The 130,019-nt window shown below is 41.5% G+C and overlaps 3 protein-coding genes across 3 annotated transcripts; 2 read left to right on the forward strand and 1 right to left on the reverse strand.

Annotated features, from left to right (window-relative positions):
• Window positions 1–2,757: 2,757 nt before the first annotated feature.
• On the reverse strand, window positions 2,758–70,729 carry pou6f2 (POU class 6 homeobox 2). The gene is made up of 10 exons (XM_034109017.1): window positions 70,644–70,729; window positions 64,739–64,926; window positions 50,898–50,995; window positions 45,733–45,952; window positions 31,043–31,365; window positions 17,524–17,655; window positions 12,717–12,926; window positions 10,645–10,798; window positions 7,339–7,507; window positions 2,758–3,265 (listed from the first exon to the last, which is right to left on the reverse strand). Exons 1-10 carry the CDS (start codon window positions 70,727–70,729, stop codon window positions 2,758–2,760), a joined length of 2,088 nt encoding a protein of 695 aa, XP_033964908.1.
• A 1,258-nt stretch (window positions 70,730–71,987) lies between these two features.
• Window positions 71,988–93,247, forward strand: vps41 (VPS41 subunit of HOPS complex). The gene is made up of 28 exons (XM_034108857.2): window positions 71,988–72,184; window positions 72,529–72,567; window positions 81,603–81,710; window positions 83,072–83,149; window positions 84,735–84,809; window positions 85,718–85,780; window positions 85,872–85,937; window positions 87,367–87,486; window positions 87,565–87,711; window positions 87,797–87,863; window positions 88,374–88,471; window positions 88,555–88,684; window positions 88,823–88,938; window positions 89,040–89,158; window positions 89,682–89,763; window positions 89,856–89,948; window positions 90,038–90,165; window positions 90,519–90,663; window positions 90,772–90,813; window positions 90,898–90,948; window positions 91,032–91,169; window positions 91,254–91,308; window positions 91,395–91,535; window positions 91,627–91,763; window positions 92,327–92,426; window positions 92,521–92,565; window positions 92,653–92,732; window positions 92,916–93,247. Exons 1-28 carry the CDS (start codon window positions 72,167–72,169, stop codon window positions 92,946–92,948), a joined length of 2,514 nt encoding a protein of 837 aa, XP_033964748.1. The 5' UTR covers window positions 71,988–72,166; the 3' UTR covers window positions 92,949–93,247.
• An 805-nt stretch (window positions 93,248–94,052) lies between these two features.
• On the forward strand, window positions 94,053–107,560 carry LOC117465511 (mucin-17-like). Its single transcript, XM_034108339.1, has 10 exons — window positions 94,053–94,149; window positions 94,750–102,178; window positions 102,271–102,355; window positions 102,883–102,961; window positions 103,047–103,155; window positions 103,310–103,441; window positions 104,722–104,811; window positions 104,995–105,138; window positions 105,893–106,077; window positions 106,169–107,560. The coding sequence occupies exons 2-10, from the start codon at window positions 94,751–94,753 to the stop codon at window positions 106,335–106,337; spliced, it is 8,421 nt and encodes a 2,806-aa protein (XP_033964230.1). The 5' UTR covers window positions 94,053–94,149; window position 94,750; the 3' UTR covers window positions 106,338–107,560.
• Window positions 107,561–130,019: the final 22,459 nt, after the last annotated feature.

Genomic DNA, 130,019 nt, shown 5'->3' on the forward strand with positions numbered 1-130,019 from the left:
TAAATAGAAAAAAAACAAAAATATTATCTGTGTCTGTGACAAATGTACATATTTCTTATGGAATATTTTGTTATGGAATAATTATATTTATAATACATTATAATGGCATATATAGGCAGACTCTATCTTAAAGAATAACTCCACTGAAAACAGGACACACAATTCATGTCAAACAATTGTTTATTACGAATTATGGTACAAATCAGTGTGACAGACTTGAAGCTTTTTTCTTTTTTTGGAAATACACAAAGTGCTGCTTAACTGACCAAACAGATATTGCTCTATAGATTAAGTACAGTTTTCAGTCTATAAAAAAAATGAAAACCGACCTCTGCGGGCTCTTCAGCTTTGGTTTCGAGTTCTTCCACTATTAACAAAACGGCAAACCACTTTGTTTGTGTTAGTAAAATGTCACCAAAGCATTTAATGGTGAATTAAAAATCATCCTAATCCAGAGCAACAACACTGTAATCTCCTTTGTTCCTCTACGAGGGGGGGGGGGGCTACAGGTCTGTGGGGATTGAGAGGGGACGGCACAACAAATGAAACATAATGCAAATAAGATAGAAAAGAAATAACGGAGAGTCACGTGTGGCTCAGGAAACCACTTCACAAAAATAAAACAATCATGTGTCACATAATAATAAATAAATAAAACACGTTGGAGGTGAACATCGACACACACAGTGCAGAGTAACGTCTGTCTTTTCTGACCTGCTGATGCTTCATGGCGTTTGTATGATTCTCACAAGAACAGTACTGAGGTAAACCTTGGATGAACGTCTGTACAATTCTTTTATCTCAGTTTTTTTAAAAGATTGTCAACATCATGAATCTATTTCTCTGTACAATGTGCATAACTATAGAGCTTTGGTCCAGCATTGAGAAGTCAACTTCTTTTTTTTATTTTGGTTACAGCTTTATTGACAAGCCTCGGAAAAGATCCATATTCTACCTGCAGATAGAATGTCTCAGATTTCTTTTGAGTGGGTGGGTGCAGATGTAGAGTTTCTTGGCCAAAGACTTGCCTGAATGGAAGATGGACGCAAAGTAAAAGGTGGAATCACAATAAAAAGATGGAAATGTAGTTTAAATACTTGAGTCAATAGTTGCTTTGTATCTGACAGTGTGTTTGCGTGCGTGTTTTCCAGGCAGAGAAGAAGAACGCAGCACTGAAGATAACCAATGTGACATGGAGGGACAGATATCGAGCAGACACATGATTCTGAATAAATTGCATCAAATTTCGCCTGGCTTCAAATTAAGTTCACTCGTTCTGACATGTGACACTTATTCTCAACATTCACCTCTTGTTTGTTTTTTTGGCTTTTCCTGTGAGGGGCTTTCGAGAGAGCCACATATTTGTATGGATGGGAATATTGACATTTAAAAACATGTTAAATGAACAGTTTGGAGACACGATCGACTGGAATCAAAAACAATAAACACATCAAGGGACATTTTAGCATAATCTGTCAAAATTAACCATTTAAAAAACATTTCCACATTAAAATAGTTGATTGTAAACCTTCACTAAGCTGACAGCGATGCAGAATACAAAGGAACATTTTGTTGTTGTTATAAAACATTTGAACTGGAATGAGCTCAGTAGTTTGGTCAGTGGCGACAAACAGGCTTCAACCACACATGTTCATTTAGTTTAAGGGCATTATAAAGTCTTTATAATGTTAATAAAGAATGTTATTTTCAGTGAGGTAAGAAAAAAGCAGGTAATGTTAATCCTGGGTTGCCAGGTGAAACTGATCTGAGACAAATCCTACATGAAGCATGCAGACGCAGATGTTTTTAAAGCTGTTTGAGATGGTGTTAAACTAGAAACTAGAAAGCCGCGTGAAACAGAAAATAAAAAGGTAAAATCTTCACCAGTCCTTGAGCTAACATGTATGTGTTCTTTGGCTATCAGGCTTTGGCAACAGAATGACACAGTAGCTCAACACAGCAGACTTGACAGACACTGAAACCCTTCTTCATCATCATCATCATCATCATCATCATCATCATCATCATCTGAAAGTCCTTATTTGACTGTCTGTCCTCTGAAACACTCTGAGATTATTAATAAATACCTGTAAAAGTTGTACAAAGTTACACCGTGACTGAAAAATATTTGCAGATGAAACACAAAGGCAAACAACATCATAATGCAACTGTTCAACAGCATTTTCTTTTTGTCCAAAAAGAGAACGTTTATCAGTGTGGTTTCACTTGGATGACAGCATTTTTTCCCCCAGATATTTACATACAAACAATGAAGAAAAAAGTAAGCGAGACAAAGATACAATGTATACCCAACCTCACACATATAGCTTAGATTTGCCAGTACAAATGTAGAAATTTAGAACACATTTACATTACAAAATTATTCTTAGTACTCAGATGCAACAGACTTTGGTAAATAGTGTTTTGATTTGGTATGATCTCTTTACTAAATCCCTCCTGGTGGGAACCAAAATGTGGGCGATAGTCTGGTCTGTACGGCCAGAATCTAAAACTCTTTGAAACAGCACACCGTATGTTTTTACATAATTCTCAGATATTAATCTCTTTTTTTCTTGTTTTTGGTTTCGCCAAGGTCATTTACATAGCTGTGGTAATCACACTGACAACACATAGTTTTTGTTTGCAAACTCATCACTGTCCGTCCAGGTGACTCAGTAACATTGTTCGGTTCAAGATGAGTTCATCCCTCTGGTTATTAATGGCTGCCTCTCTTCCCCTCCACTGTTAAGCTGTGGTTCATTTGGGCAGCTCCTCTAGAGAGTCGGACAGCGGGTCCATGGTTCCGGCCGGGCCCAGCTCCGGACCTTTCAAACGCTTTACCGTGTTTTTTAAAGCTTGTCTCTTGTTGCAGAACCAGACCCGCACCACCTCCCGGTCATAGTTCAGCTTCTCGGCTATTTCCGTCATTTCCTGTCCGGAGGGGTGTGTGTTCTTCTCAAAGTGGCTGTTGAGGATCTCGAGCGCCTGCGGGGTGAAAGAGGTCCTCCGCTTGCGTTTTTTGGAAGGCTCGCTGCCGATAAACTCAGTCAGGTTCTGCATGCCGGACCGGTGGCGGGCTTCAGCCTCGGCCATCCAGCGCTCCAGAACGGGCTTAATCTTCTGGGCGCTTTTAGGGGTGATGTCCAACTTCTCAAACCTGGCAGGATATAAAAGGCCAGGGTTCAGTTTGCCTGTCAGACTGCTACCTAATGTGTTCTCTTGGGCTTCCTGTGGTAGGAAAAAGTGGCTTCTCAGGATGGTGTGTCTGGGGAGAATTGAGAAAAAAGAATCTTACTTGCCAGAACAAGGGATAAGCTGCCTGCCTTTTAGACCAAGAGACTACATCCAGGTACACATCCGAGCCAAACCCCTGTATTCTGCCCCTGGAAACCCCTCAGCTGCAGCAGCTACAGGTGACTGATGCCAGCAGTTGGTTAATTCTCTGAAGAGGGCTTGGCCTCTGTCCAAAAAATGGAACAAAGAGATATTTCCAAAGACCAAAATCAGGTCCAGTTGAACCAAAAGCATTATATTTAACTACTATGCTTCAAAATGCTGTTAAATAAACAAAAATAGGAATTACTCCCAAATATCCCATTTCTTTCCCTCAGGTGATAAAAAAACAAAAATCCACCAATGCATGCAGTTAAATATGGCACCATGATTTATTTACCAAAAGCGCTTGAATTATTAATCAAAATGTACATTTAATACATTTTTCAAACTTTCTTTCCTCCTCAACGTCTCATTTTATATTTAATAAGAATACATTTGCACACTCTAATCCTGGAAGTTCCTGCAATTTTGCGGCCCGCGTAATTCTGACTTCACACACACTCCGCATTTTAGAGTCACCGTAAGACTGCAGAACGAGGCTTTTATAGAAACACTGCCAGCCTGTGATAGGAAAACATCCTAATGGTGTTTTATTTGACAGCGACAGAGTTTTCTTTAAGATGGCATTATTTGTTTGTGAACCAACAGCACACATTTTTGATGAGGATCCTTTAAATGTGGTTATTAGAGATAGGAGCGCTCTGACTTTAAATTGAACTATTGTTTTGTTGTTTTAAAGATGTTGTATTCATGGTTTTAGTTCATACATGAACACCACCCTGACAGTTATTACATGTCTGTAATGTTTGGCAGGGGTCTTTTATTATTTACAGTGTGGAGCCAACAATGCTTCCAAGTTGAAGTGATGCTGACTGATCGGACTGGAGAGGTTTCCGTTGACGTTTGTTGCTTGTTTTATGGACATTTTGTCTTTTGACAAAGCAACAGGAATCATGGGGAGAAGGATATGAAGAGGACATACTAAAAAGATCAAGTAATCATTGAATCAACGACAGATTCAACCATTTCTTAAGAGAGATGTTTGTGTTGTGTGATCATGTATATTTGCACATTTTAAACTCTATTTGCTATCAGACAATATTAAGGAGAGAGAGGAGGGCTGACATGTACCAAAGGTCCCAGCTGGACTGAAACCAGGGACCTTGTCAACTCGTGACATGATGCACCCTCAGGTCGTTCTTTCAAAAACAATCTATGTGAGGTTTCCAAAATAAAAAATAGAATTACATTGAAGCAAAATCTAAAATAAAAAAGGAGGATTTAAATTCATACGAAAGCTGCTTTTTAAACTCAGATTTCCGAGCATTTTTCAATAAATAAGCACACATGAGTTAACTGGAAGTGTTTCTGGGACAAACACGAGTGTGACGTGTGTGAATGCTTTTAGGAAAGCAGCTTCTGGACTGACAGCAGCTCTGAGATCTGCTCTCTGAGGAACAAACAATGCACACAAGATGTTTTTAATGGGAGGTGAGCTGCTGCAGACAACACCAGAGAGGCAGCGATGACCATGCGTGCATGAAGTTGCTCTGCTTCTACACCTCGCCGCTGCATTCCTCCTTGTCGACAGGCGGTATTATTTATAACCTCGTCCTAAACAGTGGAGAGAGGAGGCTGCGTATTGCGGGGAATACATTAGTAAATATGAGGAGTCACCAGAGACAGGACATTTCATGGATCAGCAGGAACCGCAGAGACTAAAATGAGTTGAGAGCCGCTCGGCTGGGGTATGCACTCCCTCCTCTAGTGCATCAGCACGAGGGAGAAGTGGCCCTGAATGCACCTCCAGCCTCTCTTCTTAAAAGTACCTGCGCACACATGCTGTATGTTGAGTTTCAGGCTGCCTCCGGGTTTAAAGTCGTTGAGAGGGATACGAGGTTACATGAGGGCTCAAATCTGAGGAGAATTTACCTCGACAAACAGTTACAATAAATACTATTATCTATTATTGTGTAATGCATTGTTTCACCTGTTTTACTTCCCTGTCATCCTGTCAAACCTTCAGAGAGGAAAATATATGTTTCATTCTTTCAGAGATGCCGCACTGTTTATACTTTGGTATTTAACCTTTTAGCGTCTCTGGTTGTTATCGACCATTGTTGGAATTGTAAAAGTAATTAAAGAGCCGTGTCTGGAGTCAAACATGTGATATATTGATATATTCATGATACATTGATACAAATATATAAATCTATATGTTATACAGATGTATCAGAATTAACCCAACTATTAGGAGGGTTAGCACACTATTAGCCCATTTTAATTTTGTTAGGCACTGTTCTTGGGAGGCAACTTCACGTAGAGTATTACGTTTTGGCTTCTTTTGTACAATCAAAAGTATTTATTAAAAAAGGTTTTGCTTTTTTAGGAATTGATAATGCAATATAAAACAAAATAGAAAGAGAATCTGCCCTTATGATATAAGTAGATTTCCATATTCAACAGATTCATATCAGTGAGCTTACTGTACTGTACTTACTGTACTTACTGTACCGTCTACTGTGTTTATATTTCTTGGTCGATTATTTAGTTAATATTCTGCTCATGTTTATTTAAGCTGGGACTTTTTAGTTTGGAAGATGTAATCATGAGGAAACCATGAAAGAGTTTTGAACATGTGTATATCCATTGTAGCCTGACGGAGCACATTGTAACCAGAGGAGAGCACAGCGGCCATCATTGGTCTGATGATGCCCTCGTGTAATGTCTGTGCCTGTTTACATAAACCAATAAAGAGCTTGGAAACACAGTGAGCAATGAAAGGAGACAAGATGGAGGCATCTGTCAGTGTCTGTTCTCTGTCTGGTTCAAAGCCCCAGAGCTACGTCCCGCTCAAACTTCATGTCTGTGTTGATGTTAACTAAACTAAAGCATGTGAAGTTCGGCCTCTACTTAAAACATCACCATGTCATGTCCAATGTCATACAAACAAAAAAAATGGTCTTAACGGCATGAATAACAGCCCACTGAGTGTTTATTTTTGAAGCTAATGGCTTTTAATGTATGTTATAAATATTTGAATTATGCCTGGCTGTAAATATTTCATGTGTGATTTCAAGACTTTAAACATTAGTCAGAGATGGCTGGGCCTCATAAGAACCCCGGCCCCTGTACAGTTTCACATTTTATCGGCTGTTTGATGTGATGACATTTTTAAAAGGGCATGGCAGTGCCTTGTCAGGTTAACAGCATAGGTCATCAGGAAACTTGCACTTAGACATTCAAATGAATACAGGAATCAGACCTGAACAACTAGGGGGAGTTCTTGTCAAAAAACAGGCTACACTTGTGTTATGTTATTGTGTTTTTGGCAAAGAAAAGTTGTCATATACATATTTATACTTTGTTTGGATCTTAGAAAAGACTTTAATCGGTGGACTTTTTAATTCATTTGACACTTCTTTGACATTTAAAGAGTATTATTTGAGCATGATGTAGTTAAATTATTCTGACTTGAAATGGAAATGTGGCTCATTTGGTGTCTTCATGCTAAATGTTAGTCATGTGGAAAAACAGTAGGGATGAAACACTGATTGTCTGATAGTCTCATGAATATATAATGCCGCATTTAGGACTAAACTGTCCTGGTGGCAGCGGTAAAACATGGCAATCTTATTAACAGATCATCGCCGTCAAGCTCTCTCATGTTCAGACGAGCAGCCGGCGTCAGGCCTTAGTAATTATTAAATGCTCTAAGTGCTTCGTGTAATACTTGTGTATGTATTTTGCATAAGTAACGCACTGCTGTCATGTCAGCGAGGGGAATGGGAAGACGGCTAAGTACAGGCATGAGAGCTTCGTTTGTCAGGGTGGTGATAGTCAATTATGTATTTTAATATCTTAGTAATGTCTGTTAAAACACGGGATGAAAAATAGATGAAAACCAGGCAGTTCAGTGAGACTTTTATCTGGTTTCATTTGACAGAATTAGGACATATTGATCAGGAATGATGAAGCGTTTATGTTCCTGGCTGCTATTACCTGCAGATGGCAGACTGGCTGTACGCCGGACCCTCGGCCGCGCTCAGCGCCTGGCCCACCTGAGTCTGAGTCAGGCCCAGGGACAGGCGGCGGATCTTGAATGCTTTGGCGAATTCACGGATCTCCTCCAGGTTGACCCCGTCCACCTCGCTGGGGGCGTTCTGCGGGTCTGCAACACAAACCACATCTCATTTGTTAGCCCTCTGTCGCTCATTTCCTCAGACTGAATGAAGCAAACATTCAGAAATATATGATCGTGAGTGTCTTTCAACCAGCTAGCTCGGGGTCAGATCTTTTTATTTCTCGCTGCCCTTGTGCTTTAAGCAAATACTGTGGGATAAATACATTCATTTATGTGTGAATGCAGGCTGTTTATAGCTTTGACTTGCAATTGTAAATCTTTATACACACATACTAAAGCCCACGGACAAATATAATTCAATAGATCTTAAGAGGTATTTTTCTAATGTCTCTGTGTCTGTATGAATACACATCCTAAAGGTAGCCGTCTGAAATAAACATTCATGAGTGTATGAAGACTCTCTGACCCGGTGGGAAGTCAGTTCAGGCCGGCCAGCCTCGTGCACAAATAAAAATAAATGCTGTTTGCGAATCTCCACATTGGAGCACATCTGAAAAAACTTCACTGGAGCATTTTGAAGAATTTCCCTGCTAATAGAAAGTGATTACATTGTACATCAATGTCGGGTGCCCCGGCATCCTGCTTACTAAAGCAAAGTTTGTGCCTCTGAATTATTCATCTTGGTCATTATCAATGAATTATTAAAGGAATCCTCCAAGCGTATTTAAGCAAAAATCTATGGGGCTGCCATCTCGTTGTGCCTCATAAGTGACGTGTAGCGTATGCGGCGTGCTCCAGACGTGTGAACACTTGGAAGATGAGGGACTGGAGGCTCGCAGACGACTAGAGGGGAGGGATGAGCACTCACAGCTTCGGCTCCCATCATCTCCACATTGATGAGCGTCTCTTCATCATTCCCAGCAGAGTCTATTCACTCTGTGCTCCGGGAGACTAATGGCGCTCCAGAGCAACTGGTCTAACCTCGGGATATTTGTCTTTAGACATGAAGTCACCAAAACAAACATCATTTAAGCTTTCTAATCTGTTTTGCGATAATGAATAGAGACGTAAAGCTTTCAAACAGAGAAGCAAATAATATTTTTAAAAGGACATATTTAAAAAAAAAGATTGAAACGATCAATTTCTGGGCGTTTAAAAGCTGCTTTTCTTCTTCACAGCGTTAACACACTATTAGCTTTATAATTTAAACAGGACAATAACAACTTAAACAATCAATGTATCTGTAAAGTAAAACACGAGTATTACGAGTAAAACTTTTAAATTGCAAGCAGAACTCATGTTATTATAAGCCTTTGTCTCCGTCTGTTTTCACAAAAGGGGAATTGTTTAAATGTTTATTGACAGCCTAAATGAGACCAAGTGATGATGAAGTGCGTAGTTAAGACCCCAGACAAAGTGAATTAAAAATGCTCTCCTATTTGGCAACACATGCTATTTAAGAGCTTCTTTAGAGTTGGTATTTATACGTGAGTTTTGCAATCGCAACTGGTATAAATAAGCATTTCTGATATGACATACACACTGTGATCAGATCAGGTAGGAAAGGAATGGTAATTTGGTGTTGCTATAAAACAGCTTCTCTGGCTCAATATATAAAGAAAAAGTTAAAATAAAAACAATGTTAAGGCAGAAAAAAATGCTGACATTCTTCTTTCTGATTGACATTTCCCCATCTTATTATATTTAAATAACAGAAGCAGACATTCTCAGCTTTCTGTTTCTGGCACTTTGTTTGTGGCCGGCGAATGAAATGACATTTCATCTTCTCTCCTCAGAAGACGTCTCTGATTCTGTCATGGGATTTTCTTTTGTGGATGTTTGCTGTAAATGATATTGAGGGGAAGTGATATGGCTCGTACTCAGCATAAAGCATTTATTCTATTTAGGGCAGAACAGAGCCACAATGATTTTTGTAGCAGTCTCGATAATGGTTTATAAGATATATATGCTACGAGTAAACACAAACTAAAGACGGTGTCTACAACGAGTTGATCAATGGAGACTTGTTTTTTATTAAATTCAGTGGTAGTGTAGCTGCCTTTGAAATGAGTTTACATGGGGTTTAGGGGAATCGACTCTGACAAATGAAATGTATCTGAATAAATCGGAGTTTTTAAAGGCAATAGCCGCCTGCTGACAGGCCACTGTGGCCCAGTGATTTATAAGGCTCTGCCAAAGGCCCAAGCTAAGGCAGAGTGAAACTTATGTTCATTAAACATAACACACGCCACTTTGGATTGACTAATAAACCAAAGGATTGACAGGCAGGAAAAAAGAAAACAATCGTAGAAGGCGGGGATCAGTCAAAAGCTGTCCACACAGAGCGAAATGTTCAGAGCGGCCAAAGGGACAGGGGTAAGAATACAACATTCTTTTTTCTTCTTATCTCTGGTATCTAGCATTCAGAGTTTTTTTCGCTGTCGTTGACAAAGTTTTGAGATGTTGCCCTCACCTGAGTTCACTGTGGGTCATTTGAATTTCAGAGGTGGTACTGTGTCAAAAATAGCTTATTGAAAAAGATTTCTAAAATCCCTTTTACTTAAGAATAATCCAACAATCACCAGTATCATAATGGCTTTTTATTCAGTATAAAGCATTCATTAATAAAACAATTTCATGGCGGTATGTGCATCGCAAAACTGTCCATGTTGTCATGCCAGTTCTGTCTGTATTTGATTGTCATAGGTTTTTAAATATAACCAAATAATAATTCCCATTGTTATCAAGATTTCATTTCATTAAGTTAAGTCTTATTTCCTTTAAACAAAAATAATAAGCAGCTACGGCCGTAAGAATATTTGAACCTATTTCCGATCAAATGTTTAAAGAATATTCTGGAAATGACAGCCACGATCGTTTTAGGCACCAACAAAAATGTAACCTGATTTGAAACGTTGTCTGATCACATTATATATATTTTCAAATTGATCAGAAAACACCAAAACCATCAATAAATTGACATACAGAAGTATTGCAAATGAAGCTATTGTCCAGCTGTTTTAGAAACATTTTTCTTTTCCTGTGGCTGCTTGGCTGAGCATTTCTAGAGAGATGTGAGATAATATGATTCATTGTAATTTGACCCAACCCTTTAACGTGTATGCACTGCCATATAATAAAACACAGGAGACGTGAGAACAGAGAAGGGCTCTTTGCTCCATGTATTTGAAGGCATGTTGTGTTTAGCTGTGTCGGACACTTACTGCTGACCAGCTGCCCCACGCTGAGAGCCGAGGAAGAGGAGGAGGTGGAGGAGGAGGAAGAGGCCTGGTGGAGAGGACTCTGTCTGTGGGGCATGTGGAGCAGGTTGGGCTGAGACGATACAGGGCCTGTCTGACCCTGCTGAGCCTGAGGCATCTGGACACACACACACACACACACACACACACACACACACACACACACACACACACACACACACACACACACACACACACACACACACACACACACACACACACACACACACACACACACACACACACACACACACACACACACACACACACACACACACACACACACACACACACACACACACACACACACACACACACACACACACACACACACACACACACACACACACACAGCTGATTTAATATATTGACAGCATGCAGTACAGAGAATGATCCATTATCCCTTGACCCACATCATCACAATAATCATCATTTATAGTAATCATGTCATTATGGTGATTAGGCTATAATAATACTACACCTAATCAACAGCTATTCAATTAGCCACTTAGGAGCTGACTATAATGAGATTCACCTTGTTACTGATGATGAATTCATGTTCATTACTGCCTGCGGTATTAAAACATGGCGTCAATAGTGTGCTCAATAGACTACAGCAGTAGTTTACTATTGCAGGAGACTGTGAGTCAACCCGGGTACAAACGCTTCTCTGCAGAAATCAACTTTGTTATATAAAAAAAAGAAAACTGTTCATGACAATTAGAGTATCTCTCTCGTCATCAGACCTGCGAGGATGCTAATAATGGCAGCCTGAATGTGAAAGATAAACATGTGGACACAGCAGTTCCCATATCAAACATAATTCATGATCCACAAGCTACGTGCTCAGATGGCGAGAAAACGATGTATTTTCATGTTTTATGCACATTTGAATAGCTTTTACAAGATCAAGATGGTACGTCTTCACTTTTAAAGCAAAAAGCTGTCTCCGCCGTAAGCTAGGCCGGCTCCCCTTCTCCTTCTTTGCTATTAATTATTTTCTCCCTGGCATGTGTTTGTTTGGATGGTGGGGGGTGTCAACAGCGATGCACACACTGTCAGGACTGTTGACAGGCTCGGAGAATTATCTAGCTTCACTGGAAATATTCTAGACTGCCGGCTCTGACAACCGTAAATTATGCCCGAGGAACAATGTGTACATGCGGGCTTTGAAGTGGAGGCAAAAGCATAAACATTATTACGAATGCAATAATTCATTCAAGAGTATGATCTGGGGTTTGGCGAGCCACAATTAGGCATCCATCTGCGGAGAGTTCATCCATTCTGCGTTACACGGGCGTTCAATGTGAACTTTTACCCTGTAATTCTGCGCTGACATCGTCATTATCAAGTCAATAACATCTTCATTGTCGTGTGAATGCATCTGACTCCGCAATTGAACACTGTATAGATCTTTAAGTTCTCAGAAGAAGTCGTTTGAGAGTTTCTACATTTAACAGTTTCAACTTCTACAAAAAGAAACAAAAGAAGTCTGTTTTGTCGCGTCTTCCTTTAAATCAAAACAAAAAGACTTCTTGTTCAGGTCAGAGAGGACAAAACACAAGGTTGGAGCGTGATTGAGACGGAGAGGACGAGGGAGAGGTGGAGAACACTAGAGTTTGAGTTTTAAGCGGGGTGCTGAAAAGTGTGTCTTTGTTTTGTTGGGCTCTACAGGGAAAGGTTGTCTGACAAGTGCTTTCCAAATGTGCACACAGACGCACACATTGTACACCAAAAGCTTCAATTTTCCGAGTGGAATGATGCAAATAAGTGTTATGGGAGTTGAAGCCATAAAGAACCGAGGTGTTTAGTATAAAGCAGACCTGACTAGCGGTGCTGGGAAATGCTCTGGTGTGACTCCACTAGGTGTTGCTCATTCAACAGCTTTAAAGCCAGCTCTTGATCAATGTTGAAACATCAGTTTAAGTGTATAATAAGCTCCTCTATCTTCCTCTGTGTGTGTGTGTGTGTGTGTGTGTGTGTGTGTGTGTGTGTGTGTGTGTGTGTGTGTGTGTGTGTGTGTGTGTGTGTGTTACCTGCTGTCCAGGCTTGATTGGTGACAGCGTGATTCCCTGGGTGTTGATGACAGGCAGGATCTGATTGCCGATCACCGTGGCGATGATCTGGCCTTGAGCGTTGGTCAGAAGCTGAGGTGTAATTGGCTGTACCTGCAGTGCTGGGTTGCCACCCCCTGATTGGCTGGAGGGCCCTGCAGAGTTGGGCATCAGTGGGATTGTTCCAATTATCTACAAAGGGGGTAGAGAGGACACAAAATCAGCCGGGCAGTTTTAAAAAGAAGATGGAGCAGAGAGGGTAAACGCTACTGGAGATCTCAGTCTTAATGATGTCTCTCGCTGTGAGTCTTTCTGGCCTCTTTGCGAGTGATCAGAGACAAAGCAAGAGACGGTCATCGCACTGTGTTATGACGAGGTTAATCAGAATATTCTTTTACATTTTGAGAGACAAACATGCCCAAGTGTGTGCTGATGATCTGTCACTGAGGTGCTTTTACACCAAGTGAAGCCGGCACAGACTGCTGGGAGCGCACTGCAAAGGTCAGCGCTGAATACCTTTGTGTGTGATGGTGCACACCACTGACTGTATTATCCATCACATGGCCAAGACTGTGCGTATGTGTGACTGTGTGTGTCTAAGTGTGTTTTTGCTTAAGTGTCTTTGTCTGTCTCTGGTGAGAAGGAGTGAGGCTGCAGAGAGACAGAAATCACCCTCTCTCACACACACACACACACAGAAGTGGGAAGAAAGAAACAATAAGAGGGAGAGAAGAGGAGCATCGGAGAGTGAGACAGGACCCTGTGTTTCTAATTCAACTCTCAGGGTCCCAGGGGCACTTCACCCCCTCCAGTCCATGCTTTCCTCTCCTCTGTGGCTGTAATCAGGAAGGGCAGATCAAAGGGGGCGGCAGAGTGTCACTGCAGCGTTTTAGCTCTCAGAGCAGCCAGAGTGTGGCCGAGAGTGGCGCTTTAGGGGGGACTTAGCGCCTCTTCACCATGATGAAGGTTAATGTCATCTGGGGACTGGTTCTGAGCAGCCGTCGCCCTGTCCCCCCCGCTGACACCGCTCCTCCACCAAGCCTCATTACACCAGAGAGCAACTCAGCATGGATGAGACGCCCATCATTCCAAATTCTGTTATTTGGCAACTGGGCTACTTTTGCAAACAAATTGGACTGTCTTTGACTCTTTAAGTGCAAGCTACTACACCTCAGCACAGAACTATCTCCACAAGAAGCTTCCCTGTAGCATTAGCCGGTAACACGATGTGTTTCAGCGCCTGGTCCTCCTCTGCCTCCCCCCCTCTCTCCTTGACATAATAGGGAGGGATCAGTGAGGGAAAGGTGGGCCGACAATCTGTAATTCATCCTGGCCACGGCTCATTTGCTTACGTTGCTTCGCATTAAGGGAGAGATAATTTATCTCTCTCTCCGCGCCGGCTTTACAAATTCGCTGTAATGCTCTCCTATCACTTAGCATATTTTATTGCACTGCCTGACGCTCTTGTCTCCGGAGTCCCACTGATCCCGCGTTGCATGCCACTGTGGCAGGGAACTTGTTCCGCTCAATTATTCATCGTCATTGGACTAAGTGGTTGTTCTATAAGCATAATAAAAGAGCAGGCAACTGACAGCTTAGCTCTCGTCCCTGTCCCACCATGCAATGCTTCTCCATCTGAGTATCTCAGGCAGATGTTTCATGGCAGTGCCTCACAGATAGCTCAAGCTGGAAGAGTAAAGTTCTTGAAGTAGTGCTAATTTATAGACAGACTATATACAATATAGAATACTTTATTATTTTACTTTTCTTATGGTAAGTATTACATTCAATGTTGAGGTGTACAGAGCATTTAGAAAAGTATAGTTTATAATACAAGATAATCTATGTTTGATAAAATGGACTGGTCGGATCCTCAGGTTATTCATTCTTCAACAGAAATGTCAAAGATGTTTTTTTACTTAAGTTTATTTGTAGACAAAGTTCATAATTTAACACAGAAGGCAGTTTGGCAACATGTTCATATTCTGCAAACTAAGGTATAAGTATTGCCAACAAATATAAAACATCACCTCACCACTATACATGTACAGATAATGTATGCCTCTATGCTTATGTTTTGAAACCTTATGTTACACTCCTATTGTGTTTAAATCTTCATTTTAATGTTGAACATATGAGGTCTTGCTATCAATTCCTCATGTTTTGCTCCTCTTAAGAAGGTTGCACAGTACTCCAAATCAACCAGCAGGTACTTCACTCTCTGTTCAAAAAGCCCATATTTGATGGAGCCATACAATCATTTCCATTTCACCACTATTTCATAAATAAGCAGCTTTCAGGACCTTCTCTCAGTCCCTGCCAGGCCTCTCTCCTCAGTTATCTTTCAGTTTATTTGGCTTCCCTGCTTGTGAGTATTGTGCCTCTCTCCACCCAGCAGAACTCATTAAGATTATGCTGCTCTTTGTTTCCACAGAAATGTCATCTCATCTCTCCAGCCAGGGCAATCTGTGTCTTTAGCCATGGTCGCCAGGCAATATCTCTGCCCATTCTCTCTCCTCCACTGTTCAAGCGGCGAATTGAGACCCGAGAGAGAAAATGTTTGGAGAGTTTGGACTTGTGTCAACACACATGTCCAAAAAACCAACAGTCAGAGCAAATCAGAGGCTAAAAAGCAGATTTATAATGGTACGCTAGACAGAAGACATTTCCTGGGAAGGGTATTTTCTCAAGGGTGTACAAGTCTGCATTTTATTTTCTCAAATACCTGACAAGATGCAGATTCAGTAGATTACTGCAGCAATGATGAGTTGTTTATTTATCCGACAACAACGTCTAACAGCTTGTAGCAGCTCAAAGAAAATAATCTGCTGCTGTTCTGTGTTTTATTTGATATTTATGTAATATATATTTGTTTTTCAGAGTTTTGTTCAAACTAAATATGCACTTTAGAACCTTTTAGAGGGTCAACGGAATAATTGTTCCTAGTAATAATCAATAGTTGTAGCCTAACAATAGCAGTTTCACTTGACCTAAAGATGGGAGGCTTCCATCAATACAAAGGGCACACTAGCTTGGCAGGTTGACTGTGCATGTGTTCCTTACCTGATGTTCTCTTAGTATTAGGGGCCAAAGACCTCACCCCAAAGGCTAGGCATGCTGGGAGTTAAAGGGATGGATAGCCCAAATTCAGGAGGGAGAGGGTTTCCGTAAACAGAGCTATGGAGCCAGGGTTTAGCAAACTGGGATAAGACACACAAACCTTCAGTGGTTTTTACACCTTGTTGGATTTACGCTCCGCTAAATAAAACAGCCCTTAATGTCCTCATTACCCAACAGTTTTACTGCCATTTTAAGGCGGCAGGCAAAGTGAGAATTTGCACTGAATAAAAGATGTCCACACAACTGCCACAGAATCACAAAGGAGAAGAAAAAATTCAGAAATGAGTGATTTAAAAATATTGTGGCTTTTATCCACAGCCTCAATCACTGTTGCAGAGGTGGCGAGGATGAAAGATCCTCATTGATTCTCCTTGGAGAATAAAGAGGCTCGGGCCAATATAATTAAGGTTTAAAAACATATTGAACTCCAAACGTCTATCAAACGCGGCACTTTTCAAGGTCCCTGAGCCCTCGCTTATGAAAAGGTTTTTTCTTTGACAAAATTGTAGAGGAAATTAGGAGGTCAAAGACGGTATACCGTGTTATAAATTCAAGAATGGCGACTAATGTGTAAAAGCAGTTCTCTGGTTAGCAAAAACCTCAAATGAGATAAAAGCTGCTCCACTGCCTCCGGTTTTGTAGCTTTTCTTTGCTGACATAAGTTCTCAGAGTGTGTTTGCTGGACCTCCTGGCCTGTTTGAGGTACGTATTAGCCTGTATAATCTCCTCAGTGTTTGGGGGTGGGGTGTGTGGACCTTCTGATATGGGAGTGCATGTTTCAGAGCCCTCCGTCTGAATAATTCTGTGGAATAATGAGATGGGGAGCAAAGGCTGTAGCCCACGGCTTTGACCGTCTCTGTGACCTGATTATGTCATGGACTGTCAGCCGCTTAGACACTAAAAAAGCACAGAGCATCCCATCAAGTCCGTATCCACAGTGATCTGTCCCTAGTGCTCCAGGCACCTTGTGAGCCAGGGAAGTCCATACTGTCTCATTAGCGACGTTTAGCATCAAGCGCTCGCACACTGAGAACACTTAACACGGGTGGTACTGAAACCTAATACAAGAAGGCTAAGTTAAATAATTAAAAATGAACCGTTTTTTTGTAGAGAAATCACGTTTGTGTTACATTTACATTAAGGACAGTGCAAGCGTTAAGACATGAAACAGGGGTTAAGGTACATAACACAAGAGTGGCATGAAAGGGCACATTGTCCATACAATTTTCCTTTAATACGTGCCTTGTGCACCTGTGATAAGATGATTCATTAGATAGGGTCCTGCAATGACAAGCATCATCGTTCAAGCCTCTGGCTACTGATGGAACAATTCTGCAGCCACCCTGTAAATATGACAAGGTCAGCGTTTTACTGCGACAGGCGCATGCGGATAACAGAAAGAAGGGCTTTGTTTATTCCCAAAAAGCTTAATATATGGTGGGCTGGCTCCTAGAGTGTAGTGACAAACAGATTCAAGACAACACACTGGAGATCAATGTGGAAAGATCAGAAATACTATACAAATGTTTTATTTGGAGCTGCACATTCGTACATGATAGATGGTCCAGTAATATCTCTTACAGATCTGTTACCAAGTGCAAACCACAAAACCCTAGTGTCTAATAAGATAATTATTTTTGCATTTTAGCGTCCATTAATTAGCACTCACCTGTCCTTGTGCGTTGGTGACCAGCTGTCCGGTGGCTCCTTGCAGGTTTGACCGGGCGTTGCCGAACACTTGAGACCCGGCCATGGCTGCTGCTGCCGCCGCTACCGCCACCTGGCTGGCCAATGGGTTCAGCTGGTAAAGGGCAGAGAAGCCATATTTCAGAACTGCATCTGTTTATGCAACTGTCCAGATGTTAAATGCAAATTCCTAAAAAGAAAAGGAGGTTCAGGAGGGCTCGATGGGGAAGGGGGTCTTTATTGTTGCCATGGCCAGAATAGGCTAACTGCAGTGAGGCCTCTATAGTCCAATAGAGTGGGCTATGCAGTCCATCATACAGTTTGCAGAGGCCTGTGCTCCTGAACCCAGTGGGAGGCTTGAGGGTAGGGAGGAGCAGTGAGAACGGGAGGGAGGTTGTGAATAAGTGGCCATTTTACCACTCTAAGTGCTTCCTCTGGCCCCCGGGGCTCCCACGGGCCGAGCCGAGCCTCTCCACCCGCAGCATCGGCCCAACTGCTCCCCGCTTTCACAATAGAGCCAGGCAGTGTGGCCATGCATCACTGTATCGCCAGCCCCTTCAATACGCTTCGACTAATTCCTCGTGCTTCAGAATGCAATGGCACACTGTTCCTTCTGAAGGAGAGGAGGGTTAGAGAGACCGTCTTTACCCCAGATGTAATGGACTCATCTGGTCTGGCCTGCGGTTGTGAAAGGAGGCTCCCTGCATTGGGGACAGGTTGTAGAGCCAAGCCACATCGGCAAGATTACCCATATAAATCAAGCTAACCACTTATTAGGGGGTAGAAAATGCACTGCTGATTTGGTTGTAGTGCAGCAGAGCAAAGTCTTATTAGGTAGAGTAAGTAGATCAAAGACCAAGAAGAGATAGGATACCTCCCAATTACTCAACAGAATAGAGGAATAATAGAAACAGTGCTTGGGAGCAGGCTGTCTGTTCCCTGCTGCTAATACTAGATAGAAACATATTCAAACAAAAAGGCTGAAATGAAAAGAAGGTTTTTTTTAAATAAAATTGCATGTGATTTATTTGTCATTACATAAAATGCTCTGAAAAAGGGATTGTTTGCATGAAAGCATCAATGTTTCCACACTGTCTGTACTCTGCAGGGAATTCAGCTTTGTTCGTCTGAAATCATTCAGTTGCCATTCATCTTTTATCTTACCCCACCACCATATATTATTACACTTTCTGAAATCAAATGATGAAAAAATGCCACGGAGCGATCAATACTTTTTCATTGACAGTAAAGGTTAAGCACATTAAGAATGACACTGCATTTGTCTTATGAAATCATATTTCATGTAGGTGGCCTCAAATTGGCCGTGATTGATATTGCCTCCCGTCGTCTGAAAGTCATCCAGTTTTTCCTCGATAATCGCAAGATTGTCTTTTATGTGTCCAGCGGATGTCCTTCGAAAACCTCAAATGTTAGAGAAGCACAAAACTGATTCTGACTCTACATGCAGGAGTACCAGGATCACAGAGCAAGCTGTAACCTTTAATATTATGCTCTCAAACATATACCTATGGGATAATATATAAGCTAATGTTGGTGCCCAAACTAAAGAAATTATATTATATATGTTTTGTGTGTGAAAGATTCTTTTTTGACATCTTCAGTGTCCCCTAGCCTTAACTGCTAACTTAAAAACCACTAGCTTATTGGTTATGAACAAGACTTCACTTTAAAATAGGGAACATGTTCTTAGATATAAATACCTAATTTTAAGTTATTTATATAGTTTAATGTCTTGTTACATAAGAATAGATCATATTTGATAAGTGTTATTAGGCCCATATTGAGCGGCGCATATTAAGACCAAAACTGGCTTATTACTTGTAGAATATGGTCATGTAGAATAAGGCATTAATAAGTGTTTTATAATGACTACTAAAGAGCCAATATACAGCTAATATGCATGTTAATTAACTAGTTGATGGTTAATTTGTGTACCTTAATATAAAGTGTTACCAGAGACAGAAAAGAAACAATCCTCTCTAAGATTTATTGAACACAACACATTTCATTTGATACTGTTTTTTAGAATCAGTTTAACATTCAAAAGAGCTGCAGCCAACACAATGAAGCTGAACTATCTACATTTTAATAGTGCAAAGAGGTATTTTGTTAAAATATGGTTTGAATGGGAAAAGTTTTGCCTTACCTAAATAGTTTTACAAGTATATACAAGGATAGATCTGGCCAGCATGTGACTAGGCAAGTGCAAATCACGATCTTCAACAAAAAGTGAAGGATGGAGGAGTTTAGCTAAACCGACACTTAGCAAACAATTTCCTAGGAGTAGTAGAAGTTGAAGAAGAAATCAATCCCAGACCAGCTACTCTCAGAGTTTCTGAAGTGTTGATAGAAGGGGTCTTTAAGCCATGATGGTTAAAACAAAGCATAAGAGGGCTTGTGATAGTGATTTGTGGCCCAGAGAAAAGCCAACAGGGCAGGTTAGACAGAGTTAAAAAGAGGCCACAGATCAACACAAAGATAATGCGATCTGCTCGGGCGAGCACACCCAGAGTCTCCCTGAAAATCTGCTGTGCTTGGTGTCATTGTGTGAGTGATAGGTTGTTGGAGAAGCTTTCAGATTCATTTGAAATATTATCATTGTGTTTTCATTCGATGATAGCCCTTTCAGGTGCTACGTTATTCTGGTAAACGTAGGTGAGAGGAGAGCAGGCTTTATTGCTGCATCTTCCTGGCACTGGGTAATATGGATAGCAGTTGAAAGGAGAGCCAGGAATAAGGAGAGGCGAGGCTGTGTTAACACCTAAACAGGTGATTTTCCGCCACGGTGACTCCTCGGCGGGAGGCACAAAATGACAGACCTGGCCTAGCATTTGTCCTGATTGCATGTGTTGGGGGAGATAAACAGTGATCTCCCGGTTTGCAGAGCCTGCATGTTAACCATTGTGTCTCATTCTTTTCATTCCCCATGAATAGGAGCGTCAGCAGCTTAGACCACTGGGGTTAGTGTGGGGATAACACAAATAAACTGAAGCCATGCATTTGTTAAGGAAATGTTAAAACTCAATGTTACAATTTCATATTATCCACACAATAACCTGCGCTCGGCTCAAGCCTCCATTATGTCATGTGACATCATCTCGTCACCTTTAAGTCACCACAACTGCCATGAATTGCTGCACCATCACAGTTCATATAGCCAAATAGAAAAGGGCTACACAGGGATCAGCAAACACAAAACCAGTGTCTCTGAAAGGACAGAAAGAAACCCAAATTGTTAAAAATGCATCTTTTCTCCCCAAGCGTTTTGAAGTGGAGAGAATCTAAACTCTGCCGGGCTCTCCGTCGCCTGTTTGACCATGAGGGTCACCTGGTGCAGCAACCCGTGTAATCTCAGGAATAGAAGGAAAAATAGTGTCCCCATTAACCGTGGAGAGACCCCTGGAAACCAAAATTGTCTGACACAAACTAACTGGAGTTTATTCTTGCTTGTGCTCTTTTCATGTGGCCGTTTTTAAACTTAATTGCTTTTTTTGTCTGGGCCAAGACAAAGAACAGCAAAGATAAATGGACAAAGTGGTGCGGACACCAGCAGGAAGGCGGATTTGTCTACACTAAAGGCTTCAGCAGAGTTTAGAGAGTGATACTCTTCTAATGTATGATTCAACAACAAACCTTTATCTAAAACATTAGATACAACTTAGAAGGGCACAGAAATGATTTAGCAAATTCACTTAATTAATTACCATCTCTTCTGAGGTGTTTGGGAACATTTAAGATGGATCAAAGTCTTCATGTTTTCTTGCAACCAAAAGTGGGCCAAACAGTGTTCATTAAATTAATTAAACAGTTCTATTGTCTCTGAGCCGATGCCCTGTATCTTCGGAACAACATGGACCCACAACTCTGTTGGTCTCCTCCCTGCTCTTTTCCCACTCCGGAGTGAATGTAATCAGCTGTGACAGGAGAAAACACGTTCTCTGTCTGTCAGGGCTCGGCTAGTCTTCCGCTGACAGTCTTCTGCTGACTCTCCACCTCCTCCTATTCCCTAAAACGGCCTCTCCCCCACCTCCCTGTCTCCCCTCCCTCACATCCTCTGTGCTTATGAACATCAAAATGCCATTAGGCCCTCCAAAACACCTCTGGTCCCTCGGTTAGCGGGGCCTCGCACTGTGGCCGTGCACTCTGAGTCATCGGAGCCCCGGCTATTGCTCACCAGTGGACCTCTGCTCCAGCCCTTGTGAAAAATAAAACCCAAAAAGGGAAAATATTGGGAAGTGAAAGACGGATAGAACAACTGGGGCAGATAACACCCGGCGAAAAACAATAACGCTGCATCCGGAGACAGTCGCACATTGTAATTGCTTAAGGCAGTGGAGGGATGGTGGTGGCAGCGGGTGTGGATGTGGAGGTGGCATGGCGGCTGCTAATGGAGTGATGTCATATGAAACGGCTGAATGTCAGCTAGTTAACTGGGAAGGTTTGGCTGATCAAATAAAATGCATTAACTCCAGGAAATGGATATCGTGAGCAGCCTCAGAAATGGCCATATCTAATGAGGCAAAATGCAAATGACGGAGGGAAAGAGTCGTGAAAACGTTTAAACTAACTATAAAGGGATGATGGAGTGCCGGACAGTGGCCGTCAATCTCCCCACTCATTACCCTCATGTGAAATTAACAGCAGCTTTAATCATTACATAAAATCTGCTCCAGCCCATTTGTTGATAATTGTGAGGCACGGAGGTTCAGAGTGGGTTCTTTGTCATCCATCACGGCAGCGGCAGATTTCCTTTGGTTAGGGGACACTGCGAGTAAAAATATAAGTTATACTGCATTCCTCGTCCACTATTTCTCTTCCTGAGCAATGATCTATAATATTTAGCCGTTTCCAGATGTATTCAATTTGGAACTACTTGGTGATTAAGTATCTACGGGAAAGTGCTGACCATTTCAGCTCATGATGTGACATATTTGGTGCAGTTATTTCTGTACCATGCTAGTGTTGGGTTGGAAATCACAGCAGCGTTAAACCGGTGTTGCAGTAAATCTCCTGCTGCTCTGGCTATGACTTTAAATTGGATACATGCAGGGACGTGCACAGACATTTGGAGGGGCTATTGCTCTAAACTAGAAAAGGGCCGCCCCCCGACCCCCCTGAAAACGTAAGAACTTTTTATAAAAAAATGAAAACCACGGGAATTTTTTTTTGCGGTCCATATCTCATTAACATATCTAATGTTAGTAACTATTAAAGATAAAATGCGGACAATTCTGTTTTAATGTAGTTTGACCATTGTAACTGCTGTGCCTTAAATAAAATCACTAATTGATTAAACCTGTTCAATACACATTATTCTTATTCTTATCATTCATTATGAGCGCAGTAACGGTAAGGTATCTAATTACTTATGTGTTTAGTATTCCATAACTTAATAACAGAGATGGTCAAACTAAAGTAGAGACATGGAAGAAATCCTACAATGAAGCGGGACAGTGAAGTGAGAGAGGGCGATCAAGAAAAGAGAGAGAGGGAGTTTACGGAGCAGATGAAAAGACACAGAAAGACAGAAACACAATTTTTTGTAAATAGCCGACGGGGTCAAGAGGAAGTAAAGTCCCTGGTTTGTCCCCTATACTCTAACTGCCATGAGAAAACTCAAAATGAATTTAAGCATATTTAAAAACGGGAACATTTCCGGGGACAGATTGACCCGAGGATTGGCCACCAAAGCCAGGCAGGCACATGATAACCATAGCCATGAGGCCGGACCGGACTCGGAGGGCTTTCCTTTGCTTTCAGCTGTCAGATTGTAAACAAAGTCACGTGACTGGGGGCAGGTGACAGCGCTGACAAGGTGTGTTTTATCGCAGCGAGACTCAACAATACTAATTGTGGGCTTATCATGTTTATTCGGCCACAACAGAAAAAAAAGACTTTCGCTCTCTCCAGGGGGGCAGGTCAGCCAAAAAGTTCAAAAGGGCCGTTGCCCGGGCAACATTAGCCCGTACCTGTGCACGTCCCTGGATACATGGCTACGTTTTGTTGGTTGCTGTGAGAAAATGAAAAGTATAATCAGAAGGAAAGAGTATAAAGAAATGATGAGCGCCCTTATTTCTTTGTATTGTTGAAAAATCCCTACCTCAATTATTCAATATGTTATAAAACATATTTCTTGATTTTAGGAGTTCTATAACCATTGCGCTGACTGCAACCCATTTGTTTTCATTTAGTTGGAAATGGCTTCTCCTTTCACTCTGCTGTTGTTTGACATATAAATATAGCATTTGAATGACTTTAATATCCTTCTAATCAATGTCCAGTGATCTTTTGATGTCCTCAATTCAATATAGGAAGGGTCATCCATGCCGCAGCTTTATAAACACAATAAAGGTAAATGATTACTCTCCACCGTGGTGTCCAAAAATACGGCCAGTAATGAAGAGAAATGGAGGAGTTTGAGGGGGAGGCCTGTCATGTGTCATTGGCCAACTCTAAGCCCTAAGATTAATCACGAGAGAGGGGCTCTGTGGCTATGATGTGGTCACCCTAGATCGATAAATCTGCCTCCCTCCCCTCCCTCTGTCTCTCTGCTTCACTGTGTCTCTCTCTTTTTCTCCAAAATATACACAATGGTCGGCTCAAGCTAAATCAGCATAAGTGGAGAGATGAATTGTTGACATTTACAGGCGTATTTGTATGGATTACTCCAGTTCTGACTTCTAAAGCTCCCCTATTTAGGGTGATAACTTAAGTAAATGCACTATTCTTGCATTCTAGTTGAGTCTATTTACAAAACCATCAATTGCAGTTTCCCATAATAAAAGAAGGCTTAAAATCATCCAGTAGAATAAATAAGAAAATGCTAAATGCACCTCAGAGTTCAAAGCAGCAGAGAACCGTTTAGAGGAATTTCAATTTACACAGTGTACATAGCAAAAGAAATCTACCAAATCTAGCCTCTGCTGACCACGGCTGAAAACACAGCGGAGAAGAATTTCTGATAATATTCAGCAGGGACCATAAATGGGACTTTTGACTTGGTCTATGAGGAGGGCACAATGCAATAACATTGCATTGGAAGGGTCTTTTACAGCGTGGCAGTGGCTGCGCGGCTGTATTCCTTGTGTGAACCGGTGCTCTGTTTGCGGTCACTAATGGGCATCAGACATTACAGGCAGTGGAATCGCGCCCCGCGGGGGGACTGGCCTCCTCAGCGGAGCGGAGCACTTAGACAGTGTCTGGGAGCTTGCTGGAGGAGGAAGGGGGGAACTCAATGTCACAGCCCTGCCTCATAATTAAAGAAACCCTATTCCTTATCCACTGTTAGGTGAGCCCTAGCTTGCTGCTCCGTCTGAGGGCTCCCCTGTGGGCGTCTAATGCGCGTTGCCCCCAATGTGCATGTGGGCTGATCAGGGAGCTGTGCCTTTCTGCTGGGTGTCAGAGTTGGAAGCCCTCTGACCACCACGGGAATCGCGGAGCCACGTTAAGAAGAATCGCAGACCTCAAAAAGCGAAGAAAACATCAACTGAGGTGAGGTCTCAAAACCCAACAACAAACCAGAGAAACCAAAAAGCAAGTGCAAGGCGGCCTGTAGGCGTAATTTTAAAAGAGTGAGCGCTTTCACAGCTCTCCAAATGATCATCGTGAAATATGATAAATGTAACTTTCTCCTTATTTATAAATTCAGGGCTCATCGTTGGTCCTTAAGTCTGTAGATTTTCTCCCTGCCTAATCCCTCATTTGAAGTAAATAAAAGTAGTAGAGCTGTCATGGTCAGGTTGTTTTCCTCATCTAGCGCCCATGCTTTATAATTATTCATATGAAATGTGGTTCTGTTGATGGGCAACAGTCTTATTTTCTGCTTCAGTCAACAGTGCACATTTGTATTTCTAAATTGTGGAGCGCTTGTTATGTAAGGCAATTTTCTGCCTTCTTAAGAGCCGGATCTCCTGTGCATTAATAAGAGGCTGAGCTGCTGGAGAGCTGAGGGCCTGCTCACGCTCTGAACCACACTGCCACAACCAGCAGCAGTCTGGCAACACATACCATTTATACTTTATTATAAAAAATGGGACTTTTAAACAGTTGTCATAGATAATGTCCAAATGAGAGACTTCATACAGCTCAAATGTATTCAGATCTTTTGCAACTTTGCCTTAATATAAATGTTAAACATAAGATACAACATTTGAGGAAATACTTTGATTTCTATGGCACAACCCCGACACTTTTGAACTTTTTTGAGACTTGGAGAAATACTTAAAGATCCCATGTCATGGCCATTTCCACTGATCATAATTCCATTGTTGTGGTATACTAAAATAGAAAAATACTGTGCAATTTTCCAAACTCACATTGGTTTCGCATACAGCATCTCTGTAAAGTATGTGTATTCACTCTCTCCACTAAACGGCTCGTTGCAGCTCTTGCCCCCCCCCTCCCTGTGAGCCCAGTGTGCTCCGATTGGTCGGGACCAGTCGGGACGTTGTGAATCGCGCTAAGCTCCGTGGAGGTGTTGTTACCTTGTTTAGCGATACACAGCGAAACACAGCCAAACTCACCCTGAGCACACACAAAGTCACAGCCGAAGTAAAAACAATAAGTGTGGCTTGATATTGAGAAAGAAAGAGGTTGATACACGCTGTGAGAATGGGTCTGCAGAGAGTCGCCGCGATCCCAACTGTCTGTTATCAGCCTGCAGCCAGGGAGGAGAGATCAGCAGAGCTGGATGCACTGAGTGTGTGAGAATTTGGACCAATCAGCGGGGGCTTAACGTAACTGCTCCGTGGACGTAACGTAACGGCTCCACGGATTGGTCCATTTCGTTCCGGGAACGACATGACATCATGATGTATCCGGAAGAATCAAATGGACAGTGACGTATCTCCAACGAGGCGTTTTGGGGAGGTATTTTCTGTGTTAGAGTTTTACTCGCTACAGGGTGTACTTTGAGGGTTTTGACTCTGCAGACCGTTTACATGCATAAAAACCTTCCTAACACAAGGTGATGGGTCATAACCGGAAAAGCATGACATGTCACCTTTAATACATTTAGGAGCACATGACTTCAGCACCCTCAATATCAAATACATTTGATTACAATTAAAATAACAAATTAGCTCTCAATTATATGCATATGGTATTTATTGCAAGAAACAATATGTAAAATATCTGTACAATTCTATTAATATCCTCCGTGAGCTTTTTTTTTTTCATACAACAGGAACCACAGTTGAGTCATGAGATGTTTGATAGATAACGGACTATTTTCCCAACTTAAGGGTTGCCAGTTTCATCGACAAGCCTCACTGTGAGCCATTGCGTCTACATTTGAGCATGTCATTTTAATTTGGATTTAATACCCCATGAAATGATGGAAGCCTGTTTCGCTAAATTGAATAGACGTGGTGCTGATCTGGAAAATCAATTAAGCGATGTGCAGGGCTCATTTAATACACATGTTAATATAATGGCTGAGACGGGCCATACAAAAAAGAGACATTTTGAGCAAATTGGACAGTGGTGATTTTAACAGCTGGTGACATAAGTAAAAGTGCATTGCAGCGGAAAACAGTGACATGAGTGTCTGAAGGGGCCTCAGCTGGAGACAAAAGCGTCAGAGATGGGCCCAGGACTCGAGTTGGATGGTGGAGTGAATGGGAGGAGGAGGAGGTGGAGAGAATGGCAAGGAGGTGAGAAGAGATGGAGAGTGCTGACAGCCTAGCCTCTGAAAGGCCGCTGTGGTTGGCAGTCTCTGACCTTGGTGTGACGATGGGTTTTCACCAGAGGCTTCTAATGAAGGCTGATTGCCAGGGAATAGTGAGGGAGCCAAGGTGTAGAGAGGGGAGAGGAGAGAGAAAGAGAGAATAGACGGAGAGAGAGAAAAGGATAGAGGGGAGGCTCAGGTAATTGCAGCACTTGTGGGTCTGAGGCCCCGCGGTCCTGTGATGTCGGGGTGCAGTGGGGAAGGAGAGAGATGTCTGTGGACGCTTTGGTGGTAAATTGTGGAGCACGGGGATGGGAGGCAGGCCCCTAGGCTGTAATTACCCCTATGAGTGTGCGGATGGAGAGTGGACAGGCCCAGTGTGGGGCTCTGACAGCGATCAAGGAGACGGCTGCGGAGAGGAGTAGAGACAGACGCGCAGACAGACGGCAGGAGTCTGACAGAGGAGGAAAGAAGGACGCCTCCATCTCCCTGCCATGAGACAACCCCCCCCCCCCCCAACAACCAGCCAGCCAGACACTGGACCAAGGTCAGAGGCTATTAGCTAACACACAACATGCCGGTGACAGGACAGCCGTGACAAAAGCAGCAGTGTTGAAGACGTTGCTCTCTAATGAACGTAGACGGATTTGGCTAAAAGGGGAGAAGGAGCAATTGTATCAGAGCCAGGGAGAGATGTGGGGGATCCACTGGATGGCGCAGCAGGGTCATGTGGGTCCGGGGCTCAGGAACTGGAATAAGAGAGTTGATAGGCTGGCCTAAGCTTCCCGCTGCCACGGATCAGTATGTACTACCTCTCCTCTCCCTGCCTGGGCTGATGTAACTCACTGGAGTGGCAAATTACACCAGACCTACAGCTGTAGCCCGACATTATGATTAATTTGATCAGTAATTTCTCCTGTTTTTCATTTTAATCGCCGCGACCATTCTGCTGTGGCAGGTCTTTCAGATCTAATTAAGATCAATTCCGGTGTAACAGACTTGGCGAGCGCCTTTACCCCGTCAAATCCCTGAGCTCTCCGGGCGTGGAGAAAACCCGCAGCTCTAATCAATCAACTTCCAGCGAAATCCAGCGGGCTCCCGCAATCAGCCCATTAACACACTTAAGCAAATTTCATAATCTCCCCCGTCTATTTGTCATCACTGTGGTGGCTATTCCAGGCAGCCAACGGGCCGCATCTTACTGTACTCTGCATGGGGAGCAGAGAGGGCGGGGTGCAAAGGTACATTCTTACTCTGCTTAACCAAATTAGCAGATTTAATTTGAGTTCACACCCCTGACTCAAGGGGTCTGTTGGGGTGTGATTTGTATTTGTATAATCGGGATATTTATGAGCCTATTAATGAATTATGTTCCACAAATTTAAAACACTAAAAACACGAGGGACGTAATGAATGCTCAGGATTTCCTCACTTTGGCTTGACGAAGAAGATCACACCTCCCATGAGAAGATAATTACAATGGGACATTAATTGGAACATAATGAGTGTTTGTTTCTCAGCAGCTCTCTGCTGTAGGATTCTGGCTGAGTGACTCTGCACGTGTGAATAATACAAATAGGAAATATGGGTGCTATCTGTTTAATGCTGATTATATTATGGTAATCAACTCTGGGTGAAGCATGGAAACACCAGAAATGTCCTTATGTCTTCACTTATAATAAAAAAAGGAAGATCATGGTGACAATTCACGAGTTTGTGACACAATCTCTTTTCAGGGAGTCTCCCAGAATCAAAAACGTAAAAAGAGAATTAACCTGTTAGTCGCTCAGTGACTCTGAGTCTGAAAATCCAATCACTGTCTTAGATGGTGGAGAGGGGCGGAGCCGCTGTTTAAATCCTATTGCAGCCTTGAGTGGGTGCTGTGGCTGCGACTTGTCCTTGGGCGAGCCCCTCGCTGGGTGACACACTCTTTGAAAACACCAGCACTGACCCAGAGAAACTAAACCTTTTACGGCCATTCTTCTCCTTGCTACCCCCCCCTCGCACACACACACACACACACACACACACACACACACACACACACACACACACACACACACACACACACACACACACACACACACACACACACACACACACACACACACACACACACACACACACACACACACACACACACACACACACACACACACACACACACACACACACACACACACACACACACACACACACACACACACACACACACACACACACACACACACACCATAATCCTATTTGATGAGCCAATATCTTAATGATACCTGATGTGGCCTCTTTGCCCCCCTCAGGGAGCTCTGTCCTCAGTCATCATAATCAGCCTCCCTGCTACTTTTAGAAGAAGACAATCTGTTTAAAGCTAAGGGTCTCAGTGTTGTTATTGCAGAGAGCTAGAGCACCCCTGCTGTCTTTGTGAGTCACAGAGACATTTTCACAGATTCCAGGAAATGTAACAAAGTTAAATCAGAGATGTATTAGTAGTATATTTGTAGTGCATCTCTTATTCAAGGTCTTTGTACATTGCCTGATGCAGGCGTAATGTGTGAATCGGTATGTTGGTCAGTATCCACAGTCAGACTGGACAGTGTGTTTGGTGCGATGTAGCGGGAGCCCATTAAATCTAGAGGCTGTTTTTCCTGCTGAGTCTCACTAGGCCGTGACAGGGCCGGAGAGGGCTGCGAGGGGGAAACAAATAGCCCAACTCATCCTGGCCATAAAGAAGGTTGCACCACAACCCAATAAAGGTCTGACGCTGATGAATGTGACCAGGGACAGAAAGGCGACCCTGGCCAGTCTCCACCAGAAATGAAACCACAGGGATATAAAATAGGTTATTATCGTCACACACTGACAGCCAGACGGACAGAGCAGCAGAGATAGATGGACGTACACGGTGACTAAAAAGGAGGTTGAGTAGGAAGAGCAGCGAAGATTAAGGGACTGATTATTAAGCTTAGATCACTTCAGAATTCCTCCCGAGCGAGTCGTGCCTCGTGGATGTGATCAAATGCGTCAAGGCTTCAGCAACAAGATGCATAATAGCTCCACATTGACAGCCTCCATTCCAAAGCTGCCTCTTGATTAGGATCAAGTGCTGACAGAGAATCAAGTGTATAGTAAACTGCTTAAACAGCACTTTGTTTTTTTAAAAGGAGATTTACAGGAATTACAAATCTAGTTTACTATTAATTAATTAGCTTAGTATTCTGTATGTACTCCATTCACTTTAAATGGAAAATGACATGAATGGGGTAAATTAAACGGATCACTTCTTGGAGCCTTTAATCTGTGTAGTGTACAATAGCAAGCATTAGGGTAGTAAACCTTAAGGGTAATGTAGCCTTTAAAACTCGGAAACACTTATGCCATATGAAAGTATTTAAAAATCTAAAAAGATATGTAGTCTCGTATCACTGTATCTATAGCCATAGTAAGTATTAAGACCAATAACTAGTGAATACGAATACAATTAAGCCTTAACATAGTGGATCAGTATTGTTGATACCAGATAACATGTTAGAGTAATATAATCCGGTATATGTCAGCAGTAGCAATCTACACTTATATTTTTTTCTTTTATCAAGTAATACAAAATACAACTTGAAGAGGTTGGTGTATGACCATTTCAAATGATAGCTTAGAGGCATTATGTATCTTTAACCTCATGTTACTTTACACAAATAAATAGGATCAATCAGGTGCAGTGAGAGAAACCATTTTTTTACCAAAAAATATAAAAACTAATAGACCAAAACACCATGAGGCCTTTTCACAGTAAGAGTTGGATTGGTGCAGGTTATGAACTCACCGACAGAGGCATGGGTGGGGTGACGGGCGAAGGAAGGCTGCGGGCCGGGGAGTGGTTGGACCGGTGGGGTGGGGAGTGCTGCTGGTGTCCAGAGGTGGAGGAGCAGGTGGAGCCCGGAGAGGGGATGGAGGTCTGCTGCTGGCTGGGCGGGGTCATGTGATGCTGGGATTGCAGCGCGTTGTGGCTGTGGGAGAAGGTCTGTTGGTGATGGTGTTGGATCTGTTGGATCTGTTGCTGTTGTTGTTGCTGCTGCTGCTGGTGGTGGTGCTGCATCTGCTGGAGCTGCTGCAGGTGTTGGAGCTGGGAGTTCAGAGTTGAGGTAGCTGTTGATGAAAAAAACAGAGAGTTATTTGGTTCATTGTTGTGCTGGCGACCTGAACTCTCGACATATACTGTAACATACGCAAATGAAATTGGGATTGACAAAAAAAATGTCTGCATATAAACAGAAAGTCCTCATTATTTGAAGAATATGCTAACACCCCAGATACATATACACATGGAGGTGTGGGATGCATAGGATGCATAGTGGGAGACAGATGTAAATTGCATGGAGCCACAACAAGGTCCTCCAGGGTTTTTAGCTTTCACGATAGAGTCTGTGAATTTAATTTAGCTAGTTGGAGGACAAAGCTATCAAGCCTGACTGATATAATTGCTCTTTCTGGAGCCAAAAGTCTTCATTGTCAATTGGAGAATGTCAGAATCTTTGGTTTAATGGCTTAAAATCTCATAGGAAAGAGACATCCATCTTCACTGGAAGACTTCAGAAATAAACCCATTAACTAATTGGATCCAATAATGGCTCACCATTAGAACCTAATTTCTACATTTAAATGATTATACATTTTTATGCTGTTTAAAAAAACGGTTAACACTCGGGGTGAGCCGGGCTGCAGCCACACCAGCATGCAAATACTCCCATGGCCCCATAATGTCTACCTCAGATATAATATAGAATACAAATATGGTGTGCAGATGCACCTCAACTTCATGGTGGTTTTCTATGGCAGTCAGTTCACTCGATAACATCTCATTACAGAACATGGTGGATCTTCTATCAGTCCACACATACAGTATAACCATACCAACACATAGAAAACATATAATACTAAAGGTATCAATAGTAATACTATACGTTGAGAATTGAGCCAAAAACAACAGCTAAGCTGACCTTCACAGCAGTAAAAAGGACAAACTGAGTTTCCACACAGATATAATGGATAGAAAAGTGTTTTTATACCTGCACTCACACTCAGAGAGCTGCTGACAGCCTTTTCTCAGACAAACACACTGGAAAATCCTTAAAAGGAACTATATTCCATAAAGAAAAACAGTTCTGTATATGGTGATTCACAGATCATAGTCCTTTAGAATATATGGTTCATATAATGACTTTAGTTCAGTTATTCTGACTGTAATTTTACAGCTTTACTAAATGGATGAATAAAACAGATGACAGAATCCAAAGTGTTTTAGAAGATAATGCAGCTTGGAGGGGACATAACCTGATCTTTATCTTAATATTTAATCTTGAACTCTAAAGTATCCTATCTAGAGATTATATGGAAAAAGGATTGAAAGGAAAAAAGAAAATTATTATTATCTTTAAGTCCACTATCTTAAAAGCAACAAACTGGTAGAGAATTCAACTTAAAAATAATTGTTAAAGAACTAAAGCATTGGAATCTTATTTTGATATAAAAAAAAGGAGAAAAAAAGCATTTCAACTCCAAAAAAGGTACAATGTTTTTGAACTATGTTGAAAGACTACACCCTATCGACAGCATTATGAGAAAGCACATAAACAATGCACTATTATGAAAACTTGAAACACAAAGGACTGGATAACAAAAGAGTGTTTGTGAACATCTATTGATAATGCAGCCAAGCAAGGCGTAGACATGCTTGTATACATACAGAATCAATGCACTTAATAATTTAAGTATGGTTGCCTCATAAAATATGGATAAAAGATCATGGCAGACAAGTCTTTGATTAGTGTGGTCACTTGGACTGCAGGACAGGCACGTATGAACATTTGATGAACATCAGATCATCCTCCGCTTCCCTCACTCTGCAGAAGTCGGCAAACGAAAGCCAGTGTCTCTTGGCCAGTAAACACTACACTTTTACATTTTTTCTACCTCCTGACACATTGACACCTCTCTCAAACCCCCATCATGAATTATATATCACCTGAGCAAACGGCAAGAGTCCAATTCTCACTTCAAATGTTCGGGCAAGTTATCTAGTGAGCGCCGAGCCCCTGACGGGACCGGGCTCTTTTCCTATTGCAACTTCACAACGACAAAATGTTGAGCCCTATTTAAAGACGGTATAAGAGGGAACAAAGACGGAGAAAAACAAAGGAGGTGGGGGGGGTATAAAATGAGATTTCTGTCAAAAAATTATCGGAACCAGGCGAAGATCAAAGACGATCGGAGAATTTCCTGCAGCGCTAACCATTACGCCGAGAAACAAGAGGTACAACAAAAAAATATGAGGCAAAAGAAAACAAATACAGAGGGAATATGGAAGAAGCCCCATGTGGCCTTATTATAAGGGCTACACCGCAGGTACTATATTCTTTAACAGCAGTGCTTTATAAATTCTGTCATCTTGTTAGGACTGTCAGGGCCGCTGACCCTCCCTTCCCCTCTAACTGGGCAACTGGCATTCTGAAGCTCATTCTTTTAACCACAGCTGTCTGATTGCTTTGGTTGAGCACATAATCCAAGCGGCTTGTCTCAGCTAATTGTTTGTGCTCCTTCCTCGAGCAGACACGGGGCCAAGGATGAGAGTGCTAGCTTCACTTATGATGGAGAGAGGGCAAAAGGCTGCCGGGGCTCCTACACTGCTCATTATATCTCCCACTGTCTCTTTGTTGTTCATATTCACTAGTTCTCCGACTGTGGTGCAAGCAGCGCTCCCACTTGATCATGACGCCCGAGGGGGGTGTTAGAGCAAGGGGTCCCACGTTCACTGTTGTCACAACTCGCCTATGCTAATGTTTATAATGAGGAATGAGCCAGATCATAGAGGGAAGTCGTGAAGCTAAATGATCAGATGCACGCTGAACTGTGTTGTTTTTATGCTCCATTTAACCATTTAACACAAATCTTATGGGACTAAGAAACTCCAGCACTGAGAAGTCTCCAACCTCAGTGCTTTGAGAAAGTGTCTGCCATCTCCCTTTTCTTTGTAGTGCCACGGAAGAAATCAACTGTTATCTGTGACTGTCCCGCCCCGGCTTCTGAAGAACTGGAGGACGAAGCGAGACTGATTGTCAGAGGTCGAAAGGCTAGGTCAAAGCCGGCTCATTCGTCAGACAAAATGCTATTTTTGTTTCCTGTGCGGTTGAGGAGTGAAGGTGGGGGGAAGCAGCCTGCTCTCTCATTACCAGCGCTATCTCAGTAGTCCCTGCCAGCCCCCCTATTACAGCACTTTTCTCTCTGGGGCTGATTCGACTGCTTGTTTTCCTCCCAACGCACAACACCTATTCCCGAACAGTAATATTATCTTTGGTTTGTGTGCAGGTAGATTCAGGACACACATTTGAGACAATTGATACTCAACCTAAATGTGAAGTTTGAGGAACAAGCAGGACATTATTGGTTCAAAACGACCACGAATGCACAGTATGTGATATGTCTTTGCATGCCAATGACATGAAGTTGTAAGATGCGCTCTACATAACTTTCCTGATTCATCTCAAACTAACTACAGTGTAAAATAAATATGAAATGGGTACGCTTCATACAGAATAAAGAACAAATGTGATTGCCTCATGTTCTCAGGAATTCAACATAAAGGGAATCAAAAAGGAGAACATAATGTGAAAACCTTGAAGACAACGTATTGAGTAGTAATACATTTCGTTTTATGCAAAATCAGTAAGTGTGCAAGGCAAGGCAAGTTTATTTATAAAGCACCTTTCAACACAGATGCTTTACAAAAATGAAGCACTCACTGTATGCTTTTGTTAAGTTATTGCTTCTGAAATATCAGCTCATATACTCAGCACAGATATATAATTAAATCATGCTTAATTGCAATGCTGAACTTCTTTGGTGGAATTGAGGCGTGCTGCAATTTAAGAAGCTGCAGTCAGGAGTTAATGAAATGGTCCAATGTGACTCACTCTGTATTTTTAAGGCACTGCTCGAGTCGAAACACAGCTGTCGCTCTCTAACAAGAGGGGACAAACAAGCTCCCCATTACTGCTCTGCCTCACGTTCCACTATGGGAGTCCATAAAGCACCGTCTCAATTGCCTTTTCAGAGAGTCACACTGATAATTACTCCACTGGAGGTAAGGAGATTTAGACTGCATGAGATCTGGTAATTACAAAGGTGGTCAAAGGAAGGTCATTTTTATTCTGGGGATTAGATCTGAGCACTCGCACACTGATGAAGTGGGTAGCAACACTGCTTCTGCACACAATTGTCCGGTTCACTGCTGAATTGTATCTTCACTAAGAAGGACACTCGTCCACGTGACAAAACATTTGCATTAGGGTCAATCTGCCAATTGTGGGTTTTTGTTGTTGTAGTGTAAACCTTTACAAATAATAGTACTGTGAAATCCATATATATTAGATAATATATGAGTCCTGCATTGAAAAAGTATTCGAAAAATGTGTCAAAAATATTAAAAGTAGAAGTGCGCATATGCTATAGTATCACTTTACGCAGTTGGATCATCATTATTGATGCCCTAATGTGTTGTATTTTTCTTGTTAAGATGATGAGACAGGATTAGTTGCTAAATTGCTTGAATACATACAAAGGTGGAATTTTATCTTCTAATAAAACAAGTATACCATTTTATCTTCTAACAACATGGAACACAAATTGGTGTTTTCCTTGTAACAGTGATCCATACAATTGGTAGCTTAACAAAGAAAAATGAAAACAGATCCCTGCTATGGAAATGGCTGGAATAAACATGGAGAAAATAAAACGTTGAAGAAACAACCGGGAAAAAAAACATTACGAAGAGCCTCAGCAGGCAATACCAGTGTTTCAGTCCTGCTGCAGGGGGAACTCGGTGAATACACAAAAAAAAGATATATAAAAAAAGATATATAGGCAGTTAAGATTTGAGTGGAGTCGCAGAGCCACAGGATTTTAGAGAGTAAACCGCATCGCTTGTAGGGATCCAGAGATAATGCTTTCACTTTGTGATGCAAGGCAATATCAAGCTGTGTTGTAGAATTCTCACTCTGGGGGAAGCATTTCAAAGAATCAAATCCTCTCCATGGAGATGTTACACACACAAGAAAATCCCTGTGTGCTCGATAATGTTGCCCTTTCGTGTGTTGCTTACGCCATGTTATTGATTTCCAAAGTGTGGTCCAGGGAATTTTAGGGGCCCTTGAGAGAGATCCAGGGGGCCCAAGCAAAGTAATGCCTGGTTTAATATCATGGTTTTCTTCATTAGAGAGAATATATAAAGCTTATTGTATACAGGCCAGTAATGTCCAATACTACAACTTCTAATGAGGATGACAGCTTGAATGTTTAATCTATTTAAAGTTAATTTAAAAAATGAATTGAACTTTCTCTATTTGAAGATTTGTTAATCAGTGAAATTAGTCGACTGTCTGCAATGTAGTTATTTAGTAAAAAAAACGTATTCAATGAAATATTTGCCCTTTGTTTTAGGAAATATTTATGATTAGATACCTCAACCTTTATGTTATGAATCTTGATTTACAAATTTCTTGGAAGTTTCAATGGTTTTGATTTCAAGAATTTCTCTTTACTGCTATACAATGTGTCAGACACTTCTAAATGAATGATAACACAAACTCTTTTGAACACATATCCCCCTTCTTTTGGTCAGAGAAGGTTCTCTCTCCTTTTAAATTCTGTCTGTAATTCTTTGGTGCCCAGTGAGGGGTCCCTTACATTTGTCCTTCAGAGTCCACAAGGTGTTGGACCCCCCCCCCCCCCTCCCTGCTTGTCTGCCTGGCAGGACAGACTGGGTTTTTACAGCGTGTTCATGGTCCCATCATGTGTCGTCAGACCAAAGCGGAGGCCGCGAGTAAAAGCCTCATGCAAAATGTATGCTCATGCGGCTGTTTCTGTGGGTGGAAAAATCAATATTGCGGGCCTGATGCACGGAGATGACTGAGTGCTCTCTGACTGACAGTAAAAGCTGAGAGAGATTGAGGGCCTACATTTACTGCTGGAGAAAATGGAGTGTAGTAGAGTTGCTTTAATAGTCTAGTTCACCTTAAATTTGAATTTCATTGTGGATTATTTTGGTAACAACTTAGACATCGAGGGCTTAAAGAAATTACACTATTAGTTTTGAAATTGTCTAAAACACATCTTGCATTGTGGTTTCTGAGCAGCTACAGTGTTGTAGATTATGGCATTAGTAAGCCTTCCCTTCCTCCCCAACTTACACAAGATATAAAATGATTGTAGAATAATCAAAAGACAATGTGGGTATGGGGAGGACATCATAGGGGTTTTGTTCTGCTCCACTTCGCTTACATATGCTTTTGATAGCGTGCCACATACCCACAGTGCATTTGGGGAGGAATGTGAGAAGAGAGCGAAAAGAAAGTGAGAAAAAGAAATTCAGTGGGATGAAATAACCCCAAACAATGGGATTTGCTTTCCATTCTTCTGCCTCCATCTTCTGTCTTTAATTATTCCCTTTGGTTGTCTGAGGGAGCGTGTAAGCACTTTCACACAGCACAACATGCCCAGCAGCACAACACTGTCTGCCTTAGTGATGTGGAGACTTCTGAGTGACACGGAGCCTCTTGTGATTATTAATGCTGTTTAATACAACACAGGGCGGCCACTATGATTGAGAGAAAAAACAGATTTCGAAATGCATGCACTCAAAATGCAATGTGAACGGAATTATGTACAACACGAGCACTGTACTTGAGATACATTTTCCCCCACGCTACATAAACAATGTGTACACCATGAAATGAAGGCTAATGTTTCGCAGATGCAACAGTGAAAACGTGTATTTGATAACAAGTACCAACTGGGCTGCATTTTGTACACAGCGTTTAATGGAACCTCAGCTGATCCTGGTGGGATCCTTTGTGCCGGTTTAGTAGTTTCTTCCTGAATCGCATATGAGATATTTGAGAGCCCAGAACGATGTATGATGAATGAAGTAGCATGCTACTTATACGCTTATCGTGCTCACTGACTAGCAACAGGTTCAGCAAAGGGCAGCGGCAGTAAATGAAATTCCGCACCGGGACAATATATCATCAAAAGAAATGTATGCACCTGAAACTTACAAGCCTTCTTCAGATGCGGACACGGTGCCTTACGGGGTTGGGGGAGGGGTGAGAATAGGGTAGGGGAGACAAAAAAAGGGGGAAATGGGAGAATAGGCAGGAGGTTTTTTCTTCTGGATGGGTGAGGAGCAAGCAAGGGGGAGCAGCAGATTTAGTTGAATCAGTTCTATTTTCATACTGGCTGATCTGTGTCTTTTAACCATTTCACTGCAGCTGGAAAATGAAAGTAACAGGGCTAATTTCACAGTGAGAGCTCACTGAACAAAACCCCCCACGGTCTGTGGAAAAAGGTGCTAAGTCTACTTTGTCATTGTGAATTACGGCTGTGCAATTCAGGAAACGGGCTTGTGTGTAAAACAGGAAAAACGTAGAATATATGTTCAGAGAGAAAAGGCAAGAAAAGCCTTTTTTCCTCTCCCGCCTAAGTGAGGTTTACTTCTGATGTGTAGGTAACAGATATCTCTCTCCCCAAACATGCCGCCCTGTTCTGCCACAGGATCCATCTGTGATGTGTCTGCTGTTAGTCCAGAAATAGCACCCAGGGGACTTTACACACTCCTCAGGCCTCCTACGGGACCTTTTAAGCTGCACTGATACTCATAAAAGCCCCCACAAATCTGGCCCCCAGATACCTCGGCCATTAATTAAGGTAATTAGGCCCTGGTCAGCAATTAGTAACCACAGATAGCTTTTAGCAGCGGCTAAGACGTCCCCGCTGGTGAGGGGTTTGGTTCCATACCATCTGCTGACAAATGTCACCGCGGACTCTTTGGTTTCACACACGGGACACTGGAGAGCTGTGTTTAAAAATGACCTCTGTGTGATCCAGACTGCTGCTGCACCACCACTTTGTTTGTTCTACTCATTTCTTTGCTTCTTTTCTCTTTCAAACATGGAGGAGCGAGCTCTATGAAAATCCATACAAGCTGTACACGGCCAGAGAGGGAATAGGAAACATTCACTGCACAAGGTATCGATCAAAATTAGAACATCTGGGCTGAGTGTTAGTATTGATTAGTGCGTAATGCTACATTGATTCGCTTGTATTATTAAGTCCATGATAGATCCATATTGAAAATATGTTACATCAAATTATAATGTTATTTTGAAAGTGAGCACATATTAAATTGATGCTGTCCATATAGGAGTTTTAATTTAGTTTTATCGAATACATTATCATTCATATTAGGCAATTATAAAGGTAACAATTTGAGAGGAAACAGCCATTACAATCCAATAATTTGTTATTTTTGTGATGTGGGAAAGTATTTACAAAGCAAACACCTACTGAAGAAATTCTAAAACAAATGTGGCATTTATACTAATATGTAAGATCCAGCAGTGTGTGTATTTCATCCTGTGGCAGAGGTGTGTGATTTAAGGCGCTCTGAGTAGAAAGACAGATAAAAACAGGCTGAATACTCACATTCAACCTCAGAGAACAGATCATGCAATAACTCACATTACTGGGGAATGGGAAATAAAGGATGCAGCTGTGCTACTTTACACAATTCCACATTTGAAGCAATCGGTGATAACACCATTTTCATTCTGGTTCAGTCCCATAAAATTACCATTAACATTACAACTCATGCAGAACACAGATAAATGTAAAATGTCACCCAGTTCTGCCAGGCGGGAATTCCAGTTCCACAAGATTACCATCTCTGTCTGCTCTCTCCCACTGCACCTTGTCTAATATTTCCTTTACAACATTTCATAAGTTCATTTCCCCCTCACTGACCATGTAAATCACAAATCAATTTTCATTTAAAATGCTTGACTACAGATTGTTGCTGAAAGCCTCTGAATTGCGCCTCAGCAATATGACAGACCTTTAGCAAATCTTGTGGAAACAGTGTGGTCAGAAAAGGGAGGAAAAACCTGAGATGTAATTTCTCCAAAACAACTCTGGGGCCAAGTGGTCAAAGCATTTACTCGAAGCATTTTATAAAACATAATGAAAACAACACACTATTATGTATTCTAATCTTTATTAGATGCACCACTCGCTTATTTATTGAAACCTCAGACTTGATCGACTGGTCTACTCAACAGGAACAAAAGGCTGATTGCTATTATGATTAAAAGATGAACACTATTGATTGGGCATAATTGCTTAGGACGTCTAATCTAATGCAACAAACTTAAATGCTGATTATTTATTCAGGATACCAGAATAAGTAAGATTATAAAAAGAGTTAAAGGTGGGGTAGGTAAGTTTGAGAAACCGGCTCGATATACACTTTTTGTTATATTCCATGGAATGCTCTTAACATCCCGATAGCAATGAATATCTTAAGTGCTTTGACAAAAAATCCATAAAAAAATGTCATCTGTAGAAGCCGTAATACTGTAAAAAGCACGACCAATTATTTTAGCCGGCCCGGCTAAACGGATTGGATGGCCTACCTGCCTGTCAGCCTTCCATCGGGGCACAAACTTATCTCGTGCCCTCATTGGTCATGTGCGCGTTCGTGTGTGTTGGAGGAGGGGCTCTGTAAGGAAGTGGCAGATTTTCTCCGGTTGTGTATTTTCAAATTCTAGCGATCTCGAGCCGGTTTCTCAAACTTACCTACCCCACCTTTAATTTTACTGAGGTTTGCACCATTTGTGATATTTTTCGATGGCAAACTGTGAATTTGGAAGAATGGAACACACTGTTTTACAATTAAAAACATATTTACATCTTAATAGGGTTTTCTGTTGTATCTCAAAAGCTAAGGAAAATAAAGGAAGCTTCATTAAAATGGACTTATTTGCATGTTCCTAATTATTAATGGTATTGGAAGTTGTTTGAAAATGGGTCATTTGTCAATGTGGCATCAAAACCACGAATTCAACAAACTTCATTTCTACTACAAAATTCATTTGAACAAATGCACTACAGTGCGGACAGTGGGACACTGGCTTGTAGAGTGTGTGTTTATGGCAGGAGGTTTGCAAAAAGCCTCCCTCAGTGTTTACCAGTGAGGGCAGATGTCAGGGTTTGCTGTGGAGGAGCAGACACAGCCACATCTGATTATTGTCCTCCTCCACACGGCCATAAAGATTCCCCCCCCCCCCCTCCATTTATTTATTTCTATTTCAGGCTGTGGCTGTGCTGTCCTGTGGCCACCATCCACAGAAACCAAACACGAGTCAGGAGCCAGAAGGTTAAGACAAAAGTAACTACTGTGATGTAAAATATAAAAATATCTAGGGATACATACATAAAACAATATCACTCTATATTCAAATACACTGTGCGTCATTTGTTCTGTTATTTTTGTGCAATTATGAAATATATGTAACTTCAATTCAGAACAAATCATTAGCATGTCTTCAACAAGTGAAACACCAGGGGGTAACATTTGCTCACATCTTAGCTTCAAGAGAACATCACAGTATGAATCATGAGTCTCGTGGGAGTGTGTGTGTGTGTGTGTGTGTGTGTGTGTGTGTGTGTGTGTGTGTGTGTGTGTGTGTGTGTGTGTGTGTGTGTGTGTGTGTGTGTGTATGTGTGTGTTCCTATGTGCAGGTACAGTAAACCTGTGATTCAGCCCCAGTGTGAATTTGTGTGTTTGATTTTAATCTTCTCATCGCTCCTCTGTACATTTCGATTGGTGATATTTTTTTCCCGCGCCAAAGTGTCACAAAGGCAGTAACCCCACACATTTGCAAGCTGCTTATTGAAGACAAACAATAAACCAGTGGCAGATATCAATGGCAGAGATGAGAACCCGGGTGCCATATCAGCTGGGACTGCCTGGCGAAGCTGCCTCGCACTGCGCTTCATCTCCGGCAGCACCTCTCACTCTCAATTATTTGGCTGCTGTCACAACAAATCAATCAAATTACCGCTCCAGGACTGTGTGCAGCTGCTCCTATTGCACCGCTAGTTGCATTAGCTTTGAAATGTATGAGGTCTACATTTTATCACTGTTATTTATTTAATGCAGCTCTCTCCCCTGCGAGTCATCTTACAACCACGGCAAAGTTAAATCATTAAAGGACGACGTGGAATACATAGTGCTTGAGAAACACTTCAAATTAAACAGCGATAAGGGAGAAGGGATGGGTTTGGCCTCTATTGTGTTAAAGTGGCATATGTTGATGTGTGGAAATGTAAACCGCTTGCACTGGGTCCTCTTAATGCCATCTCTGAAGGCTCATTGTGCACACAAACAATGGCTTATTTATGTTCCTTATCCAAAAATTATTCAACAAATACACACGAGGGAAAAGAAGCTCACAATGAGCAACCAGTGTGGCCATAACAAGCCTAAACAAAGATGGTTGTAACTCTCAAGCTTGGATAATGTAATGGGTAAAGGGACACAGAGGCATTCCCTCAGCAGACAGAGGTTAAGTCAGTGCCCGGCCCGGTGATCTCACCTCTTAAAGGAGCAGCAGTCAGCTGAGGCAGAAGAGATGCGGTCTGACATGTCTTACTAGTGTGGAAACATTTGGCTCTTCCCCCAGGAGCCCACCCTTTGGTGGTGTAATGAGCATAGTGATTTCCCTAATTTGTACCGTACCAACACCCGCACCCCTACGAACGACACCGCTGAGCGTTTTCATCAAAACGACAGACATGCCTTTGATTGGCACTGACACCGGGTCTCATTACTGCAGGTGAGTGGGATGCCGACCTTTAGAAGGAAGCCTGAGTGCTGTTTTGTGTTTCCTGCGGACGAGTACAGAGGAACAATGCTCTCACCTCACCATGAGAACTCAGCTCTCTGATGTGCGGCGCTGCCTGGCTTTCAGCTGAGAGCAAATAAGATGGGATATGCTTATTAATATGAAGGAGCTCTAGTAAACTAGCTTCTTGCATTACCTTTGAGTGAGTCTTGGAGAAGAGGAGTCGACAGTTGAGACTTTGTTCTGCTTCCTCCCATTGGGCATTACATGTACAGTGCTTTGATACAAGTCGCTTACAAGTATGGTAATCATGCTTTGCTTGTTATAAAATCATGTGAAATGAAAACCTATTAACAATGCATCAAGTTAGCATCATATCTAACAACAAAACAATCTGTAGATGTTGTGTCTGCTTCAGTAGTACATACTTACTCTATAGTTGTATACAAATTGTGAAAATCACGTATTATTTTGTATTCACATGAGCCGTCACATTTACAGACCTCAAGCATGACCCAACCTACTCTTTGCCTCTGTGAAGTCAGCTAGAATTGTGTGCACTCTGTCACAAAAGATAACTTTCCCCCTTGTTTAGTTTCATTGGGAATTTGTTTTTACTGCATGTTTGCAGGCATAAATCATTCTGACAAATAACCAGTTACACTGGTGCCCGTGTTTACTGAGTCTGCCACAAGATGCTGCTCAGTGTTGTTTAAGCAACCGCTCCAAATGTATAGCACAACCCCATTACAGTGATAGTTATTTATCACAGTCTGAGAGAGCTGCCCTCCTAAAGCTCACAGCCGCTTCCTTCTATCAACATTCGCTCCTGCTTTGATTAGTCGGATCAAAACGGGATCAAAGACGCTTTTGTTACTGTTTGTTCTGATTTGATCTTTTTATTTATTTTTACTCATTAAAACTGAATATGATTAGTTATGAAATGCAAGAACCATCTGGACAGAAAAACCCAAATGAATATCTGATGTAAAATGTTAAACATTGCATTGTTACAAAGACTGAGTTTATAGCTATAGGCTGTAATGTGAAGAATACATTTCCTCCATTCCCCAAGATAAACAGCCTTATTAGCGGGTCATTAGCCGCCTCATTACATTTAAATAGAGCCATTGGCTGGGCTGCTTGCAGTCTCATTACTTTGCCTCACAGTTGTCTTGTGTCTGATCTGACAGTAATTAGCTAGCAGCGTGTGTGCTGTAAAACACACTTGCTCCTGAGGTCGTGAAACAAGCTGACTGCTCCCTGGCGACAGTGTGCCGCTGTATTATATGTGTGATTAATCAGGCCTGGAGCCCCAGAGGGGAGGGGGGGTGCGGGGGCAGAGGCCAGAGTTGCAGTTGTCTGACAGAGGTGCTGTGCCAGCAGGCCTCATTCAGCGGAGCTGTGATGAAGTCAGACAGCGGAGAGTGGAGGAGCGCTGCGTGGCCAGAGGGGCCCGGACACAGTCAAGACATTTAGCTTCACTCGTGACTTGTGTCACTTTCTCTCCATGGAGGTCCCTTCAATGCATCCCCTTTAGATAAGAGGACGTGCGAACAGGCAGTCTGTCATGCTTAAAAAAAGATCTGCTACAGAGGCATTTCTCCACAACTATTTTTTTCACTATCTCTCATGGATGGGGAATTGTATCAGGACATTGGATTCCAGACTGTCTGTTGGTTTGTTTGTGTACAATAAGTATGACTGAGGGCTGTTTGTTTTGCCATTCTGACACCCTGACAATGAGTTTGTCGATCAGTTCATCAGATCACTGCAGCCTTTGGGTTGTTCCTCACGCACCAGGACGAAGATCTGTTGAAGTGTGAGTCAGACGGGCCTGCTGGGCCCATTATCGTCCACTACTGATGGATACATTGAAGGGCTCGCTGGATAGATGCGGGTTTATTAAAAGCTCTGCCCACAGCGATGGCTGCTGTTATTTATGCATGTTTGTGTCCATTAGGCTTCTACTTCCACATTTCCTCACTCAGGGCATCTGTCCATCCATTTCCCCACATGAGGGAAGCTTTCCCTGCACTTTGTGCTGCACTGGCATTATTGTAATCTCCATCCTAAAAACACACTGCTTTACATGTAGCCTGGCATCTTTTTACATTAGTGCATCTATCTCATCCAAGATGTATGACTGATGGTTTCCGCATCCATCCCTCAATCTAATGGTATAAAAGAGACAATGTTTTAAACATTAAAATGAAAACCATTTACAACTATGATCAAAAGAGAACACTTGGGCATTAAAGTTTAAAAGGCACGGATAAGTACAGCCATGTGGATGGACAGATGAGGTGGAAAAGAGATAGAAAAGTGAAGTACAGTGCACTCTTATGCACAGGAAAGAGGCACAAAGTGCTTTTGCGCTGCACTGCAAAACGCTGACCTGTAATTAATATGGCTGTTCCTCTGGGCAAGTTGAGGATAGCTGCTATTTGGGATACAAACCCCTTAAGGATTCTTACCTGACCAAGGGCTTTGTAAAGCCTTTTCATTACAGAAAAAAACAGTTCAGTGCCATACATGGACGTAGAACATCTCTAGCTGGGATCAATACGTGGTGTATTTATGAGTAATAGTTCCTGGTGCCTCATGTTTTATGAATCATGGTGTGTAATACAGAAAAACCTTCATGAGCATCAGAGAGTGGATTTTTTAGAACATCCATCAGCTTCCTAGAGTGCCCGCATTATTTTCTCCTTTCGTGCTGGAACATCAAGTTGACCCTGTTTAGTCAGACGGATGTCTACTCTGCCCTCTTTCTTACCTTGCAGGTTCTGGAGCGGGAGCGTCATGAGCCCCCCCGCAGCAGCAGCAGCCACCAGGCTCTGGAGGTTGGCAGTGGGCAGGGAGAGGACGAGGCCCTGCTGCCCCCCCAGGTGTCCGCCTGCGTTGAAGGGGATGAGGATGGGCTGGTTCATGCCCTGCGCCGCCCCGGACATCACGCCGCCCACTGCATTGGCCAGCTGCTGGGCCACCAGGAGAGACTGCACACACAGCAACATACAGCATTGTTGGTTATATCATCACAGATGGGTGGTTCTCTAGAACCAAAATGAGTTTTGTGGAATATAATGTTTCTTATAATGAAAGGTCATTGGTTTTGATGAATTCAAATGTAAATAATATCCTACTTTCATAATGTGTTTGCTGTTATGTGGCCCTTCAATAGTGTTTTACATGCTGCTGCAACGATTTTAACATTTCCCAGTTTGGGATCAATAAAGTATATCTTATCTCATCTTGTATTAAATAACTTAAAACTGAAATTAAAGTAACAAATAGAAAATAAAAGTCATATATATAATCTGTACTGTGCATGGCACTTGTTAAAGTCAAAATAAATGTTGTAAACTCCAATCATCTGTCCCTGGTCATGGATGTCTTCGTACATTTCAATAAATACCCATAAACATTTTTATTTTGAGGGTTCTCATGGAAATAATTTTTTTCTCTTTCTGTAAAAGATAGAATATTTCTGATGACTCATCCTGATCTCTGAAGCAGTTAGATACATTTTAGAAAAACATCGCACCATGAAAGCAAGACACACTCTAACATCCATTTTAATTAGATTTTAAATGTATATTTACACTGTCAACTTCTAGTTTGATGTAACCCACTTGTTTCTAACAACAATCTTTTAAAAATATTTACCAGCAAGAATAAAAAGGATAATATCCAATATTGGGAGACTTAACTTTCGTGTGCCGCAGAATACATAATGCCGTTATATATAACAAAAATGGCATCACATTTGGTTCAAAGAATCTAAACTATTTTGGGATGCTTAATTGAGACGAGTAAAGCTGTCGCCTTAGGGACTGTTTCACTAATCAATGTGTTTTGATGAATGCAGTTGTTTTGCAGATGAATGATGTGCTTTGCGGTGTCACACACTGACAGAGAAAACACTCTGCTGTTGTTACTGATAGAGATCTCATCCAATCTTTGTGGAAGAGCTGCAAATATTTCTTTCTCAGAGATGCAGAGTGATTCATGTTTTCTCCCGTTAAACAAATCTCCGGTACCACAGAAATGTGCCTGAAGTACACTGTGCTTTTCTTAAAAAAGTAGTAGCAGTACTTTACTCCTTTGAGAGGGATATAAACCACCACTCCCAACTCTTCATGTATCCTTTCATTCACATTAGTTCAAGTGGATTCGGTGCAGTCATACCCAAAGAGGGAAAGATATGTTATCTTTTTGCACAGTACAAGATCTCTCAAATGTATTTTCCGAGGAAGTGGGTTTGGAAAACACACCAACACATTTTTCATCAAGAGCTTTGAGCCAGAAGTGGTGATGTTTGTTCCACGGTGAAAACATCTCCATAAATACACAGGGAGGATTTGATTCTGATAAAAACCTTTTTCAAATGATGTCAGTGTTTGAGCACGTCAAACTGCATTTACACAGGAGGTATAAAACAGGAGATACTGAGGATGCTGTAAAAATCAAACAGAATTACAGTTTGAATTGAATTGTTTGGAATACAATAGTAAGAGCACACTGTCGGGTTGTGTTGAGTCTACAATAAAGCAGCCTTTAGACGCTGCCAGGTAAGCATGGCTGCACGGTGTTGACTCCTGCACTCTGACTTAAGTTCACAAGCCTTTAACTCCAATTGTCAGCTATCTGCTTCTGTTCTGCATGGTGTGTGTGTGTGTGTGTGTGTGTGTGTGTGTGTGTGTGTGTGTGTGTGTGTGTGTGTGTGTGTGTGTGTGTGTGTGTGTGTGTGTGCGTGCGTGCGTGCAGCCCAGGCGGCAGAGCGGGCTGCCTGGTGCGAAGACCACCGTACGCCCAGACCTGGTGCTCCGGGGTGACAGGCGTGTCACTGTGATAACCCTGCAGGGCGCAGAGTGCCTGCACCCACTCCGACACAATCCGTGATTGCAGTTTAAGAGGTACGAGGTCACATGGGTTTAAGGCCACAACGTGCACAGGGACCTCAGAGCGAGTTCTAAAACAAATGAATACCTGTGTGTGCTCTTAGCTGTTAAAAGAATAAAAGAGCATTGTAAGGTGATTGTTGTTGGCAGGAGTAATCATACAGACTATATAGGATTCTTCTTTTCTCAACATTTGCTTTGATACACCACAACCGTGCATAACAAATGACAATATCTGACGCATCTGAGAGCATCCAAAATGACATTTGCCATTAACTTTAAAATGAATTAATAATTCAAAGGCTCAAAGAATCCTCAAAGGACAATAACAAAGGCGGGACGTTTGTTAGCTGCAAGTGACATATGTTTAATCTTGCGTTTTAAACTAAATGTAATCTCGAACCGAAGCAACATATAATCAAAGACGCTCTTTGAACATTTCATCTCTGAGTCAAACAAAATGAGACTGCCAGGCTTGACAGCAAAGACAGCCTCACATAGAAGGGAATAACATTAAAAGACAATTCTGCAATTATCAGATGTAGCCCCTGATTTATTTATCATTACAGGCAGCTGTGGAGAAACAGGCCGCTGCTAGGAACACAGGCAGCTGCCAAGAGAAGCCTTTTTTTCTTGCAAATAATCTTGGTCTTCAGGCTGTTTGCTGTGTCGGCTTAACACTGATTATGATCTTCATCCAACATGAGAACACTGTAACTCTGACTACTTTTAAATCCAGGCTGAAGACTTTTCTTTTTGTCGCTGCTTTTAATGGAACTATTCATATCTTAGACTGCACTGTAACTTTTATCCATGTTTTTTTTTTTTTTTAATGTTTATTTTATTAGCTTTTCTTTTTAATGACTGATTTAAAATGCTATTTTCTTAATGTCTTTCATTTTTTGTAGAGCACTTTGAATTGCCTTGTGTTGAAAAGTGCTATGTAAATAAACTTGCCTTGCCTTGTATAAGTAAACATCAAAATTAGATATTATAATACATTTAGCATGAACACAATTAGCTCAGTTCTGCAGCCACAACAAACGCCTTTTCTATGAGGATCCCCAGCATCCTTCATCTAGATTTACAAGCAGCTCACTTTCTGTCTTTTCGGCTGATAATCTCACTCCTCCTCTCCATAGGTGCTGTTGTACAGTGCTTGGCAGGCCTGACAGCTGAGTGTTGAGAAGTGGTCTCCTAGGGGCCCACAGACAGGGTGTGTGTTGGGCTCTGGATGGGGAAGCAGCCCCACTCAGGACAGGATGCGGTACCCAGCCTCTCTGCCCATCAGAGGAGAATAGGCCCTTCTATCTGCTTGGCAGCTTTGGCACTGAGAAATTGCCCATAATCACCCAGATAGCAGACTTTTGTCATCCTAACTGCAAGTGGGGAACAGAAGGAAGGTGGATTCATGTTGGGTAAACTACCATCGGATAATGGTTGTTCGAACAATATCCGGCTCTGGAGCGAGAATCTATCAAAACATATTGATCCTGGAACAAGAGAATTGGGTATGGCGTGCGGAGCGCCTTTGTTTCTGAAAAGTGTTAGCTTCACAGTGACTGTACTGACAGCATTAATATATTAGATGGTGACTGTTGAGGGCTCCTGCTGCGGCTCAGACTGTAACTGCCTGCTGCAGATGCTTTCCTTTAGTGTTTATTTCTTATCTATTACACAAACTGCGACTCTCCCCAGCGAGGGTGTCTGTAATCAGAAAAGTGCTTTTAATTAAGCTCATTCTTCATCTCCGCTCGCAGCAGATTGACTCTTTCACTGGGGATTCCTCACCCTGTAAACCTGCCCGACGAAACTGAATGACTCTCCTCCTCTCATGTTTCCTCTTTTGTTTATCCGATGAGGATTGACTGTCAGTAAGTTACACTGAGTGCAGGGAGAATGGCCTTCTTAAAGACGGTAAAGGAAACCTGACGCTCTGAGTGTGTGTTGAGCGCTGACATTGAGCAACACTAATGAGATAAATGTTCATTAAACACCGCAGAGCCACCAGGCCAATAAATCCAATCAGATAGGACAATGCCTGATTGAGCTATTAACAGGGCTGCAGGCTCGGCTCTTTGCTGCCCTGCTTGTTATGACAAGGCCTGTATTGTCGCTCATTAGTGCCACCACTCAATTACATTTGATGTGAGACGACAAAATACTTTACTATTTCACATTCTGACTGAAAATGACCCTCAGTCTATCAGTGTGTCTGTGAGGGTCTTTCAGAGTGTTACACTCACCAATGAAATAGGATTTCATAATTGAAACTATCAAATCACTCACATCACGGCTGCCATTAGGGATGGGACGATAACGTTACAATGTGACCATATTTCTATGTATTCATCCTTATTTGTTCAGGGGGCTTTATGATAACCTTATTTGGGTTTGTTTAATTGTTTGTTTGGCACAAAACATGTGGTTGAAATGTTCACTGATGTCAGGATTGTACCTTCATGTTTGTTTCCCATTCCCTCTTGAGCGCTCTAGGCGAGTAGCAGGTGGTTAAACCTGATGAGGCTGGCAGCTCTCTGCTTCAGTCCGTTACATTGTTCACAGTATTTTTAGAAGGTCATCGGTCAGGTAGAATAGGATGTCATTTAAGGTAATAAAAACATGTTATTTTGATGTACTTAAGACTTAAAGTCCAGATTCCAGGCACTTTAAACAGACATATAACAAAAGCAAATCTGGAGATAATAAAATAGGCTATTATTGCATCTGAGTAGCTTCTCCAACATGTGTTATATCTGTAATAATATGTCAGGATTTGTGTAAAAACACCTGAAACTGCTACTTGAAAATCCTGGTTTCAACAGCGCACATTTTTAAAAGTATTTTTAGATTTGTTTGTCCTACATATTATTATGTAGGGTTATTTGGAAAAGGAATATCTCCAGAACTCTGTAAGCTTAACAAGCAAGAGGCAAACCGTAACATTTATAGTAGAGGTGACACAACTCATATAAACTTGAGTTATTAAGGGAGATTTGGCTTTACTAAATGTGTGGTGCTGTGTTTGGCCCTCACTCACCTGTTGGCCCATGGAGAACGCTGGGTGGGAATGGCCCAGATGACTCTGCTCAGAAGGGCTGCTGCTGGTGTCAGACTGGACCGAACCGTCACAAGCTCCTGGGAGAGCAACAGGCAGAGAGATCCGTGCAGAAAGAGAAACAAAGAAACAAAGAATGCACCTTAGATCAACACAGACAATATAAGTAGATAAACACACAACACAGACCACGCTGTGATATTACAACGCGGAGGAGGGCAGTTGGGAAAGGAGGGGAATTTGTACTTAAGTGCTTTATCAATAACCGCTACAGCGCTGAATAAATTACCAGCCAGCGGAGAGGCTCATTGATGGGGGATGATGCATACTGGCGGGTCCCCGATGGCCTAGATTACCGCTGAGAGATAGAGCTCCACCACAAACGCTGGGGCCATATTATTCAGCCATTTACATCACAGAGTATCACTCATCTAAACCCACTCCCCCCCCCCCCCCCCCCTCCACTGTGAGCCTGCAGCTACGAGACACAATTAGACCTGTTTGCTATGAGGGCAGAGTGGAGTGGAGCAGACAGGGACATGATAATAAGCTTGCTGATGGCTGCGGGGAAAACAAAGGACCCCGCCGATTGGATATCGTGCCGATCACCATCTCACAGACTCTCTTAGCACTGAGTGTGGATCCTGGTAAAAGTTCAGAGAGGCTCTTTGACCCTCACCCTTTGACCTCAATGATATCGAGATGGCATGATGCCTCAGTGTTGACACAAAAGCTCTCCGAGTAAATCTTGCAGAAAAAACTGTCAGAAAAATGTAAATGTCTCTCGGAATGCCTTTCACCAAACTGACTGTTCAGAAGAGAAATACCACCTGACTGAAAATTACTTAATTTAACTTTCTGGGAGTATTCATTTAAAGGACAGAAACTAATCGCTGGAAGAATTTAATGTGATACACACTTAGATCGTACTAAAGCAAGAGTGTGCCAAACTTATAATAGACATGGACATATATCCAATCAAAATGGCAAAGACATAGTGGATGGTTTTCTGACAAGGTCTTCTAATTTCAGTGTTGAAAAGATGTTGGTTCAGAGAAGGAATGTATTTTGTTATAAGATGGTGAAGTTGCTGAAGAAAACAAATGTGATACATTTGCTATTACAAACAAGGACCCATGTTTCTTTTCTTAGAGGATGTCAATACAGTGGAATTACTTCTTCAGTCCTAATTGATTTCTGAGCATGAATAGGCCGTGAAGGGCATTTCTTTGTGTGATGAAAACATAAGATTTTTGTTTTGAAGTGCTTAAACAACATTTAAAAAATGTATTCTTTCTTAATCAGCTCTTTACTTAAATGTATTATTTGCTGGTTTATATAAATGGAAAATAATTCTGGTGATTATTAAGAAATGAAAACATAGTTATGATTATTATATTAAATCTCAGCTTGTATCGCTCTTAATCCTATACACTGTAACTTTGAATTGATGGTCGCCTATTTAGTCATATCTCAAGTTACAGAGAAATAAGGAGTATTTGGAAGCTTTCAGGAGCTCTAGAAACTCAATTATTTCATTAATATGTAAAAAAAGGACTTTAGCTAAATAGACAGGAAGTGTTAAACAAGTGTAGGGACATAGAGGAAATACACATGAGGTGGATAAAGCTTTTAATCCATTCTTTGAAAATAAAAATAAATGTCTCCTTTTCATCATAGATAAGAACAAAAAAACGGCTTTATTAACTATACAGATACATAAACCCCTACTGGTAAAACATTTACAGGGGCATAATACAATTGGCTTATTTTATTATTAAACACTAATATGATCATTTTTCAAAAAGGTTATTCACAAATAATGATCTTTTAAAATATATGACACAAAACCCCTCACAAGTCAATAATACATATTTTAAGTTTCTTTCATGCAACAACTCTACAATAAAGTGGATTTTGTAAATGAAGTCCTGCTATCTATGTGGAAATGTGTTTGAAGGCCACAAACCTCATTGATTCACACAATTTTGGTAATGAATAAAAAAATGTAATCACATTTCCACTGATCTCCATCGATTTCCCAAATGGAATATTTCCTGCTTTTCGAAAAATAAGGCAGTGAAAAGTTGTGTCTTAACGAATGAAACGTTGTTCTCTTGTTAAACGTTGCATGCAGTGGTTTCCTAGTCCTTTTCGAAAAGCTTCATGCAAAGCAGGCTATAGAAAAGCCTTGCCAGAAAGATCTCATTGCCTGTCAAGTATATTCAAGCATTACATTTTAACCTCCCGTCCGCCAACTTAAATCATTTCATCTTTACATAAAATCCAAATAATTGGTGAGTGGCAGAACCTAACAAACCTCCAGCATTTGATGGCTGATGTGAGAGCCCAGGGGGGAGCCTGCTTTTCGAGCTGGTTTCTACCTCTGGCTGCTGGCCCTGCTTCACGATGAAGGTCCACATCCTCTCGCTTATCAACCTCGCAACGCGGGGATATTTTGACAAGCCAGTCTCTTTTAACCAATTATTTCACCCATTATGGATCCCGTTGTGCGCAAGCCCCACCCCGTGCACTCAGTATCTGGCATTAAGATCAATCTGAACATACAGCAAAGACTTTGTGGCTGGATTAGAGTTGATATAAAGTGACAGATAAAGAACAATTTCATCATAATCTGCTGTATAAATTCACATTTGTTTTTATAGGGTAAATATTGGAAGGCAATATTCGTTTTTTCCCGGATTTGATCAGGTAAAGTCTGAGCAGTTAGTTCTCACCGTGGATGTGATCAATTAAGTTATGCCTTTCAGTCTTTCTATGTCGTTTAACAGCCACTTTTAAACCACCTCAAAGGATATTTGCCACACTTTGATAACATGAAATAAATGCAGCAGTGCTACAGGAAAACTTTTGCCCCAGTAAATTCCCTATTTATCATCATAGCAAAGCTAATTAACTAAAGAGACTTTATAACATTACCAATGACTCTAAACTGTATTGCTCATGACTGTAGTTAAGACGTTTGTTGTGAATAATGTTTTCTATTGGATAGAAAGTGTGGGAGACTTACTCAATAACGATTCCTTGATGCCTTCATTTCACAATAACTTAGAAAGCTTCATCCCCTTGCAAATATCTGTAACGTTAACACGTTTATCGCGGGCGAAACAATCGATAAAAAATAACTACACATGCACATCTACCCCCAAAGGATTTGTGTAATTTCTTTAACTAAATTAAATAGCTGACAGGAGAAAAGCCCAGGGAGTCGGTCTTTAATTCTTTTTTATTACTTGAATTGTGTACATGTTTTGCTTTTCTTTTCTTAAAGAAATGTACTTATGCAATGTAAATGATCATTACATGGATTTCCAGATGGATATTAATATAATATACAGGGGGAAATGTCTTGATCAAACTTTAACTAAAAAGAAAGTCCTATACAGAGGTTATACAATGAGTAAAATGGAATGAATATATGCGTTGATGTGAGGAGAGATGAAAGAAGAGGCCAATTGGATTAAGGAACAGGCGATGCACATTCAACACAGCTTTACATTCATCTGGGACATTCAGGCTTCATCTTTCTTAGCAGTTTAAATGGCGTTGTAACAGTTTAAATGTAGATACGCACGTTTTTCAAGGCCTACTGTATACTGAAAGTGAGAAGATGACTTGAATTACTTGAATCAGGTCTAATCAATTCAAAAAGCATACTGATGTATTATATTCAATGAAAAAAACATTTTTACACAAGTGAAACTATTATATTTAATACAAAACACAGAGTGCCATTTGATGTGACTTATGTCATGGGAATATTGCCAATATCCGCCACCACTATATAAATTCTCTTTCATTGATCACTAAAGTGGCCACTGGAGAGCGACTTTCAATGCCACACAAGGCTGAAGGTCTCTCTGTGCGGTGTGTGTGCGTGCTGGGGGGGGGGGGGGCAAAGAGCCATATTTATTTGACTTGGTTCAGCCGGTCTTAATGCAGGGTGCCCCAAGGACTACACCACAAAACAATTAGCCTGGATTTCATAAAGCAATCAGCATGCCACCTTGTCTAATGCAATCGCTTCATACATTGACAGTCTGAAAAAATGTGTTATTGAAAGCTTTGTGTTCATGTTAGCTTTTGCCTCAAAGCATTCATGAATCAATTTTTGCCCATAAAAGAAGCTTTAACACAAAGCTATTTTAGTGGAAATGCATTATGTAAGTTGTCATATGTACGAGAGAGGCCTGGTAACGATTCAGGCTATTCAGAATGAACAGCCAACCCCCATTTTTATAATGGTCCTTTTGAAAATGCCTGGCTGAGTGCATGTGTTTGCTATTAAGATGGTGTCAATCATTTTCAACTGAAATCTAATCCACGGAAAACAATTTCACATGTGAACACATTTAAAAAGTACGAAGATTATAAGATGATTACATTCTTAATTATTATAATAAATTGAACTATTGAAGTAGAGAATTATAGCACAAAAACAGCAGTATCATTTTTATCATCAAATGTGTGTCGCGCTGTTGATTCAGAGCGTCAGGGGGACAGCGATCTGTGAGCTAATCAAGCGTAAAGAATGGGCCGACATACAAAGAAAAAAATGCATCATACATACAGTAAGCTTTAATTCCATCAATACACAACCAATTGTCCCAGATTGTTTGACCATTGATTTTGTGAATACCACTTTGAAAGTTGATGTTGCATTGCAGAGAGAGCTGAGATAGAAAGAAATGTAGAGCGACAGCTCATTATACTTCTCTATCTAAAGCCCAAAGAGTAATGTTACAAACAACCAATGGCGCTGCAAAGAAGACTATAAAATGTTTGCTTTATAGTGATTTACTTAACTCCTTGAAGAATGTAAGAGAGCCAAACTCACCAGTGATTTAGCTCAGTGTTTCATTACTCCCACCAAAGCCCTCAACAATAATACAGGACATAATCTGCTGCCAATAACTCCAGGTGCTCTTAGTCAGATGGCTCCCTCTGGACCAGCAGGGTAGTAATACTCTGTTTAGAGGCCGGGGTGGAGACGCTGCTCTAGGTCAATAGTGTTTCTGGGGACAGAAAACCACCAGAGACGGACCTTTGAGCGGCTGCCTGTAACACTATCAGCTACATTATGGCTACTGCTGCTAGGAGAGCTGTCATTTCCTTAATTAAGAGCCGGCTCAGGGCGAGAGGGAGAAGAGGCCACGGCACTCTCTGCGGGCCTCTAACATTAAAGCCTGCTTCTCCATCCTGCGAGAAGGGAGACCTTACAGGGGAGGAAAAAAAATCTATCTCATTCATTATTCTGGCACAAAGTGGAATAATGGAGTTAAGGAATTACATAGGAGGTGGTGCCGTGGAGTGCGCCGAACAGAAAGGATTTTACACCTCAGCGGTTCTAGGGCTATTTCTGAGGTGATTGTTAAGCGACAAGCAGTGTCACTCAGAGGTCAGAAGAAGAAGGACAGTCAGAGAGGACGCGATGGTTTTATAGATGTCTCGACAACAAAGCAAAAATAGTGCACTTCAGTTTGTGAAAGTAAGCGGCCACTTTCTGATGAATGGATGAAGGATCTGCATGCGGAGGATGCTTAAAGCAGTAAGGACCCTGTGCTCCGACACTTATGCTCTCTTTGGGGGCCACAGGTCTTCACCAAAAGGCTCTTTGACGTGAGAGTGCTCCAGCTCTTACCTGCCTCTCCCCTGATGCTGGAGTGGAGATGGAAGCAGCACAAGCATGAGAGGGACCAGAGGGAGGTAAATTGGTGAGAAGAGGCAATGCCCATTTCAAAGGTCAAGAAGGAGAGATGGTGTGATGGAGAGAGGAGGACGGATAAGGGAAAGGGAAAGAGGAGGGGGGGCTTTGTGTTGCATCTTCACGGGGGGACTTGGGACACTTTGCACATGAGCACATCTGTTATAGAGCGTCCTCCTCATTCCCAAAGCAATGTCAACCTGATTAGCTCAGGGTTGAAAGAGGCAAATAACAATCCAAATTATTTCTCATCCTTTTACAGGCGTCAGTGAAGGCAGGACACTCAGAGGAAGACTAGCTTTAGAGAGCTGTAAGCCTTTTAGGAGAAGCCTGCTTCACTGGTGCTCCTCCTTCCAAATTACTTCAATGATATTTGCTGTAAATAGGATCCTGCTGCCGGCAGCCTGCAACCCTGTGCTGAATAAAGGCTCTCCTCTCTCAAGTGTCTCATATTTGATCTGTGGAGAAAGCCAAGGCTTTTATGCCTACAGTCAAAATGATTCTCAATGAGTTAGTTGATAAAAAAAATGAAATAATCAGAACCTATTAAGTTTATTTCCTAGCAAAAAACCCAAATCCATAACAAATCATTAAGTGATTATTTCCTCTTTTGGTTTTATTTTAGGTTGGCCAAGGAAACAATCGGCATCTTTAACTATAATTAAATCGATTATATATAAATATATATTATACATTAATTTATAACAATAATTCCCAAAACATCATCATTTGAGGTTATTTATTAAGACAAAAAGTCTAACAATCACCTTTTCAAGCTTAATTGAGGATATGTAGGTTTTCTTCTGTTTTACATTGTTGTAATTTGTAAATCAAAAATATATTTGTTTTCCCTTTTATTGAGAATTGTGAAAATAGTTGAGATGCAATATTTTCAAAGAGTTAGGAAAATAATTGTTTAATAGTAAACAGAATTGAAATATAATCAATAGTCGCAGCTGAAGTACAACACAGTATTTTCAACTGTAATCACTTTAAACAGCATCTTTCTGGCTTTGTGTCCATCCTGCGTTGCGTCTGGTCAGCTGCCGGACATTTAAAAGTAGCCAGTGGGGTGTGAGGATGGTCCACTGCGGTGTGTGTGTGTTTGTGTGTGTGCGTTGGGGGCTAGACACCCACATGTCATGCCTGACACATCAGCCTGGGCCCCCCAGGCTATCCGGCACTAATGCTGCCTATGTCCCACTTTCTACCCCTTGCCCCTCAAAGCCTCCACCTCTCCCCCCTCCTCACCCGGTCCTTCTGTCATAGAGGTATAATAACAATAGATCACAGCCGCGCTGCAGCACAGTCTCAGTCACTAAAGGAAACCATCAGGTGATACACAACTATATCTTACTTTCACTGCAAGCTAATCAGACTTGATGTAGAAATGAGTTTATCTGGGAAAGCTCCTGCATTAGTTGTTAGTGTATTATTCCCCTGTTGCAGGGATATTTACTGTACAGAGATCAGTGGGTAAAGGTGGAAACAAGCAAATAATCATGTAGCTAAAAGACACCCAGCCCACCCCATCACACACAACCCCTCCCAACACATTATGCTGGTGGAGCAGACAAATAGTAGAAGGAGGGACGTCTGGAAACAGTATTGCTTTGAAGCCCATAACTCTATTCTGGAGGAAAGAATCATCACAGTGTTATTCCACATCCTCAGATATAAAGGGAAAAAAACATAATAACTTCTCGATAGCCTGGATTTCCACTGCCCTATACTAGCGACCCCCCCTCTCCTCTACCCACCCACACCCCTGCCTCATCCACCATACACCCATTTCTCCTGCCTCAATCTTTGGTTTCAAAGGAAGCGAATCAGCCAGAAGGACAGAAGGTTATGCATTAGTACTGGTCATTGCTCAAAGAGCGAGCGTTATAAATAATAAAGGCTTGTGAAGGACACAAGGGCTGTGGGATGCATCTCTGGTTCACGCCACACAAGTCAAAGACAAGATTGTAATTTCTATTCCGAAAATGTGACCCTTGTAGCTTCAATTACATCTCAACAACACCAACCGTGTCCGTGCCAGGGGAGATGTGACGCCTCTTTGTTAGCTCTACATGAAAGGCTTATTGATATTGGTTATGGAGCGCATGCTGAACAAAAAAAACGTGTTTTTATCTGAAAATGAATTCCCAACTTAAAGACAGTGTATAGCTAAAATAAATGCATATTGAAATTCGATTTATTTTCGCCACAGCTATGTACCTACAGAACTTGTGATGTGCTTTTGTTTGGAATACTTTCTAGTCAAGGCAACAATAATCTTCTTAACTTTGAATACACCAACCACGGGGAGAATTATATGGGCAGTTATATGGAAGTTCTTTGTTTTGCTCAAAGTCATTTCTGCCTAAGCAAGCATCCGTGAAACCTGATGACCTTTACTGCTGTTCACATTGAAAACAAGAAGTGTGCCTTGTGCTCATCCTTGCTGTCCTCCGTGCCACGCAGCGATTGTGTTGCTGTAGCCATGGGCACTGCGGGCACATTAGCAGATGTATTACACCTACTTTACAGACATGCATTAAGCTTGTTTTCATAATGAGATCCACCTCCTGGGGAGAGACGTGTTCCTCCTCGGTCTCCTTTATCCTCTCTTATTTACTCTGCGCGGCCCATTCAGCGCTGGGTTTGCGCCACTTTATTACTTAACCTCACCACACAACATTACGAGGCTCTTTGCATCAGCAAGCAGCCTATCCCACCATGCATCCTGCCCACTAAGCTGATTACACACACATAATAAGAAAGTGTGCCTCCAGCAGTGTGTGTGTGTGTGTGTGTGTGTGTGTGTGTGTGTGTGTGTGTGTGTGTGTGTGTGTGTGTGTGTGTGTGTGTGTGTGTGTGTGTGTGTTTCTTAGTGTGTGTGTGAGAATTTAGCACGTAAGACAGTAGTTTTATCCCATATCTACACTAATAATAATAATAATAATAATAATACAAAGAAGTATGCATTTATTATTTAAATATGCAAAATGAATATACACAAATGGTGTGTTTTATAATAAGAAGGAATTATACAAGATGGTGTCAAATCTAATCAAAGTCATATTGTGACTTTTGAAGTCAAGTTCCCATTTGGAAGCAAAGAAAGAAAAAATATGAAACTTAAATGATGTATTTTCTATTTGTTTGAAGCTGACTAACCACTGTCGCCTTTTTCTTTTCTTTTTTTCAGCTATCTCCAAAAAGAAAACAGTTTTATTGCAAAAAACAGACCTCTTGTAAACTGTAAACTGAATTTGGTTTCTTTCAAGCCAAATACAATATCAGAAAGGTGAACATTGGAGCAGAACTATGCAAACATTTAAAAAATGTTTTAAAATGTGTTTAACGCACTATTAAAAGGAAAGGAAGAAGGTCTGCAACTGTTCTAATCGTGCGTCTCGAAGAACTCTCCATAAAAAGTCCTGTGTGGGTGATCAGTCAATGAATAGTCCAGATAAAATGAATATCACTTTATTGTAAGTGAAGCCTAATAGACCTGGAAATACATAAAAGCTAGGAGCAGCATTTCAGAAGCTGTGGCATTTGGTTTGGACTTTTTGTTCTGAATGACCTCCAATAGCAGGAATCAATGAAAGATTCATTTTTGCTCTTTTGGGGAGGGGGATCTCTCGGTGACCTTTGTGAAAATGTTCCACCATTTTGGCAGAATCCGAATAAGTGCAGACCATTTCATGGAGACAGTAAGTGTATGAAATGAGCGCTCCTGTCGTTCCAGCCTGGCTCCCTTTGACAGCATGATGATAGAAGCGTCACATCCTTGGGAGAGTAAATGCAAACTGACAAGAGATGAGCCTTTGGTTGCTGAATATAATACGGAATTGTGCTCTGAGTGTCTTATTATCTTGTCTGTTGATGTCTGAAAGGGGGAGATTTGCTTGAGAAGAGAAGACAGAAACTGTACGCATCCAACACCATCCCGTCCTTTGAAAAAAAAAGGCTTGCCCTACTAACCACAGCTTTCCCACCTAATGTCCACTTCTACTTGGAATAAATACACGGCGGCAGGATGTTTGTGGTGCCTCGTAGCCCCTGTTAGCTGAAGTGGAAGACTATTTGCACAGGCAAGCTTTTAGGAGAACGACCCTTTCACCACTGCAGTAAGCATGTGGTGGGTGTAGAAGGTGGACAATTTACTGTAGACAAACATGACCGCTACTGTCATTGTCTCCGACTGCCTCCTTCTTCTCAGCTCTTATACATAGTATTAGGGGACTAAAACTAAAGTCGTCCATCAACTCTGCAGGGAGGAGAAGTTGTGGTGGGCACTCTAGGTAGCAAAACAAATACCATATATAGCATGGCACATGTTATTGCAGCACAAAGTACACATGCAGCGATATCAGAGTTCAAAGCTGATTAAACATGTTCAATGTCAAAGCAATTGTTCACGACGGTGGCAGGAAATGTTACTTTGGAGCCTTCTAAATCAGAATGTAATTTGGAAATGAAATGCAAAAATGGGTTTAGTTTTGCCGGATAATATCTTATACAACTTAAGAAAAACACAAGTAGATTATTTTAGTTGTTATTACTGTAGTTGTACTATTTTCTCTTTTGTGTTTATTACTTATTAAAATGATCGATAGAACACTTGATCCCTATTAATACATTACTAATAGATAGCTGCAGCCCTAGTGAGTACATTAAGGTACAACTTGCATTTTTTTATTACACTTTTTGTAACAAAAAACCCCAGCGACAAAAGTGTTTGCATATTTATTTAGGGAGTATAAAACCAATTAGCAGTATCAGCAGGCTACAGGCTACAGGCTAAACATACAACTATGTCAATCATACACTGTGTATTAATGTGTGTGTGCATGTTATTAAACTATAGTATAGGTAGTAAAGATGGGTTCAGTTTTACTGCATTCAAAATCATCGTTGTTATGTCTTCAGTGTTTGATACAGTAATACTTGAATTCTAGAGGAGCAAATTCGGTCTCATTTGCATTTCCTTGAAAACATGACTTGTTTCATTGAAACTGTTAAGTGTGTGTGCTGTTGCTGTGTGCCTGGGTGAGAGTATGTCTTTGTGAAAATGTCTGTCATTAAATTGGAGCACTGTATCAGAGAGGTTACGCTAAATAAAAGCAGTAAAGACGAACAAGGTTTTTTGGATACTCTAAAACTGAGGTTACCCAATATTCTTGCAAGTAAAGGGGAAAGAAACGTAATGCTTCTTCGCAGTTTTGAACCACATAAAGAAAACCAGTGAATAATGAAAGGCCTTTAGTTTAAAGGCTCAGTTCACGGTTGTTTTTTTATATATGTGGCATTCATGTTGCAAAATTGAAAACTTATAATATATATATATAATCTCCTAATGACCATGAGAGTTGACTGCTTGTGTTTACGTGAACATCTTCAAAATGTCAATAATCAGGATACTTTGACCTTTATGGCCACATGTGTTACACTTTATTGGTTTTAGAGAGGTTTTACAGACTTCAATCAGTAGGTAATGTAATTCAGTTAAAGTTTCCAAAAGGTTCACACAATCTTCAAATAAATATTAAAAAAGATTACTAACCAGATTCCAAAATGAGTAAAAAATACATGTGTGACTATCTATATCAGCAAACCCTTCCCTTCTGTATGATAGCATTTAAGGAAATGTATTGAAAACTGCTGAGTCTCTTTCCTCCCACCCCCACCCTCTCTCATTCTTCCCTCTTATATCCCCCAGCAAAAGACACGACTGTGCTACGTCTCCACATCCGCCCGGCCTTTCTCTCTGTCTGACAGGTCATGTGGGCAACGCTTCCCAAATCAAACCTGCCGATGGCACCGCCCGGGGCTCAGCCACCGGCCAGAGAGAAACCATCTCCCTCGAAAAACTCTCACAGGAGAGGATGCAACCAGCCATCACACAGGCCATCACAGAAGCACGAAATAAGGACAACATCCTATTATAGATCAAATGTAATACCCACTGTTTCCCTAAATTACTTCTTATTGACAAAGGCGGATTTAATAAAACCGAAAAAGCTGCACATTTAAATTAATATTAAAGCATTTAACAACATTTAAGTGTGTGTGTATTTGGAAAAAGAGAAGCAGAAAGTAACAACAGAGCAGCAGGAGAGGATTCGGATAGAGACTGATCAGAAATGAAGAAAGAAGGAGAGAGAGACTTGATGCTTATTAAAGCAAATTGCAAGACTTCCGAGACAAATCCTGCAGTACATTGCCCTTGTTTAGAAGACTCTCGCCTCGGGTTATTCTTGAAAAAAGGATTTAAAAGACAGCTGAACTCTCCCTGATTTGCTATATTTTTCTTTCCCTTGCCTAAATCCTTATTTTATTGCGATCACCGAAGTTCAGCAAAGCTATAGTAACTATACTCTGCCACTTCCCAGGACACACACACACACACACACACACACACACACACACACACACACACACACACACACACACACACACACACACACACACACACACACACACACACACACACACACACACACACACACACACACACACACACACACACACACACACACACACACACACACACACACAGCCGTATTCTATTAACAACTCCCATTGAAATGGAGAACAGCTGAAAGTATGCACTGTTTGCTGCAGTATAAATTAATAACACGAGTATATGCCAGAGTTGCACACTCTTACACACTAAGACATGCACAACACAAATAGACACACAGTTAAACTTTCATAAAATGAAAAACAGACAAGCTGAAGTGACAAGATAGTTTGTATAAATGTACAAAACAAAAACTAGCATCTAAAGCAATGAGAGAGGGATTTGTGTCACCATGCATCCTAATGAAAAACAAATAATTAAAATATTTACATTTAATTTGCAAAAATGTAGAATGGTCTCTTCAAATCCTCTTTTCAAGAAATGAAAAAGAGAGTTTTGGAATGAATTTGTTAAGTGGAGATACAATTGTAAAATGTATCCATCAGGGACAAATTGTTTTAATCTGCTGCCTGTTACTGCACTGCAAATTATTCCTATTTCTTTTCAGTTTTAAATGATTTCTTATTATTTATAATGGTAATGATTATTATTATTATCTCTCTGACTTTCTCCTCTCAGTAAAACTATAGAGTTACATTATCATATATTTACAAATGTTAGCAAATGTATAAATTAAAATAATTTATACATTTAGTAAAATGGTAATTTATACAATGATGCTTTTTGCTAAATAATGAGGTTCAGGGATTTCATTTGTCCAGACCACGTAATAATTAATTTAAACAAAACCAAAAAAAAAGTGTCATCTTAATGAGCTAAATACAAAAATAATGAGCCTTGATGGTTTTTTTATTTGGCTAATTTTGAAGATCATTTGAAACTGAACATTTAAAAAGACCAACAATGAGATAATAAACTGAAAAGTCCTTGCAATTTAAAAAAGTATACAATTATACTACATCTGATGATAGAAACATAAATTATAGGTTTTAATTTCACTCAGCAGCACTAAGTTATTCTGTATCAGCATAAGTTGTTATTAATTCAAACATTACAACAAACATAATATTTTCTCCATTGGAATTAACAAAAAAGGAAACGATATTACCGCACACAATCAGGGTTGTGAGGGGGGAGGGGCGGGGGGGTGAACGCACATTTTACTGACAGGTCCAATCTGACTTTTAATTGTCAGTTTAAACTTTTAAATACTTTTAATATAAAGAAGGGCCATGCAGAGATCCTGCCACAAAATATGCAACAGTAATAAAGCATGCAGTGTATCCTATATTAAAGACAGAGAGTGCAATACAAATGTACTGCATCTTCCGCATTACTGTCACTACACTTCTAACTGTCCCCTACAAGAAGGAATAGCCCTATCGGAGAATCTGAAGGCTGAAAGTACATGAAACATCTTAATACACAAAATACAATTTCCCAAAACAGATATCCAATCTTTGAGGGAGCCGAACATCGACTTGGTCCTTGCACTGAAAGTTAGTTTGCTGCGTGACACTGCTGACACCTGTCCCAGCCCTGGAAGCTCTCTGCTCTCAGCACCAGACCTCAGACAGACACTTATGAAATAGAGGAAACAGACGTGAGCTGACTTACCGTACAGCTTGTTTGGAGTGCCCTCTCTGTCCGTGGCCTCGGAGGGCAGGAGCAGGGGCTCGTCGTTCAGATCGCTGTCTGGGGTGGCCGCTTTGTCGTCCGCCCGGAGTTCTGCTGCGCTCATGTCGCTGCGCAGGGAGAGCAGCGGCTTGCTCAGCTGCCCTGTAATCATCGGGACCTGGAGGGAGCTGGGAGCCCAGGTGGGAAACAGGGAGGAGGGAAAAAAAGAGAAAACACCCCTGGTTAGATGTGCTTTGGCGTCTCACCCTCAACGGCTCCTTCTCTATGTCTCACTCTCTCTCTACCCAGCTTCTCCTTTCTATCGCTCACTCATCACTCTCCCTCTCTCTCTCTCTCTCGCTCCCTCCCTCTCCAGCTCTCTCTTTTATCTGAGGCTGGTGCTACCCCGCTGATACTGCCGGCTGCTGCCTGGTGAAGAACGGTTACGGATCGTGTGGCGTTACCATTATACCCTGCAGTCCTAAAACTGTCCTACATCCATCTCCAAGGGCTCATTACTACCTGACATGTGCCTCATCTTCAGCACATACTAAGCTGACAGCAGTCTGCAAAGAGATCCACAGGCTGTGCACTGAGAAACACATGAAATAAATAGAATTCTAGAAAACATGAGTGAAAATACACACCAGTGATTATATCAATTTGACTACATTTGGGGACTCACAATGAGATCAAAGGTGACATGTTGCAGCAGAGTGTGAGGCAACATGAACTTAAGGCCTGATTTTAACAAGAGATGATATTCCCAAAAATGTCCTCCCAATTATTTTCATTCTTTTGTCAGCACATGGAGACGGTCTAAATGTCATGATAAGAGCATAATCTGATTGAACATATTGGAATAGAATAAACTCAGCAAAGAGAACAAATAGGAACTTTTGAAATAAAAATAAAAATAACCTGTGAGAAGAGCATTTTAAGAATGCCATTAAAAGGTTTGAATGCTTTCATCCGGACATTTTACCAAGGAATTTTTTATGATTTCTGAAAATATCCAAAGTTGCTTAAAAGCTGTTGCTCTTACCTAAACAAAGCTCCAGGCAAAAAGAGTAAAAAAAGAGTTTCAGAAAGTCCAAATGTTGACGTCAGGGGACCAGCAGCTAAAACATGCCTCCACAGCGCAGAGAGCAGCACATGTTTCTACTGAACCAGGATCAGCCTCCAACCTGCGTGCATCTGAGGTTCTTCCAAAGACAGGCACTAGAAATGTCACCTCCTCTCTCTCTCTCTCTCTCTCTCTCTCTCTCTCTCTCTCTCTCTCTCTCTCTCTCTCTCTCTCTCTCTCTCTCTCTCTCTCTCTCTCTCTCTCTCTCTCTCTCTCTCTCTCTCTCTCTCTCTCTCACACACACACAAACACACAACACACACAAACACACCCCCCCTGTCTCTTCCCCTTGTGTCCTGAGACTGGAGAGCTCCTCAGACAGTGTTCACCCCACCTCAGGCTCTGAGAGGGACACAAAACAGCAGGACTACGGCCCCTTCCTTATTTATGAATAAAGTCCAACCTAAATATATTTGAGCATGAGACCAGCACATACAGGCACAGTAAGAAAAATAGAGGTCTAATATTGCCCCTGCACTCCCAACACCCCCACTTCCCACTTCTATCAGGGTGGTCGATGAGTCCCTGCCCAGAGGGGATTTTGTAATGTGCTCATCACGGGAATCAGCCCTCCTTGATATGACACATGATAATCTATGAAAATGTTAATCAATAGAAATAGTTTAAGCTGTCGTTAAAAACGTGAGGCGGCTGGTCAATACTCATATCCCTGGTAACAATGTCACTAGTCATCAGTGCTTCATTTGTGGAGCACTTAAATGTGGGACACTGCGCATCAATGCACCTCTCCACCCGCCGAGGTAAACACATTTTCCCCTCTGTCTGAGCCTGGCCACTCTGCATGCCTTTCGACCCCCCCCCCCCCCCACCTCCTTCCTCCTCTCCTTTGAGTTGCTTGATAGGTCCACTGGAGGGCAAAATTAATACCTAATTGAATCTTGCAGTCATCAAAATAATCAATAGTTTTTTTTTATTATTTATTCTTCACAGTCTGTTGACTGTTTGAAAGCTCAGAGGGACAGGGGAGAGCACAGGCAGCTCTGAAATTCCTACCGTTTCACAATGTAATTTTCACTGGGGCATGAGAGTTTGCAAGAGCGATACAAAATGAGAGCATTGGTTTTTGTTAGGGAGGTGAGAGAAAAAAAATAAAGGAAAAATGGGAATCTTTGCCCCAGCAGCTACGATGAAATATAGAATAAACAAGCTACTGACACTTCAGAGCAGGGCAGGGTCCTTTCTGTCCATCCCTCCATCTTTTTCCCTTTCCCCTTTTCTCCTTATTTCATCATATCAGGAGTGTGGTGGTACCTCTCTAATGCTGGCATTTCTCTTCCTGACAGACTCCAAACAAGTGCTGGGAATGAGATCAGAGCTCTAATCTTCCCCTGGCCTCTGAGGCTCGAGGATAAGGGGGCAACACATCTCTCAGCATCGTACGCAGCAGTTAATTACCTCATTTCAAAACAGTTTGCTTTGCCTATTTGCAATCATGCCTCTAGAATGGGTGTGTTTCTCAATTCAAGCGCAGGTAGTAATGTAGTTATGCGTAATGGGATAACTGTAATCTTATTGTAAAAATCCGTAATAAAAGGGGACATTAGAAATTACCATAAGAAATTGCATTACTGATTCTAAGCAGTGGATGTGTAACGGATTAGCTTCATTTTTTAAAGTAACCCTCAGACCTCTGATTAAAGCAATAATGTGAGTTTTTTCAAGTGTGTGTGTGTGTGTTTGGGAGTTGGCGGGAGCAGACATGAGGGAGGTTTGTCTCATTTCTTCTCTGTTCACTCAGTCTGGCCACAGCTCAGGAACAGGTTGCAGGAACACGAAAAAGCACTCGATCCCCCCTCTGCTTCCCGCAGCAGCCGAATAATCGGTGGCTAGCAGAGACTCCCGAGCGTCATCAGATACCCATGCTAATAGCTAGTGGTCTTACCAGTGATGTCCCAGTGTGAGGGACACTGTGTGAGGGGTATCAGCCGGAGACCATCACACTCCACTCCAACACTCCAGGCTCCTCTGGTTATTCAAGAAAAAGAAAAAAAACCTCAGCTTAATATCGTTTTATCTCTCATACTGTTACATAACAGTGTTCAACATGCCCAAACAGATATTCTACTGTAAGCTGTTAATACATACTAAGTTAGCAGTGACAAAACATTTTATATATTTCTCTGTTTTGTACTAAAAGAAAATGTTGCAGTACACTGACTGAAGCACATCATTTAAACTGTTGAAGAATTTAATTAAAGTTTCATATTAAATGGACAAATAGAAGTCTGCCGGTGTTGTAGTAATAGGTTGGAGATAACAGCAAGGCCACAGAAGTAGCTGAGGACAGTACGGGTGCATACGAGTAAAGCTTTACCAGTTATCATTCATCTTCCAAAACATTTCTTTTAAAGCTTTTAAAAATGGTATTATCCGATTCTTTACTTTCTCATACAAAACCCAAAGATATTCAATTAACTGATGAGCAATAAAATCAGCAATACATCATCTTGTGCTGTTGAATGAGGTCATTTTTCACTATTTTCTGACAAAATGATTAATCGATTCATTGAAAAAGTAATAGGCAGTTTAATGAGGATGAAAATGATTGCTAGTTGCAGCACTATAAACCAGAACTCTCTCACAACAATCTTTGTTGTTTGCCAATATCCTCAGGTCAAACAGTCTAATTAGTGTACTATTTTTGCAGCTCCAGTATGCATAGATAGTGACATTCATATGTATACTTCATTTTATGTTATGTCCAGTGACACACTACCTATTCCTATCCTGCTCAGAATTAGTAGGAAGTATGGAATTGGGCCAAAGAGTTTTCTACTTCTTAATGCCCTGTTGACCCGTCCATTTTTCTGCATGCCTAGTACATGCTGGGAAAATGCTCAACACATCTGTGACTTGATAAAGCATTTAGATTTTTAAAGTGAGGCTTCAAACTAACCCAAATTTCACCCCATGATGTGAGAGACTTCCCTTTCAGACATCACATGTTCTAATTAACATCCATGTTTTCACATCACGTGTTTCTCTTGATTGTCATGTTTACTAAGCACCACACAAATTGTGCATTGGCTGCAATCCATCTATTCCAGCTTTATTTTAAACTCATTATCAATGCTCTAAGTGTCGAAATTGACTAAAAAGCAAATAAATGTCATTAGCTGATTAGTTTTGAGCTGGAAGCTTGTAATGCAATTATTATGACCCGAGTAGTGAAAGGACACGAATACTGCCACAATTATTGTGCGAATCATTACTGCAGTAAAATAAGTGAATGTGGCGTCTTTTCAGTCGCGCTGTTATTGTTGATCCAGGAATACATTTGAATTTTAAAAAATGATGGCTTAATGATCTTTGATAATGTCTTTCAAACAGTTTTGCACAAAATGTGATTTTATTAGACCATCATGTTGGATTAAAGATGACAAACATGTTGGTGTTTTAAAAATAATTCTACTCAAGTTATAGTAATAAAAAATGTTGTTCAAGAACTAAACACTGAACATTTCATTGTTTGTGTTCTCATAATAGCCACATGTCAAATATATTCCTGATTCACCCATTTTGAATCACTGTGCAGCTGGTTTACTCTGCTGTGTTAGGCAAATATCCAAACACTGACATGTCTAATGTGGTGTGTTAGATGATGATTTGTCTCCCCCTTAGGGTTATTAACCAAACTGTTCCCCTCCATTATGTTAAGTGATTCTTTACGTAGTTTCGCTGAAGCCCCTAATGCATGTAAATATATATTAATGATACCAAAATACAGCAGGTTTACATTATTTTACCTGAACTAATATACTATCTATGCATACACTTTTTGGACTAGCACGCCAGGAGTTTAGGTAGATTTGAGGTGATTTTTTCACACCCATGCATTAATATGATGAGCAGTTATTCCTCTCTACTCCACTAAAGCTAAAATGCTCGCCAGTGGATGGTCGGTGGGTCAGTGAAGGCTGAGGGCTATCAAAGCAGTGTATTAAAAGGAGCTCTTTGAAGCTTGTAAACCACGGTGCCCAGCAGGGCCCCAACAGATAGACGGCTCTGATTGGTCAGGTGTGTGTGTGTGTGTGTGTGTGTGTGTGTGTGTGTGTGTGTGTGTGTGTGTGTGTGTGTGTGTGTGTGTGTGTGTGTGTGTGTGTGTGTGTGTGTGTGTGTGTGTGTGTGTGTGTGTGTGTGTGTGTGTGTGTGTGTGTGTTTTGCTAAATCGATCCACGGCGCTGACATTCTGGAGCATCAAAGCATTCAGCACACTAATCCAACTCCTCCTATGAGGGCAAGGGTTGTTTAAAAAAAATAAAAAATCTATGAAATGCTTAAACATCAAGGGATTTCACCTGCATGCTTATGGCGAATAATGTTTATAAAGGTTTGAAAGGGAATAAAATCATATTGAAATCAAGCTCGGACAGTGTATTTATCAGCGGATAAATAATGCAGCACTAGAGAGAGCAGCAGAGAATCATAGGGCCATTCATGGGGCATGGCAGTGGCGGCAGAGGAGTGACACCGCAGAGATTCACACACTGCTGCTTCTCAAAGTCAGTTTCCCCTCACACTGTCTCTGGAGACCTGCACCACATACACACTCATGAAAGGTGTGAAAATCTGATTTCCCAAAAAGGATCGGTAATTCTCTGCGAGGGTGGAAGCCGCAATCAATAAATCATTGCTAAGTAGATTGTAAAGAAAAAAAAATGATTCCCCCTTGGTATCAGTGCATTAGGGTTCTCCTGAGGATGGATGAGGCGAGATGGGGGTGTGAGACAATCTCAATAAAGAAGAGGAAAATCATACCTTTGGCATTCATCTGGACTCTGACAAGCAGCTGTCAGCAGGCTGAAGAAGGACCAGGGCAGGCGACTCATATCTGAGGGACTCATTTGGCCATCAAGTCCAGGAATGTCTGGAAAATATACAAAACTAATAAGCTAATTGACTGTCTTTGGAACATGCATGATCACATGATTTATTCGTTGTATGTGGAAATGCACTGCGAGGATTGCTTTTTTAAATTTCGTTGTACCTGGTGCGATGACAATAAAGGAATTATATTCTATTCTATTCTATTCTACAGCCTTCTACATCTACAACTCTCATTCTGACATTATAAGCATACAAATATTAGAATGCAGAGTTTATTCCCTCGATAACAGCGACATAAGGAAAATCTGCAGTCCCATTCCAGTGTACCTATTCAAGTACTTTACTGTATAATGTGATGTATAAGTTGCATTTTATACAACTTCATGCATCTACTTGTACTCATACCAAAAAACATAATCAGTTTGTACATTAAAAAACATGATGCATGTTTCTATACAACAAACAAATATACAATAACAATAATACCATCTGTGAGGTACAACAACAGTTTAAAGTTATTTTTTGGAATATGTGTCAGTACATGTACACATTCCTCACATTTTACAGCAATACATGTATACTATGCAATACACTGTGTAAACATACTCCATTACAAATGTAAGTCCTGAATTTAAACTCCTCTTATGTACGAAACCATTAACAGTACAATTAAACATACTTAATATGCATAATATTACCCATGGCGTTGTTGAATGTGGGAATAGTATTTTAATGAGATATTTGCAAAAGAAAAAGTAATACCATAATGAAAAAACGTAATGAAACTAACTTTACTACAAAAATAGCTACTTCAAAATGTTGTATTATCGTTGGAAAAGTTTGGAGGGCGTATATTAAGCTAGCAGTCATTTATATTTATTGAATTTGGCACAATAAAATAGTTTAAATAGCTGTAATAAAACCTCTATAAAGATATGACGTGTGGTTAATAACCTACCAGTTGCAGGCGCAGTTTAATACTTTGAAAGTTTAAGACCTTAAACTTATCCCACAGACAATAAGCTAACGGACACGTTTCCAGAATTGTGCTAGCTTAGTTAACTGCTCAACCAAAAATAAAAATGATAAAAACAAAGGCAATAACTTTGTTAAAAAGGAAGGAATGCTTATGGCAAATACATATAACACGTTAAAAACACATTAAAAGACACACCTGTCGTTAATTAGTGTCACTCACCTCCTCTGCTATCGACGATTGACGTCTAACAGAACAACTTCAATACCCATAATGCTTCACGGCTTTGTGTCTGTCATGTGATTTTCCTTATGACAGAGGGAGCAGGCTTCCACAACAAACATCACTTTGTTGTAGGCTATAGTGGATATGTTTGACATGAAGCTAACCTAATTGAGGTTTTGTGGACTTAACATGTATTCTCTGACAACGTATTGAGACTTTATTAATATTCTGTTCGGATATATAGCTCATAACGATGGCGGAAGTGGAGCAGGTAAGCCATCATGCTAACGCTAGCTTGCTAATGTTGATTTTTTTATACGTGTATCCATGAACATAAACATGAATTGTGATCGGAGACAAATTTCAGCTACACTTTGCTTTTATTTAGCTCGTTTTCCGGCCGTTTCTATGTTGTAAAAAGGGTACATTTGTGGTTTGATAGCGTTACATTGATTTGATATGTTGCCTTTTCTAATTAATATATGGCTGTAATGCGCTGCTTAATTTCGTTTTGAGTTCAGTTGTATTCTAATGTACTCTCAAATCAAATTAGACTTTTACTGTATGATTTGCTGCTTTAATATAATAACACAATCGTAATGTTTCTTCATCCAGGGCAGGAAACAAAGTGAGGAATTCACAGATGAGTCTGAGGTAAGAAACATCACTTTCAACCATTTCCTTTTCTTACAAAAAAAAGAAAGAGTGAGAGGGGTTCAATATAATATTAGTGGTAAGAGGGCAAAAAAAACAACCCTAAAAATGTCATGCAGTTGCACCAGTATGTCAATGTAGAAATGCATCAAGAGCAGCATATTGTCAATGACAGGGGTGTGCATAGTTCTGTCAAGCATGGGTGATTTTTGAACTCAACTAAAGCTTGCTGCCTGCTGAAAGGACTGCAATACATAGCCAGCCTTTATCAACCCAGCTTGATCCAGTACGGATCATTGTCAGGTTTTGAGAGGTGTCAAACACTCATGAATTACATATAGCCCTCCAGATCCATCAATATTATGACTGAGCTTTGGCATGTTACAGTACACTTGTGCTTCTGAAAATCACAAGTAGGCTAAATAAAATATAGCTTTATACATCAGCCTAGCAGGAAGGGGAGTGGTTTTATAGGAAGCAGAGAATTGAATGAAACATCAAGCAAGGGCTTGCAGAAGACAACAGTTGAGAGAGTAAAAGGAAATGGAAAGAGCACCTGAGTTTAGTGCTGTCGAACTACAGTGGGGCAAAAAAGCATTTAGTCAGCCACCAATTGTGCAAGTTCTCCCACTTCAAAAGATGAGAGGCCTGTAATTTTCATCCTAGGTATACCTCAACTATGAGAGACAAAATGAGAAAACAATTAAAAAAAAGAAATCCAGAAAATCACATTGTCTGATTTTCAAAGAATTTATTTGCAAATTATGGTGGAAAATAATTTGGTAAAATGTGGTCAATAACAAAAGTTCATCTCAATACTTTGTTATATACCCTTTGTTGGCAATTGCAGAGGTCAAACGTTTTCTGTAAGTCTTCACAAGGTTTTCACACACTGTTGCTGGTATTTTGGTCCATTCCTCCATGCAGATCTCCTCTAGAGCAGTGATGTTTTGGGGCTGTCGCTGGGCAACACAGACTTTCAACTCCCTCCAAAGATTTTCTATGGGGTTGAGATCTGGAGACTGGCTAGGCCACTCCAGGACCTTGAAATGCTTCTTACGAATCCACTCCTTCGTTGCCCGGGCGGTGTGTTTGGGATCATTGTCATGCTGAAAGACCCAGCCACGTTTCATCTTCAATGCCCTTGCTGATGGAAGGAGGTTGTCACTCAAAATCTCACGATACATGGCCCCATTCATTCTTTCCTTTACACGGATCAGTCGTTCTGGTCCCTTTGCAGAAAAACAGCCCCAAAGCATGATGTTTCGCAGTCAGTATGGTGTTCTTTGGATGCAACTCAGCAAAAAGTTCTATTTTGGTTTCATCTGACCATATGACATTCTCCCAATCCTCTTCTGGATCATCTAAATGCTCTAGCTAACTTCAGACGGGTCTGGACATGTACTGGCTTAAGCAGGGGGACACGTCTGGCACTGCAGGATTTGAGTCCCTGGCGGCGTAGTGTGTTACTGATGGTAGCCTTTGTTACTTTGGTCCCAGCTCTCTGCAGGTCATTGACTAGGTCCCCCCGTGTGGTTCTGGGATTTTTGCTCACCGTTCTTGTGATCATTTTGACCCCACGGGGTGAGATCTTGCGTGGAGCCCCAGATCGAGGGAGATTATCAGTGGTTTTGTATGTCTTCCATTTTCTAATAATTGCTCCCACAGTTGATTTCTTCACACCAAGCTGCTTAGCTATTGCAGATTCAGTCTTCCCAGCCTGGTGCAGGTCTACCATTTTGTTTCTGGTGTCCTTTGACAGCTCTTTGGTCTTGGCCATAGTGGAGTTTGGAGTGTGACTGTTTGAGGTTGTGGACAGGTGTCTTTTATACTGATAACGAGTTCAAACAGGTGCCATTAATACAGTTAACAAGTGGAGGACAGAGGAGGCTCTTAAAGAAGAAGTTTCAGGTCTGTGAGAGCCAGAAATGTTGTTTGTAGGTGACCAAATACTTATTTTACCGAGGAATTGACCAATTAATTCATTAAAAATCCTACAATGTAATTTCCTGGATTATTTCCCCCCATTCTGTCTCTCATAGTTGAAGTGTACCTAGGATGACAATTACAGGCCTCTCTCATATTTTTAAGTGGGAGAACTTGTACAATTGGTGGCTGACTAAATACTTTTTTGCCCCACTGTAAGTATTAAGGACTGTGGAGTTCTGGCTCTCCTCCAAGTAGCGGCACACAGCTGATTGCTTACTAAAATACTTCAAAATAATGAAGCTTGCTGTTGCCTGATGCTGCTCTACTTGGATTCAAAGCAGGGCTTGTATGCTCAATATAATGCTAATTACAGAGCAAAATTAGCAAGATAACAATTTGTTCTTAAAAGGAAATGACAACTCCTGACCACCTTTGTAATTGAGCCAGAATTGTCTGAATTGTTTTAACATGTACACCAATCAGCCTGGTTGGTGTTACTCTTGTTTTGATGCCTCACATTTTCAAGGAAATAGCATTCATTGTCTCTTTGGACTGAGTACAGTGGATCAAACCGTTAGCAGCAGATGGCACATATGTGTTTTTAATGTGTTATCTGTTGTATTAAACACAATGTGTAACTTTGCTATGAAAAGTGTGTAGTATACTTTTATTTTCAATATTTTTGAAACCTATATATTGTAAGTGTATCAGTCATGCTGAGTTGGAAGTTGTGGATTTCTTTCTTTCCTAATATTTAGGAAGGTATGTCCTCCTGTTCTGCCTTAATGTACATCTTGTTTGGTCCTTGTGTATTTTAAAAATGTTTATATGGACCCAATGATGGTACAGCTTGTTGTATCTCAACTTCCAAAAGGCAAAACATATGGCTAAAATGGTCTGTAGTTGACTGAAAACAGGGCAAATTACAAATGATTTACTCACAAAATGTCTATATGTTCCTAAAATGCACAAAATGTGGTAGGCAAATGTAGGTGTGTCTTAGGTAGATTTTAAGACGACAAAAGCCTCCAGAACAGCACTATCAAACATGTTTCCCTAAATCTGTGTTTGAGATAATATCAGGTCACTGTTAAGGGCATAGCGTAAGATTCCCATTATTTTACCTGCATTTTTCAAGTGTCTTTACTCATTTATTTAGATTTTGCCTAATATTCAGACAAACATGGGGAGATGATACTATTTTAAAGATTGTTTCTTTTCTCATGCTGAAGGTATATGACTTATGTAGTCTTCATTATGTATTTGAAAGCAGTATCGTATCCTTATTGTAGAAAGACATTTTGGTTCAGCCTGAACTTTCAACCGGCATGTAATATGGCAAAAATAGTTCCAACCCTTTACCAGTTGACGAAACAAAAGGCAACTTACAGGAGATGGCAGAAGTTTGAAGATTGGTTGGATTTCTCTGAGGATGAAGTTTGCCTTTGTTGTTTGATACACCTTTGAAAGCTGTGACAAATGCCCCCGCATCAGAAATCTCACAACCAGAATACACAGGAAATAGCCTGGATATGGCGTTGTTGAGTGGGAAAGGATTGTTTTTGAAAATAACATTTTTTCCACGCTCTCGGCCCCCACCTCCAATCCAGTAGCACATAATGGCAGACAATGTTTTGAGTTGATGCACCCTCTGGGCAGCCACACACTGTGCAGCATTGGTTATAAACTGAATTATGGGTAATATTCAGGTTGTGACTGGCCGCAAAGGCTGGCTCCGGCTGGAAAGTGTAACACAGTAGAATACCTTAATGTTTGCTTTATGAAATGACTAAATTCATGTATGTCACCAGGGATGAATGGTCATGAAAAATGGGGTTATCCTGCATTTCACGCAAGGCAAGGTAATGCAAGTGTGTCTTTGTGCATATATCTCCTGAAACACACATGCAAGATGTATGAACTTCTTAAAAGAGGCCAGAATCCATGTAGGTATTGCTTACTATATAAGAATGCAGAGCAGGTTTATTATTTCAGTCATTTTAAAATGTATGTTCCATGGTTCAAATTCTCAAATGTGAGGATTTGATGAGCAACTATAAGCACAGTAGCATTATTATTTTCTGATATTTTATGCACAAAGCGTTTGATCAAGAACAAAATTAAAAGATTAATAAACAAGTTTAGTTTCAGCCCTAAATGGAGGGGATGGTTTTTCTTGTTCAAGTTAAATAAAGACAAATGCGGTCTAATTTTTGTGTTTGCAAAAACTATAGGTTACTTACGTAACCCCAGTTCTCAGAGTAACATGAAGTGAGATGTCTCACTATGGGATGCGCCTCATTGCGGAGCAAACAGAAGGGAAATCACCCCCTATAAGTAGCCTGCGCCACGACGCATGCGTCATTCAAAATAAGCACCTCTTCTCGCTTCACCATAGCAAGGAGGGCCGTCTGGTGAGACATCTCACTTCATGTTACTCTGAGCCCTGGGGTTACGTAAGTAACCTATAGTTCTCATTCATAACACTCCGTTCGATGTCTCACTATGAGATATTGTAGCTCCCGTATTGCCAGACGAGCTTATCTCGAAGATCACCGATCAACCAGAATTTAACAGGTGGGGTCCCGACTCAACAAGGTGCCCAGCACTGCTCGGGCCACGCTTGGAGCGGAGACGTCTAGCCTGTAAAAGCGGACAAAAGTGAGTGGCGAAGACCAGCTTGCCGCTGCACAGATGTCTTGGATGGAAACACCCTTGAACAAAGCCCAGGATGTAGCCAGGCCCCGAGTCGAGTGAGCCCGCAGACCCGAAGGTGCTTGCAGATTCTGACTCGTATAGGCCAAAGCAATCGCCTCCACGATCCAGTGGGATAGCCGTTGCTTAGTAACAGGCTTACCCTTGTGAGGTTTAGCCCAGGACACGAAGAGTTGGTCATTAAGACGAAGCTCTTTTGATCTGTCCATATATGTGTGCAAAGCCCGGACTGGACACAACAGATCCTGCTGCTGCTCCCCAGAGGAAACCAGCTGCGGAGGAAATGCCTCAATATCAATTGGGGTACACGAACCAACCACCTTTGGTGTAAAGGTAGGGTTGGGTTTCAACAACACTCTCGTTTGCCCTGGGGCGAACTGAGTGCATGAGGGATGTACAGACAGTGCACGGATATCGCTGACCCGCTTGGCGGATGCCAGGGCCAGTAACAGCACTGTCTTGAGTGACAGATGTTTCATGTCAGCTCCTTCCAGGGGTTCAAATGGGGTCATTTTGAGCCCATTTAAAACCACTGCCAGGTCCCATAAGGGCACCAGCGACCTGGAGACAGGGAGGAGCCTGCGAGTTCCCTTCATAAAACGGCAAACCAAAGGATGTTGGCTAGCCGTCTTACCCTCAAAGCCCACATGGCATGCAGCAATAGCAGCCAGGTACACCTTGATCGTGGACAAAGCTCTGTGTTTTTCGATCAAGTCCTGTAGAAATGATAAAATCACCCCGACAGGACATTGAAAAGAGATGTGTCCTTCTTGAAGGCACCACTCCTCAAACACCCTCCACTTACAGTCGTAAAGAGACCTGGTGGAGGAAGCTCTCGCACTCTGAATAGTGTTTATCACCTTCTGAGGGAATCCCACTGTATTCAGATTGTACCACTCACGGGTCAGGCCCATAGTGCCCCGCGCACCGGGCGTGGGTAAAGGATCGCCCCCCCCGCCTGAGACAATCTGTCCCTGCGTGGTGGGGGCTGCCATGACTGCCCGCACAACAACTGATATATCTCCGCCAGCCCGTGCATTGCGGGCTAGGACGGAAACATCAGAGTAAGTGTGTAGCGTTGCTCCTTCACTCTGGCCAGAGTTGGGGGTAACAGAGCCAGGGGTGGGAACGCGTACAGATGACCCAGAGGTCATTCGTGTACGAGTGTGTCCCCGCCTAACAGTGCGTTTAAATCGTGCATTAAAGAGAACAGCTGTCATTGAGCATTTTCTCCTTTTGCGAACAGGCTTAACGCAGCTCCGCCGTAACGCACCCACAGCGGACTCCCGATCCTTGGATGAGGAGTCCAGTCTGCATAGAGTGGTGCACCTCTGGACAGTAATTCTGTCCCTAGGTGCATAACTCCCGGTACCTGTGTCACTCTCAGAGAGAGGAGACGTCTGCCGCTCCAAGGGATCAGTTTGTCTGCCAGTGTGTGTGACTGGAGACAACGCAACCTCCCCTGGCGGTTCATACACGATATCGTGTTGTCTGTCCTCTGAGAGAAGGCAGGAAGCATTTTTGGGTGGGGAACACCGCTAAAAGCTCCGGGTAGTTTACGTGTGCCCGCTGGAGGTCTCTGCTCTAGGGACCTCTCACCGGGCGACCTTCGTAAATCCGTCCGTGGTGACCACCTTCCGTGAAAGGACAGCACCTGTAGGCACGTCCCGCACTAGAAAAGTCGGGTGTAGTGCCACTACGCATTACATAATAACCAAAACTCTCACGGTTTCACGGACCCGTCAATAATCCGCCTCTTAAGAGGTGCCGTAGCTGCTCTCAAAAGGGGAAGGATTGGCGGGCTGTCCTTTACAGCTCTAGCCGGCACTGCGCATGCGCGTGACGGTAGTGCCCTTAAAGCCCCAACCGGCACTGCGCATGCGCGTGGCGGTGGTGCCTTCACAGACCCGTTTATTATCCGCCTTTTGAGAGAGGCCGTAGCTGCTCTCAGAAGGGGATTTATAGTTAACGGACTGTTTATTGTCTTTCTTTTCATTTTTTTGAGCTGCGCCCTTGGCCGAAGCCTGGATGCGTCAGCGGAAAATGGTTTATTCAAACAAGAAAGATGTGACATGTGTTTTATGCGGACTTGAGGTTGACGTTGAGGCATCTCTCGAGGCGGCGGGGACACATTTAGAGCCGGGGAAAGAACTTCCAGCTCTGTCACAGAGGAGAGAAGGAGGGGCTGGCCGAAATTCTGGGTTGGCTGCGCCTGGGCTGCAGCCGGAACCGGAGACTTTCTAGGCCAACTCACCCTCATCTCCTGCCTGGGCTGGGGACTCGGGGCGGGCTGCGACCTCTGCTGTCCTGGTACTTTGAACCTAGCAGAGTTCGGTGCAGCTTGGGCGAAGGGCCGCTGTTGCGAAGGCAGCGGCTGTACCCTTCGAGGGAGACAGAGGTGGAGGGCCTCGTCTTCCTTCTTTTTCGACTCGCACTTCCTCTGCATGGAAGCGAGAGCAGAGACGAAAATTCCCTCGGGAACGATGGGCATGTCAAGCACATCTTCCTTTTCCCGGTCTGGGAGGTTGGTGAGGTTGAGCCATCTAGCTCTTTCCTGCACCACCATGATCCCCATTACCTGCCCCTGGACGGCGCAGCGTTGGACACGGAGACAAATGTCTGTGACCGCGGCTATCTCGTCCAGAGTGGCCGGTCCAGGATTGCTCGACATATCCTCACAGAGCTCCGCTTGGTACGCGGTTAGCATTGAGGAAACGTTCAGAGCCCTGGCGGACAATGCTGCGGCTCTGTAGGCCCGTTCAGTCATGGTCGACTGGAATCGGTCCGTTTTTGCTGGCAGCGTGGGGTTCCTGCTTGGTGGCTGGCCCATCCTTGGTAGGAGGTGGGCTGCCACCAGCGGTTCCATAGGCGGTATGCGGAGCAGGCCGAGCCTCTCCATACCGTCACAGTCAAGGGAGTAGGCACCCTGGATTGGGGCCTTGTTGCTAAAGGGCCGGTCTCTCCACGTGACCGACACCTCATCCAACATCTCCGGGAAGACCGGAAGGAGTTGCCTCTTTGTCCTCGTTGTTTGGGAAAAAAGTTTCCCCTCGTAACGGGACCTGGAGGTCTCCTTGGCCATTTCGGGCCACGGGATGTCTAGCCTGGACGCGTGGCGCTGACACACGGCCTGCAGGTCCATGCTTAGACAGGGCGAAGCTGGAGTGCTATCGCCCGGGAGAGCAGCCATCGCTCCCGGCTTTGCAGCCTGAGCCGATGACATGAAGATGTCATCTTCCTGCTCATCCGAGTCAGACAGGAGGAACTCAGAGGTATCCTCTTCGTCCTCCATGTAGTCTAACTCTAGGACATCTTCCGCGGGTGAAACCATGGTGAGGTCCAGCCGGGAGCCCCAGCTTGGTAAAGCGTGGGGCCCCGTTCCCGCGTCTCTTGCCGCCACCGGGTCTCGGGCCTGATATGGCGCGGGATTCCGGTTCTGCGGGTGCCGCTGTCGATGAGCCCCAGACCGACCCAGTGAGGGGCTCTATCTCTGCGGCGGACGCCCCCGTGTCTTGATTGCCAGCCGGCAAATCAGTGGACATGAGGGAGTCCCGTCCCGACAGGTTAGCTTGTTGTGCTAACCTTCGGCGGAGGCTCTTCATAGTGAAGCGGGCACAATGCCCGCACGAGCCGGGGTTGTCAATGGCCTCCTGGGCGTGTTCTAGCCCGAGGCAGGACGAACAGATCTGGTGTGAGTCTGTGCCTGACACTTTCAACCCGCAGCGCCGAGCCTCCGAGTTCCTGACTCCTCTGGTGTGAGGGAGAGAGGCGTCCATCTCGTTCGCCACGAGGCGTGGAGAGGGCCCGCTCGTAACAGGTACGTCGAGAAAAAAGTGTTACCAATCTGTCATTAATCCGGGGGGAAAAATGACAGTGTGGGTCTTTTTTTCAAAGGATATTACCTGGTGTGGTAATATTCTTGTAATCCTTTTCTCCTCCGTGAGAAGAGAAAAGAAAAAAGCGTCCTCGCTACCGTGGTGTCGGCAGTGAGGGAAAAAACACAAGCTAGCAACGGGTGTGTTGCTAACTTGAAAGTCAAAACCTTACCTTAACTCCAGAGGAAGAACGGCGAGGTTGACTATAATACTAACTGGTGTGTTAGTACCATACTCTTCTGTAAGGCAGAATAGGGTAGCCGGCTAACGCCCGTCGACCGACATTAGCTTTGGTTCAGTCTGTGGACTGTTAAGCTAGCCCGGCTACTATTAGAGATGTCTTGTTTCAGAACAGTTTAGATTTGAATACAGAATTATGACTTGTGGCGGACAATTTGTTATTTTAGTTTCTAGGTTTTTTGGCAATGGCTTTTGTCGAAGAACATTGTCAACTACAGTGTTTGTTGGAGGACACTGTGCTGTTTTACCCAGAGCTCATCTTACTTTCCCCACCAGGAGGAGGACAGCGAGGAGGAGCCCAAGCTGAAGTACGAGAGGCTCTCCAATGGGGTGACAGAAATCCTGCAGAAGGACGCAGCCAGCTGTATGACCGTCCATGACAAGGTAGAGGTTCTAATCCACCGGCCACAAAGGCATTTACCTCTCAAGTCCAGATTTCACATTGTTTATGTGCACAGCACAGCCCATTCTCTTCTCACCTTCCCCATGCTTTTCCTCTCAAGTCGCCATTGTTATTCCCACTCTTACATATTTTTCGCTCCTCTCCTCTGTTGGTCTGACGTAGATATTTTTAAGAGTGCCACTCTTCGCAGGATGCTTAATCGTTGTGGCACCGGCAGCACACACACAGGCCACAGCAGAGCAAATAGTCATACCCAGTTATGTCTCCTCACCTGATGTTTTATTAACCGCTATTGATTTTCATTGATTTTTCACTTTGAGGATTTGGTCCCTGTTTTTTATTTAAACCTCAAAAAAGCAACCGTGCCACAGTGAGAGACATTGCTCTGCTGAAATTCTAGATTTGATCTGACTTGTCTTTTTTCCCTGGTATTTCTTTTCTTTCCACCATCCAGCTACCTGTGTGGTCACACCTGATCCCCCCCCCCCTGCCCGGTCACACCTGATCCCCCCGCCTGCCCTCGTAACTCCCACAACCTTAAAGCCATCGACGACGGCACATATTGCCTTATGTTGCCTCATATTTTAAGTGTCTGAATCGGAATTTCATTTGAACAATTCCATTCCGATAAATCCCTTTTTTAAAAGTCGCTCCAGCGCCTCACAAGCTTGAACTCTTTATTTATTTATTTTTGGTTATTTTATTTGGGAAGATTGCAGGGGCTCTGTCTGACATGCTCAGCTGTGCCTGTAAATATAAGCATTTCATTATAGACGGCACTGAAGCATGGTGGGCTCGCCGCACATCCACATGCTCCTCTGGAAGGGAGGGGGATTAGGAGGAGGGCACGGAGCAGGGGCTGGGGTGGAAGAACACACACTTAATCTAATGCCAAAAGCCCCCAGTTTCTATAATTTTTTTGTCCCAGTGGACTCATGTACACACACATACACACTGAAGCACAAAGCAAAGAAACCAGTTGCTGCGCGGCAGAAATAATAGCTTCTTACTGGGCAGGGAGGGGATTGGGTTGCATGGGGAGCATGGGAAGAAGTCAGATGTACAGTGCATTTATTATGCTTAAGCATTTTAATTTGAGGGGAAAAATGCCATTTCACACTGTATGCTTTAATAAATAGGGCTTTTCCAACCCCTGCAATTTCACAGTTTTGCCTCCAAGCCCACCCAATCCCCACTCTGCTTATGTCGCTCCAGCTCCAGGAGTTTTTTTTCAATTTTTTTTTTTTTATCCCTTTCCACCGCCTTCATCATTACAGTATTTTTTCCAAAGTATTGATTTTGTTCCATGTGTCTGGTTTAATTTACATGTATCTTTTGTCAGTTTCTTGCCCTAGGTACCCATTTTGGAAAGGTCTTCCTGCTGGACATTCAGGGAAATGTGACACAGAAATTTGAAATTGTGAGTTTGATCAAATTTTTTTAGCTCAACTGGCAAACATGATTAACTTTTCAGCAATGCGGAAACAATTGTGCTTAAATTAGTTATTATATGATATATTATTAATAGTTTTAACACTAAATAATGCACACGGCTTGTGATATTCTGACTTTTTCTCTAGTGCTACAACATTGATGTCAACCTGCACAACAAATTCCCATCAGCCTCAGCTTTACTCTGTGTTTATGCTTATCAACAAATGTTAGCATACCTGTTAAAGGTGGGGTAGGTAAGTTTGAGAAACCGGCTCGAGATCGCTAGAATTTGAAAATACTGCCACTTCCTTATAGAGCCCCTCCTCCAACACACACGAACGTGCACATGACCAATGAGGGCACGAGATAAGTTTGTGCCCCGATGGAAGGCTGACAGGCAGGTAGGCCATCCAATCCGTTTAGCCGGCCTGGCTAAACGGATTGGTTGTACTTTTTACAGTATTACGGCTTCTACAGATGACATTTTTTTATGGATTTTTTGTCAAAGCACTTAAGATATTCATTGCTATCGGGATGTTAAGAGCATTCCATGGAATATAACAAAAAGTGTATCTCGAGCCGGTTTCTGAAACGTACCTACCCCACCTTTAAGCTAAGCTAACAAACTGCTGGCTGTAGCCTAATATTTATCAGACTGATGTGAGAGTTGTATCTATCTAATGTGAAACCAATGTAGAATATTTCCTAAATTGCGGAATTCTCTAAAGCACAGCAGAAGCACATATTAGATCCCTAATGAATGACAGATATTTTTATGTGCTAGATTTTATAACCAGCAATAATCTTGAGTATCTGATTTAGCCCCAACTTCTGACTCTCCCCATACATTTCTCCTCACTTCTGGAGGGAATGACTTCTGACCTATAATTTAATTTGCCAACAAAAAAAAGAAAATCCGCACTCAAGGCTGATTTGGTCTGCACAAAGGGGCCATTTTACGTTAATGTACCAGCACTTGTGCTTCTAACTGCAGTTACCCTGCTGAGCACATTGATTCGAGTGCTACTCACCTGAGGAACTTACTGCCAGTTATCAGTTATTGTTTGGAAAAAAAACAAGGAAGCTATTTCACTGAACAGAAGAGACACAGCTGGGTTCTGTGTGATGGATTTGTCACGGCCAACATTCTGTGAAAAGGATTTAACATGCGTACCAAATACCAAGATGATCCTAGAGCACTGGAGAAATAGTCAAATATACGATAAGAAAAACTTTTCCTCTTTTTATCAACAGAGATGCACATTTAACCCTTTAGTGGTGGGTTTCAAGTAGCATTTGTTATAATGTATGTCATTTGGTTGATCCTTTTATCTAAAGAGTCATGGATGTGTAAACTTTAAAAGCATCAGCTGTGAATTGGGACCCTCTAATCTTGCAGTGTTAATGCCACGCTCTTTGCATTGACACATACAGGACTGTGCATCCATTTTATACTCAAATTATTTTTGCTTTTTCTGGCATTTCACTTAATGGAGTAAAATATCAGCCAGCAACATTTGGCCAGCCTCAAAGATATTCACCCAAGATGCCATGATATTGTGTCTCCGCAGAGTTCAGTGAAGATCAACCAGATCAGTCTGGATGAAAGTGGAGAGCATGTGGGCATCTGCTCCGAGGATGGAAAGGTGAGATCTCTCCGCTCATCACCACTGGTTACTGATCCTTGGGCCTGAATTGAAAAAAGATCTCTTATCTTTCATAATTCATCCTCAGATTCTTCTAAAACTCACCCTATCAGTGTTCAACTTTATGCTAATGGTGTGGAACTTGTGATTTTTTTCAGGAAAGCAGGAGCATTAACCTGAAGTTTTATCTTCGTCATATCTACACACATTTTTCCTCACGATGCGTGAATTTCTAAAAACTCGTATTTATTTTGAATAGTTAAGGGTACCGCTTGTATCCGTCGAGCTGTCAGTCAGCAGTCAATGGATACCCGCTCCATGTTCTCCACCGTGCTGTTATCTTGTCTCTTCTCATCATTACCACCATCCTTCATAGATTCCGCAGTGAAGATATGCTCTCTGATATCACCCTCCCCCTTACTCCCAGCACCCTGGTGGCAAAAACAAGATCTTGTCGCACGAAAAAAGTAGAGCTGACAATTAAAATCTACAGCAATTGTTTGCCCTCCACCAATTCAATTGGATGTTAATCCTTTGGAAAATCTAACTTAATCCTTAATCGCTGGTGCGCCTCGGAAAAGGAGATTGCATCAGTTTTGTATTATTCCTCTACCTTTTCTACTTTTTTGGGGCCCTCGGATGAAGAGAAACTGGGTGTCATGTACTTTAAAGGTACATTAGGGTTTGTTGTGGAGGCTGTGGTTGAGTTTCCAAACCCTGCGGGGTCCGAAGAATCAACTTGTCCACTAATTGGTGACCCAGCGGAGAAGAAGGGAGCCAATCAAGGCACTTTTTCTGACTACAATTCCCCCCGCTGGCCTCTGATAGTGTCAGAGGCAGCAATTAAAGCTGAAATGTTGAGTTATTCACCTTTTGCCTGCCATTCTGCCGTCTCATCTTTGTTTCAGGTTCAGGTGTTTGGTCTCTATACAAGAGAGGGCTTCCATGAGAACTTTGACTGTCCCATCAAAGTAAGTTGATATCAAAACTTTGATGCATTTGTTCCATGTAAAAAACACATTTGTTGACACATATGTGACTCGCGTACGTACTGTTTTTCAGGTAGTGGCATTACACCCTCAGTTCACCAGATCAAACTACAAACAGTTTGTCACCGGGGGAAACAAGGTAGGTTTGAGTAGTGCTTTTTCACACGTGCTGCCATTATGTTCAGTTTTGGCCCATTTCCTTCCACAATAATTCTTCCTGATTGTGTCCGGGGTCCGCAAACCTTCTCACTTTGGCGCGGCTCACGGCGATGCACAGGTCTTTGTCTGGTGTGAAAGGCTCTTAGTTGTTCTGTCTCTTTGCTGGAGTGCTCTCCGGAGAGCTGCCCATTTTCACAAAGTGCTGTTCGCTCAACAGTGTTTGAAAGGCAATGCTTCACAAGCACGGCAAGTAGATGTCATTATCCAGAGGGTACACAGTCTTAGATTTCCGGGCACATGCAGTGATCTCTTTCCTTAAAGTCCTCTGGAAACTATCTTACACATTAGATTAGTAGTTTAATTTTTGAAGTAACACCACCAAGTATTACATGTACACACAACTACCGTGTTGTAGTAGCGTCATCGCAAAAAACATCCATAAATATAGTATACTGACATTTATAGAACAGGGGTGAGAGAAAACAACTTTTTTTCTTTTTATACCCCATTGTTAGTGTTACTTTGCCATTTTCTTTCAATTGCCGCTGATTCCTCTCAGTTCTAAGTTTCGAAGGCCTCCACAATGTGCCTGTGATGAAAATCAATAAGCCTCAACGGGAGCCACATCCTGTCAAAGGAAATTCAATTTTGTCTCCACAGTTCTTTTGTCATATCATCTCTTTGTAGAGCAAACTGTTTATTAACATCGCCCAACCACTGAATTAAAGAGGCCTACACAACCTTCTCCCTGCATCCTTGGTAATATTATGCACATGTTTTTATGAGTTTATAGTAAGGATGGTAACAATGCAGGGAATGTGAATGACAGGTTTCGCACAATAGCAGGCCCACATTTTAAACAATTGAGGAAATAGTACTGCTTGATACCACATTGCATTGTGGTTAAAAACAACACTCCACATTATAGTTGTTTCTATACTTGCCACATCACACCGCAACACATTAAAGAATCTGTTACGAGGAGAGGAATAGGGATGGATGAAATCATGATTGTTAATGCATCAAGTTTCCCTTTATAGCTTTCATGTCATATTCTACTTGCATATAACCGTATTAGACTGTAAAATGACTTCTTCCACCACTGAATGTGAAGCTAATGCACTTATAGTAAGTCAAAGGAGCAATTGTTCTTCATTGTCTCTGTGCCTAAATGCTCTGAAGTGGAATTAAGATCTTTATATAAAGACCAAAATCTGGTTTATCTGGTTTATGATTTGCTGTGTGAAAAAAAGTTGCCTACAGTTTACGTTGGATCTATGAAGCTGTTTAACTCTCTTCTTAGACACATCTGTTGGCTGTTCATCTACTGCCCTCTGTAGGCCTGGCTGCACAACTGCACAGTTAATACTTGGACACTATTGAATGTGTTCCTGTTTTCTCTCTGGAAGCTGCTTCTGTATGAAAGAAACTGGTTGAATCGCTGGAAGATGTCTGTTCTGCATGAGGGCGAGGGCTCAATCACCAACATCCAGTGGAGAGCTAACCTCATTGCCTGGGCCAACAATGTGGTGAGTGATCAGTCCCATGCCTCCAATAGAAGTGCAATATTTCATGTGTATAATGTTACATTTTCTTATTTCTTTTAGGGAGTGAAAATCTATGATATTGGAACCAAACAGCGGATCACTAACGTGCTGCGGGATAATGTCAGCCTGAGGCCCGACATGTACCCCTGCAGCCTGTGCTGGAAGAACAACAGCACTCTTATTGTTGGCTGGGGTACTTCCATTAAGGTTTGGGACTTTGCCATTTGATTCATGAAAGTCACTAGATATGTCACTGTTTAAAACGTTCTGGAATTCTCTCTTTTCTCGTCAGATTTGTGTTGTAAAAGAGCGGAATGCTACGGAAATGAGAGATCTGCCTAGCCGCTATGTGGAAATAGGTAAAACAATATACTGTAACATATATAATAAAACATCTGATAATGCTGATTTATTTATAGAACAATTATCGTCAATACAGGCAACTACAGTATTCAAATGAAATACAACAAATATAAAGAATAGATGAGATAAACTTTTAACACAACCGCAGTTAAAAACAAATAGATAAAATAACAAGAAACCAACTATTTCAACAAAATCAAAGAGATATACAATAAAAGTGTGAATAATCTCGATTCCTGACACTTCGTCTGCCTGTTATAAGGGATACAAAGGACATTGTAATACAAATATCATACACAAGTGAATATAAAGAAACACTAGACATTCAGATTTTGTGTTAATGTCTAAATGGTAGCAAACATTAGTGGTGCAGGCAAAAAAAAAGGCTCATTTTTTGCAAAACAAGCTGGGATTTGTTGTACACGGCGATAAATATAGATAACTTCAACTATCAACTATCATATACCATAGTGTCTTTGACCCTCTTTTGTTTGGTTTTCAAACAGTGTCTGCGTTTGAGACGGAGTTCTTCATCAGTGGCCTGGCCCCGCTGGCGGATCAGCTGGTCACCCTGTACTTTGTGAAGGAGAACTCTGATCAAATGGTAAATATCCCTCTCTTACATATACAGTATATATTTATAAGGGTAAAATAAGGTATAAAAGTGTTTACCCATTCTTTGTGCAGGATGAGGAGTTCCGTGCGCGCCCTCGTCTCGACATCATCCAGCCCCTCCCTGAGACCTGCGAGGAGATCTCTTCAGACGCGCTGACCGTGCGCAACTTCCAAGAGAACGAGTGCAGAGACTACCGCCTCGGTAAGACCATAAAAACAGCCCTCAGAGAAATGTCACGCGACCTTTTCCTGCGCTGTGATTTCATTAAGCACCCGCCATCAAATGTCAGCCGTAATGCCCAATACTCAGAGGCATAAATGTATTTCTTTATATTAACAGAGCATTCCGAGGGAGAGTCGCTCTTCTACATCATCAGTCCCAAAGACATCGTCGTGGCCAAGGAGCGGGACCAGGATGACCATATCGATTGGCTGCTTGAAAAGAAGAAATATGAGGCTTGTGTTGATGAATTTTATGAATGTTGCTGCCCAAAGGTTACTGTCTGCAATTATGGAGTTTAACTGTGAGTCCTGCTGCTGTGGTTTCACTGTGACAGGAGGCACTGATGGCTGCAGAGATCAGCTTCAAAAACATCAAGAGGCACGACGTTCAGAAGATCGGGATGGCCTACATCAATCACCTGGTGGAGAAAGGAGACTATGACAGCGCTGCGAGGTACGTTTAACCTCTGCACAGGGAGTTTATCCAGTGATAAGCAGTACTGTGAGTGAATGTGTGTGTGGGGTATATTTGAAAACAATAAAGTGTGTCTTTTTTTACATCTCTTGGGTCTTCATGTATATTACAGAAACGTTCTATTGTAAGGGTTCAACAAAAGATATCACTTGTGCAGTTACCTTATATTAGAGTAGGAAACCATGCAACCTTAACATAATCCAAATGTCTTTTCACCTCGGTTACTGAATAGAAAATATGTCTTTTTATTTGTAATTATTACTGTAATACATGTGCAACACAAATTCAACAAAAACAGAATGAGGGAATAATCCTAACTCAAGGTTCACTTACTAACTTTAGTCAGAAGTTGAACCACTAAATTGCTCTTTAATTTATTTATTTTTTAAACTTTTGACCGCAAAGACGTTATAGTATTGTTGTGTGATGTACAACATTCCTTATTCATCTATGTATAGTCGTCTAGTTAGATCTGAATGATTAATGTTCTTCTTCTATTCAGGAAGTGTCAGAAGGTTCTTGGAAAAAACATGGACTTATGGGAAAATGAAGTATACAGGTTCAAGACCATCGGGCAGTTGAAGGTAGGAATTTCCATAAATTGTGATGCAACCTCTATAAGTTGCGACGTTCTAATAGTATCAATCTCATATCAATCACTTCTCTCCGATTTCAGGCCATCAGCCAGTATTTACCCCGAGGGGACCTGCGTCTCAGACCAGCCATCTATGAAATGATCCTGCACGAATTTCTCAAAACGGACTACGAGGTACTTTGTCCCATAATACTATTGCCATGCTGTTACACATTCAGTGTTAATCCACCTGTTAATCGTCACTTCCTGTGCTTTCCAAAAAGGGGTTTGCCACCCTGATCCGGGAGTGGCCTGGAGAGCTTTATAACAACATGGCCATCGTTCAGACGGTCTCCGATCACCTGAAGAGAGACCCCACCAACAGAACCCTTCTCACCACGCTGGCTGAACTGTGAGCGATCTTACCACATGCATAACTCAACCAACTGAATCATTATTGAAGTACACGTTCAAACAAAAGTTGTCAGTTTCTAAAATTACAACAAAGTAAAAAGGTTGATATTGGGTGCATCATTTCATACACATTTATAAGGAAATTAGTGTCGATTATCTATTTTTATCCTAAAACTGTAAGATCTAGTCTGGGTTTTTAAATCAATGTTTGTGTATTTAAAGGCTGTGTTGCACAATATGTGTCTATATTCATCTGTTTGATTCACAGAGTAATGCTTAAATGAATGCCTGACAGATACAAAAAAAGTCAAATTTGATTAAGAATTGTGTTGTTCTTTCATGCTTTCGCAGGTACACGTACGACCAGCGGTACGACAGAGCCTTAGAAATCTACCTGAGGCTGAGGCACAAAGACGTTTACCAGCTGATCCACAAACACAACCTGTTCTCCTCCATCGAGGACAAGATCGTGCTCCTCATGGACTTTGACAAAGAGGTACAGCCTGAAAACACGTGCATTTTGACATTTTATTGGCATTGTTTACCTTTTTTGAATCATAAATTCGATGTTTGAGTAATACATTCTCTATAATTGTATTTCCAGAAAGCAGTTGACATGCTTCTCGACAATGAAGACAAGTTATCGGTAAGTGTACATGTCTCTGTCTTTTCTTACTCGTGCTGAAAATGTGCGACACACTGATCCTGTTTCTCTTCTCTCTGCTTCTAGACAGACAGGGTGGTGGAAGAACTGGCAGACAGGCCAGAGCTTCTGCATGTGGTGAGTGGAGAACTCTTTAAATAAAATCCTATTAACTCTCACAATGTAATTCAGAAGTGATTTGACTCGTCTTTTCCCCACAGTACCTCCATAAACTGTTCAAGCGGGACCACCACAAAGGCCAAAAATACCACGAGAGACAGATCGGCCTGTACGCTGAATATGACCGACCTAATCTTTTACCATTCCTGAGAGATAGCACGCACTGTCCTCTTGAAAAGGTACAAGTCGTACATGTCATCCATATGCTCAATTCAAGCTTCCAAAAGCTACAAAACATTCATCTTTGTTGTCTTTTTTGTCAGGCTCTCGAGATTTGTCAGCAGAGGAACTTTGTAGAGGAGACTGTCTTCCTGCTCAGTAAGTCTTAGTTAAAGTCTGTTTTCTCATATTGTATGTGTTCTGAAATGATTAAAAGGAAGCTAACCTAGCATGTTGGCTCGCAGGCAGGATGGGGAACTGCAGACGGGCTCTGCAGATGATCATGGAGGAGCTGGAGGATGTGGATAAAGCCATAGAGTTTGCCAAGGAGCAGGACGACGCTGAGCTCTGGGAGGATCTCATCTCTTACTCTATAGACAAACCACGTATGATGCAGTCTCATCCCCGCCGAACATGTGTTTTCATTCCGTAATTCTTTGTCATTTTCACTCTTTCATGTCTTCTGGCTCTCCCCAGCGTTCATCACTGGCCTCCTTAACAACATTGGTACTCATGTGGATCCCATCCTGCTCATCCATCGCATAAAGGAGGGCATGGAGATCCCAAACCTCAGGGATTCACTCGTAAAAATCCTCCACGACTACAATCTACAGGTTAGACTTGTTTCTGTTACATAATATACTTTGTTCCCCCTTGAAATTAAATAAGTAATACAGCCATTAACACTGGTCATACTTCTAGTATAGCTTTTATCCAGTTGAAATAATACATTAAAAAGGATGAATAGATAAAGAAAAGATTTCAAAGGCACATTATTTAATGTACATGTAGTGGTGAAATTAATTAATTAAAACTCAATAATTGCTTAAATGGGACATAACGGGCACCAACATAGTCAGTTTATGGTCACATTAATACTTAAGAGACTTTTAAGATTGCTTATATGCCACCCTGGAGGATTAATCTAAGTGAAGACATTTTGGTACACAGAATATTGTTTTTACTACATGTATACACTTATAAGGGATTAAATAAGCATGACGCTATGTTGAGGGCTATTGTAATGTAACTAACTTCAGTAGCTCCAGTTAGAAATAATGTATCCCTCTAGCAATAAGGGTGATTTTAACAGAAAGACATTTTGAGAATTGATTTATATTAAGTGTTAATTAGTGCTGTTTTCTTCTTAACCAGCGTTTGTTTTCTCATTTCTAAGATTCTTCTGAGGGAAGGATGTAAGAAGATCTTGGTGGCCGACTCCCTCTCTCTGCTCCAGAAGATGCACCGAACACAGACGAGAGGAGTCCGGGTCGACGGTGGGTGGCATTCTTCTCTGTGTTTATGCAGAAACAGCAGAGATGATGTCCTTTTTTAAACTGTACTCATATTAGTTTTTCTTTTTCTTTTCAGAGGAGAACATTTGTGAATCCTGCCATGCTGCAATACTGCCATCAGGTGGGTTTACCATCGAGTTGTCCAAGTATTTCATTGTATTTGTATGGCATTTGAAAGATATTCATGCTAGTTGCATCTTTGTTTCAGACATGGCCAAGCCCTTCAGTGTGATGGTGTTTCACTGCAGACACATGTTTCACAAGGAATGTTTGCCATCCTCAGGATCAGTGAGTAACTTCACTTCAATCTGTGTCTCTCTTTACACAACACATCATATTCCTTTTTCTTTAGGTGTTAACTTTTACATCATTATCTTTTACCCTGGTATTATTTGATCTAATCTGAGAATCTCACATATGACTTTGCTGTGATGTATTGAGACTTCTTAACTTCCCTCTTTCCCTTTTTAGATTCCTGGGGTGCAGTTTTGTAACATCTGCTAGTGCGAAGAAGCGCAGGCCAGGACATGGAATCCTGGAGATTAAACAGTAAACAGGGAATGTGCACTCCCTCATGTTATTATTATTATGTATGCTTTTACCCTCTGCCTGTTGCTTTACCTCTACTGTTGGTGCATGACTTAATGAAGTGCCCTCCCTCACTATACTGTACACTTGCAAACATGCAAAACATGTATATTAGATTGTGTCTGTATATTTGCATCTAACAACTATAAAGTGTTTTCATTATTCTGCTTACCACTAATGTGATTTGCTCTGAAAAATAAAATCACATAAAAACACTGTTTTATCTTTATTTTATTGATTTCATGGGAATTAGAAGACAAAGATAACAGTTTACAGAGGAATTATTATGAAATAACAATCACCTATCTGCTACCCCTACAGCAACAACTGACTTGAACACAATCATAAGAAAGTTATTTTCAGCGTCCCCTTCCAAATCTGATTTTACTGCTTCCATTCAGATTTGACAGCTTAAAATGATGTACACATACAAACCTGTTGGGAGGCAGCGAGATGCCAAAATGTGTTGGTACTCTGTTCAGCTTGTAAAATATACAGATGCACTATTAGTTCTTAACATATATGTGACATATAACATACATTATATATATATATATTACATATATTGGTTAGGATTCTTTCATTTATTCGTTAATAGACGCTACTACAAATACATGTAGTGGAGTCAATGGTACGGTTTCTGAACTGTAGTGGAGTCAAAGTAGAATGTAACATAAGTTAAAGTTACATTAAAACCACGGCTGACATATAATAATTATTTATCTAGAAGTTGAACAATATGGTTGTCGGTGTCTATAAAAGCTGTTGTATGTTGGCATGTGATATTACTTTTCCTTGTAATTATTGTGCAATTATACTGCACATTATTAACTTTTAACACTGTGTTAAAATACGTTATATTAGCATGACACCAATGTTCATTAATGTGCCATTTCTATCATTCACAAATAAATAAATTAAAGCCCAAATTTACAAAACTTCACTCTCAATCTTGAGCTTTCCTGGAGGGCTGCTACGTCACTTCCGCTGTTCCTCTCCGGAAGTACAGTTAATTTTTATTCACAGAAAAAAAAACAGCTGTTGTTGAAAAAGAAAACAGCGAAGAGAGTTTTATTGACGGATGTCTTGGTTTTATCTTTTCGCACACATAAGTAAAGTAAGATATACTCTCTCTATTATCTCCTCTCTGTGTCCGCCTGCTGTTTTTACTGACTTCGTAACCGAGTCTCGTATCGTTCATTTGTTGCGAGTTGCTAGCATTAGCTTCCATCACTTCCAGGCAGCTAGCACACTTACTAGCTAACTTTGCATGTCGGACTGTTAGCACAACTTTTGGGGACAACATTCTCTGTCAGGCTATCGGTAAGATTATATGTAGATGGAAACCAAGTTAGTAATTGTAAATCGTATATTGGGTGACTCGCTGACCACCTAGTTTAACTGCGATGTATCACTGTTTATTTCCCGTTAGCCTTTTTTATGATCATAAATACCAGGTAACAGTTAATGCATTTACAACATAATATAGTTCCTGTTTATATTATAGTTATTTCTGTTGAATTTACATTACACAGATCACCGTTTGAAAGCATATAATCAATTAACTTCATCAGATGTCTAGCTACAAATTAAAAGAGGGTGCCTGCAAGTGTTACTTATAGCTTATTTAATACAATTCTAATTAAAGAGTTTGTTCAATTTGTGCTGTTTTCCTGCCTTTTTGTAATACCTATATTTTTGTCACGTATTTTGACAGAATGCATGCCCCAAAGAGAGGGTCATCTCCTGATGATTCTCAGTGCAAGATAAGGAAGTTGGATCAGGATGAGGATGACATGCAATCCACAACTGCACCAGCTACAAATAATACAGCAGCAGACTCACGGAATAAACCAGCCAAGTCATCAATACAGAGTTCCCCTCCAAAGGATTCCAGCAAAACCATTTCTGAACCCCCTCTCAAAGAATCCAAGCTCCTAAATGCCACAAGTGCCTCCTGCGGAGAAGCTCCCTCACAGAAAGCTAACTCCAATGCTTCCCTGAAGCGAACAGCCTCCACTGAGTCTGAGGATGAATTAAGTAGTGATAGTAGTAAGACTGACCCTTTCAGAGAGAGGCATGATGGCGACAAGGCACGCTGCATCAGAAAATATTCTAATCGAGTCAAAGCGAAGCGCAAAGCTGAAGAGCCAACGTCTGACCCACAGGAGACAGGCCAAGGGTCACCGTCTGCACCTGAAGGCCCCGTTCAGATGGACCACAATTATGGTAGATTTTCAGATTCAAGTATGGGAGAGCTTGATATGGATGAGAGAAAAGAATCCGCACACTCTGTCACTGAACTACAGGTACAAGTAATGTCAGTTAATGCATCACAAGCAGAGTCAAAATACACTTTAGTTGCTGCAAGCAGAAGTGCAAAGGCTAGCATTGAATTTGAGTGCCCAGATGATCAAATCAAACATGAGGAATTGAAAAATGTAGAAGGACAAAGGCTCAATGATAATAAAACCCCAACATCATGTATAGAGAGCTTAGACTCTGTCACTGCAACAGCTGAAGGGTCGCCTTGCATCACATCTGAGGCAGAAGGGAATGAAAAGAAAGACATCAATAACCAAAAGTGTGTAGATAATGAAACGGTTGCACCTGCAGTGGAAACATTGTATAGTACTGGAGAGGCAGATCCAGGCTGTGAAGTGGAAATACAGTTAGAGGAGAGCATGAACTCATTTCCTACAAGTCCTACAGTTAACATCACTGAAACTAAGGACACCACAGAGTCTGTTTCTAAGGAGATATTGGATGTAAGATGTAAAAGTGAGGATGAAGGGCAGGAAGCCAATGTCTCCGCAGACCATATTGATGTAGCAGATAAAGCGTTATCAAATGAAACAAACGTGGAAGGAGGTGTTAATCCTGAGAGTCAGACTAATAAGAAATTAACACTGCCCACTGGCAATCCAGACACTCAAACAGACCTCAGTGTCAAAATTCAAGTTACTTTCAAAGAGGAATCTAACATCATTCATCAAGTGAGCCATGAAGTGCCAGATGCAATTACCAACTCGTGTGAGGATGTGGACAAACTAGTACGAAAGTCGGAGGAAAAACACAAGGAAAGTGATAGGAAAGGAGTCGAGTTCCTGTCGACTCAGACTGTTGCTGTTTCTGCGTCCTTTGCTAAAGTGCAAGTGATGGAAAAGACGACTGTCAGCTGTACAGAAATACTGACATCAAATTGTGAGGCTGTTCCTGAGCAAAATCCAAACAAGGTGCTCTCTGAGTGTGTCACAGACTTGAAGGGGCATATTAACACGGACCTGGAGACCAACATGACAGAGGACAGGAATAAATCAGCACCTAAGGAGGATACACTAAACGGGGGGAACCACATAGGTAATGACAATACTACGCAAATACCAGCTGTAGTCGAAGAAGTTGCAGAGACAAGGATAGAAAAAGAGAACTACTTTGAGGACATTTCCAATGAAGCCACCACAATGGAAATACAAATCCAGAAGAGGCAGGAAGTCAGTGAACACACTGCAGACATATCTACAGAATTTAATCAGGGTTGTGTTTCAAATTCTAAAATAATGGAAAATGACGACAACCAGGACTTTGAACGCACTAGTGGACCTGAGAGACAGACTACACCGCCATCACAGATTCTTAATCCTGCATCTTCAGTGGAAGTACAAATCCAGGAGAGGCCAAGAGACGACGAACCCATCGCAGAAATGTCTGATAAAACACAGAAACATCCATTTGCAAATTGCCAGAAAGCTGAAGGCAGGGTTGATGCTGAAGCTGTAGTTGCTGCTGAGAATCTGAATAGAATAGAGGTGGATATGCAGACGACAACAGCACCAGAAGAGACGTCTAACATTGCACCTCCAGTGGATATCCAGACAACAACAACAACAGCATCAGAAGAGACGTCTAACATTGCACCTACTCCTACAGTGGATATGCAGACAACAACAACAGCATCAGAAGAGATGTCTAACATTGCACCTACAGTGGATGTGCAGACAACAACAACAGCATCAGAAGAGACGTCTAACATTGCACCTCCAGTGGATGTGCAGACAACAACAACAGCATCAGAAGAGACGTCTAACATTGCACCTACAGTGGATGTGCAGACAACAACAACAACAGCATCAGAAGAGACGTCTAACATTGCACCTCCAGTGGATGTGCAGACAACAACAACAGCATCAGAAGAGACGTCTAACATTGCACCTACAGTGGATATGCAGACAACAACAACAGCATCAGAAGAGACGTCTAACATTGCACCTACAGTGGATGTGCAGACAACAACAACAACAGCATCAGAAGAGACGTCTAACATTGCACCTCCAGTGGATGTGCAGACAACAACAACAGCATCAGAAGAGACGTCTAACATTGCACCTACAGTGGATGTGCAGACAACAACAACAGCATCAGAAGAGACGTCTAACATTGCACCTACAGTGGATATGCAGACAACAACAACAGCATCAGAAGAGACGTCTAACATTGCACCTACAGTGGATGTGCAGACAACAACAACAGCATCAGAAGAGACGTCTAACATTGCACCTACAGTGGATATGCAGACAACAACAACAGCATCAGAAGAGACATCTAACATTGCTCCTACTCCGACAGTGGATATGCAGACAACAACAACAGCATCAGAAGAGACGTCTAACATTGCACCTACAGTGGATATGCAGACAACAACAACAGCATCAGAAGAGACGTCTAACATTGCACCTACAGTGGATATGCAGACAACAACAACAGCATCAGAAGAGACATCTAACATTGCACCTACACTGGATATGCAGACAACAACAACAGCATCAGAAGAGACGTCTAACATTGCTCCTACTCCGACAGTGGATATGCAGACAACAACAACAGCATCAGAAGAGACGTCTAACATTGCACCTACAGTGGATATGCAGACAACAACAACAGCATCAGAAGAGACATCTAACATTGCACCTACACTGGATATGCAGACAACAACAACAGCATCAGAAGAGACGTCTAACATTGCACCTACAGTGGATATGCAGACAACAACAACAGCATCAGAAGAGACGTCTAACATTGCACCTACAGTGGATATGCAGACAACAACAACAGCATCAGAAGAGACATCTAACATTGCACCTACACTGGATATGCAGACAACAACAACAGCATCAGAAGAGACGTCTAACATTGCACCTACAGTGGATATGCAAAGCCAGGAAGTCATTGAACCCACCACAGACATGTCTGCTGAACTGCATGAGGATCAAAAGGCTGACCATATGGAACATCCAGCTCCTGTAGTTGAAAGCATAATAGAAGTGGACTTGCAGACTACATCATCTGAGGAGATAATTGACAAAGCACATGCACTGGAAATACAAAGTCAAAATGAAGTAAATATCAAGACTGCAGCAACATCAATGGAGATTTCTAACATGGCAGAAACACAAGCCCAGGTGTGCCAGGCAGCCTTTGAACCTGAAACAGACAGCTCTCAAAAAGGTCTTCAGACTCCTGAGAGGAATGGAAATGAAAACAAGGTTACCGCAGTGTGTGTCAGTGCAACAGGGAATCAAAGACAAATTGATTTACAGAGCACAACAACACGAGAGGAGACTTCTGATCCCACAACTAAAGCAGAAACACAGAATCAGAGAAGTCATAAGGTGGAAGAACTCACAACACAGGTCAGCGATCCTAAAGATTTTATTGTGGCAAACACAACAAGTGAAGAAAACAAGGATACAGTTATCACAGTATGTGTGGATGCCACTGATAATCATATAGAAATGGATGTGCGACCGACAGCAGCGCCGGACATTTCTAATCAACCCCTTACAGACGAAATGCAAAGCAACGGGAGCCCAGAACTCCACTCCGAAGCTCAAAATGATCTAGTGACTGCAAGTTGTGAGAGTAAGGAAAAAGAAAATGGGGTTAATGCTGAATGTGTGGATGTTACAGACGTTCAAATAAATATGGAAACTACTAAAACACCGGAGGATATTTGTGATGCAGCACCGACCATGGAGGAGCAAAACCAGAGGACGGGGGAAGTCGATGAACTCACTATAGCCTTATCGAGTGAAACTAACCAACCTCCTCCTTGGCCTGAAAGTGAGGATAATGCCAACATGCAGATACAGACGAGTGACAATATCCAAGGGAATATGGATGTTGTAGGTTTATCAACAGAAAGGGTCAGCGATATTGAAGGAGAAGGAACTGGAAGCAATGAAGTAATAGTGTTTGTTTGTAGGCAACCGGATGACGCTGATATTGTAATTCCAGCATCAGACGAGCCAATGAATACGGTGAATCAGGCAGATGTTGAGATTCATGAAAACCAGATGGTGTATGAGCCCATTAGTAGTCCAGAGAGTAATGATGACAGGGAGATTTCCACAGCGTCAGAGAACCGCGACGGTGCGTCTTTACTGGACATTCAGAACACTCGGGAGATGGAAGGAGATGTATCAACTAGTAGAGACAACAGTTGTAGCCAACAACTGGAAAACGAGGAAGACCTCCAGGAACAAATGTGTGTCCCAGACAGCCGAGATGTTGAAGTGGAAGCACAAACCGTCAGAGTGCCAGAGAGTTGTGTTCCTGCACATTTGGAGGAGAGTAACATGAATGTGAAACAAGTCGCAGTGATCAGCTCCAGCGATGACATCAGCATGCCAGGTGGCCAATCGGAAGATGCTACACAACAAAGAGAAAGGAATGGGTATGCAGATTGTGCCAGTGCCACAGAGGTTTCTGAACAGGTGCAGGAGGTTGCAGACGTCACAGTGACGACAACTACAGCCGCCACTAAAGTGGAAATACCAGATAGTACATCGGAGGAGTTTTTTATCTTGGAACCAATGCAAACGGGTGCATTTCACTACGACATTGTCACTCAAGCAGCGGCTGAATCAGGTTTGTCGGACTCTCTTTCAGAGCAGGTGAATGCAGACGGTCCTTTGGAAGGCGATATGGAGAATGAAAGGATTTTAAATGGTTCCCAACAAGCCGACTTCCTGCTGGCAGAAGTGCACCAATGTCACACAGCTGATGAGATCAAAGTGACCAATTCAAGTGAGGTTGTAGATCAGGAGATGACAGACCAAAGTGTTGAAGTTCTTCAAAATTCCGACCACAGCAGTCACCCGACCTCTGACTTGATGGATGTTAATACCTCAGAGATTGATATGGCAAACTGCCATGCTCAAGTCACAAATGAAGACTGCAATGCACTGATAATAACAAACGCTGAATTGGATTTACAAGAAGTGCAGATGCTACAGGATATCGAGATCGGACGTGAGATTGTAGTAGCAGAGGAAGAGAGTGATGAAGATAGTGACATCATAATAATAAAAAAACTCCAGGAAACACCTGAGGCAGACCCTCCTAAAAAGTCTGAGGAAAAAGCTAAAGATGTTACATGTGGGACGAGCTTGAAGCTAAATGAAAAGACTAAAGATGATAAAAAGGGACAGGGGGCCGAAAAACCCAAGAAACAAGAAATGAACACACAGGCCAGAACCAAAGCCCGCCTGGCAGCTCTGGCTGAGCAAAAGGCTGCGGCCTCGAAGAGAACTGCAAACAGACAGCAGCTGAACCTCTTAGCTTTGTGTCACGAAATTGCAGAGGACATTGCTACGGACAGCATGCTGTTAAAGAGGATAGAAGACGAAAAACTAGCAGCAGCATCAGAAGCCGCATCCAAGAGTGAAACGAGCAAGAAGGAAAGTCCACCTGTTAACAAGCAAGAGGCAGACACTGCTGTTGTAGCAACTCCTGCGGGACCAGAGGAGAGCTCTGCTTCAGTGGCCCCTGCTGAGGAGGCCCCTAAAGCCCAGCCCCCAACTGAGGTAAAGCCCGCTGCAGAGCCCGCTGCGAAGCCCACTCCAGAAGCTCCAAAGAGGCGTTTCTTTGTCACGCAGATTTCAGTGCCACTGAAAGCCCATGAGAAGAAGAAGCTAACTAGATATCAGAGGCTAAGACAGGTTGAACTGCAGAGAGAGAAAATGTCTTGGGCACGTGTGAAGAAGCTTAAGTCGGACCAAGCAAATCAGATGTTTTCAGACATGGATTGGCAAGCACCCATGTCTGCATCCTTCCCTTTCTCAGTTCCTCCTGTGACCACAGCTCCTCCTCCACCTGCAGCCGCTCCATCCCAATCACCTCTCCCAAGCCCCGCCTCCAACAGCAAGCCTGCAACACCCAAGGCAGAAGTCCCTAGAGCTGACCCTCCCAAAGCTGAACCCAGTAAGATTGAACCCACTAAAATAGAAACACCCAAAACTGAACCCCCTGAACCTGAAGCTGAAGCCTCCAAAACTGTGACTCCTAACGCTGGAATTCGTAAATCTACAAGGCAAACTAAGGCTCTGACTCCTAAAGAAACCCCTTCTCCGGGGCCCACCCCTAAAGTGACCCGATCAGCGGCAAAGAGGACCCTCCCAGCAGTACCCCCACCCATGCCTAATGGAGTTAAAGCTCAAAAACAGAAGCCCGTTGAGTACAAGCCATACAGGCCTAGGCCAAAGTATTCCTTTGATGATTTTGAACTAGATGACGACCCGTTACCAACAAAAAAGCCCGGTCTTCAGTCAAGGCCGACACAGCCGACACGGCCGGGTGTCCAGTCCAACCCTGCAGCGCAATCTAGACCCACTCTTCAGTCGTTACATCTTGCAAACCAGGCAAGACTCAGAGCTGGACAGATCCCAGGTCAGTTGAGGCCAGCCGGTTTCACAAATCCACAGTTAAAGACTGCAGTTGCAACGACACCCCAGTTAAAGACCACAGCTACTGCCACGGCTACTGCCACAGCTACTGCCACGGCTACTGCCACGGCTACTGCCACAGCTTCTTTAAAACATCCTTTAGTTAAAGCTCAGTTAAAGCCTCCTCTCATGACGTCACCCCAGTCAAAGGCTGTTTCAGCTCCAGGTCTGCCCAGGCCCGCTGCCTCGCCTCAGTTGAAGCCTGCTGGTAGTGGGGGTGCAGCTCAGCTCAGGCAGACAGCAGCATCTCAGTCTGCAGGTTCGACAACATCTGAGACAAAGCCAGCTGTTCCTAAGACCATCGTTGGTTCAGCGTCCCAGAAAACCACACAGAAGCCGTCAGCAGAAGATGGCAAATGCAAGGTAACTCAAAAATGAATTATGCCATAATGTATGTCACAAACAGCATTTTTGAAAAACTATGATACTCATCCCTTTCTCTTTTTGTTATTTAGGGTACAGCTAATCCCACCTCTTCCATTCCCACTAAAGATGGCTCTAAAGTGCCTGACGCACAGAAGTGTGAAGAAAAGCCTAAAGGTATGCATTTATTTGTAGCTAGTATTTTCTTCGAAACATCTGTCCCAGAGAATACATGCCAAGTCTAATAATGCATCAAATTCTTTAATTAAAAAAAATAAGGCTTTAAATGGTCAAATTAGTCTTTCAAAAGTTTCTTTTAAAAGGATTTTATGATCGTTATTGTTTTTTTTAAATCTAATAATAATTGGTCAAATCAGTTCTGTTTAATTGGTCTTAAATGTCATTGTAAGTGGCAGTTAAGAATATTAATTCTAACTTTTTCTTACTAATTCTAAGCTTTAGGAACCTTTACATTTCGGACCATGTCCACAGGATATCTTCCAGTAAACAATTACTCTTATTTGTTCTCTTAAGTATTTCATTTAATTTCACGAAATCTTAAAAAACACCCTATTATGATGTGAATTATCAAGAAGACTTGCTGTCACAGTTGTTACTTATCGCATGACAACATAAAGCTAAAATAATATATTTTATTTTCTTGATATACAAAATCACACAAATAATCGTACCTTTTCTGACAGTGACTGGTGTGGATCCATCTCCTGAGAATAAGGCACAAACAGTCGAGACAGAAGAGAAGACATCGGGGAAACCTCAAGAGTAAGAACCTCCTCTCGAGTAAATTGACATGTTTTCTCTCGTAGCAACAGAAATCTGAAATAATGTAATGTGTGTTTGTGAACAGGGGAGCAGCGGAGACGAGGGACGGCAGGACTCCTCTCTCTGACGCCTGCCTGCAAAAAGAAGTCAAGAAGCTAAAGGAGGCTGACAAAGACAGCACCCAGACCATCATTGTGAGCATATGTCTGTTGTTATGGTTCATTTCATAGTAAGACCACTTTAAAGGATATCAGAAATTGAAGGTTGAGGCCTTAGGGGCTTATTCAAGGGAATATTTTGAGGACGCATTTCCATGAGTAGTGATCTGTTGTTGTTCGTGTGTCGCAGGATGCAGGGCAGAAGCATTTTGGAGCGGTGGCCTGCAGCGTGTGTGGGATGCTCTACTCTGCTGCCAACCCGGAAGATGAATCTCAGCATCTCCTCTTCCACAACCAGTTCGTCAGCGCTGTTAAATATGTGGTGAGAGGAGGATTCTTTAAATGAAATGTCTTTATTATTTATTATTGTCTTGCCTACTCTCTCACAGTATTGACATAAGTGCATTACACCAAGCATGTGGAGAGTCGTTTATTTGCCAAATAAATAACCAACAGTTGGAGGGTAATGGCATGTGATCGCACGCTACGTGAATACAACTTTACTCTTGCTCACTTTTGGGATTCAAACAGGTGCCACCAAGTATACTTATAGCTGATATTCCTAATGTTCAATACACTTTAAGTTTCCATCAATTTATTTAGATTACTTTAAATTGTACAGTGTCCTAACAGCAGCATGCAAGAGTATGTAGCTATGAAATGATGGAGCAAGTAAGTCAGGGATAATGTGCAGCAAGGCGGTCATTATGCGGAAAAGAACACCCGACACGGCGCACCAGCGGCTGGACCTGCGACAACAACTTTACAGCAGCACTGTCCAACTGTCATGGTTTCTGATCCACTAACAAGTCCTTAAACACTGCAGAGCCCATACCGTGTTCCTGTTAGTGTTTACTTCCTCTCTGCCTTCTTCTGGTGATTTATCTGACGTCCAGCGCTCCGTCTTTTACCCTCTTTGACTTTCTCTTTCTTGATCCTCCTTAGCAACGGCAGGAACTGCTTCGATAGCGTTTTTTGAGGAGCTTTTTGATTACAGATTTGAAAACATCGTTGCTTGCTTTCAAAGTAGCACAATTCATTATGTCAAACCTTGGGAAGTATCTAGATATCCCTGCCCTAATGCCAAAGTAACCAAGCAACTGAATATGTTTTGCCGTTTGATGTCTATGGCTGGCCCGTTGCGTAAAAAGGAGGGTTTCTGCCCCGTTACTTCTCCGCTGTTTTCTTGCATGCAGTTTGCTTTTCGGCCAAACTGTATACAGTTCAATCATGATTTTGTGCAGATGTGAGCATCCTTAACAACGGTCAATAAGTCCTTGACAGCGGTCTGTACTACTGGATTAACAACGTGTCACGTGTTCTGAATTGACCAATCAGAATCGAGTATTCAACTAAGCCATGTAATAAAACATCATAATAACCTCAAGGGAAATAATAAAACAATAGTCAAATAATCTGAAGTAAATTTGAAGAAAGAACAGCTACATTACTAACAATAATAGGCAAGCATATTTGCATTATTTGTGCCACATAGGTAGTTACTGTATTTAGTAAATGAAGTAGAAAGCCTCATGTGGACAATAACATTATGCTTAAGAGTTTATCTTGTAAATTCATCAATTTTTCCCTTCTCTCTTTCAGGGATGGAAGAAAGAGAGGATCCTGGCAGAGTATCCTGATGGCAAGATCATTCTGGTCCTGCCTGACGATCCCAAATATGCTCTGAAGAAGGTACAGTGTGTGAATGGGGATTAACCTTTGCCATCATAGAATTCTTTAACAATGATGGGCATTACTGACACAATTACAAGCTATGAAATCACACATATGATGTTATTCAAATGGCAAACTTTGAGAAAAACACCACACCAGCATTTGTTATCTTCATTTCCACTAACTGTTTGGTTTTCTCAGGTGGAGGAGATCAGGGAGATGGTGGACAATGACCTGGGCTTCCAGCAGGTGGAGACCAAGTGTCCCTCTGTGACCAAGACCTTCCTCTTCATCTCCCATGATAGGAAAGTGTGTGGATGCCTTATAGCGGAGCACATACAAGAGGTAAGAGACTGCAATCTTTGACACTCGTTTATTACAGAAACATGTTAAGGATGAACGGACTGCATGAGTTTGAAGTATACTGAGCCTTTATTTTAGAACCTTATTTTGTTTTGTTTCAGACAATAATACAGTACAAAATATCTTTCAGTCACATTCACATTTTCAGTACCGCTCCAGTGCAAAAAATGTAATAAAGATGGCCTAGCTTAGAAAAATAAATAACAAATAATAGTAAGGAAAGGCAATTTATTTGTATAGCACAGTTCATACCGTAATGCAATTCAAAGTGCTTTACAGGATCAAACAGAGAAAACACAATACATTGAGAAGAAATACAAAACACACAAAATAATTAATTAAAAGAAAGAAAACCATGTTTAACAGTTCGAAAATCAGAACATTTAAATTTGAAAAGCCATATTAAAAAGAAATGTTTTGTAAATAAACAAAAATAATAATGATGGAGAGAGAATACAAGTGTGTTAACATTCTTACTGTATTAGTAGATGCATTACAGGGGCCCATCGCTTGATAAATGTATTTTTCTGTAGGCATAATAAATATGTTATTTGCTCCATGTGGTGGATATCCCAAACTCTCTGAATCCAGCAGTTATAGGTGGGAGGTTCTGGTTTCAACCATTTAATAGCGATGCACTTCAGGGCTGCTGTCAATACAATTCTTAATAGATATGCCTTAGGCCTCTCTTCTAGACCCTCAGGTAAAACTGTACTGAGCCTTTATATGATCGCAGGGATACAGGGTGATCGAGGAGCCAGGACCGGAGGGCACAGAGGGAGAAAAGGTAATGTTTGAGCGCCAGAGAGCGTGGTGCTGCTCCACGACACCGGAGCCAGCAATCTGTGGTATCAGCCGCATCTGGGTGGTGAACATGATGAGACGCAAGGGCATCGCCTCCCGCATGCTGGAGTGCCTCAGGTCAGAACATCTTCAAAACCGCCTATAGTTGATATGATAAAGCCTCAAAATAACCGACATAATGACATCCATTTTGTTCTTTCCTCCACAGGAACAACTTTGATTACGGTTCGTACCTGAGCAAAGACGAGATCGCTTTCTCCGACCCCACACCCGACGGGAAGCTCTTCGCCACACATTATTTTTCCACTTCTCAGTTTTTGGTTTATAACTTTGTGAGTGGAACGCGCTCATCCCAGCCAAAAACTGACACAGTATGACAGTCTCCAGGAAAAGGTAACAATGGATTGAACCGAGACGCCCACCGAGCAACGGGATGCATCATCGCTAAATGGCGTCTGATCCAGATTTGCAAAATGTAAAAAACAAACTGTAAATAACTCCGTGAAGAGGACACACATTGGTTTAAATCTCAGGATGAAAACAACAAGGTGTTGTTAATCATTTTTATTAACTCGCCCTTTAATCCCTCCCCGAATGGTATTTTGAAAAATGAGAGTATTTTCTTCATACACTTTTAAGTAAACAATTGGTTTTATTAGAAGGATAGAGTTTACATGCATGACCTGACAGCAATAGAAAACAAAGAGCCTTTCATTGATGTTTTCCTTTGAATTCCTGCGAGGTCAAACGGGTGCATTTTAAATGTTATTTTAGAGTTTTGTCCATATTAAGTTGAAATGATTTTTAATTGCATAATGTAGTGTACTTCAAAGGATTATCATGTCCATCTCTTCACAGCTCAAAGTGATGCTGCCGTCGTCTCAGATTGGCTTTTAAGCAGCAGCGATCATGTTACTTGCCGGTTAAATATGTATTTTTTCCACATCAGTCCCACTGATTTCACTGTTATGTTTTTATTATAACATTACAAACTGATCATCCTAAAGAGATGTGGGTTGAAGCTGTAGCCAGGGCATTAATTGTGTTCTCTAATTTCCTTAGATCACCTTTCCCGTTTAGTTTTCCCAGCTGAGCCATATACTGTACACCGTTTAGCAGGGCATTGGAGCCTAAAACTGTATGAGTGATGTCCTTTAGTTTCACCGAAGCTGTCTATTGCTTTCTTTGTGCCTGAATGAATAATGTGTCACTTCCAATTAGTTTTTTCCTAGCCATACGTTATGGCTTTTTATTGCGTTAATGTAGAGTATCATTCTCCTTTTACCCAAGTAAAATCGAATGAAATGTATATCAAATGATCATGTAGAGTTATGCATACTATAACAACATTAATAATGGATGTGTTAAGGTTCAGCCTTTATGATTACCAACAGGAACATTTGCTCGGTGATCAACATGAGGGGTTGTATCTCTTCCTCTCGACACAGATTTACAGTATCATTGAACGCCATCCCGTCTTTTCTTTTTCCTACTTGTTAAAGCAATTGCTTTTAGAAAAATGTGTCGTGGAGAAAAAGATATTTGATTTATACGAAGCTGTATGTAAATATTTATTTAAATAATAAACGATATAAAACTATTTCTCTTACTCAGTTCTCTTTGAAAAACAGCTAATTATGTGCTCTTCCATTTCCAGTAGGTACTGCTAGCAAGCTTCTGACCCTCTTCAGTCCACATTGTAGTATTAGTCACTAATGCCATCTAGTGGACATTGTTGTTGCATGTTAAAAGACACTGGATTATTTTTGATTTAAAATGATCATCTTTCGAATGTGAAACGTATGGATCACACCTATAAATGGCTTTAATTTGTATTAATGTTTGATAGGTGTCGATTGTGGGAATTGTCTTGCTGTCATGTATTCTCTTTGTAGTTGAAGATGTAAACACTCCCCTCTTAGTGCATTCCTCGACACTCCTGTCACAACACGGATCAGCTCGATGGCAACTTCTGAGAAACAAAACAACCTTAGAACAACACGGATACTTCCTCGGCCGCAGAGTGAGAAAACAGCTCCTCCACGGAGATCGGATGCTGATCAGCAGGAGAAAAACAACCAAGCTGAGCTTCCTAAGGTATCTCAAACACAGTGGTCACCATGGCCTGTTGACTTTCACTGACACCAGGACCACCTCGGGACTAAATGCACATTATCTTAAATCTAGAGTCCATGGAGATTGAACTGGATTTAGTCTGGATTTTACTGTTATCTCACAGTAAAAAAGAATACCCAACATTTGTAAATTCACACTTTTATTCTCACACATCAATTTAAGAGACCCAATTGTCACAGCTGCCACATTGAAACAAAAAACCATGTATTCTAATTATAAATGTTTGGTAAAGTGAAAATGTCTATGAAAATGTCTTATTTACACTTCAGATAATACACTTCAGATAATATACAAAAAATCAGGATATTAACTGACAATTTCTACAGTTTGCACACGTGTGTATATACAGTTACTTTATTTAGCAAAATGTTGACCTGAACTTCATCCCTGAGCTGCAACAACAAAGTGACGCGTTGACTCAGGAGGACATCTGCAGGGACTTGATCTGCTTTAAGAGTTTTAAAACAAGATTACACTAATGCTCTCGGGACTTGATCTGTTGACATGCAACCTATAATAAGAAAAGAGCTGCTCCAGAGTGTGGCAAATACACAATCGCCATGTAACAAAAAAGCTATTTTGACATAATGATGAGCACAAACTCTTAGCTGAGATGGTAAATAAAGGGTTAATCCATTGGCTTGTAACACATTCAGCATTTGGCTCAAATGAGTTGACATGATAGTGTATTTTGCCAAGGCTATGGCATCATCAAAATGTAGGCACCAAAGACAATATATCATGCTGTAGCTCAACAACTTATTTTTGAACAAGTTTTGTTAAAAATCTAAGACGTCCTTACAAGAAAGGACAATTCTGACCACAAAAATTGTAAAGTACGTCCAACATATCAGGATCCTCGACGCTTCTGCTCATGACTCCCTGTCCTTTCCCAGGCTGCAACACAACTACCTCAGCATCAGGTGAAGGCTCTACCAGTGGATGCACTTTGTTACCCTTCTTCTTAAAGTCAGTAACGCCAACACCGGGCAGCGTGCCGTTCCGCTCCGCTCCCATCGTGGTGTCTTCCAAACTGTCCCTTGTCTCTATGATACCGTCAACATGAGCGCTGTTCTTGCTAACTATGCTCAGGTCTTCTTGACATGGTTCTGAGTCACTAGCATGGGGGAGAGAAAAGTAGCTGCACTTTCTTGTAAATGTCGACTTTTTGTCCTCCACTTCAGACTGTGTGTTGATACGGGAATGTGAGGTTTTCTCCTCTGTATCCTCACACATTCCTTGGCCTTGAAGAGACTTTGTAAAGTTTTTGTTTATTCCAACCGGGTCTGAAATCGACTTTCTCATCAGTGTGTTTTCTTTAAGCAGCCATTGTTCATGATCAATAGCGTCTTCTGGCCTGACCTGTGCATGAAAAGTAATGCAACGTGCTGCTTCACTCAAGGTGTCCACAGCAGAAGATGAATTGAAGTAAGACAACTCAGACATGGCTTTGGCCATGTCGAAAGGCGAGAAAATGCTCGGATGTTCTTTCGTTTTCTCTTTTGTTGCAGATGGGGGCCTTTCAATCACCTCCTCATCTGGTGTTGCTTCTTTTTTGCCATAAAGCCTTTCGATAGTTCTTCTCACAAAGCCTTTAGTGATGGATTTTCGTGCTGAATCATCTTCGCCGCTGGACAGGTCACTTGAAGTCAGAGACTGGTACCCGGCACTCGCTGAGGTCTCCGCTCTTATGTCGGACAGATCTGATGTGTTCAGGCTCGGGAAACGTCCGTGCTCGACATCTGTGGCATTTTTTGCCAGGAACATTTCCCTTATTAATCGTACCTTGTTGCTTTCAGGCTCTGATGTTATAACGCCACTGGAATCGTAGCTGAACGATAACGACGACTGAGGAGGTGATCGGTTGATGGGAGTTGTTTGAGATGTAGGTGATTCAGAGGGGGAGTTCTCCATATCTGACTCGAGATGGCCATGTCTTTGTGAGGAACGTTTGATGGCAGAACTCTCTGTTGTCTTCTGTTCATCAGCAACTTTCTTTTCCAAAATAATTCTTCTCTCTGTGACAGATTGGGATATGAATTCTTCAAATTGATGCTTGAGCTTGTCCACGGCCTTTTCACTTGTTACTTTAAACTTTGTTGTCAATTCAGGAGCTTCCTTATATCTGTCCATATTGGCGTCTTTTACTTCTTTTACATCGAAGCTTAATAATGATTTATTTAAGCAGTTGATCTGTCCATCATCGACCTTTGGTTGATCTACTTCTATATGTTCTTCACAGCTGCTGTGGTCATTCCCACTATCTTCACCTGCGTTGAATCCATAACTCTTTGTTAAAGTGTGAGAATTAACCAAACTGCTATTGGCATATGAATCCTGATTTTCTATCAAGTTTCTTAGACTAATCTCATCACATATTTGTGTATCGTGTTGGTCCTCCTCGTCTGAGCTGACCTCGTCCTTCTCTGTCTCTTCAATCAAATCCTTTATCTCCCTCTGAACTGGATGATCTTCAAGGTATTCTTCCTCCTCAGCCTCATTGCCAGACACATTTTCCTCAATGATAACCTGTAGTTTCTTACATTCAACCTCTTGCTCCTCTTCCTCTGAACATGGATCATCAACATCTGAGTTACATGTGCTTTCATCAAAACTGACATTCGGTCCTGTAGAGCCTGCTCGACATCCGATCTCCGATTCCTCTTCCTCTGATATGGACTTGTGTTGGCTATCTGGACTGGAAATAATGTCTTCCCCTCTTACTTCCACATTGTAATCCGGGCTTGGTTGCGTCACCACCTCCTCCTCTTCCTCTTCCTCCTCCTCCTCCTCCTCAGAATGACTCTCGGGGTTCAAGTTTTCATTTAGTCTCCCCTCACATTCAACTTCTTGTTCCTCTTCTGAACTATGTTGCTCAGCTGACTCTGAGCTCGATGCACTCTGCTCACAGCTTACTGTCGCCTCTAAATCTTTAATGGCACTTGACATGCTCTGCCCTTCCTCATCTGAACCTGACTCGTCATAATGGCTAAGCTCATTCTCAGGGATACTCTCTTCACTGTACATCCTCATCTGATTAACCTTGTCTTGCCCCTCCAGCTCGAATGTACAACTATCTTCTTCAAAACTCTGCTTGTCGCTGACTACTTCATTAGTTTGATCCCTTTCTTGGTTTGATTTGTCTTCCTTGTGGACTTGCTCCCAGTTATCTTTAACAAGCACTGATGGCTGCCTTTCATTTGGTATCTCTTTATCATTGGGTTCAGTTGGTGGACATTTGGCCGCACCATCCTGCCCATATTGGCTAGCATTTTCTTTGGTTTCTTTGGTTATCCTGACTGTGTTGGACTGTTTTGGCGGGGTAATGTCTGTGCATTTTCTAATAATGGAGCCCACACCAACCTTAACTTTCTCATCTTCAGCAACAGTCCTTACATCAACACCATCGCCTGTGGAGAATTGGGATATCTTGGCCTTAATGTTGTCTTTTGGTTCCACTTCTATCTCTTCTTCATTGTCCCTTTTGACAATTATTGAAAGAGAGTCCAATTCCTCCTTGAGCTTATCAGGTATGCCAAGAGTATCCACAATCTCATCAATTACATTTTCATCAATGCCACAGTGTTTTTCTGGACCAGCCTGGGTGGCATGTTCGTCTTCTGAATACATCGGTGTTTCGCTGCGGCTCTTGCATTTGAGTTCCTGAAAGCCCTGCCAACTTTGAAGTAGCTGCTTCGAGGCAGACTGCTGTAAATTGGACAAACGAACTTGTAACTCATTGGAGTCCTCAATGCTGGCAATTTCTCTGAGAGAATCAATCATTTTTAAAGCTTCTGCACAGCTTACACTGTTTGCATTCAGCTCGACCATATCAAGGTTAGCCATGCCTTCCTTTAGGGTCATGACGGACAAGAAAGCAAGGAGAGCTTTAGTGGATGAGCCAAATGTTGAGGCTACATGAGAAGAGAAGTCAGGCAGGCTGTTGGACTTTTCCAGACATGATCGACGGTTGTTCTGTGTAATCTGTCTAATGGACTTTATTGAGTAGCAAATCTTTTCAAGCACAGGTTTCATGTTTGGCTGATTTGTCATGTGTAATGGCGGGGACATTATTTGTGTTATGGATTTCTCCTCATCTGATGTTGTAATGTCATTTGTCCCCTTATTGTCATCCGTCTGATCAGCTTCCAAAGGCTTACGTTTGTCGCAAGTTAGCGTTTTGTCCATTTCAGATGTTGATTTTACTGTTGAGAGATGGTTTCTGTGGTGTGTTTGCTTTAGTGTATTATCTGTTGGCTCTGATGCACTGTCTGAGGAGAGGTTTCTTGAAAGCACGTTCTCACTTGACTTGTGTCTGACAGATGGTGACACAACGTCCAAAGACTGAGAATATGGAGACATTCTCTGTTGTGATGTAGGTGTATAAAGCTTTCTGATAGTGGAGGGGCTAGCTTTTGGTGATCCATGTCTTCGCATTCCAATATTTGGTGACATAGTTTTATCTGGATTGTGGCGTTGCAATGATGTCAATTTTGGAGACTTCTTGTTTTGGCAGTTTCTCTCTAGAGATGGACTGCTTGCTGGAGATGGAATTCTCACACGGTTTTTCACCAAGGTGCTCGGTGACGATGCCTCTTTTTTGGTAAACAAATTGGTTTTCTCCTTTATTGTCTCTTCCGATGGAAAATCACTTGGTGTCGGGGTGTCACATGATGAAATACTGGCCGATGACATCCTTTCTTCAGATTTTGAACTAGTAGGAGTTATAGTAGTATACCATGACTGACTACTTTCACAATTTAAGATGTTTGAAATGTGTGTCTCTTCTAATGGTGATTCCCTTGTTTGTGATGTCCCTGTTAAAAGGATACCATTTGGCAGTACATCATTGCACACTGTGTGGACAGGAGAAGATGGTGTGTTTGTTTCTGAAGTGGCTTTACTGCATAACGTATATTTATCTAGACCAGCCTTTCTGATAGACATTTTTCTGTCAAGAGATACATTACTGACCAAAGGGGCCCTTTTAATGGATGGAGCTCTTGTTAATGGTGCATTCCTCTCCGTTGAAGGAATGTCAGTCTGAATTGATGTTGTCATTTCCATGATGTGGTTGGTTGGTGATATGGTCTTGTCAGATGTAGGACTGGTGGATAATGTTAGATTTTCTGACATTTGCCTGCTCTCTGATGAGAGCCTGAATGGGCTGCTGGGCAATGAGGATGCATCCATCCCACAATATTCAGTGTTTGATAGCTCTGTATCTTCAGCTGCTGGTGGTGGGGGTGGTAGCTCCATTGAAAGACTATTGTAAGGGGATTCTTTTAAAGGTGGGATTTGGATTGGAATCGATTTATTTTCCAGTTTGCTCACTGATGGCATTTCCCTGGATGTTTCATTAGTTGGTGGATTTGTTTCAGAACAGATATGATTCCAAAGCGGAATTGTTAGTTCTCTATTAACCTCAGCTAAACTGTTGCCGTTGTCTGTGTGTGTGGTGGTATGACTACGGACATTTTGCACATTTTGTGTGGATTTCTCAATTGATGGGCTCGATGATTTAATTTCAAAAGACTGGATTCTTTGTTTGACAGAACCTCTTAACCCATTTTTGACTGTTGGACATGATTGTATTTTTTCTTCCAAACACTTAACCTCCTCCGCCACAATCGTCAAGCCATTCCCATTCTGAAACTCCTCATCCCTGCTGCTTTGTGTTTGTATAGGGGTTACTGCTTCTATGCTGTTACTGTCCTCTTCTGGATAGGCCGTGGGGTTAAGATGGGCTTTCTCCAGCCAGTTTTCCACATAGTCATTAGTAATAGAACTGGATGAGTTAAAAGCAGGCAATGATGTGTGTTTGCTGACATCATATGACTCGTTTTTGTTCTTTTTCTCCTGATGCATTGATTTCTGTCGTGTCAGTATTCCCCTAGTTTGGCTGACTTCATTTATAGAAACACTCGTGTGGCTTTTTTCTAAATCAGCTGTCTCCAAAGAAGTATTTTTCAATGAAGATGGTATGTTTTGGTCTTCTCGAATACATTTCATTGTGTTCTCCGATTGTTGTGAGCTATTTCTTGTACAACCCCCTTCTCCATCTTGTGTTGGTCCCTTTTTGAGCTTTATCATGCTTTTAGGTGTTTTTGATCTTTTCCCATATATTCTCTTAAGGAATCCAGCACTAGAAAATGTTTTAGCTGTATTACTTTTATCGGTTGCTCCTGTAGAATTCTTTTTTTGTCTTTTCCCTGGTGACATAAGCCTATAAACACGTTTCTTCATGACTTTTGGTTTTGTGGATACCCTCTTATCTTTATTGGCCTCTCGTTGTTGGGGCTTCTTGCTTTTCGTGGGCTTTTTGAAACGTTGTTGAGCATTTCTTGCTTGAGTTGCACCAGTCTTGAGTGAAGGCGAAGTTAAATCTGAATTGACGGACTGACTCTCATTTCTCAACATGCTTATTGACTCAGAAGCTGATGATGTCCCCCAGAGCTGGAGTTCAAACTCATTATTGGAAGAGAGCTGGTCGGTCTGCTGTTCATATACATACTCTTCGTTGGATTCAATCTGCAGGATTTCAGACATCAGACCTGCTGATTTGAAGGTGGACACATTTCTGCTGTTGCCATCGAAAGAGCTAATTCTTCTAGGTTTGGGCACTGGTCTACTGCTACTCTGTTTGACCATGCAGTACTGCTCTGTCATGGCCCCATTTTCCATCTGCTCTCTGTAGGAGTAGGAACCGACCATATCTTCCTGAATCCCCTCTAACGTCAATAATTTTATACTCTCCAGAGATGCTTGCTTTTTTCTCATTTGCTTCCTCTCTGGTGTAGAAGTACTCCTAGGGGACACCACCTCCCTGTGTACTTTGGTATCGTCCTCTTCTATGCCACTCTCACTGAAAGCTCCATTGCACAGCGATGGAGGATTATCGTCATTGTTGTCATGAGGTCTGTCCTTGTTGATGGTATCGGTGGAGGCAGCAGTGCTTTGTAATTCCTGTGAGTTTGATTTTGCTGAGCTGATCTCCCGCTCTGCATCAAGCTCGGGCAAACGGGTCTCATCAAGCTGATTGGCTACAGCTGAGCGTGACAGAGTGGTCGTCCAATGGATGGTTTCCTCTTCCTTGATTGTCAGGCGCACTTTCATCTCCACTGTCATGCTACCATCTTGGTTCACACGAAAGGACTTTTCAATGTCGTCCTCTGAGGGCAGGACGCTTTCATGCCCTTCAGGTGTTTCTGGTACTGATTCCAGCATACGACTTGACTCCAATGAGTGACTTGGTAGGTCGTATGAACTTCCTGCAATGGAGTTATGAATCCGATTCACGATGTACTTCTCGGATGAGGAGGAGAAATTTCTTGATTTTGAAGTGTGTGATAGGGACTTCTTTTTACCTTTTGATTCAAATAAATGATATGTGTACAAAATAGGTTCATGTTGTGAAATATCCAAAGATGTAGGGCAATGATTGAAGAGGATTGGTCGGCAGTTGGAGAGGAAGCCAAGAAGCATGAAGGAGAAGAAAGAAGAAAAAAAAGAAACATTTAAAAGTGAGTACAACAGTTCACAGCTGATGAAGAGCAATAGCCGAGTTGACAGTGTATGTAAGTAATCCACAGTGCTACACATAATGTCATGGCCTCAGCCCTTTCAGGCTTCATCCAATGAGAGCAAGTAGATTACTGCAGACACACTGTATGTTTGCATCAATGGAATAAATATTCTAAAAACCTAAGTAAAACAATTGCTTAGAAAATAAAAAAATTCTAAACTTACGTTTTAAAGCCTTTAGTCTTCTTGGACCCACTCTTTTGGTAGGCAGCATTGTTGGACCTTGTGATTTCTGTTCATTGTAGTTTGCATGCCTGAATGGCTCCCTGCCTACAGCCACGACAGTCCCAGAGCACAATATCAAGCCTGGAAGACCATCCACCTGCAGAAAGAAAACATTTTTGTAGCACTAGAATGAAAAACCTGAATGTACATCTGATAAGGAGTGACTTAATTGCTAATTGCATGGAGTGTATGCGTGACAAATCTTAATTTAAATGTAGTGCTTGTTCAAATGGCACCTTGCAATACCACCCTGCTCTGAATTGACATGACATCCATGACCTTAAGCCTTACAGTGCAGTATCCCAGAATGCTTCAGTACGTATTAGGGTGAGTCGCTAAAGAAGATTAACACTTTCTCTTCTTGTGACGGCTATAACTGGTTCAACAGGTTCAAGCCAGTTCTCTATGGAGCAGCAATGAACTCACCGAAACATAAAACGTATATATTAGCATTGTAATGTCTCAATTTAAATGCTACAAAGATATCTGCTTACATATCCGTTCAAATCAGGCCTTAAGATAAAAAACAGTTTTGTAATAATATGGTTGTGGTTTCTCAAGAGGAGGGTACTGTGCCTGTTATAAAAGGGAAATCAAATATGTTATGTGTATATTTATATGTACTTCTAGTAAGTTGTCATCGTGCTATTTTCTCCTTGGAAATGAATTGTATGGACATATATATGTCACTCACTCGTCTTCCATCAGCTGTGTGCAATTTTGCCACTTGGTACTGGACCAGCTCTGAAATATAATCCAGGATGGACTCAAAGGATGGTGTAGTCCTCTTGTGAAGCACCACTGTGTGTTTAACAGTGGGGTCACCATTGCGAAAAACCAGTAGCTTCTTTGGGGTGCGCATAAACACTTGCTCATGCTTGTGGAGGTTCTTCCCGGGGAAAGACCGGGCCCGCTGGACAGTCCGGCGGCGGGAACTAACAGGCCTCGCGTTGTACCATGGCGGCGGCTTCTTCCTGGCCAATGCAAGGTTGATCGGTTTGACCTTACGGTTATCGGAGCAGATGTAGGATTTTCCATCCTCCAGTTCATCCAAAGTATGGACTGCATGAACCCCCCGAGGAGTGGTGATGTTCCTCACCCCAAACGGCAGGGGAACCTTTTTAGAGAGACTGTCCAGAAGAGCGTCAAACGTCTTAAAGGTGCGGTTGTTGATGACCATGCGCAGGCCATTGAACTGAGGGTCTCCACTTTTGTAGAAGCAGACCCTCTTCGATAAGATGGGGTCGATGACTCTCGCTTGGCGTGGGGTGCCAAAGGAGTGCCCACTCCCCGATGACTGTTCAGGGGGGACCCTCGGAAACCCCATCTCACTCATAATGGCTGATCAGCTAGAAGGGGAGCGAAATAGAGGTAAGGAATCTGTTTCTTTCACTTCTGGTGAAATAAAGGCTACAAACTTCTCATTGTAGGAAATTATTTGATTTGATAGAAAAGCTTTTTGCCAAGAATCTATAGTTAGGTACTGCAAAAGGTTTATCAAGTTGCTCCTGCACGTTAAGTAATGTGGTAAAGAGTAAACAATTATCTTTATATCTATTTTTGTTCAGTTTCCAGTGATGCACAACAAATAATCACAACAGCCAATAACAGAAGAGTTCAGGAAATCTATGAAAAAAATGATTGACCCTCGGTCACGCACCCACATAACATAACACCACAACTTTAATGATGTGCGTAAACAAGTGAAACTTCCTGCTAGCATATGTTGTTTACTTCACAGTGGCCATTAGGTAAATGACCCCAATTCTGGGAATCATGCCACGTGAACGTCATCTTTAATTATTTGATTACCCGGGTCGTAGCACTTTAACACGCGATACACGTTAGACTAATTATTGTACTAGCTTCTTCTTTTTTCCTCTTATGCTAAGAGAAATATGTTAAACCACATGTTAGTGTTTTACTTTTAATATAGAAAGTGCATATATACAAATATCAATTCAAACTGTAACCCAATGTTGTATAACATCTCTGATGCACTTCAAATTAATCCATCGCAACTTTTTGAATATTGAATTGCTAGTGTACAGTTCATGTGAAAAAATTGCATCATTGCAAACCTATTTTATTTTATTTAAATGGCTAATCAGTCATTGTAATAGTCACTTAAAAAGTTAATAAAAGGCCATTCAGATGTATTATTTAGTATTTTTAGTTTGAGCAGTAAAAGTTATGCTGTATTTTCTGTTAATAGAATGATATAATATTCTTTTTTATAAGCAGAAAGGACAATATCGCAATATTGGAAACATTGTTGGAGACAAAATCAATTGGAAACATTATTTTGTTGCGATCTACGCTCATGAGATTACTGCTGCAAGGGTTACACATAATACAGATTATAACTGGAGGCAGTAAACAAGCAAATAAATACCCCAAAAAATCATAGATTGAAAAGTACACTCACCTACTCCGGCATTGTAAAATTCCTAACCGTTTTGGAAGAATCCACGAAAAGCTTTTCCGTGTTCTACATGCTGACTGCTGTTAAGCTAACTGCACAGCAACAGTTTATTTCTGGAGACACCATCCTGGGTAATTTGCTTAATCTTTGTGCAAAGTTAATCCCCCCCTGCAAGTGCATTGCTTGTAAATCCTCTTCAGAAATGTGTGTGACACAGGTGCATGTAGAGCTGTCATAGCAGGACATAGAGGTGGTGTCAGGACCTGAGAAGTATGCATTCTTTATAAAGGCTCTCCCCTGGGAATATATTGTTAATTTTGCTCAAACAAAACGATAAGAAAACAAAAATATCGTAATGTTCCTTTTATAATTAGATAAAAGAAATTCAAGTGAAACTAAATGAAGTTTTATCAGTTATACAGTATAACCAATCCTATTGTAGTGTTGTTGTCCTTGTAGAACAGGGTTTTCTCCACCAGTGGCAGCAGATGGTAAAATGGTGTCCAGTTGTAATATTCGTGCAGGGTAGTAATCCCATTGAGGGCTTCTTTAGATAATAAGGATTAAAGAGCTCTCCATTCGCAGGACCATCAAGGGAAGAGCAATTCTTTCCAATAAAAGAGGTAAACATGCACCTTGTTACCTCTTAACACAGAGTATCAATCATGAAGATATATCATGGAATTGGTTTGTCTTTGACCCCGTGTGATCTCCACAAGGCGTGTTAGTTTGAAATAACACATTTAAAAATACATTCCCTTATTAGCAAACACATGTGGCAGCCTTTATAGTCCATACAGAAATACACATGTAAAAAAATTGTTCTAGAAATACAATTACGTTAAGCAGCATAGTGGGGTCCAGTAGATTAGGTTGAAGCGTATTACTGAGGGCATTATCTGCTCATGTATATGCTTAACCATGAACTATTAGGAGTTGCATAACAGACACCAAAACTGCACTGAACTGAATCTATTTCTGTAGGGAAAGGGATTAGCTGACAAGGGATGACTTCATTCCACAGTAAACCTGGGGCTGAAGTGAAGGAATCATAGGAATATATAAAAGTGATCGTGTTTCAGCGCAGTATAAAAGGACAAAGTGGTGACACTTTAGTTAACATTTGTAAAAATACCCCAGGTGCGTACGAAAGAGACAATATGTGCTGTAGGAAAGAATTCCTGCTGAGCCCGACCAGACAGGGATTCTGGAATGCTACAGGAGGCTCCTATGTGCCTAGACCATGACCTGTTCTCAAAACAACAACGAGCACAAAAATGTGAAAAATCCGTCAAAGGAAGCTGGGGGGGGGGGGGTGTCAATGGAGGAAGCCCTCAGAGTAAACAGGTAGGCCTGAAGCCTGCATGCCCCTCATTCCAGCCCTCAGAGATAAGAGACAAGCAAATGTTGAAACCAAGCGGGTGAAAAAGTCTGGTCGCACTGATACAGCAGCACAGATCCTGCCAAACATACTCGAATCAGTCCGAAAATAGTTTGGGCTGAAGCCTGGCTCTCAAAGCAGCAGGGCAGGTAATAGCAACACTAGTCTGAAGCTCCATTTGTCACATAACCTTTCACGTCACGGTGTTATAACGAACCAGCTGGTGATATGAATACTGATATTTTTCCTTCACATGATTACAAGTGAAATCACACGCCGCCATGACAGAGATATCTGTCTCTGCGTTCCGGGTGCATTGCCACCCTTGCCACATGCTCTATTTTTAAGTCCATGCGCCTATACTGCAACTAATTGGCGCCAAGTTAGATTCAAACCTATGCTGTTAATGGGAAAAAATGTGTGATATGTTTTGGCCCTTGTCCCCTTTCTATATTTGGCCCAGCGTCCTCTATGCAGCTGCTACTCCAGATCCGTCTGCGTGTGTTCCCATCAAACACCTCTCTACATATATTGCTTCAATTTGAGAAGCAAAGAGTGCTTCTGTTACGAGCAGAAATATGGGTAGTATAAAGAAAATACAGCAGTTTGCTTTGATGATGTGCTACGTTTAGCCTCTTGTCTGAAATTAAAGGTTGAGCTAGTTTTTGAAGCCATTAACTGCTTAAGATTCCAAGCATTTCAGCTGTCAGGATTTCAATTAGAAGTGATACAGCTGCACTGTGAACAACAGCAATTTTAAACATTCACTTTAATTAAAAGCCAGGCAGCTGAACCTGCAAATATTATCTCTTTTACAGGCATCAAAATTTCTATTCTTTCTGAATTTTTAAACACACACAATAAGTTTGATAGATTCCATTTCCCCTTTGAGGGCAGTCTAATAAAAAGTTGGCAGACGTTGAGGGAAAGGTATGCTTACTATTCAAATTTCCATTCATGTGACATTAACTTCCACTGGAATTCCCAGATTTTGAATGAATCCTTGCCAAACAGGACTCAAACTGTAAGGTCACACCACCGCCTGTCCCCCCCCCTCCAAAACCCCTTCACACAGCAGTCAGGAGGTCCCCACCCCATCCATTTTGAGCACTCTGTATCAGCTGTGCCAAGCTTTTAATCTGCCTGGTGACATCCCAGTGTTTCCTGCATGGGACAGAGGGAGAGATAAGCATGCTCCTCTGTGCAGTAAATCACTCCGCACTCCCACTCATTCACTGATATGACAATTATTTCATTAGGCTGCGCTCAAACTTGCCATAATTCTTAACAATTACAATCAGGTGATTGTTTTCATATTATCTTTTCTTCTCTTATCAGCATCAGCTTTAATTGTTCAATTGCAAACATGAAAAAATATGTTGCCCACAGCGGTGGAACACATTTTGTAGTGCCTTTTGGGGGTACTTCATACTTTTTTAAAAACATAAAACATAGAATCCCTTCGCAATCTTGGAAAGATAAACACAGATAGATTGATACAATAAACACAGAGCTACATTTATTGAACTTTTTTCATTCTGATTTTGTATACCTTTTTTATAAACAACAAGGCTGTAAGGTTAAGATGTATTAGCCCTTATTTTAATTAAATAAGTTAATTCAATCATTTGAATGTTATAGAACATTATTTTCTAAGCAATTAGACAGTTCGCTCTTAACTGTTATTACCATTTAAATTAGTAAATGAGGCCAACATTTTCATAATTCCTAATTTTACTTTTCAATACTGAATATATTTTACTGAAGTACTTTAAGTGAATTTCACACATGCTTTATGTGAAGCATAAATGAGGGTTTTTAGATTTTGCTATTGCAACTTTAAGTTACTAACATGTAAGTTAATTTCTTTTTTCGTTTTTCTTTGTTTTTGTTTTACCCTTATTCAACGAGAGTCGTGTCTGTGTACCTCCTTTTTATCTTGGCATTTTTTGGTTACATAGTTTAAAGAAAAAGAAACTCCCACAACACACAGAACATTCTCAAGAGAAGCTACATGAGCAATACACTGTGTACAGAAAAAAAACGACATAAAGGAAAGAAAGAAGAAACACATTGGCAGATTAGAAAAGTATATGCCTACACAGCAAAGCCTCTCAGCAGCAATATAAATACTGATATGCACAGAATGTGGCCTATTATTCTCCAGAGGGCCGTGGCAGGCAGGGTCCTCCTCCTCACCAAAGGGCTCCATACCGCATGGCTGTTAGCTTTGGAGGGCCCCGGGCGGAGGGCCAGTCCGCTGACGGGACAACCTGGCTACGCGAGTCCCAGATAGCAGCCCGGGGTGAGGAGTGATTTATCCGTCTGTGCTCCCATCAGACAACCTTCCTCTGATTAAGGGTCAGTCATGAGTGCAGTGGAGAGGGCGAGACAGACGGCCTCCCTGTGTGAGACACTGGCATCCTGACCAGCACACAAATTGACTTTCCAGACGCTGCACACGTGCCGTACTGAGTGCCTACAATGAACATTCATATACACACATTTACCCGTGGGCATTTATACAAGGAATGTGCACGTAGTCCTTTTTCCCCTCTGTCTTCTTCTTCATATATACACTGGCTGCGTTACACAGAGCCAAGATAAAGAGATATTGAGCTGGCCTTGACTCCTGCTCAAACTGACAACAAGAGGATGTAGTGAATGTGAGTTTGACTTGTCTCTGTGGGCTGTTAAAGACCAGGGTTCACACACAGGTTAGAGCCTTCATCAATTTTAATGGAGATGCAGTCTATTGTATGGATATAATGGAAGGGAATTCTGCAGGGGTGGAAGTACCCATCATAGTTGTTTTAAGGAAATTCTCTGTTTATACTTTCCCTAAAAAAGAAGTTAGTAGTTATTTTGTCTGTCTTCCCATGAGCGGTCTAATCCACAATATGTGTCACAGCTGAGGAACATCTGCCTGTAGCCCCTTACAATGAAATAGTTTTTCTCATTGCAAGACTTTTAATTTGATAGTCAATCAGATTTTCCCACAAAGGACAGAAATAAATTCACAGCTAAATTCATCAGTATTTATTACAACATTTCTACTATAAACAATAAAATAATGTATTTATGAACTTGTCAGCCATAACCTCCCCCTCATTTTTACAACATTTAGTAATGCTAAATTATGTCAAATAACAACATTGTAAGAGGACATGGGTCTACAATTCCATCAACTAGCCCCTTTGTAAGACTGAAGAAAGAAGAGTTGTATAAAACCCAATCAATGCAGGCTTCAAACAGTTAGAAATATTGCCTACCCTCCTCACCGCAGATCAAGCCGTAATTGTCATCAGATAATAATTTATAAGCAGCCCGAGTACACATGCCCCCCTGATACTGAACACACACATGCACACACCCCTCTGAATATAACATGAATAAAGTAGTAACTCTGGAGAGGATCTCTGCAGGAAAAAAAAAAAAAAGAAATGACTATGTAATAGGAAAATATATCATTTTTACTGCACAGTAATTTAATCAGTAATGGGTTCAACGTCCCAGTTTATAAAGCAAAAGACAGAAAAAATAGTAAGTATGACTATTTTGTTAGACTGTTTTAAAAAGGTCTTATTCATCTGAAGTGTTAGAAATATTATTATTCTAAAGAATTATTGATATTTAAATTAGAATTATGTTTTGTGCTGAAAAGTTCCTTATTTGATGACTTGATTACATTATTTCCAGTTATGACATTTTATTATGACCTATTATGTAATTATGATAGTTGTCACATGGTTGAGAGGACTTACAGCGGACCATAACAAAACGTTGTCATGACATGTCTTGAAATACCCCACTGTGCCTGACCACAGCAGGAGTTCCGTTAGGGATTACTGAGCCAAATCACCTCACCTGGATCCATACAGCCTCACAGCAGGAGTTCCGTTAGGGATTACTGAGCCAAATCACCTCACCTGGATCCATACAGCCTCACAGCAGGATCACATGGCCTCACCTTCCCTCACACTGAAGCAGCACATCGCTACCCAAATGAAGGTTAACCAAAAGTAATCAGGGCCTTTACTGTGAAAGGGTTGCCATGTGAAATTCCCAGAGTTTAATAATGCATTTCAGAAAAGAACCATCGTTTTACATGAGGAGAGGTTAATAATGCAAGAAAGAAAGTCTGTTGCTGAAACTTGGTAGTTGATGAATCAGAGTTATTATAAATGTGACGGATTATAATCCTATATTTAATTAATAAATTAACATGTAAGAAATCATGAATGACCTTGCTATTACACGCTAATAATTCAATACTTAATTGAATATAACTGCTAAATGTTTTGCACCTGCCAAACAAAAACAAAATGTAATTTCATTGATTGTGTAAAGAGATAAAAACACTTTTCATCTCAACTTAAACAGATAAATAATGTTATTGTATTTCTTAAAGTTACCACATAATCCATAACTTTTTGAAATATGACTTTTTTTTACAGACCCAAAGATTGAACTTCACAGTGAGCTTCCTGTAGTCCTGTGCACAACTGACCCCTGGTGGTAACAACTGACATCACAACCAATGGTTTGTATCTGGGAAACACAACCATTCCAGCAACTTTGAAATGAAGGACATTAAGTTAGAATTTCATTTTTAGAAATTAAAATGTTTTGTGAGTGTTACAGGTTGTACAGACCTGATGGGACAAACTGGTCTTCAGAGAGGCGACAGGAGCTGCAGTGGGAGGAACACACCGTCAGCTTTTGGGGAACTGGAAGTGGACTGTTTGCTATTTCAGTGGTAACCTGTTTGATATTTGTTTGAAGCTCATAATCCAACAACATGAGCACAAATACACTTCCTGTGTAAGAGACAGCTTTCAGACTGATTGTGTTATTGAAAAAGAAAAATACCAAACATTGTCTAGACATTTGTCCCGGCTTTAAACAGAGGGTGTTAAAACATATTTTGAGTCCGAAACACATAGATAATCATAAAACTGTCAGGTAAATCAGGTTAATTTAAAATGGTATGCTTTTTTGTTTTTTGTTTAAATTAAGAAGACATATAATACAAAAGTTTGTCAAAAATACAGTACATTAAATAAATATCTACAAATAATTCTTAGAAATCTTCCATGATCCAGTATCAAACATGGTATCTTGAACAAAAGGTGGAAAGAACTATGAACAACAAAATATAAAAAAAAAACATTCAATTTAAATTCAAATAATAGCAAACAATTCAAACAAATATGGTGAAAAGGTCAACTTTATTAACTAATTTGAAAAACTGCAAACATAGTTGTCAAGTTCATTTAATGAGGAAAACAATGTATCAGCTGCTCACACACACACACACACACACACACACACACACACACACACACACACACACACACACACACACACGTATTAGCAGTACGGTACATCTTCTCATACATCATGTGTTTTTATACATAAACTAGTAACTAAGAGTGTGAAACATTTTTTTAAAAGTACAGCAATTGCCAACAAAATAGAATTTGGAAATGGAATACAAGTATGTAGAATAAAATACAAATACTCAAGTAAAGTACAAGTTTGTCAAAAGTGTACTTAAGGACAGTACTTGAGTGCATGTACTTAGTTACTTCCCACCACTGACAGCACAGTATGTGTGTGAAAGTAACACACACACACACACACACACACACACACACACACACACACACACACACACACACACACACACACACACACACACACACACACACACACAAAAGAGACAACAAAGGGTAGTTGACCCGGGTCATGACACTTTGCCCTCTCCTCCCTTAATTTAGACCATATTTTTATGTATTTTTATTTTTTAGGAAGTCCAACCGGTGATTCCCAAAATGGTGTGAATTTTACAGAGCATGGTTTCCTCTCGGACAGAGGATGTTCCCAGCCAATCTTTCATGGATGGAGCAAACAGAAGTCATCGGAACGAGGAAGTGAAAACAGGTGCACTGTGGATTCAAAGATCCACAAAAATAAAAAAGACATAAAGAGACAATGGTCCATATTTATCTTGTGAACTGCACATCAGCCGAGCTTCAACTTAAATGTCATTAATTTAATTATTTTTGTCATCTAGGGCCTAACCTTTATCAAATAAATCAGTTGTTTGCAAACTTTTTTGTCTAACATGCTAGTTAGTTGGTGTGAGTTATTCACACCAACATAGTTGAACCATTTATCTATTTATTTTAGCTAACTATATTTCAACTGTTTATTCATTATTTTAGCCAGTAGGCCTACTATTTAATTATTAATTTGTTCAACCACTTATCTATTAGGCTTCGGTTGAAACTGTCCCCGGAAATGTCCCCGTTTTTTAATATGCGTTAAAAACACATAGCAACGTGAAATAAAACGTTTCATGTCAGGAAACACTGGGTAAACAGACTGCGGTCAAGCCAGCCCCCACTTCGGAAAACACAGTCAAGCCATCTCGCACGTTGTATTGCGGTCTGATTGCGGTGCGCGAATATCCTATGCATTACGGTAGAGGCCTGTAAATTACGAATTACATTGAACCAGAATTGTCCCCCTTCTTTCTTTAACAGTGAAGAAAATTGGATATGTTAATGAGATTTTGACCGCAAAACTCAAAATGTCCCCGGTTTTAATTTTAAAAATCTGGTCACCTTAAAGCAGTGGTTCTCAACTGGTGGGTCGCGACCCGAAAGTGGGTCGCGGACCCGTTTCGAGTGGGTCGCGGATGTGTGAATGAAGAAAAAAAATTGGGAAAAAAAATTGGAATTTTAAAAGTCAAACTTTTATTTTGAAGGCCCGATTTTCTAACGCTATGCATGCAGTAGGCGTTGAACTGGAAGTACCGGAGACCATAAACGGCTTTGAAAACGTCTGTCACGTAGTGATCATCTTCTCGATAAAATATCTTTGCTGATGTTTTTTCGAGTCTTCTGGCCAATCAGAATCAAGATTGTTGCCGGAGAATAACTTTGCGGTAGAACTATTCTTTATACATCCATGGGTACAACTTCAGATACAAATGAACAAGTAATGAAATATGACCCCCGGTTTGATGATTGACAGGTCACAGAACAATGGGAGCTATCTACCCTAACCCACAATTTAAAGTAAGTCACACAGATCTCTCTCTGTGAGGAGCAGCAAGTTCAGCTTCAGAACAAAGTGAAAAACAAACAATGGCATAAAATATTATTAATATGTCGGGTAGTAATAGATTTATTTATTTTCTTCTGAGTGTACCAGAATGCGTAGTTTACGTTAGTATTTCTAAAAATCTCCTGGGGGAGAACCCCCCAGACCCCCCTGCTGGGGTTGGGTTTTCAGCATGTGTGCCTTTTTATACAGTTCAGCTTTGATTCCATCAACTCATTAAACTTTTTTAAAAGCATACTTTAGTTCTGTAAAGGGATATAAGGGATATATGCACTGTACTTCACTTTAATTAATATTGTATGTTGAAAAGCGTATATTACAGCACCATTTTTTGTTGAATAGATTTGAGTGCTTCAAAATGTTGGGTCGCGATTTATTGACCAAGTAAAAAGTGGGTCCAGAGGCCTGACCAGTTGAGAACCACTGCCTTGAAGTATAGGCTACCCATTAGCCTACATTTTGTTTTTTGCTAGCTTTGTCACCTTAATCCAAGTCTTCAATTGTTGAATTTCAGCTAATATCCATTAGCTAATAATTCCATGTGTTTATCCATTACTTTAGCTAGCTAATTCATCTGTTTTATACTTAAGTTTAGGCTAACTATTTCAACTTTGTATCTGTTTTTAAGCTAGCCTGCTTCATCATGTATAAGAATCTATTTAAAAAATTGTTTTTAGCTCAACCTATTCAAAGAGTTTATCTATTTCAACTGTTTCTATCATGCTACTTTTAGTTATTTCACCAGTTTCCCTCATGCTACTTGAGCAATTTCAGTTTTGCATGTTCGTTATGCTAGCTCTCCATTTCAAAAAAATGTCCTCTGCTCCTAGCTTAGCAAAGTATTCCAACTGTTGTTCTTAACTACTTTTCAGACGGTCTCAGTGTTCATGCTTTAGAGATGGTTTAAATATATTTTTGTATTTTGTGATTTTATGTTAAAGTCAAAACGATCTTTACACTCAAAGTTTTTGCTTCCCCCCCCCAATTTATAAAACTGCTGTGACAAACTTAAGTTAGTCATTTAGGATGTCTAGTTAGTCAGAGTACGCAGTGTTCTTTGGTGCTAAACAACATTGCTCACTTTCCTTTGACTACACGTTTACTCAGAAGGGAAGGACCAAAGCCAACAGGGAATCCTGTACAAAGAGGACACAAGACTTAGTGAGCAAAGTGGGGCTGCTTTCTGCCAACACCTTTCAGCCTCCCAGAGAAAAACACAGTGGAGAGGAAACTGACTGCTGATGTAGTCGTCTTATACTCACTACTCGCCTTGACACGAGCTAAAAATTGTCCTGAATGCCACAAGGGGATTCAAACAAAAGAATGGAGAGCTCTGAGCTGATCAGGAGAGGCCTGGAGTCGATTCAGCTCGCTGTCAATTCCTGTCTGAACAAATGTGCCTGCCAGCTTGAAAAATGTACTGGCACCAGGAAACCCTTTTATAATCACTCCTCTCTTTGTTTTTATACTACTCATTTGTGACCTTTTTATCATCGGCATCTACTTTTACACGTTTCTTCTCATTTATTAAATGGGGGTTCAATGATTTCCTTTCAACAATTTATTTTGCTCCCTTTAGCTTCAAAGTTAAGTTAAATATATGATGCTATAGTCATTAATAAAAAACCTTTTTTTTCAATTTAAAATGCAATTGGAAATGTTGCACCTCAAGTAACCGAGCCAAGCAGTCATGCCTTCAAAATAAAACCATTTGTGAATAATCCCTGTCAATTTAACACATCAGCTGGGACTTGCCATAAAAAGTGGTGGTACCTGTTGAATATATCAACTCCTGACACATATGTATAGCCTAATGTGTGACAGAAGCAGGGCTGGAATCAAAAGAAAAATAAACTATTGAGTCACAGACAGTGCACAGTTGAGATTGACTGGATCCACTATATATAGTGGGAACACAACTGGACCATGGTGTGACTGGCAGAGACCATAAAAGCCATCAGGGCAGAGCGGGACAGCATATGCCTGGGATTATGAGCAACCAGCCCTGCTTTAGAGAAGAGACACACCCTCTCCTGCAGCTGTCTCACATGCTGTATTTGCAATCTACTATCAATGACTTAATCAGTTTGTGCCCTCGCAGCCCGTGTCCCTGTGTCTGTCTCTGACACTGGACAAAGGAAGCTTCACCTCGATCAGTTTGCACAGAGCAATTTTTATTTGGGCATTACTGGGTGACATTTATGGTGAAACCAAACACGCTCCAAACACAGAAGCAGATTTTGTGGTTGTATTATGAGCATTATTGTAATAGAAACTTGAGTCAAGCTTTGTTGACCTTTCAGCATAGAATGAATGAATTATCAGACTTGTTCTATTGACTTATTTGCTAACATTTTCTGTTTTTCCCGGTTGACATTAACGAACCACTATATTCACTAATGATTAACTTTTTTACAAATGTTCAATCATTAATATTGTCTATAAAATATTATAAAATATAGTTAAAAATAAACCGTTCAGATTCCCAAAGCCCGATGAGATGACTTTAAATTCCTTTTTGATTTTACACTCGCAATCATAAAAAGAAAAAGTAGAAAAAAAAGATTTGGCATTCCTAAGAGAACACGGCACCACTTTCTTTTAAGGATTTTAACGAATGGTCAGCACACTTCTCAACTGCATCCAAATTAAAAATAATTCTTTTGAAATGGCTTAATATTTGGAGACACAGAAACCAATTGGTGATAATTGTTTGCACCTGGGTCCAGTTAATAAAGAAGTGAATAAAGAGGATGTACAATCAGTGTTTATTTAGGATAAACCGCACATAAAACCACAGCTAGCATGACTGTATACATACTTATAAGCCCTCTGAGGGCACTGTGCTTGCCTCTAAATTGGTCAAATACAGCTGATATAGGTGGTTTATTGGAGGCTGAATTAAATGTGTGTGTGTGTGTGTGTGTGTGCGCGCGCGTGTGTGTGCGTGTGCGGCAGCTACCTGAGATGAGATTAGGGCAGTGCCTTGATTAAGTGCTGCAGTGTTAATGTAGCCGGCCGTCCTGCTGTAATCTCTGGGTGGCTCTCTGCAGACTGCTGGCAGCCAGGCCCCGGGACACACACACACACACACACAATACGGCAGCAATAGGAACACCATGGGAGGCCACATTTCATGAGTATTACACTGTTGTCTCTAGTCTGACTGAACTC

The sequence above is a fragment of the Pseudochaenichthys georgianus genome, chromosome 20 (assembly GCF_902827115.2).
Source record: "Pseudochaenichthys georgianus chromosome 20, fPseGeo1.2, whole genome shotgun sequence".
NCBI classification, from domain to species: Eukaryota; Metazoa; Chordata; class Actinopteri; order Perciformes; family Channichthyidae; genus Pseudochaenichthys; species Pseudochaenichthys georgianus.

What these genes read in the sequence shown, in the direction of transcription:
- vps41 (XM_034108857.2), top strand. An exon ending in AATTCACAGATGAGTCTGAG is followed by an intron (nt 72,568 to 81,602) that starts GTAAGAAACATC and finishes TTTCCCCACCAG; the next exon opens with GAGGAGGACAGCGAGGAGGA. An exon ending in TCCACGACTACAATCTACAG is followed by an intron (nt 91,764 to 92,326) that starts GTTAGACTTGTT and finishes CTCATTTCTAAG; the next exon opens with ATTCTTCTGAGGGAAGGATG.
- pou6f2 (XM_034109017.1), bottom strand. Translation starts at nt 70,729, where the DNA reads ATGAGTCCCTCAGATATGAGTCGCCTGCCCTGGTCCTTCTTCAGCCTG. An exon ending in CGTTCTCCATGGGCCAACAG is followed by an intron (nt 45,953 to 50,897) that starts GTGAGTGAGGGC and finishes CTGTGTGTGCAG; the next exon opens with TCTCTCCTGGTGGCCCAGCA. An exon ending in CAATCAAGCCTGGACAGCAG is followed by an intron (nt 10,799 to 12,716) that starts GTAACACACACA and finishes GTGTGTGTCCAG; the next exon opens with ATGCCTCAGGCTCAGCAGGG.
- LOC117465511 (XM_034108339.1), top strand. Translation starts at nt 94,751, where the DNA reads ATGCATGCCCCAAAGAGAGGGTCATCTCCTGATGATTCTCAGTGCAAG. An exon ending in GTGTGAAGAAAAGCCTAAAG is followed by an intron (nt 102,356 to 102,882) that starts GTATGCATTTAT and finishes CTTTTCTGACAG; the next exon opens with TGACTGGTGTGGATCCATCT. An exon ending in CGCATGCTGGAGTGCCTCAG is followed by an intron (nt 106,078 to 106,168) that starts GTCAGAACATCT and finishes TTTCCTCCACAG; the next exon opens with GAACAACTTTGATTACGGTT.